The sequence below is a fragment of the Rhinolophus hipposideros genome (assembly GCF_964194185.1).
Source record: "Rhinolophus hipposideros genome assembly, chromosome: 11".
In the NCBI taxonomy this organism is placed as follows: Eukaryota; Metazoa; Chordata; class Mammalia; order Chiroptera; family Rhinolophidae; genus Rhinolophus; species Rhinolophus hipposideros.
In genome coordinates this window covers 13,673,550-13,795,445 of record NC_138057.1, presented here as the reverse complement: position 1 = coordinate 13,795,445, position 121,896 = coordinate 13,673,550, and the positions used below count along the sequence as shown (strand labels likewise).

The following is a 121,896-nucleotide window of genomic DNA, read 5'->3' as shown; positions in this document are numbered from 1 at the left end:
TGGTGTATATTTGTTACCTGTGTGTGTACGTGTATAAATTTCATGCTATTTAAACTGTTTTTTTTTTTTTTTTTTGTCAACAATATACCATAACTTTACATATCAATAAGCTTCCACCAAAACATTCTGACATTTGTCTGGTATTTCGTTGTGTACCATAATTTATAACAATAATCCATTCTATTGGCTATTTAAATTATCTCCAGATTTTGATTATTATCAGCAATGCTTCTATAATGGATAAATTTGGGGGCACTTCTTTGTGGCTTAGGGTATAACATAAAAGTGGATTTTCTGGGACAAAGGATATACATTTAAGACTTATGCTACATATTTGTGATATTGACCTATAGACATGGGATACCAATTTATAGTAACATTGTATAAATTATTTTCCACATCTCTTCATAAACATTTTTTCTTATCCATTGATAATTTTGTTAATCTGTCTCAAAGATTTGTAATGTTTCCTGTAGATGGCTTTTCACATATTAAGTGCAAAAAGCAGAAAACAGAAAATGAAATATCAGACAAATGCCTGGTTTGTTTGTTTTGTTTACTTGTTTGTTGGTTTAGTGTGGTGTTCTTTGTTCTGGTCGAAGTGTGTCTGGAAAAGACAAACCAAACTGAGCTTGACTCCTGAGGAAGGCCCCTTTTCTCCCCTGGAGCAAAGCCGTGGAGTGCTCCGATCCTGGTAGTCCTTATGTCTGTTTTGGAAACCCAGTGTGAGAACTGATGGCATTTCTCGGTGTCATCAAACTTTTCCATCATCCGCCAAATTTTCATTTCAAATGCTGCCCTAGTAAGGTCTGGGCATACTTTGTTGGTATTTGTGACGTTTTCTGTATTTCTCTTTATCTACTTTTCTGCACACTATGGTCCATTGGTGAACTATGAAGAAAAAGAGCCATGTATTAAACTTGTAATAATTGGAGGCAAAGAGACCAGGGTTCTAATACTGCCTCCACTAACCACAGCTGTGCAAGTTCCTTAGCCTGTGTGGGGCCTCGTTTCCTCATTGCAAATGGATCTGTATTGCAGTTCAGTGGTGGTGGTTGTGAGTGGGAAGGAACTGTTATTCAATACTCACTTGTGCCAGATACTGTGTACATATTACCTCGCTGGTTAGGTATTATTTTTCTGCATTTTAAAGATGAGGAATTTGAGGTTCTTAATGTGAATTAAATTGGCCAGGTCATACAGAGAGCAAATTACAGCTATAATATGTAATCTAGGTTTGCCTGACTCCAAAAGCCTGTTCTAAATATGAGTAACAGTAGAAGTATTTTCATTTATTTGTTCATTAAGTATTTAAGACTTATTATGTGCCAGACACTGTACTCAGATCTAGGAATTAAGTGATGAATAAATTAGATATGGTTCCTGCCTCATGAAGAATGCAGTCAAGTGGGGAGAAGGAGACATGAAAAAATAAAGTTACAAATACGAGGTCTGACAATTAAGTTCATGAACTCATCCTAGAAAAAGTGCTACATACCTCATTGTTAAATATCAATGCAGTCACCTTCCAAGTACTCCCTTGGGAAGCTATCCACTGATGCCAGTGCCTACTCCACCCTTCAGAGCAGTTTTGAAACTCTTTTTCTGGAATGGCCATCAGAGCTGTCATCATATTACCCTGGATGTCCTGAATGTCATCAAAATGTCTTCCTTTCAATATTTCCTTTATCTTCAGGTAAAGAAAAAAGTCATTGGGGGCCAGATCAGGTGAGTAAGGAGGGTGTTCCAATACAGTTATTCGTTTACTGGCTAAAAGCTCCCTCACAGACAGTGCCATGTGAGCTGGTGCATTGTCGTGATGCAAGAGCCATGAATTGTTGGTGAAAAGTTCAGGTTGTCTAACTTTTTCATGCAGCCTTTTCAGCACTTCCAAATAGTAAACTTGGTCAACTGTTTGTCCAGTTGGCCCAAATTCATAATGAATAATCCCTCTGATAGCAAAAATGTTAGCAACATCAGTTGCAACAGTTCACGAACTTAATTGTCAGATTCGTATATAATTACCACTTGTGATCAATACAATGACATAAAAGAACAGGGTGTTGTGAGAGAATAACAGGGGAGACCCAATTTGAATTCAATGGCCAGGGAAGACATTTCTTAGATTGAGACCTAGAAGATAACTGGGAGTAATCAGGCAAGTATGGGGAGAGCGCTTCCACCTTACTAGGTGGATGGAGCAGCAGAAGGTAGAGATCTGATCCAGCTGGCTCCCAACAAGGCTCGTTAGGGAATGGAGATGCCCTGATGATGGCCACAGCCAGATTTCTAAAGAAGGATTTTGGCCATGTCCAAGTATGTGGTATTTCCTTAACATGTTATGTACTGGGAAAGTCCTACCAGACGTGGAAGTGGCCTCTCCCTTCCCTTGGAATCCTGGCATGCCATCCAGTTTTGCAACTCCCAACCTATTGCCAGTCAGCTCTGCTGACCTCTTGGCCCCCCAGGGCATGAAATTCATATTATTGTGCCTTGATTATTTCTCCATGTTCTAAGATCCATGGGTCAGAAAGCTGGAGCAGAGCATGTCTGGGCACTCTTGTCCACAAGTTTTCTTCATTTCATACCTGGAAATTACATGCTAAAGATTCAGATGTTCCAGAGAGAAGTTGCTCAGTCTTTTGACTAACTATATAATCATAGGCTCAGGAAATCCAGCGATATTTATGTGATGGAGTCAATATTCTGGATAACAGTGGAAAGGATTAAATGGAAGATGAAATTAAAATACATAGCTCTTTCAGATAGTGCAAAAATAAACTAAGCAACATTTCTGGATTACAGAGAGAAGAATAAAATTGAGTCACTCATTCTGGATTAGGGAGGGAGCAGTAACTTGACTAACAATTCTGGGTAAGGGTAGATCTTTCTGGATGATGGGGAAGGATGACACTGAGCTGTTTTTCTGCATAACAGAGGGAGGCAGCCCAGAAAAGGAAGTAAAGTAGCAGCATCTTCAGCCCACAAGAACTAGCCAACAGGAGGGAGTATGAGCAATGATGACATCCTAGTGTGGACATCAAGCACAAACAGAGGAAGCTGTGCCTGGGGACGCAGGTGCCTGGAGTTTGTTTACTTCCAAGGCCTTCCATTGCTGCTCCATATGGCCTGGGGCCAGTAGACCTCACACAGTCTCAGACACCATGTTCCTGAAGCACGTTTGTGACTCTCCCAGGCTTTCACAGTGACTGAGATATAAAGCTAGCCTCTTCTTCGAACTGCCCACATGAAATGACCTAGGAATACAATGTGGAGATTCTAAGAATTGGACAAGTTAGTCATTGAGACTTGTGAGGTGTTACAATCAGAAGGGAAATTAGTCACATCCAGTCTAAATCCTTCATTTTACAGTTGAGCACACTGGGGCCTAGAGATGGGAAATGACTTGTCCAAGGCCTCTCAGGCAGAGCTGGGCCTTGAGGGTACTGTGCTGAGTAAGAGAAAGACAAACACCATATGACTTCACTTATGTGTGGAATTTAAAGAACAAAATAAACAACAACAACAAAAAAACAAACGCAGATCCAGAGAACATTCTGATGGTTGCCAGATGGGAGGGGGGTTGGGAAGATGAGTGAAAAGGGGGAAGGGATTCATAAGTACAAACTGGTAGTTACAAAATAGTCATGGGGATGTAGGATATAGCATAAGGAATATAGTCAATGATATTATAATAACTCTGTATGGTGCCAGGTGGGTACTAGATTTATTGGGGTGATCACTTCATAAGTTATATAAATGTCTAATCACTATGTTGTACACCTGAAACTAATACAATATTGTATGTAATCTGCAATTGAAAAATGAAAAGTTATTAAGAAAAAAAGACCAAGAAAATGAATTCTTTGAATTAGGCACAGTGTCAGATGTTTCTTTGTATTTTTAAACCCTCATTTAATTCTTATAACAACCCTGTGAAGGATATATTAGTTCCATTTTACAGCTGTTGAACTGAGACTCAAAGAGATTAAGTATTTTGTCTCAGGCCACAGTTGTGGCCAAGTCAGTATTTGAACCTAGCTCTGCTTGAAAACAGAGACTGAGCTTTTTCTCCTCCAGCTGACTGGAAACATCAATTGGTTCTGAAGATCATTGTTGATGTGATAAAACCTGGGACAGAAATTAGGCAAGACTAGCGGCATCTACCTTTCCTGTGGTGCGTAGGAAAGGGAGGAGCAGGTAATTCTTTCCTCAGGCATGAAGGCATGGCGATTAACAGAGTATTGACTCTATTCTCAAGTCATAATTCGCGTTATGGAGAAATTATCATGTGGGTAAATTAAGCGTCTCTGATCTCATTTTATGTATGGTTACTCCAATGGCTAGTTTCCCTTGGCCTGTGTACTCTCTCTGTTCTTATTGAGAGATACTTATGGCCCAATCGAATCCCTTAGCTTTGATGTTTACACAGGTTATTTAGAAAATTCTGCATATAATTTGCTTCTGTCACAGCTTTGGCCAATAACCACAAAATCCCTCTCATTACTGAAGTCTTTCTATGACAAATCCTTTAAGAAATTAGATCACCTTTAGATGAATTATTAATAAAAATTAAAGCGATAGCCAGTAGCATGGGTATGTTTTGGCGGTTGGCCAACAAATAAACCATCTGTGTGAAAGAAAACATGCTGACAATTTTGGACTCTGGTCTCTGTGGCCACACTGATCAGTGACCTCACTGGTAATTACCCAAATTAATTTCCCTCTGGATTGTGTTCTCTCATCACGAAAACTTCTTTTCCCAATTCCAACCACGTGGGTTAAAAAGGAGAAAACAAAAGCCCAAACTGCTGCCCACGCCCAGAAGCCCCTTCTGTCAGGGATCGCGAGTGGACCCTGGAGAGCAGTTAGCGGGCTGAGGAGGGCCGGGCATCACCGCATACCATACATAGGTGGAGGGCTTGTTATTCTGTTTCCCGCCTACGAGAGGATACCCCTATTGTTTCTGAAAATGCTGACCAGGACCCACACTTCCAACAGAAATTCCTTTACCCCTCCAAGAGCAGCAAAAGCGGCAGAAGCACCAGCCACAGATAAGTGTTTTTGATGAATTGCAAGATGGAGAGGGTTTGCAGTGCTCCCAGCCTTGCTGATACCGAATGCCTTTAAGATACAGCCTTTCCCATCCTAATCTACAAAGGAAACAGGAAAAAGGAACTTAAAACTCCCTGTGCTCAGACAGAAATGAGACTGTTACAGCCTGCTTCTGTGCTGTTCCTTCTTGCCTCTGACTTGTAAACAAGACCTAGTAGAACATGAGAATGGAAAGTCACAAACCTCTGGGTGTTTGAAAGGATCCTTGGGACCTCATGCACATCTGCGGAAACTGGATGGAGAGATTTGGGGAAGTATGGACTCTTTAGCCGGCTTAGTTCTGTACGGAGTCAGCTTGCTCCTTTCTGGTAAGATGTGGCTTTAATTTTTTGATTTAGTATTTTTTATTTTTTATTTTTTTAAACAGACTTAGTGATTCTGGGCTCTCTCCACTATTTCTTAGCGCTGGTTAACAAGAAGCAGCTGTGGCTTAGGCACTGTTTATTTAATATATAACGCTCCATTTAATCGATGTAAGGACTGAAATGCAAAGTCTTTGTGGCATGGACTAAATTTTCTAGTTTCTCTTCTGCATAATTGCCCCCTGTGTTGCCATACACTCTATGAGGACTGACAAACTCACTTTATTAGAAGAGATTCACTTACTATGTACATTATTTTACTGCTCCTCGTTTGGGATTATTTCCTTATTTTGAAAAAGAACAAGAAACCTGGTTTTACCTGCTTCAAAGAAAATCTTAAATAATTGTTTAAACACCGAAATTTATGCTGAGAATTATGGGGGCCCACTTAAGGCAGTGTACAGGTTGTCATTTTTAAATGAGAACTGAAATTCTTTTCTATAGATTTCGTGGTTGTGTATTATTTTAATCAAAGCAGTCAAATTAGTCAAAATAGGCTTATTGTTTTTTTCTTATAATTGGGGTCAGGGAGGTTAAAGCTATATCATTATTTGTATTGAAAACATTTGGCGTATAGTAATTCATATGCTGTATTTGGCCCAATGAAATGCAAGTTTAGGCAGTTCACTGGGTACAGGACAGTATGGAGACCTGTTGCAGAGTCAAGGAATGGTTGGCTTGACTGTGTTGATATTTAGTGTCTGCTGCTCAGATTCTCTAAATAGTGGCATGCCTCTAGTTTACTTAATCTATGGGCCACTGGCTGAAAGTGGTATGAAAACCTGAAGTGCAAATCACAACTCTAATCACCATCAATCTCTCCCCTTCAGTTTGAAAACATTCTAGTGCTTGTAATGGAAATAGAATTGATATTGGAAATGGGGAAAATTTATTGAACTTAATGGTGCAGGCTATATTACATTAATAGAATTTGATCAAAATATACACACGTATTTGTTATATTATTTTTATATTTTTGTATATGTTTGAAATCTTAGTCAACAACGAATCCCATAAAATAACAGAATTCTATGTAATTTGTTTATAGCTCTCCAGTTTGCTTTCAACAACCAATTTTATTGAGGTTTTAATAATATTTTTAAGACTAAGAAGATGTAATAAAAATTGCTGAAAATGAAAGATTATCAGAAATGGTTTCAATGTTTATGTAGAAAGTGTTTATATTATAGAAATAATATTGATTCCCCCCCCCCAATAATATGCATCTTTAAACGAAATAATCATCATGATTCCATTTGGGTTTGCTTTTTTTTCAGTATATCATATTTATCAGTGCCATGAATTCTGGAATTGATTCTAGACCAAGGATTATAGTATAAAAAGCCCAGGGCTTTATATTAATAGATGCTCTGAGATACTTTTTAGGTTTAAATAATACGTACACAACTGTTTTAATTCATCCCTCTCTTCCCAAAATTGACTATTATGACTTAGAAAAGCTGTCATAAAATCAAACACACAAACAAAACAAAAACACAAAATCAAACAAAAAAAGTTATGTGGCCAAAAGTGTTGCTCCATGTTTAGACCTTAGATCCCTGAAAACCCAACACTTATTACAGCAAAGAGAAGCCCAAGGAGAGGGGTTTCATGTTCTTGTTCAAAAGGGAGGGTGACACTAACAAGGCTGGTTTCTGGGGTAGGTGTGTTGTGTTGAATCCTAACTTACATTCCCAGTCTAAGCTTCCATGGATGTGGATACCCAGTGTTTGGTAAGTGCAATAGCAAGAATCCACCATGATCACAGCTCCAGGCATGGAAGCCCATTCTTCAAACCAAACTCCACTGGTAGACAATAGTAATGGAGCATGGGACTTACATAAGGCTTATGGGTTTATCTCTCTAGTCCAGTTGGTTGTTTCCCATTCCTGTTTCATGTGAACAAATAGAACTGAAAAATATGTCACATTTGCCTCAACAGAGGTGGCTTTGGGTGGCAGACGTCAACCCATAAGAGGGTTGGAAGAGGCACGCAGTTTTCAGAAGACTTCCCTCAAACCTAGACCTAGATTCTGGTACTTCCCTTCCCAATTGAGAATCATGGCCAATTTCAGGTTACAAACAAGTTGCAAGAAACATACTAGCTTTTCCTTATTTCTCTATCATCACCAAACCAGGCTGCTCTTTTCTAAAGAGTTGTATGTACAGAAAAACAAAGTCACTCTCCTTTCTCAAGTGTGTCCTATGTGATCAACACTGATCCAATGGGAAGTCTAGTAGCGTGCCTTCATTTCTCTTTCCTGTCTCATTTGGCATTTTAAATAAAAACCTGGATTCAGAGGTAGTGGATATGTTGTCTGGAGCGGCAGAAGAAATTCCATTTAGGCATACCTCAGAGATATGGCTGGTTCCGTTCCAGACCACCGCAATAAAGTGAGTCATACTTTTGTTTGCTGGTGGAGGGTTTTGCTTTCAATTTGTAAAAAATGCAACATCTGTGACGTGAAGCAAAGCAAAGTGCTATAAAACGAGGTATGCCTGTATTAGGTCAGGAAGGTGATTCCAGAAGGAACCTCATGAGGGCTGGTTTTGGAAGGATAGTAGCAGGTCTGGGTCTGACTAATCAAGGGTGGAGGTCTGGAAGCTGAGATCAGCGACACACCTGGGAATTATGTTTGGAGAGGAGTTTTGCTTTCTTCACAGGTGCTCCCTCCTAAGCATTGCGGTTGTTGGGAAGTTTCTGCATTTCCTTTTCTGCCCTACCCTGGAGAGCTTCTTGTAAGAGCCTAGTTCTTTTAAGACATTCCTCCAGGAGGAAAGAACTCTTCCAAGTGCATCTCAGAAGACTATGCTATGTCCACTGGGTCGGGAAGATGGGTGGGCTCCGAATTTGTCTCACATTATCAGTTCGTCTCCTGGGGCCCTACCCCTAAAAGAGACGTGTATGTGTATGTGATTGTATCACCTGCTAATTCCCTGTAGATGGGTAATTGGTTAGAACACAGAATCAGGATTCAAATAGATTTCTATAGGCTGGAAGGGTGGACCCAACCCAAAGGATACCATTTCAAATTAGATAAGTGTCAAGTTATGCAATTGAATTCAATAAATAAGTTATGTTTGTTCAGTGTGAGAGAGACCTGGTTAGTTAAAAGTTCTAGTGTCACCAAGTATCACCAAGTTTTGGTGACATGCAAAATTCATAGGAGCCAACACATGCTCTGCTTGCTAAAAAGGTAATGCACAAGCTGTAACAGTTTGCATTAGTAGAAATATAAGGCCCAAATTAGAAATAGTAATCATTTCACTCTACTGTTGAGAGCATTTCCATTGAACTCTGAAAACACTGAGAAATTTGACAGCAAACATAGTAGGGAAGCAAGAAGTTAAGTGCTTTAGAAATCATGTCACATGGGAATGTTTAGCCAGGAGAAAAGAAACTAATAGCAGTGTTTTGAAGGGTTTCCATATAGAAGACATCTTAGAGTGACATTGCATTTCCCCAGATCTAGGATCCAGGGGTGGAGGGAGTTGCACAAAGACTGAGTTTGGCTTTACTTAGGAAAACCTTCTGAAATATGGATCAACTCCCCCATGAGGAGTGAGCTCCCACACTGGAGAGCATTCAGGCATAGGCTGGGTGATCATCTATTAGGAATGTGAAGGGAACTCTTGGAGTGTGATGTTTACTGCCCTGCCTTTCACACCCTTGTCATTTCACTGTCTGTCTGTAGCTCCTCAATGATCACTTAACAGGTAGATAAGGGTTCAATATCTTTCCCCACGCAACCAAACTGGGTGTGTGTTTTCTGAATGTGGACCCACATGTAGTCATTTTACACTGAATTTGAACTCCGGATGCCTTTTGAGAAAAAAAGCACATGCACCTGTATTATGGTGACGTCCTTTTGAAGCCACTGCTCAATGGGACTGAGGTAGAGCTAATTGAGAATGCAGAAGGAGTAAGAGAATGGATTGTGACGTTACAGACCTGGGTTAGGCCCAAATTCCATGACCATGGACAAATGACTTGATTTATCTACGCCACAGTTTTCTCACCTTTTGTGGATGAGAATGTCTATTTCCCAGAGTTGGGATAGGCATCAAGTGTGATCATGCATGTAAAGTGTTTAGCCAGTAAGAACTCTCTCAATAAAGGAAGCTAGCATAATCCAAAAAGAAGTGTTGCTATGAACCTAGTGCTGGTTCAAGAGGGATCACGTCTTTTCCAGGGTGTAGGGGAGCCACTGCCACTCATAGAAGCAGTCTCTTTCTAAAAGGACCTCCACGTAATCCAGTTCCTCACGTTTTGTGCTGGTCACTCCCCAATTGACAAGCCAGAACAGTTGGCCTACTATCCAATGCCTTTCCTCACCCGCTCATGCCCCTTCTACTTCAGCCAGGCCCATGTCCACAATCGACGCATTCTTCCTCTTGGCTCTTTCTTGTTCATGCTGTTCCATCTGTTTGGAAATGACATTTTCTGTATTTACTCTGCAAACACAAATCAACTCAACTTGCCTAGGCCAAGTCTTCCTGATGACGATCTTTCCCTACTTCTGAGTTCCCTTACCACACGGGCTGTGTCTTTGAGCTTTGGGCACGTAGATGTAGCTGAATTAGCCTCTAACATCCTTGACAGCAGAGACTATTTCTTTGTTATTCTCCATAGTGCATGTATTTGATGTTCAGTGATTTTATTGGAGTTTCATATGCCATCGTGAGAAATGCTGGTATGGTACAGCATACCTGAAAGAAGGAATGTTGTAGAAAGGGTTTTAACTACATTGAAATAATAATAATAATAAAAATAATAATAATACCAACAATAAAGCAATTTCATATACATTGCAAGTAGTATTCACTCATATCTTAAAAGGCTGCCTTATGTTAAATATTTGATGTAAATAAGGTCAAAAGAAAATCCTTCCTTAGGTGTGACACAAAAAAGATAGACTTATGAAAGTGGGTTTCACCAGGACATTACCTAATATTAGATATTGTACAATTGTTGAATACTACCCAAAAGATATGCATATGTTTTTATTCAATAGACATTTATTGAGTTAGTGCCTGCCTATCATTCATTCATTGATTCATTCACCTATTTCAGTTACTGAAGACATATTGAGGACTTCCTTTGTGCTAAGTACTGTACTAGATACCAGGAATGTAAAAACGAATGAGTCACTTTTTCCCCTTGTTAAACTCACATTTTAGAAAAGATGAATAAAGGCATATGAATTATATGATGTGATAAATGATATTAGTGGTATATACAAAATCTAGCTTTCCAAAAACTACAAAATGTTTATTGGCTCCAATAAAAAAGAAAACGAAACTTTAAAATGTAAATTACATAAATATTTAGTTAAATGTCTAAAAACCTATGTCAACTTTTTGAATTGCTAAGTTTAGTATAAATAAAATTAGTAGTATTTTAAAATAATCTGTAGGTTAGATTTTTCTCACTTTGCAAGAACTCCTGATAGTAGTGAATACTGCCAAAAATTATTACCAATTATAATTATGCGTTACTCATAGCCAAATGGATTTTAAAACTAAGAAGATAAAAAGGGAAAGGGAAGAAAGAACTATCCATTAGAAGGCGCAGGGAAAGCTCAAAGAAGCTGAGTAAGGCTGGAATGTAGGTTGGAGGTGGAGAATAAAGGTTGGGGTCAGACTGGGAAGGGCCACGTGGGCCATTTTCAGTATCTTGCACTTCATGCTGTACATGTTGAAATTTAGCATGGTGTTTGTTCTACCATGTCTGATTTATGTCTTGGAAAATTCTCTCTGATAATAGTGTAGAGGATGGATTGACATGCTAGACACTGTAGGCCTGTACCAGTTTGGCTTCCCAATACTTCATGCAGGAAAGCCTGTATGTAGAGAGGGATTGAAAGTGTTTAGGTGGTGACACTGTAGGGGTTGGTGATTGGTTGCTTATGGGAAGTTGAGAGAGATGGGGGAGAATCAGTGTTGCTCCAGAATTCTGGTTTGGGTACTGGGAGTGCCATTCAGCTGAAACATGGCATATGGAACTGGTTGGAGATGAGCTGAGATGGAGCAAGTATACCGTACATGTTGATTTTTGAGGTTCCATGTAAAGGGGAATAGTTAGCAAAATTTGCATCTCTGTGTCTAAAGCTCAGAAGGGCTTGGGCAAGGGATTGAGACAGAAATCTCTGGTTTTATGGCAAGTGAAGCCATGGGTGTGAATGTGTGCTAAGCTTTAAGTGAAAGGAACACAGACAGGCAATAGCCAAGGGAATTGGTAGGAGAAGCAAATCCAATCAGATGCCTTTCCTGAGATTTTAGAGAATTGGTGCTGTGGTGGCTAAGGAAGGAGAGAGTTTTAAGAAAGGGACAGTAAGATGAGGGCAGCAGAGTGATAGCCTCAGGGCCTGGCCTGGGGGAACCAGACTGCAGGTGTGTTGTTTTACAAAGAGCCAGCTGCACTGATAGCATTACAAACCCAACCTGGAAGGGATGTCAGGATCAGCTGGCATCACTCCCAGCCTTCAGGAAAGGGAATGTCTAAAGTTGCCTCCCTTATTTCTGGAATTTAAAACTGATAACCCAATTTCCACCAGTCTGGCCAGACTATTCCTTAACTCACATCACACGTGCAGAATGTTTTTTAGATTGAACCACACCGGCTTTTTTATACCTCCCCCCCACCCCCCGCCGCCTCCTGTTGTCCCTTCAGGAATCTGACTATCTTTCTCCCTGTGGTCCTTCCTAAAGGCTGCAGAGACAGGTGTGGGGACGTGGGTCTGCCAGATGGACAGAGTCCTGACCCTTTACAACACATGTGTTGATTAGAGGGAGTGCATTCCCACTGCCTGGTGATGCTGTGCCTCACGTGGCATGGGTGTAACAAAGAGAGGGAGACAATGTAAAGACTAGCCAAAGGACCCCGTCCTGCAGCCTGTTGAGGGGAACCGTGGGTGGCTGCCGTTTGCCCTCTGCTTGTTACAGACCTTTGCTCAGGGCTTGCCCAGTGAGGTGTGTGCAGTGGTCACACCCATGTCAGTAGATCTGTCAGCTTTCCCGCTTTTGTTAGAGGGTGATATCATGCTTCCTGCGGGGAGCGCTGGAAGACAATGCTCGGCCACTTTCCTCCAGATACAATAGGCGGAGTCAGGAAGGCAGTATTGACATTGCTCGGGCTGGGGAGGCACTCACTGCTCTGCGGGGCCGTCGGATGGTGAACCAGTTTAACCTTGGCACAGAGGGCCTGGGTTGTGCAAGGCGTCTGGCAGCAGAGCCAAGGGGACTCCACCCTGGGGACAGGAGTGCTTTAGACATCTGGGAATCTGGGATGGGCTTCAAATTCCGATCCCTCTGTCAAAAACAATCACAAAACAGTAATAGTACCAGCAATCAAAAAACAAACAAACAAAAAAAAGACTACCCAAGGTGAATACCTCTACTTACCAAGTGTTTCATATGACTTTTTTTTGTATCTCCCAACAGCCTGACACATTAGCTATTATTATTCATTTTTTTAATAGATGGTGAAAGAGGCTCACGAAGGTTAAGGGAGTTGCCCTATGTTACAACGCAGCAGACATGCATTATTTGGGACTGTGTAACATCCCCATCTTTCAAGAGCTGCCATGATTTCCCTCTATGTGATTTTGTGGGACTGCCAATCACTGAGCACCCATCTGACAATAGCAGTTGGTTCAGATGGAGAATGAGTGACCCACTGGGTCAGTTAGACAATTTCTCTGGGAATGTATGAGCAAGATGCTCTCTTTGTTCGCTGAGGACACTGTACACCTGAAGCTGCCATCTTACCTGGGTGCTTGACGGAAGCTGGTCTTTGGTAGGAGAGAATGAGAACAATCGCAGAGAGAACAGAACCAAGACGGGCCCTCTGGTATTATGTTAGCACGGGGTCCTGTGGTTTCAGATCAGAAACTCACCCCTGTACCTTCCAATTATGGGATCCTGTCACTCGAACTTGCTTGTGCTGTTTTGAGTTGGTTGTCGTCTCTTGAAAGTGACCCCATGGTCTCAGTAGGAAATGATGGAGACCAGAGTTAAGCTGAGAATGAAACTAAACCCAAATTCTGGGCTCTTTCAAATACTTGACAGTGCTATCTCCTAACTAGTGTTTCCTGGTCACGTCAGGCTGGTTCCTGGAAAATTAGGCTGATAACAGTATGTAATCATGTGGTTTGGGGAAGACCTTTACAAAGATACTACTTAAAAGTACTTAGTCAGTGTTGGTACATGACAACCACTCAATAAAATCAGATGGTCTTAATTGTTTGCTTATAAACAAAGCTGGAGACGGTGATGTGGCCTCATGCCAGTCCTTTCAAAGCGCATCTCCATCCATGAGGGCTGGTGACTTGATGTCATCCCAGATGGAACTCTCCATCTTCCCTTGGTGAAACTCAACATTGATACACTAAGCTTGGCCTTGTGTCCGGGACAAGGAGAGAAAAGCTTAGAGTTCTGCATTCTTGGACTTTGTGAAAAATCTGGAGTGTCATTTGGGGGAATTCTTTCCCATGGCTCTATCAGCTTGCAAAATGTTGCTCCCTACTTTTCTCCTGCCAGCCCCCAATTTCCTCTTTTCTCTGGTCCGATTGAACAGATGATTTGTCTTCTGTTGGTGGCCACTTCATTTATCCCAAACCTAATTCTTTGCTCCTGGCAATTCACTGTGGAATTTTCAATTCCAAGTGGAATGTGCCTCACTTCTGCCTAGGCTCGTTATTAGATTTTTGGATCCATTCTGGATTGAGAGAGAGAGAGGGAGAAAATAGCTTCGCGCCCATTTCATCACCATCTTTTCTCCAATTCCTCCTCCTCTTATTCTCCTTTTCTCTTGTGTCCAGCACCTCTTGATTCTAGAAAATACTTTCTAATCTTCCAGGGTTGATTTAAACATCCAGCTATTTACTATTCACTGCTACCAATGGAGAATCACAGAACAGGGTGGAGGTGATAGTTGGTTGTGGTCAGCCCCTCTTCAGGAGCCCGTCTTTGCTTACCTCCCCAGGTGTTTTGAATTCTCCATCCCTCATACTATGCTGGAGGTGTATTTCAGTCATTCCAGGCTCTTTGCAGTTTGGGAATGCATTCAAGCCTCCTGACCTTTGTGTATGCTGTTTCTTCTGCCCCGAATGTCCACCTCACGTTCTCTTCTTCACCTGTCTGACTTTCTGACTTATTCATGCTTTGAGGTTTATCTCAGGTGTTCTGTCTTCCAAGAACTTTTCCTTAACCTCCTTCCATGAATGAGGGCCCTGGATTCCACCTGAGGCAAAGACATATGTGCAGGTAGATTGTCTGGTAGGCAATCCCAGGGAGCAAGAGCAGTGGACTAGGTGACCAGATCTGTACCAAGATGCATTATCATGCTGGCCACTGCTACAGATGCCTGGTGCTGCAGACTTTCTGAGAGGCCTTCAGAAATGAGACTCAGAACTGTTCACCTGTGAAGGAACAGGAGAGGCGTTCATCCATTGCTGCACTCCCGCTTTGTTCAGGAGTTATGTAGACAGAAGGAGCTAGTGAGTTACTGCTGGGGTCCTGTGCTGTCATGCCAGAGAAAGTCCCAGGGGAGGAAGTGAGATATAGTTGGGTCTGGCTCACAGCTGGCGGAGGCCTGCACAGAAGTGGCCCCTGCAGCTGAGCTGGGATGGGGATGATTTGCACTGGTGCCCAAGAGGTGTCAGATACAGGCACCTTTGTGCTTGCTGCCTCGTGGTACTTAGATTATTAAATTACAAGTTACAGTTTACTTGTTGGTTTTACCTGCTATGCCATGAGCTTTCTTTGGCATTTCAATATTCTCAGCACCAGACACATTTCTGGTGGCTGGCAGAGAAATGCTTTAATAAATGGTCTTCCATTAGATGAAATGTGCTGACTGATAGCTTCCCTGCGTGTGCTACATACACTACTGCTGGCCTGAAAGATGATTTGCCTTGGTGCTTGGAAGCATCGTTTTAGTTATAATATTTATTAGTATGTAAATATAGATATGTGTGCCTATGTATCATATTACTCATGTAATTTTATTAATATTTGGCTTAATATAAGGCTAAGGCAAAAAGATAAGCTAATTTAAAGAGAATGGTTAATAGAATAATTATACAAGTAGCATGTAGGCTCAGCAAGAATCATGAAAGTGGTGTATAAATTCATGCAGTTTGAGAGACCCTGCAATGACTGAGTGTGTGAGATCTTTTAAGGACTAGTGTGTGTGTGTGGTTGTGTACATGTGTGTGCGCACACATGTATGTGCATGTGCATGTGTTCAAATAAAACATAGAAAAATAATTTGGGCACATAATTAATATTATCCTAGTGACATGAACAAAGTGAAAGAGGGTCTCATGGTGGTCAACCTGTCTCAAATGACTCTCTTGGACTCTAATCTTGCTTCTCCTAGGAAATCTGCAAAGAGGGCATTTGTTAATAAATTACAGACAAGAGCTCATTTATCCCTTGGGCATCCCTCAAAAAAGGTCCAGCAGTAAGCCAGAAAACCAGTGGGCAATGCCCACCAGGGGAGGAATGAGTGGGTCAGTTATAGTCATTCGTTCAAGCTAACATCGATGGAGCCCTGTCTATGTACTGGGAATCTGCTTGGCATTGGAGTTACAAAGATGGTTAAGGGAGAGACCTGACCTCAAGTGGCTGTAGTCTGGTGGGCGAGAAGTTCTGCTCTAATAGAGACTGACGACGCACTTGGTTGTAATTTTTATTAGAGGACAGCTGGGAACATGGGAGCTGGAGTGAGTAATCCTGGAAGAGAGCACGGGTCTCACCAGGAGATGACATTTGAGAAGGTTGATTAGAATTATGCTTTGTGAAAAATCAGGGGTGGGAGTTATGAGTAGAGGCATTCTAGGCAGAGGGAAACATGGAAAATGAGGAATAAAGAGTTTAAGAAACAGTCGTACAGTTATTCTGTGTGGCAAAACTCTGAAGTACATGGAATAAAATGGGATAAAGCTGGGAAGACAGGTTGGGAAGAAGGTAATTTGATTTAAGATGGGCTGAGTGGACAGAGACACTTCTGGGAGATGTTAGGATGCAGGATGAAGCTGTGTGAGGGAATGACATTGCCCAAGAAGAGGACAGTGGGGGTGATATGGGTAGAGGAAGAGGAAACTGAAGGCGTTCAAGAGACAAACCAAAGGAGGAGGGAATTTTAACTACGTCAAAAATTGCAGAGGCGGAGTAGTATAAAGAAAGGGACTAGAGAATTTGGCTATTGGGTGCTGTTGCAAAGCATGTTTAGTGGATGGGCAGGGCTGAGGTTGAGAACTAAGTGGAGTAGGTAAGCAGAGATGCCTTTCTGAGAGATGCTCCATGTGTGGGCAGGTTCATGCATCCGTGTGCTTTTCTGTGAGCTTATTCTAGGGAGATCTGGTAGGTGAAGGAGTGAGGCCCTCTCTGCCATGTCTGGAGCTAGGTCCTAGGAAGATATGCAGAAGTTTGAAGGAAGTAGGAAAAGACCTCTTCCATCACAGACACTCTCCCCTTCTCCTGGGCATGGTCCCCAAATTAGGGAATTACTTTAGTTTCACAAACACATGGGAATGGAGGTAGATGTTTTGCACTGTTACTTAGAATGACTGTTAAAGACTTAAAATATTATCTAGTCCAGTGTTTCTGAAGTGTCTTCACAGAATACTAATGCCAGAAGAATCACAGAATTTTTTTTCTAAAAATATGTAGAGCTAACGTTTCATACCTTAGAAATGCTGATTTGATTCAACCTGCTCCTTTTACAGATGCTGACAATGAGGTCCAGAGAGTTCAGCATTTAGCTCAATCATTAGAGGCTAAGTTTTTTCACATTACTAGGTAATGTAGAAGGCAATGTAAATTAGAGATTCATTCACATACTATATAGTCAGACGACCTGGGCTTGCATTCCAGCTTCATCATTGTATCGGTTAGCTATAGCTGTGTAACAAAGTACTCCCCTAACTCAGTAGCTAAGCCAATGTTTGTTATCACTCATATGCCTTTGGGTCATTTGGGTTTGGCTGATCTATGCTTAGCACATTTAGGTGGTTCTGCTTCAGGTTATAGCAGCTGGGGCAGCTCTGCTTCTTGCTGCAGGTATGTGGGTGGTCTGAGTGACTCTGCTCACAGGACCTCCCCCTTCTTGGCTCAGCAGGTTACCCACAGTGTGTTGTTCTCATGGTGATGTTAGAAACACCAGAGGGCTAAGTAGAAACAAATAAACAAGTGAGGCTTCTTCAGGTCTGGCATGCTGTCACTCCCTAAGCCGTAGGTCATGTCCAAATTTCAAGGGCTGGGAAGTACACTCTGCCCATAATGAGACCAAAGCAAGTGTATGGATACAAGGAGGACTGAAGAGTTGGGGCCAAGAATTCAAGTTAATACAACCACTACTGGTTTTGTGCTGTGGTACAAGTTGGTTGGTTTCATCTGTAAAATACGCAGCATAATAGCACGTTCCTCTTGGGTTTTTCAGGGTGCGGGGGAAATGGGGAATTAAATGAGTTCATTCGTGTAAATCATTTAGAAAATTGCTTAAATTTAGACAACACTAAGTAAATGTTAATATTGTTACTACTTTTATCCACCCAACCATCACTCTCAGTGCATGATGGAGGTTATTGGGGGTCTTTGTGACCAGAGTGGCTATAGGACGGGTAGGGTTGACTTGTTAATTGGCCCAGCATCAGCCATTCTCCACCAGCAGAAGGGCTCAAAGGAGTAACCTTCTGAGGAGCCCCCAAATTACTCATTTATGAATTCCTTTCTTTCTCTTAGAAGTGCATAATGGCCACAGACATAAGGCCCCGAAGGCATGGGCTTCCTTTGTGCTGTCTGGCCCTGCCAGCCCCCTCCCCCTGTGTATCTCTCACCCAGAATCATCAGTGCTTTTCACACAAACTTTCTGCCAAGAGGTGTGGAACTGGAGCCAGAAACATGCAACAGCTGCAGAAGCTCGGCCACAGTCAGAGACCTGTAGTAATCTCCTAACAGGCCTAGCTAGACACAGCCCTGACCACCGAGTGACTCTTGAGTATGGAAGCCGTCAGCAAAGTGTGATTTCAATATGAGTAATACATGAATTCAGCCAGCTGCTTCTGGAATCAAACAAAAAACAGTGTTGTTGCCAACGGGGTGGGGCGGGGGAGAAAATCACCATTAATTGCATCACTCTCTTCCCATAAAGGCTGGGGAGAGCCAGTGACTCAGGCGAACTTCTGTTTCAGGCCCTCTTTTCCCCTCCTAGGAATCACTTTGTGATGGAGCTCACGGCTTATAACCAAGCCGACCTTTTAACCTTAACCAGGTGGTTATGATCATAGGCTATGGGGGCAGCTGGAGCCCCACTCCACAGTGTGATAGCTGTGAGACCTTGGGCAAGTCATTTCACCTCCTTGTAGAATCGGGATAATATTACCCACACTAAAGCGTTGTGAGGATTACATGATATAAACAGATCAAATGCTTAGCAAAGTACAGGTTCATAAAAACGCTCAATAAGTATTAGCTATCATTATCATTTCTTATGTTTCCCTATGCCCTAGAGCAATGGTGTCCAAACTGTGGCCCACGGGCCAACTGCGCCCGCAATCCATTGTTAATTGGCCTGCAGCAAATTCCAAAAATATATTTAGGTTACTTAAATAAACCAGGTGAGGCAATACGTACTTCACCTCGAGTGAGTGGCCCAGCTGTTTGTGTATTTTACCGCATATGGCCCTTGGTGAAAAACGTTGAAAAAAGTTTGGACACCCCTGCCCTAGAGGTATTGCTCCTAAGAGCCCATCTCCAAGAATCTGTGTAAATGTTATTCTTTTCCACTTATCCCATTTAAACATATCTCATTCCTTCCCAACCCATTTATTCTATGAATAGTTTTTAAGCTCCTACTCTGTGCCCAGAACTGGGTCAGCATTTATCATGATGAATAAAATAAAGTCATTGCTGCTAAGAAGCTCCTGTTGGGGTGTGAGTTGCAGACAGACACACAGTAACTTCTTGTTATTCATAGTAATGTTCTATCACAGTGTTAGATTCCTTCAAGTTGCAACTTTTTTTTTAAGCAATCAATACATGACCCAGTTTTTTGTGTGTTTCTATTTAAAGACAAATCATGTAATATCTGTGGCTGCTTCATCAACACGGAACTCATGGTCATCAGCACTGTAACTCCTGCCTGAACAAAACTTATCTAACACACGTGTTTTCTCCTAAGGCACATTGCATTATCCTTGTGCTTAGGAAGATTAGATAGCAATTCAACACTATGCTTGGGGGGCACTTTAAATGGTGAAATTGCCACCAAAAACACAAAAATGTGAAAAAGTGGCACTAAATATACCACAAAAGAAACAACTGGTTCACAGTATGAGGGATACCTTATTTCACTTCAGTTGGTAACCTACCGTGTTTCCCCGAAAATAAGACCTACCCCAAAAATAAACCCCAGTGAAGATTGTCAGCCAGACGGACGCATTTAGTGTGTTAGGACAATGTTCCAGAAGATGACATGACTGTATTTGAATAAATGTAGATTGTTGTACATGAATAAAGAAGACATCCCTGAAAATACGCCCTAATGCATCTTTTGGAACAAAAATTAATATAAGACCCAGTGTTATTTTCAGGGAAATACGATATAAGACCTCGTCTTAGTTTTGGGAAAACACGGTACATCTGAAGACTCAGGGTTTTCTCTGTTCTGCATGTGTTCGAATGACCGGGAAGCTATCATGAGTATCAATTTTGACCTTATAAATAAACTTTAGGCAAATTCTCAGACATGGAATCAACAAATAATGAGGATAGACTGTTTATACAAATGACTAAAGTCAAAGTGCAATAAAGTTTCCATAGAAGTCAGGGTAAGCCCAGGAGAGAGAAATGGATTCAGTCTGGGGCAATCAGGTTCCACTGATCAGATCAGACAGTAGAGAAGGAAGCATGGAGGGATGAAAGCCCTGGGTGCAGCCAGATTAGCTAGATTGGGGCTAGTGGGTGGAGGGATTTCTGCTTCCAGCACTGTACTGTGTCACCCAGATTGTACTGGTGCCCTAAGCAGGCCTCTTCTCACCCACATCCATTCAGAAGCAGCACCTAGCACTCGGAGATGCCAAACAAACGTTAAATGACTCCACTCCATAATGTTAGTGAGCAACAAAGAGGTTTTAGTCGGTCAAAGGAGAAGACAATGTGTGTTGCACAGTGTGCAAAACTTAAATTCACAAGTAGACATCTCTCTGTTCTTCTGGCTAAGTTCCTCTCCAGCTCCCAGCCTCCTCATTTTTCCTCCTTTTCTCCTACTGCCTCCACTAGTCCAGGCAATTCCACTTTCACCCCCACTTTGCAAAACAAAGACCAGCTCCTTAGCCAAGCCCCTCTCCTCTGGAATCTTAGCACGAGCCCTGGACTACTACTCAAGCATGGATTTTGGGCGTTTTTTACTTTACCCTCTATTCCATACTCCAAGAGGCTTATCCAAATATTCACTCAGAAAAATACTTTCTCCATATTTTGGAATAAGCAATAAAGAAGTACAAGGTCCCAGATGAGTTACCACTCCCTCTCACGGCCTCTGCTAGTTGTTCCTGGCAGAATAAGTATTTTCTCATCTTAAATGCATGATCCGCAGTTTCTGCAGTTTTCTGACACTAGTAGCCCAGGCCCGCGCCATAGTAGAGATTCAGTAAATAAATAGGTTTGCACTAAACTGCTGATTTTGGGGAAAGAGACATCTTGGTAATATTTTCCTCCACAAAATGATATGTAATTCTAATTATTGTAGTTTTCTTATATATTTCACAGCAAGGTTTTATAATTTTTGTCACACTAAATTTTAACCATTTCTCCCTAATAATTCTCATGAAAATCCCCAAAGATATTGTTTTTGAAATGTAACAAATAATTCTGAGTTTTATTTTGAAGAATAAGCAGGAAGAATAGCTAAGAAAATTCTGGGAAGAAAGAGTAATGTTTTGGGACTAGCTTTACTAGATTATAAGGCAGAGTACAATTCTGTAGTAACAGTGGGGTACAGTCCAAGAGTATCGACTAGAAAGGCCAGAACCAGACCCAAGTTTCTATAAAATTTTAATATCCTATAAAGGATACAAATCAGTGGGGAAAGGAAAATTAGTTTTCTCCGTGGAAAAAAATAATTGTTTAAAAAACACATGTGTTACCAAACACCAAAATAAATTCCAAATGAATTAAAGGCTAAATCTAAAAATTCAAGCCTTCTAAAGAAGAAGATGCAAGTGAATATTTATTGATTTTTCATATGGAGAAGGATTTTTTTAAGTTTAAAAACAAAGAAACCAATAAAAATCAATATACTTAGCTACATAAATATTTAAACTGTTAATCCAATAATAAGCAAAATTAAAAGGCGAAGAACAAATGAGAAAAATACTTACAACCAATATAGCATATATGAGATTAAAGTATATTCATAAAAGAAGCTCATTGATATTGATAGAAAAATATCAAAACATCAGTAGAAAAAGAGAGGAATAATTCACAAAAGGAGGAAATACAAGTAGTTAAGAAGCATGTGAAAAAGTTCAGCCTCTACATAAAAATCAAATCAAAACAAGATATTATTTTTCTATATCAAACCAGCAATGATTAAAAAAACAAGTGAGAATACTCGATAATACATGGTTGGGGTTGGTGAAATGTGCGCTCATACACTGTAGCTTTTTAGACAGAAATTTGACAGCGTAAAGTAAAATGTAATAATAAGATTTTAAATGTTATGATAAGATTAAGTAAAAATTCAGGATATGAAATTGTATTTGGTTTTAACCTAGGGAAAAACTATGTGCTATGTAGGTTTCTGCAGTTTCTTTGTATATATATCTAGGGGGGGAAAAGGATATATATCAAATGTTAACAAGAGTAAAAATGTTCCTTTCTAACCATTTCTCACTTCTCACTGTGTTTGCATAAATCTGATCTGGTGTTTAAAAAAAGGATATCATAATAAGGAGAAATATTTTTAAATAATTTATATTCTGAATGTCCTAAAAAGACCATTAAAATATGTTATTTTTGTGATTTTTAGAGATACATTTTTGATGATTATTTTTAATCTTTTTTTTTAAAGATTTTATTGGGGAAGGGGAACAGGACTTTATTGGGGAACAGTATGTACTTCCAGGACTTTTTTCCAAGTCAAGTTATTGTCCTTTCAGTCTTAGTTATGGAGGGTACAACTCAGCTCCAGGTCCAGTTGCCATTGCTAGTTGCAGAGGGCGCTGCCCACCATCCCTTGTGGGAGTTGAACCGGCAACCTTATGATAGAAAGGATGTTCTCCAACCAACTGAGCCATCTGGGAGGCAGTTCAGTTCAAGGTGCCGTGTTCAATCTTAGTTGCAGGGGACGGAGCCCATCATCCCTTGCGGGACTTGAGGAGTTGAACCGGCAACCTTGTGGTTGAGAGCCCACTGGCCTGTGGGAGAATCGATCCGGCAGCCTTCAGAGTTAGGAGCAAGGAGCTCCAACCGCCTGAGCCACTGGGCCGGCCCTATTTTTATTCTTAAATTGTTATCACCCAACATGATAAAAAATATATAACAGGATCTACATTTATCAGTACTGCTGTCTAATTTGGGTACACAAAATGTTTTTGACTGTCAAGATATTAATTAATGCAGTATTACTAAGAAAAATTAAAGAGATTCCAGAGACAATCTCTTCCTTGGGCCTTTTTATTGGGACATTCAGATGGCCTATTGAAATAAGATCTGGAGAGACAGTGAGAAATGTTTCTTTCACAGTATTCAGTTGATTTTTAAAGTTGGGGATTAAAAACTACTCTGGGTAGTTATTTCAAATTATGGCATTTGTGTGCTTTGAATTCTTGAAAATGTGTATTCTTCTGATTACAAAAATGATTTATGTTCATGTAGAAAAATTTGGATACACAGAAAAACATTTTTAAAAAATTCAGCTACCAGCCTTAACTAAACATGGTTCTTAATGATAGATAGATAGATAGATAGATAGATAGATAGATAGATAGATAGATAGATAGATAGACAGATAGATAGAGGTTTGGTTGTTCAATTTAAATATCTGAAGGGACCCCATGGAAAGTGAAGTCATAGAGCTAATCCAGTTCTTCTGATTCTGCCATATTATGATCCAGAAATGCCTGAAACACATATTTTCCTCTCATCATGTAGAGAGAGGATTCAGGGAAGTGTGAGGGAAGAGGGTAAATATCAGAAATGTAGTTAGAATGTCATATACACATTATTTGTTAATATTTGCTAGAATGTCATATGCGCTATTATTATTCGTTAATAAAGAAAAGTCATGGCTTGTTTTTAGGGTCATGAAATAAAAAGTAGTTGGGAATGTCCAAGAATGCCTGCTGTCAAAGGGTATTTTTCAAAATGTCGTATGCTTCTGGGCCTGTGTCTTTTGCTCCTTGCTTCACTATCTTCCCTCTAAACCTTCAGAGCCACGGTCGACTGAGTTGAGTAAGGTGAGGGCTGCAGCCAACCATGCCCTCCCTCAGCCCTCCCCCAGTGGCCTCCTTTGCTTTCACAGTGGCCATGTGACATGTCCAAACCTGAGAGCCAGTGTCGTCAGCTTGTGACCTTTTAGTATTTGTATCCAAATTAATTCCCAGAGTGTGCCTGAATTTTCTACCAATCTTCCATCAGATTGTAGGCCAGTGGTTTTCATACTTGCTTTATAGAGCTCTGGGGATTCCAAGAAGATGCCCGTTTGGCTTCAAAGCTACTGACAGGGAGGGAATTTTCTTCTACATAATATTTCATTTGATAAAAGGATGCCTTTGCTTAAACAAAAGCATGTTGGGGAACAACTGATGCAAGTTGTAGACTGGGCCTCATAGACACGTATTCTGTATGAGGAATTACTGGTTAAGTCAATAGTGATTAGAAGTACAGGTTTTGAAACTGCAATATGAGGCATGGAAAGCTGGCTTGTTCATTCATATGCTGTAGACTGGAAACCATATAATCACACCTGTATGGAAAGGCTGGTGAGGTAATGATTGAAGGTTTGAGAGACTCTTCTCATGAGTAAAGAGGATGCACATTTAGTCATAAACTTTGTAACAGTGACTTTTATAGGTGTTATGGGGAAGCTTGTTTGCTAGGAAGCAGGCTTTTAGGTGGAGGAACAGTTACTGCGTTGACATTAATGTCTATGTGCTTGAATTAGAGAGTGAACACCATCCAGTTCCTCTGTGAGACTTACTGCCTGCAAACCTGAACTTCTGTAGGTGCTTGGGGAGGCAGCTGAAGGTGTGCAGTTCCTTCTAAGTTGACATTTGAGTGTTGCTGCCTTTCAAACATTAAAATTTTGAAATGAACCACACAGAATCAGCAATCAGGTTTTCATTTCAAGCACACAGAAAAGAGCAAAATTTGGCTTTTTTTTGAGTACATTCTACATTATAATCTAAGCACTAAAATCAATGTATCCTAGTTTTTAATTCCTTCAGGAGCCAAAATTAAGAGTATCAAAAATTCTGTTTGAAACCTAGGGTTCTGGCTGATCAGTCATATTTTAAAGTTCTGAGTCCGGGGATTCTGGACTTAAGTTTGTGGAGCACGTGGTGATCTTGTTTTCCAGTTGTTACCTTAGACTATGAAAGTGTCTCCTCCTTAAATGGAGTTAGATTTCATCATTAGAGAAACCTCAAATTCACGCTTCATGGCCCCTCCTAGAAGTCAAGTCCATTTGAAGAAGTAACAGAATGGAAGGTTCAGGAATGCAGCCTGGAGTGCCAGGACTTAGCAGGAATGCACTTCTGACTTTTCAGAAACATATATGCTGACGGAGCTCATTTCTTACCCATGTTTGTGTTGCTCCTCTGGGTTTTTATTACATAGGGAAAAGGGCCAAACAGGGTGTGAGATAAAAATTTAAAAGGAGCCTTGTCCTACTGCACTATTATTGTGCTGGGCAGTATTCATTGGCTCTCTCTTTGGTCCTCATTTCTTGTCAGTTTTTCCCCCTTGGTAGGTTTGCAGGCAAGAGCACACCTGCAGAGGGTCTGTTGTGATGATTTTCCAGGGAGCTGAATCCCATTTCCTCTACATGGGTCTCACAGCTTTAGGTAATCATAAATTGTCATCATTATCATGATGGCTGTTTGTGGACTATTCCACTGTTTGCCAGACTCTTAACACATCATTCATAAAATACACAAAAGATTTTTTTCATGTGAACGTAGAACTGTACCTTTACCCTCAGTGAAATACTCAGGGGTTCGTTTTGTTACCTCCATTTTACAAATGACCAGTCTGAGGCACAGGAGACTGAGGAACCTGTGTATGGGCCTGTATTTCATGAGTACTGTGTGGCGGACCCGGGAGGCAAGCCAGATGGCTGCCGAGCTGGGCTAAGCCCCTGGCCATCCAGTGCCGTGTGAGCTGTTCTGAGACAGAGCCAGCCCGGCGCAGGGTACCAGCAGACACAGGCGTTTGGACACATCACCAAGAAGAAAGGCACTAGTATAAACCCAAGGCTTGGTGTGCACTGCACAAGCTGCTTGCTTTCCTTCCCGAGTTCCATTTTTTAAAAAATGTTTATCTTTTTATTCTGTGTGTATAAACCATCACCACCCAGAGATAGCCACTGTTAACATTTCCCAGATAAGATTGACTTTTCTATCCCTCCCTGTGGAATTCAAATGCCCTCCTCCAAGTTTCCCCTGTGAATTCCCAGGACACTCACATTCTCATGTTTAACGTCCTACACTGAGCGCTGGCTGAGGTTTTGATTTAATTTCATTTAATTCAGACACTCCCTGGCTTACTCCTGCCTGCGTGGTCTCTGTTCAGCTTGGTGTCCACCTAGATTTTCAGCTCAGACTTTTACATCAATTAAAAATAAGAATGACAACAATGTTGTCACACAGACAGACCTACAGGTACATGAGAGACTCCTAGATACAATCATACACACACAGACACGCAGACTTTTTGTGTGTGTGTGAGTATAACACACTTAACAGATGAATTGAGACAAAGATGGGGTTTGTACTGTGGCAATGCACACAACTTCACATCGAGTGTTACACACGTCTGTTCAAGTTCTTTAGCTCCTATCACATTGCTTGGCTTTTCTCTTTTGTGTCACCCTTTGGGATTATGTTAAATTTATCAATTACTTTAAGAAGAGTTCTTACTTTTTAACGTTCTATCTTCCACTTAAGAACACAAAACAGTTCTCCATGTCTTTAAATCGTTTTTATCTTTTGGTAAAATTTCATAGATATTTTCATATAGGTCCTCCTCATTTTATATTAGGTTATTAAGTATTAAGTGATATATTAATACAGTTGTGATATACTAAAATTATTCTTGCCTTCTGGGGATAAACCCATGGTATCTATAGAAGATAAATCATTTAATAAACTGCTGAACTGATTTGTTAATGTTTTATTTGGGATTTTTACTTTTTCATAAGAGAAGAAGTAGTTTTCTTTTTTCAGCTATTTGTTTGAGGTTAGGTAACAGGATTATACTAGCTTAAAAGAATTGGTAGCTTTCTATTAAAAAAAAAAGTTCTTATATCACATAAACTCATCAGCAAAACCAACCTGTCCTGTAAATTTTTGATGAGATAATTCAGGCTTTGTGCCTTTTCAGTTTAATTTTATGAATTTAATATTTCCTAATAAAACAATTTTTATATATTTTCAAATTTATTAGCTGAGAATTATGCATTGGATTTTCTTACTGTTTGAAGCATCTTTTCCACAAGAACTATTTCACTTCTTAATTTACTCTCAATTTCAGCTTCTAAATAGATTTCAGAGGCTTGCTATTGTGAATTCTACCCACTCCAAAGACCAGCTCTTGGAATTCCCATTTTCTTATTTTTAAGTTTATTAGTATCCTTACTTAGCTTTAGTTTTTTCTTTTGCCCTGCCTAAGTTTTATTAGGTCTTTTACAAATGTTTCCTGAGTAGAGTTCTTGGTTTACGTTCATTAATAACCAAAGTATTTAAAGCTTTAAATTTGTCTCTGAAAACAGTATCAGTCACAGTTTTGAAAATAGGATTCTGATCTTTTATTTCCTAGAAATTTTGTCTTTTTAGTTGTGATCTTTTCTGAGAATTAATAATTACTTAGAAGACTACTATGTGATTTTTAAGGGGTGGTTGTTGTTGTTCAATGGTATATTGTTAAACTTGATTTATTGTATGTGGTGTGGGATGGTTTTGCTGTGATTTGGCATTATTGCATAGGCAGTTTTCCGTTGTTGGACTTCATTGAGTGGGTGTGTTGGATAGCAGGAGTTACAGCAAGGCTGATATTCCACTGTTCTGTATTGGTTCACCTGTACTGATTGTTAAAAGAGTAAAATAATTCTGTGCCATTTGGAAAGTACCTGCTACTTGGATCTCCTAAGTTCCCCCTTTCCTGCCACCTTGGCTGACTAGGTCCCTCCCTCAGGATCTCTAGATCTCCCAATAATTCAGCAACAAAGGGTTCATGTCTAGCCTATCAGACTTTTTCAGAACCTTTTCTGGTGCTCAGGACACTGCCCATTTTAATTTGGTTAGTCCAAGTTGTTAAATATTTTGAATGTCACCTCTGAGCCATACCAAACTTATTTGTAAGACTGGCAAATTCAAGTATGTATGCATGGTCTAAAATACATACAAATATAAAATCGTACAGGTGACTTCACTTACCCTTGCTCTTCCTGGGCATATGCCCTGGACCGAGCTTGGAGCACAAATGCCTTTTTTTTTTAATTTATTTATTGGGGTGACAATTGTTAATGAAATTACATAATTTCAGGTGTACAATTCCGTATTACACCATCAACAAATCCCATTGTGTGTTCACCACCCAGAGTCAGCTCTCCTTCCATCACCATATATTTGATCCCCCTTACCCTCATCTCCCTCCCCCCACCCCCCTTACCCTCTGGTAACCACTAAAATATGTCTGTGTCTATGAGTTCTTGTTTCTCATTTGTTTGTCTTGTTTTTGGTTTATATACCACATATCAGTGAAATCATAGGGTTCTCTGCTTTTTCTGTCTGACTTATTTCGCTTAGCATTATGTTCTCAAGATCCATCCATGTTGTCAGAAATGTTCCTATATCATCTTTCCTTAACGCTGAATAGTATTCCATTGTGTATATATACCACAACTTCTTTATCCATTCATCTATCGAAGGACATTTTGGTTGTTTCCATGTCTTGGCCACTGTAAACAAAGCTGCAATGAACATTGGAGTACATGTGTCTCTATAGAGAAATGCTTTTATATTTTTGGGGTAGATACCCAGGAGAGCGATTGCTGGGTCATATGGTAATTCTATTCGTAATTTCTTGAGGAACCTCCACACTGCCTTCCATAGCGGCTGCACCAGTCTGCATTCCCACCAACAGTGTATGAGGGTTCCTTTTTCTCCACAGCCTCTCCAACACTTGTTGCTATTTGTCTTGTTGATGATAGCCATTCTGACTGGGGTCAGGTGATATCTCATTGTGGTTTTTATTTGCATTTCTCTGATGATTAGTGATGTTGAGCATTTTTTCATATGTCTATTTGCCATTTCTAAGTCCTCTTTAGAGAAATGTCTCTTTAGGTCCTCTGCCCATTTTTCAATTGGGTTGTTCGTTTTTTTGTTGTTGAGTTTCATGAGTTCCTTGTATATTTTGGATATTAGACCCTTATCGGAGGAACTATTTGCAAAAATCTTCTCCCATTCAGTCGGTAGCCTCTTTATTTTGTCGATGGTTTCTTTTGCTGTGCAGAAACGTTTAAGTTTCATATAGTCCCATTTGTTTATTTTATCTTTTACTTCCATTGCCTTTGGAGTCAAATTCATAAAATGCTCTTTGAACCCAAGGTCCATAAGTTTAGTACCTATGTTTTCTTCAATGCAGTTTATTGTGTCAGGTCTTATGCTTAAGTCTTTGATCCATTTTGAATGAATTTTGGTACATGGTGACAGATAACAGTCCAGTTTCATTTTTTTGCACGTGGCTATCCAATTCTCCCAGCACCATTTATTGAAGAGGCTGTCTTTTCTCCATTGTATGTTTTTAGCTTCTTTGTCAAAAATTATCTGTCCATATTTATGTGGTTTTATTTCTGGGTTCTCAATTCTATTCCATTGGTCTATGTGTCTGTTTTTCCGCCAATACCATGCTGTTTTGATTATTGTAGCCCTGTAGTACAAGCTAAAGTCAGGCAGTGTGATACCTCCAGCACTGTTCTTTTTTCTTAAGATTGCTTTGGCTATTCGGGGTCTTTTGTGGTTCCAAACAAATCTGATGATTTTTTGTTCTATTTCTTTAAAAAATGCCATTGGGATTTTGATGGGGATTGCAACAAATGCCTTTTTGTTCTACATTTGTGACCACCATGTTTGAAGGTACATACTTTTTGTGCCGCTTGGTAGTCTCTCTTTATCTGTGGGGGTTACGTTCCAAGACCGCCAGTGGATGCTTGAAAGTGCAGATAGTTCCAAACCCTATACATATTGGTCCCTCAGTATTCACCCGGGATTCGTTCCACGAACTGCTGCAGATACCAAAATCCTTGGATGTGCATACTATTTGCACATAGACTATGCACGTCTTCCTTTGTACTTTAAATCATCTCTAGATTACTTACAATACCTAATAAAATGTAAATACTATGTAAATAGTTATTATACTGTATTGTTTACAGATGAACTTTCTGGAATTTTAAAAAACATTTTTGATCTATTGTTGGTAGAATCCACAGACATGGACGGCCAACTGTATACTATGCTTTTCCTATACATACGTACATTTTTACTTAAAGGAAGTACTTTATGGCTTCTCCTTGGCATATACGAATTGTCAGCATCATTACTTTGTGCTTTGGGGCCAAAGTAGTAGTATTAAGTAAAATAAGGGTTACTTGAACCTGAGCACTGCGATTCAATGACAGTCAATCTGATAACTAAGACAGCTACTAAGTGACTAAGGGGTAGCATATACAGTGTGGATCCACTAAACAAAGGGATGGTTCACGTCCTGGGTGGGATGGAGTGGGACAGTGTGATATTTAACCATGCTACTCAGCACAGTGCACAATTTAAAACTTATGAATTATTCATTTCTGGAATTTTCCATTTAGTATTTTCAGACCATGGTTGACCGCGGGTAACTGAAACCACAGAAAGCAAAACTGTGGATAATGGGGTGGGGGCTACTGTACTTTTCCGGTTCTCACCCAAAGCAACAGTAATCTGTTCCAGTGCTGGAGAAAAACCTAGCTGTTACATTTGTGGATAAGTGATGTAATTCCACATTATTCTTCATGGGTGACTTAATGGATTGTCAAGAGTACTTTTGTCTATACAGAATTTTTACCTTACCCACTGGTCTTTAGAACCCTGACTCCTATTAAATGTGTTGCTCCATTGAGTATACTCAATTTTAGTAAGCACTGTATGAATGATTGGGGAAAAAAGAATTCCCTGTTTTAAGGTGTTGAGTTATAATTTTCTGAAAGAAATTATATATATATATATTATATATATATATATATATAATATATATATTCTGAAAGAAATTACATATATATATAATTGTATGTTTGATTTTTAGTCTACTTCATCAGTCAAAATTTGAGAGAGGTGTTATGCTATGTCCCCCAACTATTATGCTTTTCTCACATTCTTTTAGTTTTTATTAGTTTTTCTTTATCTATTTGATTCTATATAATTTGGAGCACAATGACGCATAACCACTATTCTTTCATTGTGGACTTTATTTTCTGTCAACATAACATGATAAGATTTGCCTTCTATCTTGAATTCTACCTTGTCTGAAACTAGTATTATCGCCTTTGTTTTCTTTCTTCATTCTTTTTTCTTTTCACTTCTTGATAAATTCTTTGCCCAGCTCTATGTTTTTAAGATTTTGTGATTTTGTTTTAAGTGGGTCTTCCATAAGCATCAACTTGGAAGTTTTGATTTTTTGGGGAAAGTATTTGTCATTCTATAGGTGATTTTAAACATTTATCTTTAAATCATAAATAACATGTTTAATCTTAACTTGTGACATACTGTTCTATGCTTTGATTTTTTAAAAATTTCCCTGCTGTTTCCTTTTAATTTTTTCTCTTTTCCTGTCTTTTGCTTACTTAGCTTATATTTTTACATTTATCTTCTCTAGTCATCTTGATGTATACATCCTGTTTTTTATTTTAAATAAATAAACAAAGGTTGCCCATATGTTTTTTGAAAATGCTCTTTAACCTATACTTTTCCATCTAGAACAATAAATAGTGAAACCATATTTTGAGCATCTGTGTATCAGTGAGGAACTTGGCACACATTAACTTTCTCCCATCCTTCTCAGCTTTCTAAGTCTTTGCTACTTTAACATGGAATTTGAGACCAAGTTACTTTTTACAGTATATATTTTCAATTTTAAAAGGAATTTTTGACATTATAATATTCTAATAATGAAATCCATTTTTTAAGGCCAATTTCATTGGTCCTTGTGGTTACTAAATGCTGACAATAAATAGATTGGCAGTGTCGGTTGGCACTGTAGTTGCATTTTTTCGTGTGTGTGTGTGTGTGTGTGTGTGTGTGTGTGTTTAGTGGGAAGCTCGAAGGGGTTACACCAAAGGTGCTAGTCAGATGACAAAGCACTCAAATACTGTGGAGTCTGAGATTCAGACTTCAGTATTAAAAAGGATATGTTTCTGTTTCATGGTATTGTTATTTAAATACGACCTCACATTTGGCGTATCTTAAATCCTTTGTTTTCTTTCATTCATAAACAAGTGTAGTGGGTTTGAATTTAGGTTATGACAGTCTGTTGAACTTTATTTTTTGAATTCTGCAAAATAATGGAACACGAATTCCTATAACCATTGAGATTTGAGATGAATCTTGGAAGAGACTGATTTGAATAGATAAATAAATGTATGTGGGGAAAAGCATCCTCGGCAGAAGCATAATGTCAGTACTGGCCAGGAAAGGAAAGCCTGCAGAGTTTGGGGCTAAAGAAACTAAATGCACTAACGATTTTCAGGAGTTCAAATGAGAGAGAATGAAGATGTGCAAAGGAGTTGAATGTGAGAGACAGTACAGAGCTAGAATGGGCAAATTTGGTGATGAGATATAAATACATAAGGAGATAGAGCTGTTGACAATAATTGAGAGCTTTTAAGCATCTGTTATTGAAAAAATAGAGCCTTACAAGATAATGACAGAGGGAAGGTCATTCTATGCATATTGCATGTGAGATGCATGTCTAGGTGTCCAGTAGTCATTTTTATAACTTGTCTTTATAGCTGGCAAGAGGTGAGAACTAGAGACCTAGATTTGGAACAGGTGATAACTGAAGTCGTGGGAGTTGGTGAGCTCACTGGGAAAACGGAAATGGGGACTTCCGTAGTACTGGTCAGGCCATCATCACTGGGCTAAAGCCATGGCCACTTGCTGAGTTTTGGCAAGGAGGGTGAATGGGAAATTAGATTCAAGAGAAAGCTGCTATTTTAGATTCATGGTGTTACATATAAAGTACACATGTATTTCTAGTGGGATGATCAAAGTACTAAGGTAAATGGATACTCATGCACGTGAAGAACTTACTGTGCCAAACTCTGTGTCGGGGAAAAGGAAGAGTTAATGAATTTTAACACTGTCCCGGATGTTTTACATTTCAGATCTCATTTAGTCATCGCTCTTGCTCATTTTGTCTAAGTCAGTTTCCTCATCTTGGATATGGAGATATAAATGACTAATTCTTATGGTCGTTGGGAGAATTAAGTAAAACAATGCATTTAAAGGATCTGAATGGTAGTCGATATTTAATAAGTTGTAGCTATATTACTACTAATAGTTTTAGTAATTATTCCTGTGTAATTGACACACTGCTATCGTAAAACAGAATTGGCAAATACTTGATAGTAACGATTGGCAAACTGTGCTTTTTGAAAGAAGAAATAGCAGCTCTAGGGAGGTGCCCAAGGGACTGCTTCAAGGTTGGGGGAGTGGTACAAGGGTGGACTCCTATCTCCCCGCCAATCCACAGAAAGCATGGTCTTATCTGTTTTAGTTAGCAGACACCACAAAATTTCATTTACATAAGGGGATCTACTGAAAATGGAATGTTGCTTGAAATGAACATAGATCTGAAGGCAAACAGGGGGAGGATCTGTTATTGAACCCAAATAGCAAGATAGGGTGTCCACCAAACTGTGGCTTCTGTGCATGGCTGAGCAGGGAAAGAGCTAGGAGAATAAAAACTCTCACCACACTTTGCTTCTATCCTCCTCTCTCCTTCTGGGGCTTCCGAATAGCTGAATCCAACAACTTAGGCAGCTTCCTTGGACCCAGAGCTGGGTGGGGAAGGTTGGAGGGTAGCTGGAGAGGGGCACACCTTGTCAAAATGTAGAGGAGAACCAGGGAAGAGCCTGGCCTTAGAAAATGAGATTATGATGTTTAAATCTCTGTACTAAATTTGACTTAAAAATGGACCCAGCCTATGCCCAGAGTATCTCGAAAATTTAATGAAATCACCTCTCTGGCTTTCATGTTTTTGGACTGCTTTCCCTCAAGTGACTGCCCAGATAGGCTCTGTCTTCTTGCTGCCAGAAGAGTCTAAGCTCTCACACTGCCTACTTGGGAAGATAAAGGAGGAGTTGTTCACATAAGCCATTAGAATGATAAGCTGCCTGGCAGCTGCTGTGTATAGGATCAAAGCCTGTCCCACGGCCATACCTACTAGATACCATGTCTGTGGTTCTTAAGACACAGCCTCTGCTCTGTGCCATCTGGGAGACTTCCCAGGCTATGTGGCAGCATGAGCCAAGCCTTAGAGGCTAAGCAGGAGTTATCCAGTTGAACATGGGACTAGGAGAAACCTTGGAGAAGGGCAATACAGGTACGGAGTATAGCTCATGCAAAGCTTCCATGGATAATTCCTTAAGAAGAGCTCCTGATGTGTTTGGAATGATGTCATTGCCACTGGAATAAATGTAGGGCCTGGCAGGGGCCCAAGGGGATTACGCTATGACATTCAGGGCTTTTCAAGAACGCTTTCTTAACAAAGACACATAGATTATCACCTCTTGAAACATTCAGGTATGCAGTTTGATAGGGGAAAGACAGACATAAAGTTTCATTGGAATTCTACCTGGCAAATGTATCTGTAATTTGGAAGTATGCAGAATTTTTATTTTTTAAACGCAGGGGAGAGGATATGACCAAACAAACAGCTTCCCAAGGGGGTTCCTAATCATGGGAATAATTCATGTAAGGCCCAGAAGATGATAGATTCCAGAATTGTAATGAAGGAATTCCTAAACAAAATGATATGAGGCAAGCGGGCCCCTGAGCCTTCTTCTACTACTAAGCTAAGGCTAATCCTATTGGTGAGCCAGAGGGGTTGATGCTTCAGAACAGCTCCTGACCTATTTAAGAGTGAAGAGAAGGAAAGTATAAGAACTATACTTTTAACAGACTGTACACAGACTCACTTTTATAGACAATGCAGGCAGTGTGAGGGAGGGGTCTCTGGACCAGCGACGCACACGGTGGGGTGTGGGGGCGGGAAGCTTTGGGTTAGATGAGTGGTCCCCTTGAGTGTCAGCTGGAAAAGGCCCATGGAGCAATGGCTTATGTTCATCTCTGAGTGGCCCTCTGGTCCCCACCAAGGCGGCCGCCACACCACCAACCTGCTTGGGAAGCTGCTTTTCCAGCATCACGTGCCTGTGCACAGAATTGGTTTCCTGCTAAGGTCAGTCCTGTAAGAGATGGGGCAAGAATCAAAGGATTTTTAAAGGAAACAGGGAATCTTCCTTACCTCAAGATGGGCCTGTTTCCTCCTCATGTGGGTTGGAAGTGTGAGGAAGGGTAGGCACACAGCAGGACACAAAGCCGTGAGCAGTTTTTCCTTTTGTTGTTGCCTTAGCTCCAAGACAACTTCAAACAGACAAACCAGCAAATACAAATAAAACCCTTCCTCTGGGTCCGACACAACCCTAGTGTCATACAGATTCACTTGATCAAACTGGCTTCATGCTGTGCTAATACCAATAGTCCTTTATATGAAAGACAATGATTTATACATGAGTCCCCCATTCTACAGATGAGGAAAATGAGACAGAACTTGAAGACCGAAGCTCCTAACTACTCCACTGTTGCATTGATAGTACCAGGCTATGAGTAATTCACAAAACAGTCACCTGGGTTTATGATGTATTGTATTACTTTCAATTACGGTTGAATTCTTCCCATTCAACTTAAGCATACTAAAAATATGCACAGCCTGCCAAACACAGTGCTTGGGGCTAAGGAATTGAAGGAACAAAACAGAGTCCTTTTCTTCAGGGAGCTTACTGTTTAAGGAAGGAGGCAGACGTGTCAATAATTAATTAGAACACTGCCGTTAAATGGATTAGTTACATATGCCTTTCCAAAGTAAAAATTAAAAAATAAATACAATGCTAAGTATGTAAAAGAATAAGTGATCATCTACCTTTTTCCTCACCCCACTGTGATCACTTAGGCCAGCAATTTCATTAGCCAGAGGTACCACTGATATCAGGTTGGTGTACGACTTCTAAACTTTTGTCTATATTTTGCTAAGAATGAGATCATACTATTCTGCATCTTGTTTTCTTCACTTAATATATCAAGGACAAAATTCCACGCATATTTTTCATATTCCATTATATGTATGAACCATCATTTATTTAGTTATGCTCCTATTGGTGAACTTTGGGTTATTTCCAAATTGTGTCTATAGGCTGCTATGAATATCCTTGCCATATCTTTGCATATTTTCACTGGTAATTATGGAAGACATATTTTGATTATAATTAAAAAAATAAAACACAGTATAATTAACTTTTTGGTGTGTGTACAGCTTTATGAGTTTTAAAGCATGTATAAATTCATGTAAATACCACATCAGAATACAGTATAATTCCATCACCCCCCAAAATCTTTTTGACACGGCCTCTTTGTAGTCAAATCTCTTCCACTTCTAACCCCTGGCAGCCACTCATCTCTTCATCCCTACAGGCCTACCTTTTCCAAATATCATATAAATGCAGTCATATAGTACATAGCCTTCCGATATTGGCTTCTTTTACTCAGCATAATGGCATGGTATTGCACGTATCAATAGTTTGTTCCTTTTTATTGTTGAGTGGTAGCCCGTTGTGTGGATGTTTACATGCATTCATCTATTGAAGGACATTTGGGTGTTTCCAGTTTTGGGTGATTATGAATACATAGAGCTGCTATAAACATTCATTGTATACGCATAAATTTTCATTTCTGTAGCGTAAATATGTAGGAGTGGGATTGCTGGGTGACATGGTACATGTACGAGTATGTTTAACTTTATAAAAAACTGTGGAACCATTTTCCACAGTGACTGGATCGTACATTTTACATTACCATCTGCAATGAATGAGAGTTATATTTGCTACGCATTCTAGCTAACACTTGGTATTACCAGGTTTTTTGTTTTTTGTTTTTTTCTTTTGAGACAATCTAGTAGATACGTAGGGGTATCACATGAGGTTATAAGTATTAATAACATTTCCCTAATGGCTAATGATGTTGAACATCTTTCTGTGAGCTTAGTTGCCATGCATATGAGTATATGTATCTTCTTTGGTGAAGTGTCTCAAATCTTTTGCACATTTTTTAAAAACTGAGTTTCTTTTTGTTGTTGAGTTTTAGGAGTTTTTCATGTATTCTGAATACAGTTGTTTATCACTTACGTGATTTGCAAATATTTCCTCCCGGTCTGTAGTTTGTATTTTTATTTCGACAGTGTCTTTCATAGATCAAAATTTTACATTTTGATAAAATCTAATTTATCATTTTTTTCCCTTAATGGATCACACTTTTCCTGTAACAGCTAATAACTCAATGCCTAACACCAACTTTTCTCCCCTATTTTAAAAGCTTTAACATGATCCATTTTCAGTTAAGTTTTGTATAGATGGGAGTTTTTAATTCAGGGCTCATTTTTTTTTTCTTGCTCATAGATGTCTAATTGTTCCAATACTATTTGTTGAAAAGACCAATCTTTCTTCACTGAATAGTTGGAAGATACATTTTTGATATGAACTGGTGTATTATCAGTATAGTTTAATTGTTAGCAAAAATGGGTTTTGAAACAAATCTGCCTGAATTTGAATCTTAGTTCTACCACTAATTACTTTTGTCACAATGACCAAGTACTTATCCTTTCTTTGGCCTTAGTCTCCTTTTCTGTAAATTGAAGATAATCATAGTACCTAATCCATAAGATTGCTATGACGATTAAGTGAGTTATTTTGTGTCAATCACTTGGAGCCATGCCTGACATGTGATAAGTGATAAATTACGGTTAGCTTTTATGCAACTTTACAATTACTGTAAATATTGCAAAAATGTCCTGTAAATGCATTTCCAAGGAAATGCAAAATATTGTGACCATTCTCTTTCAATCTGCTACAGTTGGCTATTTGTATTTCTTCCTCTGTGAATTGCTACTGATTTATTGATTTACAGAATTTATGTATTATGTATATTAACTCTTTAGTTTTTACATGTAACAATATTTTATTCCATTTAGCTATTTTATCAATTATATTACCCACCAACAATGTAGATGTTCCTGTTTATCTGCCAGCACTAGATATTTGACCCTTTCTATTTTTGTCAATTTAATAAACAAATAATGAGATATCCTTTTAGTTTGTACTTTTGGGATTTGTAGTCATGTTAATCATCTTTTCCTATGTTTATTGGTATATCAGTTAGCTTTTGCTGAACAATAAGCCGCCCCAAAACATCATGGTAAAACAACAAACATTTGCTATACCGTATGGCTCTGTAGTCAGATGGAAGTTCTTCGGTCTAGGCTAGATTTGCTGTTTCTGTGGCCTGCTCATGGCCTGGCTGGGGCCGGATGGTCTACATAATTCACTCACATATCTGACACTTGATCTACTGGACCGCAGCTGGAATGACTTATACTGTGTTTCCCCAAAAATAAGACTTAGCTGGACAATCAGCTCTAATGTGTCTTTTGGAGCAAAAATTAATATAAGACCTGGTTATATTATATTATATTATATTATATTATATTATATTATATTACATTACATTATATTATAAAGACTGGGTCTTATATTATAGTAAAATAAGACCGGGTCTTATATTATTTATTGTTCCAAAAGATGCGTTAGAGCTGATTGTCCTGCTAGGTCTTATTTTTGGGGAAACATGATGTCTACTCCATGCGGTCTCTCATCTTCCAGTAGGTTATTCCAGGCTTCTCCTCATGGTGGTCTCAGGGTTCCATAGAACAGCAGGAAAGGACAAGCGCAGTGGGAAAATACTTTTAAAGCCTGTGGTTGTGTCACATTTGCTAATTGAGCTAATGTTTCATTGCTCAAGTATAGTCCAATAAGCCTAGATTCAAGGGCAAGAGAAGTGTACTTAAAGAACTCAATGGAAAAAACCCCACAAAATATTGTGACTGTTTTCTCCCACTCTACTGGTGTTATTTATTTGCATCTTTTCCTCTGTGAATTGCCACTGATTTGTCGATTTATGTAATTTTTTACATATATTATACATATTAGTTCGTTAAGTTTTACGTATAACAATATTTTCCCACTTGGCCATTTAAATTTTGCTGTGAACAAGTTTTGAACATATTTTTATAGTGAAATCTGTCAGTGTTTTCCTTTATGGCTTTGGGTATATTCATGCCTTTGGGTGACCAGACTGTAAGATTCTTGAAAGCAGAAACCACATTTTATTCCTTTCTTCACTTACAGAATGCAGCATAGAGACCAGCTCATAGTACTTATTAAGTAAATGATTATTGAATGAATTAATTCACTGAAGGCCAGTCTCACTCATTCATTTATTTACCCATTAACTCATTCATCAGTACTTTCTGAATACCTATTATATACTAGGTATTGTGCTAATTGTTGGAGATACAGTGGTGGGCAAAAGGCAAAACTGACTTCTCTCATGGTGCTTAGAATGAAGCATAGTGGGTAGTAATGGAACTTAGCATCACTGAGTTCATGTTTCATCTTTCTACTTGTGTGACCTTGGGCATGTTACTGAACATCCTGAGTTTCAGGAGTTTTTTTAACCTATGAAATGGAATATAAATCCCTTCCTTTAATATTATTGTGAGAATTCAAGTGGACAATGTTTGTAAAACACCTAGCATAGTACCTATTTTGTAGTATGTAATAAACTATGCTAGTAATAAACTTTTCCTACATGGTATAATCTGAGGCCTGTTAGGAAGGCTAGCCCTCTTCCTTTGTCAGTCTCCACTTTGCAACTAACCTGATCCTGAACTTCTTTCATGATAGACTCATTTTTTTTCGTTTGCTCTTCTAATAGATCTCAGGTTGTCACATTAAGCTATTCTTGGTTTTTGTTCAAGCAAATCAATCAAATTGTGTTCTTTATTGAGAGATGAAAATTAGGGCACTGAGGAACTAAAGAGTTTTGTTTAATTCTGTCTTGAAGGATCTAGAGATTTGGTTGAGGGAGTGGGAGTGCACATTTTTGGGCAGCACAAGGGCAGTGGGGGGATCTTGGAAGTTGATTGAATCAGGAGAAGAGCCCAGAGAGAGAAAGTGACCTGCCTTCAAATACAGATTTATCTCATACCAAGTACATTTTCTGGTCCTGGATGAACATGGTCCAATTGGAGAGCACTTCTCTCTTAGATAAAATGGACAGGAAAGATTAGAAGGCAGCATTGTAAAGCTTGAGGGAATTGGTGAGCTGGGCAAACCTCATTTCTGGGTATTCCCAATCTCTCTGTCCTGTACTCTTTTCAGCTTTTTGGCTAACTTTTCTCAGTGTCTGCACTCCCTTACCCCACTTTCTACAAAGCTCCAGCGTTCTCCAGGTACCATCCTGCCAGACTTGTAGACATTCCAAAGTCTCCCACATTAAAAATTTGTCCATTTATGCTACCCTGGAATGACAGAAAGGGCCTTCGAGAGAAATCAGCACTTGAGAGATGTTGCTACTACCTTTTGTGTGACCACTGACCAGTTCCTTTTCTATGGCCTCAGTTTGCCTTTTAAGAAGTGTGAGGCTTGTACCAGGCAATCTTTAAAGGCCCTTCCAGTTTAAACAATCATTATTTTGATGGTGCCATGCTTCCTCCAACCCCATGTCACAGAATGGAGTCTGCATGTAAGTGTACGTGTGTGCTTGATATTTAGTCAAGTCTTACTGTGTGGACTTTCTGTCCATTCCTTGGAAATAAAAAGTTTCCTGCCAACTGACTGAGGCTAATTCTAACTAGAACATGTGTTATTTATCCTGGATGGAAAATTTCTGGTGTTTAAAGGTGGGGAGAGAATGCCATTTCCTCCAGCAGACAGACAGCCCTGTTTGGCTGGGAGGCAGGGATGGGAAACGGGCATGTTCTTTGGGCAAACTGGCTTGGCACAACTCCTGGGTGAGAACAGTTTGTTGTTAGAGAGAGACACAGCCTAGTCACATCACGGATGTCCTTGTCTAACTCCCAACTCTCAACTATACAATAAAAAAGTTAGCATCTTCCTTTAGTTATTTCCAGTTTTGTACATTTTGGTATCTTCTCATTAATCGCCCAATATCTTCTTGGAAGGAAACTTGAGGATGAAATTATTGCTCAGAGCATTACTATATACATAAAAGGGTCATGGAGAACAAAAGAAGATTAAAGTGTTGGAAGCATGCCTGGAAACTGGATTTCTTCAGGGGAAACAAGAAGGCAGAGAAGATACTAAAAATACTTTAACATGAGGTTTACACAGAGAAATGGCTCCAGTAGTTCTTAGGATCCAATAAAAAAGTAATGCCAACTTTAGGATAGATATAAGAAAGAACATTCTAGAAATGTGTCCCATTAAACACTTATTCATTCTCAAAACCCTGCTGAGTTGTTACTTTTTGGGGGAAGACTTTTCTATTTTCTAATATTCCTCTCTTTCTGCCTGGGTAACTCCAATTCTCCTTCAGGCCAGATATTACTTCCTCAGGGAGCCATACCTGACCCATAAACCCTCCCTCCACTTCAACGAAGTCTGATCAAGTTCATCATTATGCTATTCCATAACAACTTGTAATTCTCTCTCATAGTACCTATTATGGTTCCAGTGTTTATTTATGAGCTTAATTTTCTACATCTGTCTTTCACATTTGCCTGTAAACTACATGAGAATTGAGATCATATCTGTTTAGTTCATTGCTGTGTGTCCAGAGCCAATTGCAGTACCAGCACATGGGAGATGCTCCATAAATTTTTTAGTAAATGAATAAATGGATATATAAATGACTTACTGAGATTTTTTTATTTATTGACATTCAATATTATTTTATATTAATTTCATCGAGCTTGCCTTCACATCCTGGCCACCGTAAACAATGCTGCAATGAACATATGGATGCCCACATCCCCTTGATGTAGAATTTTGGGGTTCTTTGGATAAATACCCAGAAGTGGGATTACTGAGTCCTTCTTTGGCTCTTGTTATAGCCTTTGTTTTTAAACTCTATTTTGTCTGGTATAAGCATTGCTACTCCAGTTTTTTGTTTGTTTGTTTGTTTTGTTTCCATGTTCATGAAATATCTTTTTCCTTCCCTTTACTTTCAGTCTGTGTGTGTCTTTCAATCTGAAGTGAATCTCTTATAGGCAGCATGTTATATAGGAGTCTTGATTTATTATCTATTCAATCACCCTATGTCTTTTGATTGGAGCATTTAATCCATTTACATTTAAAGTAATTGTTGAAAGATATGTACTTATTACCATTTTATTATTTATATTTCTGCTCTTTTTTTTTTTTTTCATCTTAAGGAATTCCCTGTAACATTCCTTATAATACCACTGGCTTGGTGGTGATGAACTCCTTTAGCTTTTTCTTGTCTGAGAAGCTCTTTATCTGTCTTTTGAGACTAAAATGATAGCTTTGTTGGGTAGAGTAATCTTGGCTATAAGTCCTTCCTTTTCATCACTTTGAATATTTTGTGCCAATCCCTTCTGTCCTACAAAGTTTCTGAGAAATCAGCTCACAGCCTTATGGGAGCTCCCTTTCAGGTAACTAACTGCTTTCTCTTGCTGCTTTTAATATTCACTCTTTGTTGTTAACCTTTGGCATTTTAATTATGATGTGTTTTGGTGTGGGCTTCTTTGAGTTCATCTTGTTTGGGACTCTCTGTGCTTCCTGGACTTGAACATCCATTCCCTTCACCAGGTTAGGGAAGTATTCCATCCTTATTTCTTTAAATAGGTTTTCAATTCCTAAGTCTCTCTCATCTCCTTCTGTTATCCCTATGATGCAAATGTCGGTATGCTTGATGTTGTTCCAGAGGCCCCTTAAACTCTCCTCATTTTTTTGGATTCTTTTTTCTTTTTGCTGTTCTAACTGGGTGTTTTCTGCTATCTTTTAAATTGCTGATTTGCTCCTCTGCTTCATCTAATCAACTATTGAGTCCCTCTAATGTAGCCTTCATTTCAGTTATTGAATTCTTTACTTCTGACTGATTCTTAAATTTAATTTTTTTTAAATTGGGGAATGTTGGGGAACAGTGTGTCTTTCCAGGGCCCATCAGCTCCAAGTCAAGTCGTTGTCCTTCAGTCTAGTTGTGGAGGGTGCAGCTCAGCTCCAAGTCCAATCTTTAGTTGCAGGGGGCGCAGCCCACCATCCCACGCGGAATTGAACTGGCAATCTTTTTATTAAGAGCTCGCACTCTAACCAACAGCGCCATCCAGCCACCCCTGGCTGATTCTTTTTTACGTTTTCTATTTCCATTTTTATGTTTCCTATCTCTTTGTTGAAGTTCATCCTGAGATCATTGAGCATCTTTATAACCAGTGTTTTGAGCTCTGCATCTGATAGATTGCTGATCTCCATCTTGTTTAGTTCTTTTTCTGGAGCTTTGTTGCATTCTTTCATTTGAGACATGTTTCTTTGTCTCACCATTTGGCTGTCTCCCTGTGGTTTTTTTCATTTTTTCTATGTATAAGGTAGAGCTGCTATGTCTCCTTAGTAAAGTGGTCTTAGTAAAGTGGCCTAATGTAGTAGGTATCCTGTGGGGCCTAGTGGCACAGTCGCCTTGGTCACGAGAACAGAGTGCTCCAGGTGTGCCCCTTGTATGGATTGTGTGTGCCCTCCTGTTGTGGTTGAGCCCTGGTTGCTGTTTGCTCATCAGTAGAATGAATTGACTCTGGAACTAATTTGTTGTGAGGACTGGCCATGACTACAGTGGAGGAGTTGTGGTGCAGGGGCTGATGTTCCAGAGCAGGATTCACTTTAGCAGGGCTCTGGTGTCTGCCCAGTCTGTTCTTTGAGTGTATTGTCCTTGGAGATGGCCAGATGATGGTCCAGCTTGGTCCAAAGCTGGCCACTGGGCCTGCCAGCCCCAGGGCCTCCTGGAAGGGGGCCCATTGCAGGCCAAGTTTAGCTGCAGATTGTGCCTTGCCTGGGGCCACCTGGAATGAGTCACAAAGCAATCCACAGATGGCCACCACATGCACTTTGCTTGGAGGTGCCCTGAGAGGCCAAGCTGTGAACCAAGGCCAGCTGTAGCTAGTGCTAGGTGTAGGGCTGCTCAAGCAGAAGTACAAGACATGCCAAAGCCAGATGCTGCTTGTTTGGGTTTTATGAACCTTTAAGAGATTTTAGGAAAGTCTGCAGCATGAGCCAAGGCAGGCCATTTGTACAGAAAAGCCACTGGAAGCAGCTTTGGTGTGCCCAAAAATCTGGTGGGGTGGGGGTCTCAGATTTACCAGGGCTGGGTGAATGAATGGTGTTAGGCAGGTTGATGGAGACTCTGATATTGTGGCTGCTTGCGTTTGCATGCCAGGAAGGGGGAGGGCTCAACAAAGAAACAATGGCTTCTGCCAGCTCCTCCAACTGTCTCAGTGAAAGCTACCCCTCCAGCCCTCGTGTCTTTGCTTCTCTGGATCATTGCTTAGGGCTTTGATTCCAGAAATGCTAAGACCTTTTCAGTTTATTGCCAAAACCTTGATTTCTAAACTGCTTTTGGCTAGTGTAGCACTCATTGGGTAGTGCCCATTTTAAATATTTAGAACTTAAAGATATCTACTTCTGTTATAAAGGTGAGATGACCAAGAACACCTTGGAAAAATTTTAAACGTAGTCAATATTAAACTTCCAGGAAACCATACAGACAGTTTGTGGGGACAGAGTCCCAGAGAGCAGTTTCCAGGCTCTCGGCCTCCCATGGAAAGGTAATGGCTTGGGTAGTAGATGGCCATCAGCTGTAACTTGTTGGCCATCAGCTGTAACCAGTTAGCCACTGGCCACCCATATAACTGCCGTGGCTGAACTAGCAAGCACGGATTGCAGTTAACAAGTAGGGTTGGTTGGTTGGCCGAGAAGCAGACGAGGGGTTGCGGATCGTGTGGCTCCTGCTTCCTGTGTCTCCAACCCAGCCACCAGCGAGAATATAGTGGTATGACTCCCATATCTGTGGCTCTATGAGTGTTCCTTTTTGGCCTCACCATATCCTGTGTTCTTGTGTGGGGAGCAGGAGCTGAGACCCTGCATGACACAGGTGTTGTGAAGACGTGATACCTTTTTCCAAATGCATATCAGTGAAACTCCACCTACACTACAATTTTGAGGTGATAAGAAGCACAATGAAATAGACTCACTATACAATAATTTAACCTGCTTTTTTCTCTTAGCCTGCCAGCACTTTGAAGAGCAGGAGGCTCTATCTGCAGCAGTGTTGAACTTGAATGTGGGAAGAGAGAGACAGCAGGCTAATTGCAATAAGCATATTGTGCTGCAATAAAATGTATTTTCATATGTAACCTTTTATATTTAACCTTTTATTTTTATCCTTTTATTTAACCTTTTATTTTTGTCATTTGTAAAAAAAAAAAAAAGAAGTAGTTAAAAATGATGACCTTTGAGGCTTTGCATGTTTTTATTTAAGCAAAATTATTTTTTTTTTCCCAAATGAAAACTTATGTGAAGTCCAAATGTAAAAAACAGATGAAAGTTGAGCAGCTCTGTGAGAGTGTATATGTATGTGTGGGTGTCTGGAATCCACTCTGTTGATTTCACCTCCACCATTCTCAGAAACTTTTTAGAAAATGAGAAATAACTCCTTGAAACAGTTTGAAAAACACAGCTGTCTCTAATTTTTAATTCAATTTAGTTCCATCATATGGGTGTTGATTTAGGTCCATAATTATTTCTATGACTATTTTTTTAGAAAAATATTTCCATGTCTTAGTTAATGGCCATTGTTCAAAGCAATATTGAGAACAAGAAAAACTTAATGCAAAAACAAGATTTAAACAACATTTTGAGTGTACCACAATACGATTTAGTGAGAAAATGTTACTGTAAACATTAGATGCTGTTCAGTGGAGCACACGAAAATATAATGAACAAAACGTTTTAGGATATTGTTATGCTTCAATTGTGATGAACAATCATTTGTTAACTTGGCAGATACCATACCATGATGGCAGGTCATATTTCCTTGTGAACAAGACACACTTTATGGAAATAATGAAAAGTGTTTGCAAGATCTTTGCCAAGGAAAAACAGCATCAATCACCAAAACATATAAGATGTATGAAATTCAATATGCATTTTACTTTTACTTGTAGCAAACCCTTAGCCTTTATGATACAAGTGTAAATGGAACTAATTAATGAATTTGATCAGAACTTTTCATACTATGGTTATGATGAAACAACTCAACACCAGTCCCCAACATAACCTGGAGAAGATGATGTTGGAATGTAAGAAAAGGTGTTAGACTGATATTGGTGTGAGCCCAGCTGGAATCTATCTTTTGTCAAATAGTTTTAGGAAAATGTCCCTAATAGCATATTCCTTGTGGCACTCACCATGCAAAAACTCTTTCAAGAAGCCACAAGCCACTCTACTCATTACAGTAGGCCGCCTGTTCCTCTATTTTTTAAAAAGGCTAAGTTTGGCCACCTTCCTTCTCACTTTTCTTAAATTTTATTTTAACCTGTATATTTTTTCCAACATTGTGGAACGGCATCACATTTCCTATTATTAGTGCAAAGAAGAGAGGAAATGCATTATTTGGATGCAATCCAAGGAAATTTGGAGTGGGTGTAGGGATAAATGATGAGAGACATATATATTTCTGTAGTTCTTGATTCCCTTCCAAGGGAAGGGCAATAATAACACATTTACTGTTTTACATTTAATTTTTATGTGTAGGTAATCTCCAAGTTGTTCAAAAGCCAGCATACATAAGTATACAGTGAAAAACCTTCCTCCAGTCGTTGTCCCTTAACTACCCGGTTCTTCCCTAATGGGACACCCTTGTTCTCAGTTTCATGCAACACCTTCCAAACAGTTATTTAGGCATATACAGACAAGTACAGATATGAATTCTTGTTTTAGGAAAGTGAAGTAGATGATTTTTAAGATGTGTCCCAGGAATCTGGTAGGTATTTTTCTTCATATCCAAAGCTCCTATATAAAATCACTCTGATGTTTTATTGTAAATGGCATTCCAGAGGACAGGGGGATGCCCTGGTGGAAGAGGGCTTCCCATCACTGGTTAGCAAAATGTTATCAGGTCCGGACTCTCAGACCCACAATTTCCTTTCCTATCACCTATAGTAAAGGAAGACAGCTGGGAGGAGCAAAAGGAAAAAGAAACCAGATCAATACCTAGAAACAATTTACAGATGAAGTGTGGTTGTCTTTTCAAACCAACTGCTTTTTCTATTATTTCCTAACGTCATTAAATAAACTACGGCTGGCGCCAGTGCAGTTCAGTAAGTTCAGAGCCGATGCCTTGATTTTGGCGAGTCACTCAGCTGGCCCTAGCAATGGGGCTGGATGGAATCAGAGCTGAAAGAATTAGTGTTTCCTTCCTCTTGATGACCCTCTGGGAGTATGCCTGGAAGGAGGGAGTGTGGGAGATGAGGTGGAGTTCACCCAGAGGCACGACTGGATATACTCGTGGAAAGGGCGCTGTGCTTGAGTGTTATTTTGGGGGGCTGTAATTTCACTGCCAGGTGTCCTAGCTCATGTTCTTTTAGAACGGTTTTCTTATTTAAACCTGTGTCCCTTCTTTTGCGATCTTCAAGTTACCACTGAGTCTAGAAGCAAGAGAGACACTTCAGCGTCAGGGTTAGAAAGCTATTCTAGTGAAGATTTTCTTTCTCAATCCCATGTATTGAATTAGCATAAGAAAAAAATGCAACTCTAACTGCCACTTATATTAAGATCTGACTTCGAAATTCTTCCTAGTGAGGTTATAAAATGTAACTCCTAATAGTAACAATCTTAAAACCTCACTGCATACATCAAACGTGGACAATTGCCATTCAAAACAAATTATATGAGGACTTCATGGCACTCACAATGCTTGGCATAAGTAGGCATTCCAGAAGGGTCTGGAAAATGAATACCAGTCAGCCCCAAGTGCGCAACAACCAAGGATCACCTTTCTATGGCATTTTGTAAAAACTGTAACATTTGCTTTTTTCCCTGTAAACTGAGTAGTTATCAAAATCGTCTTTTAAGTATGGGCAAGAAGGTCAGTTTATGCTCAGGAGAGCACTTTCATTTTTAACCGCATTATTCTTGAAGTGGGAACCGAGTAAATAGGTGGACTTGAATCAGACAGATCTGGAATACAATTTGCCCATCCGTCCATCCAATATTTATTAAGTTCTCTATATGCTGCTACTAACCATGATACTTCTACATAAATCACGGTGACAAAATAGCTTCAGTCCTCATCCTTATGGGACTTACCGTCTAGTGGAAGAGAGAGTAAATAAAATAATTACAGATTATGTAATCTTTATGAAACAAACAGGAAGCTGAATTAGACGACAATGGGATGAGAGTGTATAGATATTATACAAAAGGCAGGTGGAGAAGCCACCCATGAGAAAAGCATTTAAGCTGAGACTGGAAGAATGAGCAGAAGTTAGCCATGCAGAGTGGAGAATAGCACTCGGAGCACAGGTATCAGCATGTACAAAGACTGTGAGGAAGGAAAGAACATGGTATATCCAAGGAACTAAAAGACAAGTGAGAATTCAAATTGCAGCTCTGACTTTAACAACTGTGAGAGATAGAATAAGCTATTCAATCCTTTGAGCCTGCATTTCTTCATATTTAAATATAAGACAATGGTGCATACCTCACAGAGTTGTTGAGAAAATGTAATGGGTATTTAATGGGATAACACGTAGCTTACTTGAATCACTTCACATCTACAGAAAGGTCTCTGAAACTCTGGTTGGTCCTCACCCAATGTGTTGACCTGTTTAGTCTCCTAATTTTATGTAGATCTGGGATTCAACCATCACTGGAGCCAAGGAACATCTTTCATCCCTGCTATTTCCACAGTCAATAAGAGGAGAAAATAGGCACAGATTCCATTTGTTCATCTTGGGACCTGGAAATCAAAATGAGAGGGGGTGGGGGAGGGAGAGAGAGAGGTAGCGAAATGAAAAGATTTTATTTCATCATGTGTGGATTAAATTCTAAAGGTCAATTTTAAATTAATTTTTTGTTTGTTTGTTTGTTTTGTTTTACATTTGGGCAGGGTTGAGGGGTTTGGGCCTCAGTGTTCAGGAGACAAAATAAAGGGAATTGAAATAATGGTCATTCTGTACCCCATATACAGCAGACATAAGGCTTGGCAAGTTATGTACTTTATCTCATTTAATCGCCACAAAAATCCTGCAGGATAGGTCTTATTGGCCTTGTTTTAAAGATGACACAAATGAAGCTCAGAGGGAAATATAGACTTCACTTAGTCCCTGTCTTATCTTGTGGACTTTAATATGGAACTGGGTGATTCTTTGATAAATGATGACAGTCTTAAAGTTAGCATATAGTGTACATAGTTGATGTATTTCTTTATTATTTCTTATTGTGGCAGTGCCACATTTTCATTAATTGATTAATAATTAATGATAATACATGTAATTAATAATGACAGTGCCATTATCATGAATTTGATTCAACTCAATAAGCATTTACTGGATACCCACCTAATGTTTCAGCCACTGGAGTGAGTAGAGATATACGGTGCACAGCTTGTTTGGGGGGCTGGAAAATAACTGCTAGTGTGCTGCCGATAGTGTGTGCAGTGGGGCGGGAGTGGTTAGTAGGGTTGAGCTGATACGATTGATCTTTCCTATGGGAGATAGGCACCGGGTCAGAGAAAGACTGACGACATTGAGAAAGACTGGCCACACAGCTCGTTTCAGAGAAGCCTTTGTAAGTAGTAGTTTACCCTTTGGGGCCCTATTAGGCCCTCCCCCTTACATTATGCTTCTTCCTTCCTTTTAGGAGCAGTGAACGGTGCCATGGACTTGATCTTGATCAATTCCCTACCTCTTGTGTCTGACGCTGAAACTTCCCTCACCTGTATTGCCTCTGGGTGGCGCCCCAATGAGCCCATCACCATAGGAAGAGACTTTGAAGCCTTGATGAACCAGCACCAGGATCCACTGGAAGTTACTCAAGATGTGACCAGAGAGTGGGCGAAAAAAGTTGTTTGGAAGAGAGAAAAGGCTAGTAAAATCAATGGTGCTTACTTCTGTGAAGGGCGCGTTCGAGGAGAGGCAATAAGGATCCGGACCATGAAGATGCGCCAACAAGGTACGTGCCTGTGAGTTGCGGGCAGGTGGGCCCCCTGGGACACACACCTGCCTCTCGGCGGCCGCGCCCTCGAAGGTTGGCACGAGCTGCCGGAGGGTGCAGCTTGAAACCTTATCTGCTCTTTCCAAGCATTGATATTAGGTGGCTGCAAAAGTAATTGCGGTTTTTGCAATTATTTTTAACCTTTTCAACCTCCATGACGTTTGCAACAACCTAATATCTCTCGTACACAGAACATTAGGGATGAAAGAGACTGTCCAGTCCAACTCCCTCGCATTCAATCTCTTCCCTAGCCATTGAGCCTAGTTCATAAGATGAAAGGAAATATATGTTCTACCAAGGCCTCCATGACCCTTATGGAGATATGAACATGTTACATGTATGTGATATAAGAATCACACCAATGAGAACAACTGTACCTTGCTGAACTTTTAGCTATTCTGAGCTTTCTCATTCTCTTTTTAAAATCTGATTCTTTATTTCTTTTGCTTACCCCTTAGTATTCTTAACAAAAGTTAATGTTTTCAAGGGGACGGGGGGGAATATGGTAGAAATAAAAAATTAAAAAGGGGAACATCTACCAATAACTCAATGTATTTGGTGATTGGTTCATCAGTTATCTGTTGCCACAAGAATGCTATGTGACACACAACGACAATGAGCGTTTATTGTTTGTGAGTCTACAAGTCAGCTGGGTTGATTGGGTGGCCGTGCTGATTAGGTGGCTGGGCTTTCTAACATGTATGGCTATTGGCTGGCTGTAGGCTTATTAGGCGGGCCGTGGTGGGGCCACCTTGGCTCTGTTCCATGTGTGTATTATCCCTTAGCAAGCTAAGTTAGGTCTGATCTGATGCAGGTGGCAGAAGTGGAAACACAGGAGGCTTCTAGAAACCTAGTCTTGGTATAGTTCTCTCTCACTTCTGCCTCATGTTATTGCCCAGAGCAAGTAAAGTAGCTGAGCCTAAATCAGAATGGGAAGGCACTACCCAGTAAAATGGCAAAGAGCGTGGATACAGGGAATGAAAAACATTTGGGGCCCTTTCTGCAAGCTGCCATTCTTGGAAAGAGACCAGGATTTAACTGAGCAGTCGAGTATCCAGGCCCAGCTCCCAGAACACTGGAACTTTGGAGGAGGGTGCTGAGAGCCTTTTGCAATGGAAGAGTATTACTCCTTGCTACCACCTCACAAGACAATGATGAGATGAAGCCCTTCTCCCAAAATAGAAGTGGGTTCTGAGCTAAATCCTTGGGCCAATCCACTAAACTGCTGGCAATCAGAGGACATGACATTGGTGGCAATCAGAGGACATGATTATGTTTTGCCCAAAGGCTCCCAGGCCTGGACAGGCAGGCAGACTTCTGGGGTTCTTGATGCTGTCTGCTGGGAGGAAGGTCCAGAATGCCAGCAGAGATGACCTCTTCTCGTTCTCACTGGAATGGTCTGGCCCCTCACCCATCAGCCCTTTTCTCTGAGCTGGTCATGCCTAAAATGAAAAGTCCTTTTCAAATTAATATTATAAACATAGGGGACTGTGGACTGACAATATATCATTTCATGAGATAATGACATTGTGAGCTCTTTTGGGTTTGATTTCTAATTATAAAAGTGATTCAGATAAATAGTACACCTCTGCACATTTTTCTGATTGGCTGTTTCTTAGGAATCTGCAGGGTTTTTTTATATCAGTGCTTCTCAAAGTTGAAAGTGTTTATAAATCTTGCGGCTTTTGTTAAAGTGCAGACTCTCGTTCAGTTGGTCTTTGGGGGAGAGTCCCAACATTCTGCATTTCTAACAATGTTCCAGGTAATAAGGCCCTCCTGGGGGCACCATACTTTGAATCACAAAGGGCCTAGATGGGGTCCCAGATGTAGGGGCCAAGAGACGGTCCACCTGAAATCATTGCTTTGAATTTACTAATGTCGGTAATTAAAAGATTCGAAGGCAGCAAGCTAGCTCATTTTAAGGTCAAGAGTGATAAATCACTCTTCATTACAAATGAAGGGTAAGGTTTTCTTAGCAAATCCGGAATGTTCCTCTTTAAATGACAGCAGGGCGAGTGGGAAAAGAGCACAGCAGACATTCCCAGGAATGCAGCTCTCCGGTGAGGGAAGAGAGGTTGAACAAAGGGATGTGAGGTGTGCCAAAGCTATCATGGCTGAAAGTCATCTCTATTATGCTTCACATGTGTCATTTGGGCTTTGACTTGTATAAAGAATTGTGTCCTGCTGATATTTCCACAATGTGAATGAAGATGATCTGAGATTTGTGCTCCAATGGTTTCACAGGAATGAAATATGAAGTGGCACTGTGCCCTTTCTGGGCTATCCTGACATTGTCCTTGACAATGTATAAATAAGAACCTGCAGAGCATATTAAACGGGAACAATGGAAGTCAAAAACCAACTGTAATGTTCCCTCCAAACTGACAGTCCAGGTCAGCACAGATAAAGGACAGAGTAAATTCAGTTAAATGAGACATAGTGAGATAGAGATAGTAGAATCAGTTGAGAGAAGATGATTTAGATTCATCTTCATCCGAATTTTAATTCTTTCTCCAACATTTACAATCTGTATAGTATTAGGCAAGTTATTTAACTTCTTATTGGTCTCATTTTTCATCTGTGAAATGGGTATAATAACAGCTTCCAAATTGTCTAAAAAGTTTTAAATGAGTTGGCATATGCAAGAAACCAGGTCCTATGAGTGCATTTAGAATAAGATTTGATTTACACAGCAGATGTGTTCCTATAAAACTCGTGTGAAGCAAGACATTGCAGAATAAGTTACATAATAATAACAATGGCAGTTTGTAAATGGAAGGAGTGGGATTTGATGCCAAGCGTCTGACTTCAGAGCTGGCATTTCCGATCATTGCCTTATCCTCTGTACATCACTTTCAATGTTAACCTCTCTCCCTCATTCTGAACACTTGTTTTATAAAGTATGTACAGTGACTCCAGATGAAACCCTACAGAGCAACTCAGGGCATAGAGTAGACGTGTGAGAGCAGAAGTCAGCCAGACGTGGGCTTGAGCCTAGCTTGGTAACTGAATGATGTTTCCCAGGGCAAGTTACTTAACTGAAATCATAGTTTCCTCATTAAAAAAAAAAAAAAAATGGGGGTAGAGATTTTACCACATACATTTGAGAATCAAATGGGATCACCAACATTATCTGGCTCACAGTAGATGTTCAATCATTATCATTATTATAATGTCTTGAAATACGCAATAATTTAGTGGGACTATTAATTTTCCTACTCAATTGTGAAAAATTTTAATATCTTTTAACATAATTGTGGAAGTTTATACAACATAGGAAAATAGGTAGTACTTTCCTGTGATTTAATAATGACAACATCTCAGGCTGTTGAACTGATTCTGCTTCTTTTGCTGACCATCCAATGGCTGAAGTATAGTGCGAGAAAAGTGATATCCTTTATAATGAATCAGGAAAACCTCCAAAACTCTGTCTTCGTGACATTATTAATTCCCTAGCAAAGCATTATGGGACCTCAGAAGTGCCTGCCCAGCAGGATAGAATAAACATCAATATATTCCTGCTTGCTGCTGACTTGTGCATATGGGGAGGAAGTGGGAAATCCATTTGAGATGTGCCAAAACACGGCTGAAATTGGCTCACATACTCCAAATGGCCAAATTGTTTTTATCAATGGCATTATCCAAAAAAAGTCAAAGGCAGTTTATTCAAACCTCACTGGTGATTTCGATCGGAGGTAGGGAGGTGTAAATGAAGCCTGAAAGATTTTCACCTCCAGAGATCTGTTTCAGAGTGTTCCATCAGAAGAAACATAGGTTATTTTTCTTCCTATTTTCATTTGATAAATAGTTTTAAGAAGATCAAACTCCCCACATAAAATTTGTGAAGTTGAGAGAGAGGAGCCATTTTTATCTAAATAACACGAAAAAGCATGATAAAAGCATAAAGAAAATCGGATAATTCTCAATCAGATTCATTCATTTATTCTTTCATCCACAAGTATTCTTAAGACTCTATTTGTGCCACACATGGAGGTGCAATGACAACATTTCCTGAATACTTATTATGTGCCTACCATCCCCCTAGCAACTTCATACACACTACCACATAATTTAGTATTTACCAAGTGCATATCTGGTGAGGACTATTAATAAATGAGTCTTGTAGCTATTGTAACTTAGGTACATTTTCACACTTGGTCCCAGTGTTAGGCCTGATCCCAGAGGCCAGGGCCTACCCACCCCCCTGCGCTGCCTTTCAAAACAGATGTGAACCTGCCGACTTGGAATACTCAGTCTCGTAGGGGACACATGCACTAGGTAGGACTTTAAAGTCTTTTGAGCACTCAAAGTCTTTTGAGTGCTAACATTATGTATCCTGTGAAAGGTTGCTGGAACCAAGTTACCCAGTTCTGATCCTGGTTCTTCCATGAACGTGCTGTTTGATTTTGAACAGGTTACATAACCTTTCTGTACCGTAATCTCCTTATTTGTAAAATTAAGATAATTGTAGTGCCTATCTCATAGAGATACTATGAAAATTCAATATGTGTAAAGTCCTTAGAACAATGCCTGGTCGTAGTAGTTACTATTAAAAGGTGCTTCTTGTTTTCATGACCCAGTCAAATCACATGACATGAGTCTATGTGTACCGTGTACAAGCTGGGCTCCTGTGTCATTGGGAAGCCCCAGGTACAGCACAAAGGTCGAGGACCCCTTCATTATTACTCAGCAGAGAACAATCACCCTAGACACATTACTGCAGGAGGTGACAGACTGGACAGCAGTGGAACTCTGCTGTGGCTGTGTTCCCATCTCAGAAAAGAGGGAGCTTAAAAGGCACAGAGTCTGAAATCATAAAGAGCCACAGCGTGAGGAGAAAGAAAAGCTACATTGGAGTTGAGCCTAGTGGGAAATCTTGGTTCCTTTTCAGAACATAATGCTGGGTGAGAAGTCCCACGGTCAGCTAAACAATCTTCACACGAAGGGGCAGAAAATATAAACAAACCACGTAGAATGGAACAACAGCTTGCAATGGTCTGAAAAAATTCTCACAGGAGCCCAGGTGCATGTCACAGACAGCAAGAGCTGCACACGTTAGGTTGCTAAATGAAGCCCCTTGTCGGTGTGAGAGGGAGCCCACCAACGTCCCCGCCCCCACCCCTGCCTGCCTCCCCCACCCCTGCCTGCCTCCCCCACCCCTGCCTGCCTCCCCAGCGGAGCTCATCCATTTCAGTCCCGAGGAGAAAGCTGCCACATAAGTCCGTATCACAAATGTCAGCCCAGCAGTGTTGTTGTTTATTTATATCTGGGAAGGATACTGACCCCTTCTAAGCACCTAGGAGCTTGGTATACATCATTTAATATTCCTAACAACTTTTTAAGGTAAACAGTTTTACTTTCAAATTACATATGAGGAAACTGTGATGTTCAGAGGTTAAATAACTCACTCAAAGAGTTCCAGTAAATGGCAGAGTGTGGTCTCAAGCCCAGGACTGTCTTATCCCAGGACTCACAGTAACCTTTGATACACTCATCTACCATTGTCCTTCTGGGTGTGCCCGTGTCACTGTCTGCACCAAGACATTTATGTGGGAGTCCTGCCAGGGTACCACGCCTGGGTCAGAGGAAAACAAGCAGGCAAATCTAAAGCCCGGTCCTTCTGAGCACTGTTCACAGGTGTCTTCTGGCCTCACCGGGTAGCCCTCTAATCCAGTGCTACACAGAGCACTTGATCAACTTCTCAAGGCACCCATCCGAAAACCACTCTATAGGGATTTAGGCCTTAGGGTGCAGGGTGTTTTGCTATTGATTTTTTAATTTAGGTGCATCCTGGTTAGAGAATTTGTTCTACAGGATATTGATTCTTCATTGTTCATGAGATGTTCTTTGTGGCTTAATATGGAGGCAATATGCGTGCAAATAATACATTCAAATGGTGGGACACAGGGGTCCATGAATAATCAGCAAATCTTTCATTGTGTTACTGAAATCAATGTTTGTCTTTAGTAATTTTTGGTCTGTTTGATTAATCAGTTTCTGCAAGTTTCTACTACGCTTGTAGGTTTGGCAGTTTCTTTCTTTCACTGTCAGTTTTTGTTTCATGGGTTTTGAAGCTCTGTTGTTAGGTGCATACACAAGTTCAGGATTATTTAATCTACCTGGTGGGTGGTTCCATTTTATCTACATGTGAAGACCACTTTAGGGGTCTTTGTGCTGATCTCATTTGAGAAATGCTTGGAGTACTCTAAAGCAATGAGAAGTATTTCGAGCAACATCTCCAAAGGACCAAGGGAAAAGCCATCTGGCAAGTATCTGGCCATTCATATTCTATTACACTTTGAGGAAGCTTGGGAGGGATTGGGGAAGGATGGCAGATTTATAGTTAATATGGTTTATCGTTAATAATTAGGTCTCAGTTTGGTAATAGATGTTAATCCGCACAAAGTTGTTACCTACCCAACTGGTGGCATGGAAAAAATATGTATATGTGTATTGTGTGTATATATTTACATTTTAACAGAGGAAATGACTGTTTTTTCATCAGGTTCTTCAAAAGATACCTAACATTAAGAAAGGCTAAAACCCATTAGCTACCACTGTTTTTAATATCATGAAAACCAGCTGACTCCTGCCAAGTGCCAGCCCTCATCTTCTGAAGTTCAAAGTTCAGCTGCTCCTGGAGAAAACATGTGATCTCATTTTGTCACTTATTTTCTCTCTCTCTTTTTAAAGCTTCCTTCCTACCAGCTACCTTAACTATGACTGTGGACAGGGGAGACAATGTGAACATATCTTTCAAAAAGGTGTTGATTAAAGAAGAAGATGCCGTGATTTACAAAAATGGTGAGTATGTGTGTTATTTCTTTCTAGTGAATGGTGGAAGGTGAGCCATCAGATTGCACAAAACATATTGCGTCATTATTGCAGTCTGAGGGGCAGATGTTTGAAGTAAAGCTGCTCTGAGACAAGCTAATCAAATTCCATGATAGAAGCTGTCTTAGGCAATGTGTTTGGTTACTTAAGTAAATTAAAGTGGAGATTCATTACACATCTATGAATATATGTGCATTGTACATTTATGCATGTACAGTATGAATTATGAATGTACAACAAAACCCCATCATGATGTGATAAATGGGGTCCCAAATTCTGCCATATAAAATGTTTGATTACAAAGTTAAGAAATGAGCAGGGTGAGCCTGGGAAGCCAACTAGGGTTCCAAATGTGAAATCCAAATCTGTCTCGGTCAGACTATGGTTTGGTACCACGTGATGGCAGTTCCCTGATCCAGCTGAAATATTGATGGGAACTGTTCTGAGTTCTGTGGATGGATAGGACTTGCAGATTGGAGTAGCGATTATAGGTATCTTCTGGTTAATTGATTAGTTGGCAGGGTTACCTAACATTTCCCCACCTAGCTTTGCCTGTTCATCTCTCCCTGCAGAAGATAAGAACTTGAGCCTCTCCCCATCTTTGTGTGTTTGGTGGTGTGTCCCATAGACTAATAGACTATCTGCTCTATCACCATATCTTTCTCCACTGTTGGGAGAGCATTGAGTAGCTCAGCCTTTTCATTCTTCTCCCACATTCAGTATGCTAGAGCACATTTTCTATATCAGATCTGGGAAAGCTTATCAAATGGTGGGGCCAGACTAGGAAACTGGAGTGTTGGAGTGCGACCCATCATTCTCCACCCTTTTCCCTGCCCAGGTTCCTTCATCCACTCGGTGCCCCGGCATGAAGTACCTGATATTTTAGAAGTGCATCTGCCTCATGCGCAGCCTCAAGATGCTGGCGTGTACTCGGCCAGGTACATAGGAGGGAACCTCTTCACCTCGGCCTTCACCAGGCTCATAGTCCGCAGTAAGTGACTGACAGGCCACCACCTGTGATGGCGTTGTTAGGATTTTTCATTGCAAGTAACAAATGGACTCTGGCTACTTGAGCAAAAACCAGGGATTGGCTGGAAATATACTAAGAACTCTTAGGAAATTCATGGAAAAGCTGACAAGCAAGTTTTCAGGAAAGAGAGGCTCCAGGGAAGAATTGGGGTTCTGCACTGGTGGGGAAGAGTGGACTTTCTCTCTAGGGTGCTACCTACCATTACCCTCTCGTAACTGCAATGGTATTTTTTTTACTTCCAAGTTTTGAATTCCCAGGATAAAGAATAAAATTGGCCTAACATATGTCAGCTGTATATTTGCCAAGACCATGAGTTATAGACAAGGGTGGAGCCGCATACCTACAGCACAGGCACTGGGACCTCACACTTGAACAGCACCGTAATTCCCATAAAAAGGGGGATCACAGTGAGCTGGGCAGTCCCCCCGATAGGTGTCCTACAGGGGATGAGTTGGATCTATCTGGTTAAACATTAAGTCTGCTGTGAATCCCACACTTGCCAGATCATTTAACTGTCAAATGTGATTTCTATTTTCAGGTTTGAAAAATGCAAGACTTAGAACTAGTGTAAACTTAGTTTGAAAAACTTAGTTTGAAAAATGCAAGACTTAGAACTAGTGAAACTCTCCACCCCATTGTAACTATTAAAGTGGGGAGTAACCATCACCAGTAGTTTTTACAAGAAACTGATCTGTAGAAAGCAAAAAAGCTTCAGGTCTATGTCCTTGGGACGCTTTGTCATTCCTCTAATGACTGGGATCTCTAACTCATGAAGAATATTTGCTTTGCTTTATATTCATTCATTCAGCAAATATATGTTGATTATAGCTGTGTGTCACGCATTGTGTTGGTGTCGAAAATACAAGGATAATAAGATGAGTCACTATTCCTTGGTAAATTCCCGATCTGAGCAGGTACATACATACACAGATATTGCAATATGACATTAGAAATATAAAAAATGTGGTTCATCTAGTTAGGGCAGGTGAAATCTCCTTTTATTCCACTACACTTATGGAGATTCTGAATGGCAAAGAAAGAATTTGCATTCATTTCATTTAGATGGTTTCTCATTAGTCTGCTATAGCACCATGTACCAGGATACTCAGAATCTGGGGTAAATGCACAGATTTTCCAGCAATATCAGAGACATCAGATGTTGATATACATTAAAAAGTTTAAAGCTTTTTTACAAATGTCAAAACAAACATGACTGGGCATACACTAGAATTTACTGAGAGCAACAAATGAACAAGACAAAGAAACAAAAACTCATAGACACAAAAAACAGTTTAGTGGTTACCAGAGGGTAAGGGGGGTGGTGTATGAGAGTAAAAAGGATCAAATATATGGTGAGGGAAGGAGAACTGACTCTGGGTGGTGAGCACACAATGCAATATAAATGTATTACAGAATTGTACACTTGAAACCTATATACTTTTACTAATCAATGTCACCCCAATAAATTTAATAAAAATTAAAATAAATAAATAAATAAATTAATTAATTAAATAAAGTTCATCCGAACTTTTAAGGTAAAGCAAAAGACTTCAAACACATTTTGATCTTTAAGTCATCTCTTTTTCAGATTGCTAGGAGCACATGTTTATTCTCCTTTGCTCTTAGGAGTATTTCAGTGAAACTGTTTGAGAGACACAGTTAATATCTTAGATCGTTCTAAGAAACTTGAGTTGCAGCACAATCATCCAATTTAAAAGCATCTTTCCCCAGTATGACTCTTTCATGTTTAGTAAGAAATGAGGAACAGGCATTTGAAGGCACCTATGAAGGTCCATTTCTCATAACTGTAGGGCATCTTTCCAGGATGAATTGAATAGGTAGGAGTAGTCAGTGCATAAAGGCTGAGTATTGAAAATCACAATGGTTTTATTTATAGGATTTCTTTTCAGTATAAATCATCTCCTTGACAAATGATTTCTCACAAGCATTGCATTTATAAGATTTCTCTGTGTGTGCCATAAATATATGGTTTCCTAAAATACAAGACCACAAAGCTTTTAAAGAAAATAACAAAGCGTAATTGCATAGTTGTTACTTATCAACAAACTCTTTAGCTGACTTCACCATCCCCAATTATTCCCTCAAGCTTTATTCTTTCTTCCTTTCCAGGATTAGGTGTGAAGCTGGGAGAGGTCTACACCTAGGTACAGGGCTAGAGATATAGTTTAATGCAACAGGAAACCCATTTTCATCTCCAGTGTCTGCTATTCATCTTCAGCATGTGCAAATAACCTGTGGTCAGGCTCTCCACAAATCACTAATTGTGCAGAAGCATTTTTCCCGTTATGTATTAAGGCATGTAAATATTAGCTTCTAGACATTTTGTAGCATTAAAAGTGGAAGCCCATACGAAAGGGTCTATGCTGACAGTCTTCCTGATTATTTTAGAGAAAATACTGAAAACTAGGAGTTCTTGCCAAAGAAATTGCAATGTTACATCAGCTGTTGGCAGATGTCCAGGCAGATGTCCAAGCTTACCGTGGTGAAACTAACATTCCGGGACAAAGACACTAGCTCCTTTCAGAAGAGAAATTAAATAAAATTCCTGACCACAAAGGGTCACTCCAACCTTCCTGGGTTTACTTTTAGCACAAGGTATCTTGGGCCTAATTAACAATCTAAAATCACCAAGTGCTGAAGAGAAGTAGTCAGGACACCTGAATCTAGAAGCATTTTCCCATCCTGTGCTTTCCATTTTGTATATCTTCTTTCACTGCTTTCTACCTGGAAAATTAGGTGGGTGCTACTAGCTCCTGCTTCCCTTTGTAGCCATATTCCTTCTCCACATACTCTAGACCAGAGGTTCTCAAACTTCGGCATGTATCACAATCACCTGGAGGACTTGTTAAACACGGATTACTAGGTCACCTCCAGAGTTTCTCATTCAGCAGGTCATGGGTGGGGAGTCTGAGGCTTGCATTTCTAACAGATTCCCAGGTAATAGAGATGTCCCTGGTTAAGGATCACACTTTGAAAACCACTGCTCTGGGCTCTAAGCACACTTGCAGCTCCCCCAGCTTCCCCAGCATGTCCTGCTCTCCTCTCAGTCTCCTCTTTGCCTGGAACATCTTCTGCAGCCCTGTCTCTTTTGCTCCTTAGGTGGTCCTGCCAATTCAGCTCCTATAGCACCTCCTCTGGGAAGCCTTTCTTTATGCCCTCTTCCATCCCAAGACAGGATTACGTGCTGCTTGTCTTTGTTTCTACCATTACTTCCTGTTTACATGTCTGTTTCCCACATTCAACTATTAGCTTTTAGAGAGGAGGGATTGCATTTTATTTAACTTCATTGACCAATGTCCACTAAAATGACTGATGTGTAGCGGGTTTGTTGAGTCAAGGTGCAGTCTATTCACCACAGCACTGTTTTCTTAACAAAAGGATGTGAAGCTCAGAAGTGGGGACCTGAGTGTAACGGTGTCTGTACTACTTGTATGAACAATGGTGTCTGCCATGAAGATACTGGAGAATGCATTTGCCCGCCTGGGTTTATGGGGAGAACATGTGAAAAGGGTAAGTCAAGAGTATTTGATGAGTCAGTGGTAGAATTAACAATTCCTCATTGGATCTAGAATTGTATATCTGGACAGAGTTGGGGGTGGAAGATAAATGGCTTCAGCTAGGCATATGGTACCTTTGTGTGAATTAGAAAAAGGTGCCCTTTCCAAAAAGCCTTTTTATTGTCAACCCCTGGAAAAGTGCAATAAGTATGCAACTCTCCAAAGTCTATGGTGTGAATGTTACCCCCGAAGTTTGGGCGGCACACAACCTGCATGGCTGTGGTTCGTGGCTCTGATGGCCTCTCTGTGGGGCAGTTTCATTGTCTGTAAAATGGGCCCTCAGGGTATGTTCTCCCTGCCTGTGCCACAGCTGAGATTGGATTATTGTCCACGTTCACTGGTCACCTAGAGGACAGATCCTCTAAAAGAAGAATCATGCATTTCAAGGGGTTGCAGAGTTGACTCTGAAGCATCTTTTTGTCGCCCCAAAGCTTGTGACCTGCACACATTTGGCAGAACTTGTAAAGAAAGGTGCAGTGGATCGGAGGGATGTAAGTCCTACGTGTTCTGTCTCCCAGACCCCTACGGATGTTCCTGTGCCACAGGCTGGCAGGGTCTGCAGTGCAATGAAGGTATGCACCATCCCACCCTGAGCAGAACACGTCCTAACAGTTATACCGAGGAGGGCTGCTTTGCTGGAAGTCGTAGAGCAGGATAGACCTGGACTGCTCAGTCAACTGTCTGTTGCTGAGCGAGCTACAGGGTTTTGAATCACAGATGTTTTTATCCAAAGTTAATTATGCTTTCACATTAAGACTCTGGACCTCATACAAAGAGCTTCTCATGTACATCACCTGGGGATCTTGTTAAAACATGGATTCTGATTTCATAGGTCTGGACCGGGGCCTGAGGTTCTGCATTTCCAACAAGCTCCCACATGGTGCTGATCCTGTTAGTTTTCAGACCACACTTCGCATTGGAAAGCCCTTGAAGATTTGTTTTTTTGGTGTGTCATACATATCAGAGCTCTAAGTCAGATCCAGACAGGATTTGGGGTTTGAAATTGAGAAAGTCAAGATCTTATCTTCTGTGGACCTTACTCATGCCGTACTAGCTAGCTTCAACATACTTAAAGATTCCCTCTGCCTTTCCTAAAACATGCTTTCCCATTTGATGAAGTGCAAAGGTATGTGTTTCCCATCGACTTTCCAGTAAGCATTTCACATCTACTGCCACACAGTCACTTAACATGAACCTGTAGCCAAATATGCCAGATCTTAGGAATGTTAATGGGGGTGCATTAGCCAGAGCTCAAAGGATTTTCAGTATCTACTTTGCAAAGTCAGCTTTTTCCACATCTGGTGCTATTGGGAGCTATGTCGGGGTCCCCAGCAACTTGATAACAATGTTTTAGGGCAGAGAAGTTCAGTAAAATACAAGTAAGACACATACGTAATTTAAATTTTCCTGGTAGCCACACTAAAAAAGTAAAAAGAAATAGGTGAAATAATTTAAATATTTTATTTAACCCAATAGATCAAACAAAAAAAACCAAACATTTCAACATGTACTAAAGAGAGAAAAAAAATGTAAATGAGATGTTTTACATTTCTTTTATCATACTCAGTCTTTGAAATCTCAATCCAGACTAGTTATAGTTTAAGCGCTCGATCGTCGTGCACAGCTAGTACAACCACGCGAGGCAGCACAGTGTGAGGGGCTTGGAATAAGAGGGCCAAGAGGTGAGTTCCACCCAAGTAACTTCAGCTACCTGCAAAACCTCACTCAGTTCCCTCTCAGTGCTGTGTCTAACCCCTGCCCGCCCCGTCCTCCTCCACGGAGCATTGAGGGAGCCGTAGCAATGGAGGAATCCCACCTGGCCTCAGAAATGTACACCTTAAAGTAAAACGTGCCTCCAGGTAGGAGCAGAGGCAGTCAATCCCTCTTAAAAAAAAAAAAAAAAAAAGAATATAAAAAAAATAATTTGCAAATGTTTAAAAAAGTGCATATGTGAATACTTTGCTCGGGCCCAGGAAGGGGTGCATGCGTGTGAGGCGTCTAAAACATAATCTTCATTAGCTTTATAGTGAATGGTGTTTGTAGGTCCGGGTTTATAAGGGTACATTTATTATCTCATCTCAGCTCATGCCTGGCTCAAGAAATAACTAAGATGTTTTTGAACTGAAATATTCGAGTGTTCTCCCAGACTCTTTCCTAGAACCTCCAGTTCATGTATGTTAGAACTTTGACATTGTCCCTTAGGTCTGAGACTCTAATCGTTTTTTTCTAACTTTTTTCCTGTCGGTGTTCTTCAGACTGGATATTTATTGATCTAGCTTTAAGTTCATTGACTGTTTCTTCTGTCGTTTCCATTCTGTTAAGTCCATACAGTGATATTTCTATTTCAGATACTGTGTTTTCAGTGCTAGGATGTCTTTTGGGTGAATTTTTTATAGTTTCTATTTTTCTGCTGAGATTTCTCATTGTTTCATTTGTTGTGAGCATATTTTCCCTTATCTCACTGAGGACAGTTATTATAGTTGTTTTAAAATTCTTGTCTATTTCTAACATCTGGGTTGGTCTCTGCTGATCTTCTTTTCTCCTGTGGATGAGTCAGAATTCTCCATTTCTTTTTACATTGAATAATTTGGGATTGTATCTTGGACACTGAGGAGACTCTGGCATATGATATATTTATTGGAGGAATGTTGAGTTTTGTTTTGTTGTTTTAACAAACAATGAAATGGATATAACTCAGACTGTAAACTCGGACTCAGGCATCAGCTCACACTCAGTTCAATTCTTTTACCCTAAGCTGAGGTGCTTTGGGTCTGTACTTAGCATGTATGGTCAGAGGCTAGCCGATTCAGGTCAGTAAGATTGCAGATTATCTTTGGAATTGTTGTTGCCCCACATGATATCAATTGTACCCAACAATTAGACTAAAAGTTGAAAAATGGGAGACACACCATTCCCATCTTCCAAATTTAAATTCCCTTTAGAACCTGCCTGGTTCACTCCAACTCTTCAGTGCTTTCAGGTAGTTGTTTTTAAAATATAGTTGTTATTTATGAGAAGGTTGGCCTTGTAAAAGCTTACTCAACTCTCCTGGAAGCAGAATTCCCCAACCCTGTAAGTTCCTGGTAATTCAGATAAATAATGAATATAAATAACATGCTACCTTAAATGAATCAGCGAGATTGAACGGAGAGAAAATTAAACTAGCCCCCTACAGCCTGAGTTTTCTCCTGTATTAACACTGTATTAACACTGTTTTTTTTTGATGTCTTTATTTACAGCATGCCAGCCTGGCTATTATGGGCCAGACTGTAAGCTGAGGTGTATGTGCACCAATGGGGAGACGTGTGATCGGTTCCAGGGATGCCTCTGCTCTCCAAGACGCCAAGGGCTCCAGTGTGAGAAAGAAGGTAAAGCAAAGTCATACTGTAGTCAGGGCCATGGTCAGCATGTCTGGACCAAGCTTTGCTGGTATCATTCTTGCTCCAACAGCCCAAGAGTCTCAAACCATTTTTGTTTCCATCCAGAAGTTGAGGAGTTCTGATTCTTTACTATGGAACTTCATACTGGCTTTTGTTTCCCTTTCCAATAGGAATAAGCCACATGTTCTTTGTCACACATTAAGTGATGGATGACTGGCCAGCTGAGAGTTCTGCCTACCTTGTCTGCTCTCTTCTCTAGGACCAGCCTTTTTCCTGAATATGTACAACACAGAAACACTATTTTGGAGGCATTTGAAAAGATTTCTTTTTTTTAAAGAAAGCTATAAATTTTAAAAAAATAGAAAAGATTACCCTCAAAATGATCTGTTAAATAATTCTAATTCACAAATTACTGTTGAGCAGAGGTCAGCAAACTCTGACCTACAGACCATATCTGGCCCACTATTTTTTTAACAGCTTTATTGAGATATCATTTTTATACCATGAAGCTCATCCCTTTAAAATGTACGACTGAATGGTTTTTGGTATATTTACAGAGTTATGCAACCATTCTCATAATATAATTTTGGAATATTTCCATCATACCAAAATAAATTTTGGACCTGTTAGCAGTAACTCCCATCCTTCCCTCCTTCCAGAGCCTGGCAACTATTAATTTACTTTCTGTACAAATTTGCTTATTCTTGACATTTTATGTACTATAAATGGCATCATAGAATATGTGATATTTTGTGGGTGGCTTCTTTCACTTACCATACTGTTTTTGAGGTTTATCTATGTTGTAGCATATATCAGTACTTTATTCCTTTTTTTGCCCCATTAACTGTTGTCATAACAAAAATTTTATTGGAACACAGCCATTCATTTATAATATATCATGCATGTGCTTTTACACTACAATGGCAGAGTTGAGTAGTTACCACAGAGAACTTACAGCTTGCAAAGCTGAAAATATTTACTATCTAGTCTTTTACAGAAAAAAATTTGCTAAGCTGTGCCACAGAATATACTTTTTACAGTTAAAAGAAGCCTATTTTCATGTAGTTTTGAAAATTTAAAATAATACATATATTACTTTATTAATCAAGGAAATAGAAATGTTATAGAAACACACATCCAGTGAAATCTACACAGAGTGGTAAGTCACTTATAGCCTTTTCTCTGTGAGTTTTAAAAATCAGAACAAATACAGAGCGGGGATGTTTTCTCAAAAGCTTTATCTTGTCAGCTTTTCACTTTCTCTTCTTTCTCCAGTGTTGGGAGTTTGAGCACAGTAGGAATCTGGGAGGGTCTAGGAAGGGAAGGAAATGCTTTGGGACTACCAAAGGAGTGGACAATTAACAAGCTTTAGGATTTGAATTTTGTGTTTTACTCCTTCTTTCTGTTCAAAGGCTGTCAGAAAAAGTGTGAGAATCTTAGACCTACTGTGTTTCCCCGAAAACAAAACCGGGTCTTATATTAAGTTTTGCTCCAAAAGATGCATTAGGGCTTATGTTCAGTGGATGTTATCCTGAAAAATCATGCCAGGGCTTATTTTTTGGTTAGGTCTTATTTTTGGGGAAACACGGTAGATACACGCCCCAAGCTGCTGGAGAACAGCCCCCTTTCCCTAACACCATTCCACCCTCCACAAGTACATCCACCTTTACCTCCATTCAACTGCAGAAAATGCAAGGGGACAGTGAAGGAAAGAAATGATTTAAAAGTGTCAAAGCACTTTGGGAAATTCCTACATGAATAACTACTTAAGCTAAAAAAATTGATGTTTTCTAATCACAGTCTAATAACACAGATGTATCAAGGACTTCCTTTGTAGTTATTAGACCTTTTTCCTGCCTGCTCCACACACTTTACCTGTTTCATTCTAGGCCTGAGAAATAGAATATCAATATAAACTGTCAATATTGATGTGTTTACCTTGACCCTACCTTCTCCCACCACTGACACAGAACAGCAACTAAGTGACAGCCTCTCTTGGAGCACCTCCATCTCCTAGTAAACAATGTGTTGGACTATTTTTAAACATGTGTCACATTTAGTTATAGGTGGTCCAAAGCTTTCTAAAACCCTACAGTTCAGAATAAAATTGTTACATTTCAGGAATAATCATTCTCTACTCTGCAGGTATTAGGCAAGCAATCTTGATATCTTTGTTGCTACCAGAGGCATTTTTTTGTTCTTTCAATATTAGCAGCAACATTTTTGATTTGCCTGTTGACTGGAAATTTGTTGGGGGGGGTGTTATATTCCACGTTACTTCTTGAATGTCAATATGAATGTGATTAATCATCTGCCACTTGCAGACTTCCCAATTAATGAAATAGAGCTCATATATCAAAACTGACGATCATGTTGTTGATCAGCAATATCATGGGGTTCTTTGCTGAGTGGAAGAAGATCTAGTTTTTGGTATTTTTGCTTTTGTTTTTGTCAAAATTCTCTTAAAAAGCAAGAAAGAGGCTGAAAAGTTTGACCAGAGGAGATGTGGCCCTGGTCATCATTTTAATACTGAAACTGTCCATCCAGGTTCCTACTGAGGGAACACAGCATTAGGGTGAAGAGCATGGACTCTGAATTCGCAAAGATCTGAGCTTAAATCTGGGCTCTGAAACTCAGCCCCCTCATCTATAAAATAAGCACCACAATAGCACACACCTCACAAGTTTATTATGTGATGATAAAACAATACAATATTTGCAAAGCTCTTGTGGGATACATAACCTGGTAAATGGTAGCTATTTTTATTATTACTACTGCTGCTGTGTTAACAATTAGATTTCACAGTGCTCTTTTCTTCATTCAGGCGAGCCAAGGATGACCCCAAAGATAGAGGATTTGCCAGATCACATAGAAGTAAACAGTGGTAAATTTAACCCTATCTGCAAAGCATCTGGCAGGCCACTACCTGCTAATGAAGAAATGACTCTGGTGAAGCCGGATGGGACAGTGCTCCATGTAAGAGTTGTACTTAATCTGTCCTCACGACACTACTAGATGCTTTCATGTAATAATCACCCACCCAAGGGTAGATTCCACTCAGGGCTTGCATTTTCCTAGGCAAGGGTGTTGTTAGCTTTGACAAAAAGAAGAAGAGACTTCAGCATAATCCATTTGGTTCTAGATAGACCTGCTTCCACATGTCCAGTTCAGAAACCATGACCCATAGAATCCCTTAGGTCTGAAGGCTTTCCTTGGGTCCCTCTATCCCTTCACTTTGCCCTCATTGCTGGTGTTCACCATGGTTAGGGCACTCTCACAGCAGTTCCTCCTAGCTGGAAAGGACTAAGCTACTTTTCCAATACATTTCCCTTCTCTCTCTCCCATCAATTCAAATGCAACAGAGATAGGAGCCACCTCAAATTTCTCTGTGTCACAAGTGATCCTCAGGAAGTTGGTGTATTTTCTTATCTAAAGATTTAAAAATAGATTTCTTTCAAAGATGACTGAAAATCAGCTTGACGGGAAGGAAGATCCAAGTGACCTCTTGGGGGCAGGATATATAGAATGTGCCATTACCTGTTTTCACACATTAGATGTTCCTGATTCTACTTAAACAACCCATTAGGTAGTAGAAACCAACTGACAGCTTCCAAAATCCTGTTGGTCTTTCCATGAGTTAATGGAAGTAACAATTACCATCCAGTGAGGGCCAACCATACCATATCCAACGTCTTACTTAACGTTACCTGTCCCCTTTTACAGAAGTGGAAACTTGCTGGGTGAAGTTAAGTAACTAAGTTATTGGACAAAGTGGCAGAGTTGGTATGTAAAGTCAGGTCCATGTGTCTTCAGAGCCCTGGCTTTTCCTCCAACACCACACTCTACAGCCCCTCAAACACTTAGGAAGCCATTTTGTCCTCTCTCTCAGCCATCTCTGTATTAGACAACAAAAGAGCAAATGTTACCAGAAGCAGCTGAAAAGAAATTAGACTCCTTGCTTGCAAGTATTTACCCCACACTCTCGAACACATAAATACAGCAGCAGGATCCATGAGGGCGTCAATCCAATATAAACTTTCAGGGCTACTACAATAGGCTTTGGAAATAAGCCAATGATTATACAAGCATTGCATTGAACTTTTAAATCTCTCCTCGAAAGCTTCTTATTAAACAATGAGATGGTGTCAGGGTTAAGGGCCTTTGTGTTTATGCCTCCCTAGAAGATTTTATTTATTTATTCATTCTGTATCTGACTTTTCCAGCCAAAAGACTTTAACCGAACGGATCGTCTCTCAGTGGCTACCTTCACCATCCACCGGATCCTACCTCCTGACTCAGGAGTCTGGGTCTGCAGTGTGAACACGGTGGCTGGGATGGTGGAAGAACCTTTCAACATTTCTGTTAAAGGTAAGCTCCATTTTCCAGATGAAGAGCTTGTATCCTTGATGTGCTGTGTTTATGTGTCACTGGGTGCTGCTTCCAGATGGAAGTATCATTTGACCACTAAAATGACTTTTGGATATTTTTCATGATACTAAGCCTTTCAAAAAATTATATGTACATGAAAGTGGTAAAGAGGGATTATGTATATGACATTTGGAGTCATATAACTCTGGGTTTGATTTTTGTCCCTAATAGCTAATAACTTTGTGTGCGGCCCTGAGCAAATGAATTTAACCTCTCTCAGTCTTTCTTTATTGGTAAGTGAAGTTTAGGTTATCTGCCTCTCAGGGATATTGGGAAGATTTGCTACGTATATAAAACACTTGGAATTGTGTCTGGTACCACATGTCAGGTCATGTTTATATTTCATAAGAAGTCGAGCTTCATCATTGTGACTTCCTATTCGTTATTGCAGAGAATGAGTTGGAGAATCTTTATTTTGAGAATTACTCACTTATTATAAAGCCCAGGCTATGCTCTAATTAACATGAGTGATTTTATTCACATATTCAGTGTTGTGAGTATTCCTCCTGCTGTGAATGAGAATTTCAAAATTCAAATTAATTTAAGTGGTTGAATGGACATTTGTGGCTTGAGGAGAAGAAATGAAATGGAGGTATATCCAAGTAAGCTTGAGTGGTGTATCTACATCAAGGAATTTTAAATTTGGAAATTACTTATAAATCCATTTGGACAAAAATATGTACCTAACGTAATATATACCTAACAGCTCTCTGATATATATTCTTGTAAAGGCCCTGGGCTCAATACCTCACATACTTCATCTTATTTAATCTTTATAAGAACCTTGTGTAATAGATGTTGTTATCTCCACTTTAGTAGTCAGTAAACAGGTTCATAGGGTTTAGTTAACTTGTCTATGGTAGTACATCTGGTAAGCAGCGAGTCTTAGTTTTGAACTTGGATCTCTTGATTGCAAACCCTGCACCATCTCTCCTAGACCTTTTTGCTTTCCTAGCCTCTTGTATTACAGATGAGGAAGCAAGTTGACCAATGTTGATTTATATTTGATGTGCTTCATTACATGATTAGGAATCTTTTGGAGAACAGAGAGATAATTTCTATAAATGAATTGAATATAAATACCCACCACATAATCTTTTTTAAAAAGGTCAATCACAACAGTAACATACATGGAGACTCAAAGATTTGGATCTCTGCCCTGGGAATCCATGTAAACCACCTCAGAATCTTTAATGTTTTTTGGATTACTGGGTTAAAATCCCAGATTTGTTTTATTCAGGATATTTACTTAATGAAAATAATTTTTTATATCTTACATGTTCTTGGAAGAAAGGAAATCATATTCAGACAAGACAAATTATCTTATTTTTAAGCTTCTTGGGACGTTTGCTATCTGTGGAAAATTAATAATAATAAGTAGAAAAACAAATCATATTGCTAAGATTCGGGAGAGTAACCGGCTCTAATTTTTATTTTTTTTAATGAAAGACGTAGCATATAATATTAGTGCATAGACACAGTTTTAGTTCTAAGTTACTGATGTCTCTTCACTGTTGTATTGACTTATATCATAAAATGGAAATTAACATTAGTAAGTTAATCAGTGTCTTTAATCATATTATGAAAAAAAATAGATACTAGGCTTTATTACTGGAGTATAATTGGTACAACCACTTTGGATAACTGCAATATATACTAAAGCTAACCATATGCCTACCCTATGACCTGGCAATTTTACTCTGAGGTATATGCTCAAAGGAAATGGGTTCATGTGTTTAAAAAAGACATCTTCAAGAACGTTCAGAGCAGTTTTATTCATAATAGCTCCCAAACAAAATTAACCCGAATGTCCATCAACATTAGAAGGGAGAAACACATTGTGGTCCATTCACATGTAATAGTTTGCTAGGGCTGCCATAGTAAGTACTGCAGACTGCGGGGCTTAAACAACAGAAATCAATTTTCTCAGTTCTGGAGGCTGCAAGTCTGAGAACAAAGTGCCTGTAGAGTTGGTTTCCTCTGAGGGCTCATTCTTTGGCTTGTAAATAGTCTTCTCCTTCTGTATTCATATGGTCTTACATCTGTACGTGTGTACCCTAATTTAATCTTATGAGGACAGCAGTCATATTGGGTCAGCAATGCCCCCCATGACCTCATTTTAACTGAGCTACCTCTTTAAAGACCCTGTCCCTAAATACAGTCACATTCTGAAGTATTGGGGGTTAAGACCTCAACATATGAATTTTTGAGAAACACAATGCAGCCATAACATCATGCAGTGAAATATTAAACAGCAATAAAAGAAGGATCTATTCCTGCCACTCTGTGGATGAATCTCATAGACATAATAATGAACAAAATAAAGTACACGCTGCATGATTCCATTTATATAAAGTTAAAGAATAGGCAAAACTTACCTATAGTGGCAGGAGTCACGATTGTACTTCCTGATTGACTGGGCAGTGACACAAGAGTGCCTGGTAATTTCTGGGGGGTGGGAGGTGTTCTCTATCTCAATCTGGGGGGCGGTTATGTATGTACATAGGGAAAGTTTCTTGAGCTAAATACACTTAAAATTTTTGCTCTTGACAATGAATGTCTCCATAATGATTAAAAGACCAAAAAAACAAAATTATAAATTACTAAGAGGAAGGTGTTGGAGCTATTTTTTTTTTACCTTTGTAAAAGTATCTCTTTTACAAGAGACTGGAATTAATGGCTATATAAAATATGCATTTTGATGTTTCAAACAAACGGGTGGTCTTATGTAATCATACAAGGGAAGCATGACTTAATGAATGAATTTTCTCACTCTTTCCAAATGCCTTCGTCTGACACTGATCTAGGTAAAATGTGTGTCCAGACTTCCCTAACCTGACACTGCATCCAGTCGGGATACTGCTTGATCAGGCTTCTCCCTGGTTTTATTATCCTCACCTTGGACAACTTCCTCGTCAGTTTCCCTGTAGTCAGTCAATAGTCAGTCTAGGCATTGGGAATACAGCAACTAACAACATGAGGAGAAAAGAAAAAAAAAAAAGCTCTTGTCATAGAGCTTTTGTTTCTATAGGGAAATAAACAATGAACAAATAAGTAAGGAAAATGTATAGTTTGCTAACAAGCTAAGTGCCATGAAGAAAACAAAAATGGGTCTAAAGACTGCTGGGGCAGGGCTGAATGGGTGACTGTGATTTTAAATGGAGTCATCAGGCTTCCCTAAGAAGATGAGATGTGAACAAAGACTTAAAGGCAATTTTTATGGATGGTGAGTCAAAACATTGAGACAGAGAGATAAAGTAAAAGTACTGAACATTGTAATGTCCCCTGAAATCTGGAAGATTCTACATTACATAATATACACTCTAGCAGAGGAAAAAAACCCAATAGTTATGCATTTCTAAGAAGGTCAGGCTAATGGAGCTCACTGTGGACAAATTCAGTTGACAAGCATTTATTTAGCACCTGGTGAACAAACTTATTTGGTCTTTGCCCTAATGGAGTTTAGAGCTTACTGCAGTGTTTTGCAACCTTTTTATCATTACAGTCCCATTAAGGAGCCCTTTTAAAAATTGTATCCCAAAACTCTCCTCCCGTCACTATAAAATGTTATTAATAATATCATCGCTGTACTGTATATACATTTATGTACTGTGGCTCTTTGGAAGGCCACAAACCATTGTAATTGCTAAGATTTTTTTCATCGCCCAAGAACCAATTTTCACCTCCTTGGTAGTGCTATTGTGCCCACTGAGAATACATGGTCTTTGAAATGAGGAGATTATTCTGGATTATCCAGAGGGATCCACTCTAATCACATGAGTCATTAAAAGACAGAGAAGTTTCCTGGCTTAGAATGATGTTACAGTAGAAGAAGGTCAGAGAGATGCGACTTGTTGACTATGAAGATGGAGGAGGGGGCCCTGAGCCAAGAAATGCAGGCTGTTTCTAGATGCTGCAAAGAACACAGAAAGAGATTCTCCCTAGAGCCTCCAGCAAGGCACACAGTCCTGCTAACACCTTGTTGTTAGCCTGGTGAGATACACGTCTGACTTCTGGCCATCAAAACTGCATGATAATAAGTTTGTGTCATTTTAAACCAAGGAGAGAGAGGGAATGGAGAGAGAATACATAATTTAGCAGGAAGACTGATATCAAATAATCACCCAAAGTCACAAAGACTAATAAGTTTTGAAAATGACAATGAAGGAAAAGTATAAGTTCTGTGGAAGTGTACGACCCACAAGCTTCACTGAGGTCCTAGGAGCCCCAGTGAAGAAGTCACATCAAAAGGTGAGAACGGAGTGATGGGTAAGAGTTAAAGGGAGAATAGTGGGAGGTGGAGCATTCCTTGCAGGAGAACAACATCTACAAAGAACCTAAGACAGAAAGGAGCTTGGTGAGTTGCTAGCTGGACGAACTGAAAGGAGGTCAGTGGGACTGCAGGGTCTGGGAGAGGGAAGAGGAGGTTGGAGAGGAGGCAGGGGCTCTGCTTCTTGTGCAAGGCCTGGCAGGTCATGGTACAAATTTTAGATTTTATTCTAAATGTACTGGGAATCCATTAAAAGGTCTTGAGCAGAGGAGTGTTCCTATTTTAAGAATGCACTTTGACTGTGGCTAACAGGTTGGAGGGTAAGAACTAGGTGGTGAGATCACTGAGTGGGTGCCCGCATTGAATCTGAGCAGAAAACGTTAAGAGGAAATATAAAGACACTCTCCCCTCATCTAAGAACAGTGATAAAACCCCAAACTCTAGGAACTAATCTGATGGGTGAAATTTTGTTTAGTTCTTCCCAAGCCCCTGAATGCCCCAAACGTGATTGACACTGGACATAACTTTGCTGTCATCAACATCAGCTCCGAGCCTTACTTTGGGGATGGACCAATCAAATCCAAGAAGCTTCTGTACAAACCCGTTAATCACTATGAGGCGTGGCGGCATATCCAAGGTAAGGTTTGGACAAGAAGCTGGAGATGTGGTACCAGGAAAAACATTTTCCCCCAAACATAGAAATCCCTTCTCCTTGTCTCAATGTTCTACCCAATGGTGGTGGTTGGAGCAGAGGGTTTCATTTCAGAGTATTGAAGATAGAATGTGCAGCCCTCTGAGTTCCGGGGCACCCTTCCTGAAAGGTGTACTATGGGTACAGAGTTACTCTCTGTATCAGTATTTCCTTTCTGGGCCCCACTGGCTCTCCAGTCCTGTTTTTAGTTGCTCTGTCTTGCTTGCTCATGGTGAAAGATACGTGTTTATGCCATAAATACAGCAAGTCCAGGGACAGAGAGATCTAATACACTTAAATCTGAGAGGTGATTGTTGCTATATTGAGTTGTGTAGTCTTTTTCTCAATTGCATCTTGCCCTGTCCAGGAGGCTTCTAACCCACAGAGATTTTGAGAGCAATTTGGACCTGAAAAGTTCAGGTTATAGCAGACTGGACTGGAGTGGAGAGAGAAGGGAGTGTGGGTAGAGAGCGACAGACCCCTCCCCAAACTTCCTGAAAGAAGAAAAATAATTCAACAAAATGTGATAAAATGTCAAAAGTTTGTGAAAACAGTTTAATGAATTCATTAATTTGTTAAAGTTATTTTGAAACACAAATTCCAGTTCTGTTTGTTGCATGCTGATGTAAAATCACAATTTTTAAAGCGACAACTGAGCATTATCAAAGGACAGTGCTGCTTTAACTGTGCTATCTTTGTAGAGAGACCTGCCACAATCATGTTTGTAGGCAACGCACATCCTTCCACTCATACTTTACCCTCACTCTTCCCGTGATTTTCTGTGAAGGACCCTCTATCCACTGTATGTAGATAATTAAGGAAGTTTTGAAAAGGAGAAGAAAAGAAGGGTTTGGGGCTTAATAACACTAGCTGCTCTGGGTACGTTGAATAAGGTCATGGTATTCACATTCTATTGTAGACTCAGCCAAAATTCAGAATTCCAGTGATGTAAGGCTGATTTGGCTGGATTTGGCTGGATTGCTGTTTCCAATATCAGTGGCTAGCTAGGTCTTAATAAAAAGCAGCTTTTTTCTTATGGTAGTAATAATCCATCTTCTCCTTTTTACAAGTAGACAGCCCACTTTTTTCTTACCGACTGGGAATTTATCTTATGGTAAGGCAAAAATCTACCTTTGCAAAATCCCTGGAGAAACAGAAGCTGGCGAAAGCCAATAGCTAAGGAAAAAAGCAGCATATACCATGTTTTAATGGGATCTATTTTCAGGTACCTTCATTTGTTATGACCGTTAGAAATCCTTTATCCTGTCGTTGTAAGCAAACCCTCAGAGCCTCTTTTCTTGACAGCTTGATTCCAATCACTGTATGCACTTGAAAACAGTAGCAATTAAATTATTTTATATTATTCTAATTGAGATTTTTTCCCCTAAATCAAATTGGTATTCCATACAGTTGAAGATTTGTGAATTTACTGTACAAATGAAAAGACTAGAGGAGAAATGATGAAGTGGCACAGAGATGCTTATATTCGTGTATATACTGTAATCTGGAAGCTTCTCTTAAATAGCCTTATTTCCATTATATTAGGAGTGGTGGGGCCCTGAAGATGGAATTGCCTCTCTGTTTCACTAAGACATTGTATTTTTAAAAACCAAACAGTAGCTCATACCACAATAACAACATTCCAATTTAAAGACTTGTCAAAGAATGCCAACTTAAGTTTCCTGGACTTTCCCTCTTCTCAGTGACAAATGAGATTGTTACACTCAACTATTTGGAACCTCGCACAGAATATGAACTCTGCGTGCAACTGGTCCGGCGTGGAGAGGGCGGGGAAGGGCACCCGGGACCCGTGAGACGGTTCACAACAGCTTCTATCGGTCAGTGGAAGTAAATAGCATTTATTCCAGTGCTGGGTGGGAGGGGGAGGAAGGGGAAAGAGGAAGGAAGACCAGGAAGGGTGGTGGTGGGTGAGTGGGTGGGTGGGGATGGAGGTGGAAGGAGTTCGCTTTTGAATGGGTGGGAAAGTGACAGGAAGGGTAGCAGCTTGGAGCCAAACCACTCCTTTATTTGGGCTGCACTCCTGGTCTGTCTCCCTGGGGAAGGGTCTGTGGCAATCCACGGAGACAGAGAAGGAAGCAGATGAGCCTTCGGGAAAGCAGGGACATCCCTTAGGAGTTAGATTTACTTAATAGCAACCCCGCTGAACCTTGGCTCCCGAGTTTTACCACCACTTCCTGTTTCCATCTTAAGCCCAGGCTCTTGCCACATACATACCTCAGAGATCCCAGTTTATTTATTTTTAAAAATAATTCCTAATTTTTCAAAGTAATTCATGCACATAGTTAAAACATCAAATGGAATGAAAGGCTTTTATCTAAAGAACAGCCATTCCTCACGCCACCCCTCCACCTCTCATTCTGGCTTCTTATAGGCAGTCACTTTTATCTCCTTAAGCTGTTTTTTATAGTATATACCTTTGTGTTTCTAAATCAATGGTTCTCAGACATTAGTGTCTGCCAAAATCACCTGGAAAGCTTGTTAAAACAGATTTCTGGGCCCCACCTCAGTTTCTGAGTCCATAGGCTTGAGACAGGGGTGGGGCTCAAGAATTTGCATTTCTAAAAAGTTTGCAAGTGATGCTTGGTGCTGCTGGTCCTGGGTCCACAGTCTAAGGGATATGTGTAGAATATTTCTCCATTGATCAGTGTTAGTCCCTACTATTGGCCTTCTATCGTGTTAACTGAGGAGCCCTTAATATTTGCGAAGTTTCCTTGATGCTAACTGGGGCTCTAGCTTTCTGCTACCCAGGTCCTCTCCTCTGAGATTTTGGAGTGGTCCCTTGTAAAGTTCTCTTTTCTAGGGCTTACCGTGTATAATCATCGGTTACTGTCTCCTGGTCAGCACTTCATAGTTTCAAGTTCACTTATGTTTAATTCATATTCCTGTAAAGGCTAAGAACGATCATCTTCCCCATTTAATAGATTGAAAAGTAGAGTTTGAGAGTGGTTAATAACCTGCCCAGGGAGATGTCTCTGATGCATCAGCATATTAGGTCTCCAGACTTACCATCCTTTGTTTCCCCAGTTATCATTATTTTCACCTAGGAACTCAAAGGCACCATTCCTTTCTCCCAATTGATAAGTTTTCCTATTTTTTTAGTCCTTTACTGCAGGGAGAGCATATGGTGCGATTTAGTGAGAAACTGGGAAGGACATCTAGCTCTCCTGCAAGGGCTGCACACCCCTAACCAGGTTTCCTGGCTCCACACACCCCACCTAGTTTTCATTTCGCCAGCAGCATCTTTAAAGAAACAAATAGAACTCAAACGTTATTCTGGAGCTTATAGAACCATTGCACACGTAAGAAATGGTTTCCTGGGAACCTGCCAGGTAGTTAATACACACATACATACATACATACATACATACATACATACATACATACATACACAAAACCAGAAACTCTATATAAATTGTATGATAAAGGAATCTCAGTGGTTTTGATCAAAGAGATCCCTGATATGTGGTCAGGTTGCTGCTAAAAGGCAAATGGCCGTTAATTCTCTCTCAAGCCAGTGTTGACGAATCAAAAGGGGAAGGTCATAATCTGACTCAGATGGAAAGTATTTATGGAACACAACATAAAACACTTCACAGACCCACACTGTACTGTCTTCAGCCCTCAGAATATGTTCCAACCAGGATGTATTTAGAGGTCTCTCGGAATATTTCAAAGTGGTTTTCAAGGGTGGGTGGGTAGAAAATTCTTGAAGCCTCTTCTTTTCCCATCATTTGAATTTTGCTGATTTTTTTTAATTCATCTGGCAGTTGCACTATTTATAATTGTGTTGACTGAGTGGTGAAGGCCAGGAGGGCCAGGAGGAGAGGGAAGAGAGCACATTCTGAACGTGGCAGAAAGAGGGCAGGTGCAGGGTGGGGGTGGGGGGAGGGGAGGGTGAGTCATGTCCCTGAGGGAATGGAAAAAGGGAAATGACCATTTATTGAGTTACTTCTCTGTACCAGGTGTAGACTTCGAGGGTTTACATGTAGACTGCAAGACCTCAACCTTCTGTTCTGCTTTGTCATTGCAAGCCTGCCTAACCGCTCTGGGTGGCTTATTTTGGAACTTAAACTTTAGAGATGAGCAAGAGGACTTGACGTCACCTGTCTCAATTTGCAAAGGTTCTAGAGAAAGGATCACTAAGACCTTTAGCACCTGTAGGACCTGGCAAATTGTAGGACCTGCTAGCGGATTCTCCCTAGTCTAAGAGCAGTCAGAGCTGGCGGTCAGGGTCTCACTCTCTGTGGATGGAAACAGACTCGTCCTCTTGCTTCTAACCAAGAGTTAGAGCAGTGTTTCTCAACTTTTTTTTTTTTAATTTTTAAAATTGTCACACCCCAACGACCTCTTTAGATCATTTTTCCCTTAGGAAAAAATGTCAATTTTGTCCTAATGTCTCCCCTGCCATGAATTTTAATACAACAATTCTGTTTATGTATTGTGGTCCTTCATAAACCATTGTAATATCTAAAATTTTCTCCCACCCAAGGAACCAAGTTTTGCCTCCATAGGGGCAATAATGTCCCTACTGTAAATGTATGAGTTAAAGGATCCCTATCCTCTGTTTTGAATATACTTTATATCTGGAATTTAAAAATCAGTTTATTCTTATTAACTGAAAATACACAGATTCCTCCTCTGTCCATTAACACAAGATAAGACATCTTAGGAAGGAAAGGAGAGAAGGAGGTCATGATAATAGAGCATCTAACACTTTTGAAGCATTTTCACAACCGTTATCTCATTTACTCCTCCTGAGGCTGGAAGATGGGTATTTTTATTTTGTGTTACATGTGAACTTGGAGAGGTTGTGAATTCTCCCAAGGTCACAATACTGAAGTGGTATGCTCCTGTTTCTCTGATTTCAAAACCCCTATTGTTTCCATCCTGTTAGCCTGGTAGCCTAGGTTCTTGTGGGTAATTATGGCCAGGCAGCATGTGGTAGGAGCTCAGACCTTGATGTGATCAGAGCAGGGCTAGGCCTGGCCCTGCCACCACAGCTTTTTGAAATTCTCTTTGCTAAGGGGAAGTAATCCCCAAATTGCTTTAAAATGTGTTACTCAGAATGGTAAGAGAAACAATAAACATTCATTCACCTACAATCCCACAACCTTGGCAAATCCACTGTTTTTATTTTTATCAGTTTCCTTCCTATTTTTCACCAGTTGTAGACATGATTTTTACTGATCAGAATTTTTTTCTCATGTATTACAAATATTTTTATTGGGCTCCCGTAGTTTCCCCAGTTATCTATTTTAAGCCCTTGGATGGATATATCATAATTTATTGCAGCATTTCTCTTGTTTGGTCATTTAGGTTTCTTCCAGTTGTTTGCTATTATTTATTATTTATTACATAAATAATGTAATAAACATCTTTATGCACATAGGTTTTTCTCTTCCTTTGGATTATTTCTTCAGAATAAATCCTTGATAGTTAGATTATAAGACCAAAGTATATGTAATTTCTAGGGCTCTTGAAAAATATTCCCAAATTGTTCTCCAAAGGGGTTGTATTCCTGTGTTATAATTAGTCAAACTACCTATTAGGTTTATTTTAAAAGTTTTCTGTTTTGGTAGGAAAGAAGTATTACGTGGCTTCCAGCTTGTGTATCTTTGAGAGCATGTGAAGTTGTATATTATTCTAGAAACCAAGGGTATTCTGTAAAGCTGCTCTTTGGGGCTGTTTGTTACCTTCACCCTGTGCCAAAAACATGATCTTTCTGGTTTCCCCTAGGTCTCCCTCCTCCAAAAGGTCTCAATCTCCTACCAAAAAGCCAGACCACTCTAAATTTGACCTGGCAACCAATATTTCCAAGCTCAGAAGATGACTTTTACGTTGAAGTTGAGAGGAGGTCTGTGCAAATGAATAGTGATCAGCAGAATATTAAAGTGCCAGGCAACTTGACATCAGTGCTACTGAACAACTTACACCCAAGAGAGCAGTACATTGTCCGAGCCAGAGTCAACACCAAGGCCCAGGGGGAATGGAGTGAAGACCTCACCGCGTGGACCCTTAGTGACAGTAAGTGTCTCCTGCTGCCCCAGCCTCACCTGATTGACATTTCACTATTGCCATTTGGACCTAGTAGCTACTGTCACTTCCGTACTGTTTCTTAGAAATCATAAAAGGTACTTAGTTGTAAATGGAGGCTAATCAGTGCCCCACCCCAAAACACTAAATCATTTTAATAATCTGCACGCTCCGTGTAAGTGGGTTTGTAATAATTCAGGCAGGACTGTGCTAAAATTTACCTTTCCTTGGTCTGGAGTTTTTTATTAATTAATAATATGAATAAGGTTTCCTAGGGCATGTTTATTCTGTTATAGGGCAGTTTTCAGGATTGTCATGTATTTGTACGTACATAGATGTCGACTAGTTATAGATGTGTCTTTCCTAATCTTAAAAGCCAAATAATTTTGCTTCAAAAATAGTCTTTTTCAAAAGGATCAAATATATGGTGATAGAAGAACTGACTCTGGGTGGTGAACACACAATGTGATATATAGATGATGTATCACAGAATTGTATACCTGAAACCTATATAACTTTACTAACAATTGTCACCCCAATACACTTTAATTAAAAAAAAAAAATTCTTAACAGACAATTCGTGGAGCTACCATATGTACTTGTGAGTAATAGTACAACTTTTCTTTCAAAATATTGTGCAATTCAAGCTTTTCTTCATTTCAGATTGGTCATTTAACGTTAGCTGGAACTTCTTGGGTTTCTTTGTAGTGTTGAAAGTTTTCTCATTATTAAGCAGAGAGTTCTATTTTGATTCCAGGCTTTAGAACGGTGCCTGTGCATTTGGAGCCCTTGGAAAGACAAGATATTTCTCGGCCAGACCAACTACCTCTTTTTTTTTTTTTTTCCCTAGTTTACTTAATTTTTTTTTTTTCAACTACCTCTTAAGTCAGGATCATGTGGCCCATTACCCACCTCCAAAGTCTTGGGCTCTATTCTGTATCTGGATCTCTTCTTACGTAACAAGTGTGGCAACTGGCTCAGTATTTCTGTGGCCTCTCTCTTCTTGTATCAGTGACATGTGAATGTCTTCACTCTTTTGCCAGTGTTTAGGGATTCTTCATCATTTTTTTAAAATTCTGTTAAATTTAAAAGTTATAGAGTAGTTCATACAATAATACGACAAATACATTCCTACAACTCAGAATTAACAACTGTTAACATTTGTCGTATTTGCTTTCAGCCATTTTGTTGATTTGTGGACGTAATAACACAAGACAGGTAATACCAACATCCCCTTTGACCATCATCCTTACTCTAATTCTATTCCCCTTTCCCCAGAGACAACCAAAATTAGGAGTTTCTTATGTGTCTTTCCATTCAGTGTTGTGTAACTTTAATACCTTATATACATCCTTAAGTGTACATATGCATACATATTATTTTTCAACTTGCTTTTTTGAATGAACATTATGATTTTTGCCTGTCCATGCTAATTTGCTTAGATCTGACATATGCTTTTCTAACTTCTGCATAATAGCCTGTGTGATGATTATATCATCTTATCCCTTCCTTTTTAATTAGACATTTATTTAGATTTTTTTCTTTTTCCTTCTTTTCTTTTTCTTCTATCACAAACAAAAATGCAATGAACATGCTTATACATGTCTCCACATGCACAGGTGAGAGCTTTTCTAGGGAGCAGGTCCAGAAGAGGAATGACTGGCTTTATCTCTCTAATGTGGCTATTCTATGTCTAGGAACGTATGAGAGCACCATTTTGCCTATCTTTTCCACATCTATTTATATCTTTTCCCTATATCTATATTGGTTGATATTGTCAGACTGCTTTTTTTTTTCTATCTCAAATGTAAAAAATGGTGCCTCACTATTAATTTCAATTTTCATTTCCTTGATAACTAACAAGGATAAGCATCTTTTCTTGGGTATTTTGTTGGGCATTTAGATTCCCTCAATTGATATATTTGTTGATATACTTTTCCCATTTGCTTGGTTGTCTTTTTTTTTACTGATTTGTTAAAATTGTTTATGTAACTTGGATACTAACCTTGTTATATACATTGCAAAGATATTCTAATATCTTTATTTTCACCGTGTTTGTGGTGTTTTTTAACCCTATACACAGGTTACATTTTGATGTAATCACACATGTCGATATTTGTCTTTGTGGTTTGTATTTTTTGTATTTTGGAGTTATTCCTTACCCTAAGGTCATAAATATAGTCTTTATATATTTTTTCCAGTAGTTCTAGTATTTTGTTTTGCATTATTAGGTCTTTAAGATATAGGGATGTTATTATGGGATATAGCATAAATATTTTCATCTTTTACATTTATTCACATATGGCAAGCCAGTGGTCCTAATGCCATATGTTGAATAGACCCCCTAGTGGCTTGTGATGCTTTCTGTATCCTATACCAAGCTCTCATATTGGTTTTGCGTCTATTTCTGTGCACTCTGTTCTCTTCCACTGATCTGCGTGTTTGTGCCTATACCATTTCCAACCTGTTTAAATTACTATAAATTTATTAAATGTTTTGATAACAGCAGATGAATCATTTTCTTTTTCAAAGTTAGATGTTCATTCACTATTCTATATAAATTTTACCCTCGTTAGAATTATATATTATCATATCACATCATTAGTATCATATTTATAGGCTTAAATGCAAACTAGCTAGTAGTCACTGGAGGAGGACTTGCCTTAGGAGGTTGTATGGAATTTGATGGGGTGGGGGATGGAATTATGCTGGTGGTGGTAGAGATGCTGAGATTGGCAGGGTAGGAGCCGGTCCCTACAGAGTCAGAAAATTAGGGAAAGGAGGATGTGGAGGAGAACATTTCAGTTTTAACTGATATATTTGTTGAGATGCTGTGGTGTCAGTGGCTGATCTTGCATATAGATTGTTCAGAAGTAAAATTAATGCTTCTAGTTCACAGTTTATGTTGGTGCTCAGCCTAGCAATTCCATGTGGACCAAGTGTAAGGAGTGAAATGAATTAGATTTGGCATATGGTTCCAAACATATATAAAATATACATTTTATATATGTTTGTGTAACGTGTTCCTGTGTATGTATATGGAGATTATTTCATTTGACACAATGACTTCATGAGGAAAGTATAGTAGGAATTAGCATCACATTTAACAGATGAAGAACCTGAGGCACAGAGGAGGGTAAGTAACTTGACCAAACTGATACAGCTAGTAAGTCATCATGGGGTTAGGATCCTAACTCACATTTCAGTTCTATATTTAGTTTGTTTATTTTTGCTAAACCATGCACCCATTTGTCTCTTTGGATGGGCAACCAACTGCTTCAAAGCAAGGTTGGTTCTTGCAGAAGTTTCTTCAGTAGTTATATCCCACTTCTAACTCATTTACAATTTGATTAGCATTTCTGAAAGTGGTTTAGAATCTACTTCGGGAACCTGCTAAAATGTAGATTGTTGGGTCCTGACACACTAAATCTAAATCAGAGGTCCACAAAGGTAGCCCAAAAGGTGACTTCCTTCAGGCATAAAATGGGTAAATTGATACATGCACATTTATGATTTTTAGTTGTAACCAAAATTATATTCATTACTCTTCCCACAGGTGTTTGAAAGGTACTGCTTCTTTCGTGACAGACTTAGAATACCACTGGTCTATGAAGTAGAATTTTTTTTGAGGCACAACTATACAAATACTAGATATGTGTTCATAGTAATCTGAAAATATTAATATTCCCAATACTCTGTAATCTCCCTATGGGGGGAAATAGGTGACTTTATACTTTTGTAAAGTTATACAAAAAGCTTGGTACTTGATGCAAAGGAGTTAAGACACGCTGTTGATTAATTAATTGTGAGTTTGTATCATTTACCACCTGTTAGACAGAGAAAGTGACAACCAGAATTGGAAGGCTCAAAATCCAATACCTGATTCTCACAGATTGCCACAGATATCTAAGAGTATGATATGGAGAATCAACATCAGTGAAAGAGGAAATTTAGAATGAGAAAGAATCACAGAGAATATAGAATGGAAAGAATGTACATTAAGACATTCCTTGAAGGTTCTATAAGCAGTAACTTTCATAGGGAGCAAAATGGCCTGGGTCAATTACTTGCTTGCTGGGACCAGTGCAAGTCCTTAACATTTTTAAAGTCTCAGTTTTCTCATTGCTAAAATTTGGATAATTAAAAATCTCAGCATTGTTTGCCTCCTTGACTGTGTGGTTATAAAGGTCGAGAGAGAGAGAGAGAGAGAGCCTGCATATGGAAACACCTTGTAAACAGCCTAGCAAATGTAAGGTACAGGTAATATCAAAGGCAAGAATTTGGAGCCATTCTTTCTTTGAGTAAAAAAATTTTAGGCATTCTAGAATTACAAAGTTCCCTCCGGCCTGTGCCTTTTATCAGAAAGGAGTTTGAGTGAGAGTGCAGGGATGATTCTGTGCGTGTCATTTTCATATCTGGAAAACCTCACAGCATCTCTCTCTCATCCTACTTATGCCCCTCAGTGGAATGTTATCTTTCTTTTTCCAAATCCCTGTATCACTTCGTCTACTAAAAGCTTAACACATTGTCTTACATATACACTGACTTGCTATTCCTCCATAAACGCATTTAGGGCAAGGACAGGCCATATGGGACAGTGGCTAATAGTATAAACTATGGAGTCAAATTGCCTATGGAGTTGAATCCTATTTCTTTTACTTAATAGCTGTGTGACCTTGGCCAAGACACAACCTTGTGGGCCTCAATAGTTATAGAAAGAGTGTTATGAAGATGAAGTGAGTTACTATGTGGAAGGGCTTATATAAATGTCGCTCATAATCTTTCTGTTCTCCCCAGCATCAAGAACAGCGTAATATATGTTTTTGGAGTAACAGAATTTCTGAGGCCTTAATTTCGTGTAAGGAGGACAAATGTGTGATATGTGTGTTGCCATTGTCCCAGTTTGTGCCTCTCTGTGGAATCTGCATGGAGTTCACTGCCAATTGTTTGGAATTACCATCTGAGAAAATACCTATCAGCCATTCATGGTTCATGAGTCAACATTAACTGTCTCTTAAAAGCATAATAACCTAAGAGATGATAGTATATCTTCAGTGAACTGTTATTATTTTTTTTTAACTTCTAGTTCTTCCTCCTCAACCCGAAAACATCAAGATTTTCAACATCACAGATTCCTCAGCTGTGATCTCTTGGACGATCTTGGACGGTTATTCCATTTCTTCTATTATTATCCGTTACAAGGTTCAGGGCAAGAGTGAAGACCAGCACATTGATGTGAAAATCAAGAATGTCACCATCACCCAGTATCAGCTCAAGGGCCTGGAGCCCCAAACAATGTACCAGGTGGAAATTTTTGCAGAGAACAACATAGGGTCAAGCAACCCAGCTTTTCCTCATGAACTGATGACTCTCTCCGAGTCTCAAGGTTGGTAGAGCGGACAGGGATTTACATAAGATGATTTCTGAAGAGTATCAGAAAAGCCCTACTGGCTTAAGATATTTACCCCATATTTGTGTCATGGGACATAACTCATTTGTCCTCATAAGCTTCACCATCTCTAGATAGGTCCTTACAAATGAAAATCCCCTTGGGAAGGATACCCTGTGGCTCTATTTTCTAATATTAAACCTTAAACTAACTTAGCCTATCAACCCCCCCGCCACCCCCAATCCAGCAATTGAAGCTCTGAGGAATATGAATTTGATTCTTTGGAGAAAAGAACGTGGAACCTGCTAAGGGGAGTCAGGCCTGCGCAGTGCTTCAGCGGAGGACTCCAGGAACCGCAGTCCATTCTCTCTCCAAATGAACCCGTTTTAGTTTCAATGGCACTGTGTTATTCTCAGTTTTCTTCTCCTTTTTGGATGTAGGTTATTATGTCTGCACGTCCACTACTAGCTCCCACTACAGAGAGAGTAAGCTCTTGGAGATCCCTCACGTGCTGAACACACTTTGCCCAGTGTTTGTGATTGATAAAAATCTGTTGAATGAAGTGAACAAAGGTGGGGGTTGGAGGTAGGAGGGAGACTGCAGAATGTGGAATGCCTTCCCTTTGAAATCCATCTGAAATGGCACCTCTTAACCCTCTGCATTTGCGACATGTACAAGGAAATTTTAGACAGAAAGAAATGGTGATTTCTGCAAATTTACTATTTGGACTAGAGTTTATTTTTACAGAAAATATAATAGCACTAAAAACTTCTTGCTTCTCTTGAGGGTTTTCTAGGGTTTGAAAATTAAAATCAAACAAGCTATGTTTTCTGTGCTGATTCTTTGGAACTTTTTTGAAATGTCCAAGGAATGATGAGTCTGCCAACTATAAAGTTGTAGTTTTCAGACCACGCCCTTAATTAAATACATGATTTTCATAGGTAAGTGTTTTGGTAAAATGTGTTCCAGGCCCTAAGTCCAAGCTATACATAAAATACAAACAGAAAAATAAAAAAAAAAACATATTAATAAAACAAAAAACCCTCGCCGTTGCATTCCAGACATCTCTTTATGCACACATGCAGAGAGACAGAAGGAAAGATAGATGATCATGAAAGAATACTTGTGAGAAGACGAAGTCATGCTCTACATGCTGATTTTCATAAAAACATATTGAATTTAATTTTATTTGAACTTAAGTAAGGGAAAGAATTAGAAGGATTATACCTGAGTCCTAAATTTAACAGTTTTTCTCTTCTGTCTTTCCCTCCCCTTTTCCTTCCTTCCTTCCTGCCTTCCTTCTACCATTGGTATCCTCAGATTTCTCCATCAGCTCTTTAAAACAAGAAAAGAAAATCTTACAGACTTGAAGCTCTTAGCATCATAAAGCTTTTTCAGGTGGGGAAATTGTGTAGGGAGGTTCAGCCACTTTCCCAAAGTCCTACATCTAGTTAGTCATTTACACTGTTATTCAGTAACGTGCATCTGCTTGGGCCTTTACTTGGAAGTAACGGTTGACTAAATGACAACCACTAACGATTAGCACATTGCCATTTAAAAAACACTTCTGTACTTTTTTTAAAAAAGATCTTAAAACCGCCCCATGAGTCAGACTCACTCCCCTGAGTTTCAGAAAATAAATGAGTCGTCCTAGGTCACACAGCAGTTAGGTGGCAGGGCTAGGGCTGCCATTCCATTCCCATTCGCTGCAACATCCCCCACAGATGGTCTTGGCCTCTCTCTCAACCTAAACTAACCCTCCTGCTTCTCCATGTCCCCCTGCACAGCACCGGCCGAGCTGGGAGGCGGGAAGATGCTGCTTATAGCCATCCTTGGCTCTGCGGGAATGACCTGCCTGACGGTGCTATTGGCCTTTCTAATCATGCTGCAGCTGAAGAGAGCAAACGTCCAAAGGAGGATGGCCCAGGCCTTCCAAAACGTGGTAGCGTCTCCTCTTCCTACTTGCCAATACCTGCACGTCCACCTACACGCATACCTTTACTTTACAGACGTGTACCAGGCAATGTACTTGTAAAGCAAATATTCCCCTTAGGTGACGCGTCTCATCTTTTCTTTGGCTTCAATTATTAAATGGGAGATAATAGCCTAATTGTGGAATTTCCTGTCCAAAATGAAACAATTTTGAGACCAAAAAGGCCGCTCTTCATAATTATGAAAGAAGCCAAGGCCTAGAACAGGACTATTGCCCTGCCAAAATGAGAGGTATGATCACCCTCATGATAAGTCACCAGAGAGAGAATAACTTTAACTGTAACAAATGAAACACTTTTGGTAAGGAAGGGCATGGGGGTAAGCAGACCTCCGTGTGATAGCTAATGGTGTGTTGCCCTGGACAAGTTTCCCCCACATTGTCCTATTTCCTGTTCCCATTTCCTACTTCTAATGTATTCATTGATCCTATCATGCCTCGTGTGTATAAGAATATATATAAATGTGCATATCTCCCATTTCTGTGTACCCCCTCAGTCTGCAGTCATCGTTCATGGCACTTGGCACAGCGTCATTCTTTCATCTAGGAATTACACCAGTAGCAAAAGTCTATAAAATCACGTTACCATTGACGTCCTTTTGGTATTATACTACAGCCTGAACACTTCTCTCGTTTCTGGTTTGGGACTCTGCAAAATTAATTTGTAGCCAACTTTATCAATTCTGTATATTAAACATTGAGTACAATTACATGTTCCAAATGAGGTATATCTTCATGCACACAAGTCCCTGAGAGTCCCCTCAGTGGAGGACAAGGGGAGATTTGTTATCTGACTCCATGCCAGAAATGGCTTAATTCAGGCTCTCCCTGGAGAGGGACACCCTGCAAGGAGGTGGCTAGTGCTGAAAGAGCTCATCAGGATATCGTCAGCAGCCACTTAAGCTCAGGAGAAAAGGAGACACTGTGGTGGGCTTTGCTGTAAGCATCAGTCATCCAGGGGCCAGAATCTGCTCCAAAGTATGCTTGAGAAATCTTAAGCTTTACGGCAAGTGGGGAAGAGCGGATGAGAGCCAAGAATAGACCATGGTGATGCTAGGAAAGCTCTCACTCAGGCACGCTTGTGACTGCCCCAGATGGAATCTTCAAGTGCTTTCTTATATCAGAACTGAACTCTTGCTCATTCCAGAGCAGAGCAGAAAATCAAGGGTGACTAACTGGAGGTTGTGCTATGGCAAGCATACGTGCAATTATCCCTGCCTCCCTGGCCCTCTGCAGACATTGTAATCACTTGTGGCATGCTTTCCCACTGAGGCCTGGAATTGTGCCCACACGCTCTGTGGACAGCCAGTTCATCAGAATGAGTTTGTTAGCGAAAACCTATTTCCATCTCCATTCCAGAATTAGATGCATTTTTTTTTTTTTACCTGGTATGGATACAAACCAGGAGGTGTTACATACGAGTACCTTAGAATTATGAAAAATCCCGACACGAAACCATGAAAAAATATTTTTCCAGAGGGAAGAACCAGCTGTGCAGTTCAACTCAGGAACTCTGGCCCTGAACAGGAAGGCCAAAAACAACCCAGATCCTACAATTTATCCAGTGCTCGACTGGAATGACATCAAATTTCAAGATGTGATCGGGGAGGGGAATTTTGGCCAGGTTCTAAAGGCGCGCATCAAGAAGGACGGATTACGGATGGACGCTGCCATCAAAAGGATGAAAGGTCAGTGCCTGGACAGACCGAGTCAGCATTTCAGGAGGGTGGGGAGAAAACTTGACTTCCTGTTGAATCTTTCCTCTGTGGTCTTGCATTCTTTAAGCAAAACATTGGCATGATGTCAGATCCAGCTGTTATGTGCAAGTGAAGGTGCTGTTTCCTTTGAGGTCAGCCTGTGATAGGGTCAGGATGTAAAATATGAAGGCACGAGCTATTTAAACACCACTGTGTTGATTCCTTGGGAGATGAGAATACAGAATCTCTGTCCTACCCTGCTATCTTATGGGGAGCAGCTTTGGTATTGTTTCTCTTGGTGTTGTAGTTCTGAGAATTCAGTGTGTATTAGTCACCTGGAAGGCTCGCTACAAAACCTAAAACAGACTCTTGGGCCCCACTCCACAATTTCTGATTCAGTAAGTCTGGTGAAAGCCCAGAGAATTTGCATTTCTAATTAATTTCCAAGGGATAACTGATACTAAGCGTTTGGAGACCACACATTGCCAGCCAAAATTCTGGAGACATTGTAAGAAATACATCTACTGGGGCTTCTCCCACCGCACCCCTAACCCCGCAGCTCTACTATATTCGAATTTCTGGTGTGGTATATGAGAATGTGTGTCCTCAACAAGCTTTCTCAATGATTCTTCTGTACACTCATGTTTGAAAACCACTGATCTAAGGTCACTTTCCCATTTGTATTCATCCGAAGACTGCTCGGTGCCTACCCATTTAACAAGGTTGGATAGTAAAGATCTTCTGAGGAAGCAGAATGGCTAGCTCTCTGGCAATATGAGCTGTGTTCCCTTCTCTTTGAAATGGCAGTTTGTATGTGCCTGGATGGTGACGCTGCCGTGTTGCTAGTACAGAATCAGGCTTGGAGAGTGGTGTATTACAGCTGGGAATGTAATTAACTAGGATGTGGGGTTCTCCATCATAAGGACTCTCTAAAGTTGCTGATGGGTTTTCCTTCTTTTTCACTACAGTATTGAGCCTCAGATGAGAATTGACTCTAAATCTTACTCGGTCATCACTGCTTTCTGCACTGTTAGGAAACACATGTCAGAAAACAAAACAAAATACTAACTATGCTTACAGATGGTAATGTTTCAGAGTGTACACACACACACACACACACACACACACACACACACACAAATCTTGCTTAGCTGCCAGAAATCCCTTTTTTTGTTTTGCTACTTTAGCCACAGGGAGTTTTGGAAGTGGTAAGGCTAGTGAGAAGAGAGGGGGTGTAGAACCTTGTAAAATCCATTTTTGGGGGATCTGAGCTAAGCCTGACTGTCTGTGTCATACCCACGTGTAGAAGTAAAGTAGCTTGACGGCACCAGGGCAGAAATTTCTGCAGGGAGAGTGATGCATTGGAATGAGGGCAGATCCTAAAGTCAGTGGACAACCTCATTCTAAAGAACTTCATTTGTAAAATGCTCCCAAGGCGTGGACCCTCGGTACCTTATGGTATGAACAGGGTAGCTGATGTGGGATCACGTGCTGGTTCCTCTTACAGGTGCCCTTGGCCCCTGGGAAACATTCCCATAATTCCCAAGCACATCCGGGCATGCACATGGACACCAGCACCCCTCTGTTATTTTTCCGAAAACAATAATAGCACACTGTCACGGACTCCAGGCTGATCAGTTTGTGCATCAACCAGAGGACCTTCTCTCAGCCTGGTTGGTGCCAGGCGATTCTCCCTCTCACCAAAGTGCTGGTGGAGAGACAGGACAAACAGAAAGAAATGCAAGTCAGTGTCCTGACTACCAAGCAACTTGTATAAAACAAAAAGTCATTGAGATCTGAGGTTTCTTCCCCCTGGGACAGGTTGGTTAAAAAGCAAGCAAGTTAAAAGAATTGAATACAGTGAGGTGTATGTGTTATTGGTGAGGTCTCAATGAAATTTGGTTCTATTCCTCAGCATATTTGTCTCTGGTTGGTAGATTCAGCTGGAAGAGGGAGAGACTACAAGTGGAGGCAGCTCCATCTCTACCACGTCATTGCCCTGGGTATTTGAGAGCTTAAATAAGAACATTTTAGAGCAGTGGTTCTCAACCAGTGTTGATTTTGTCCCCCTGGAGGGCATTTGGCAATGTCTGGGTACATTTTCGTTTGGGCTACTGGTAGCTAGTGAGTAGAGATTAGAAATGCTGCTAAACATCCTACTATGCACAGGACACCCCCCAAGAACACAGAAGTATCAGCCCCAAGTGTCAACAGTGACTGTGTTCTTCCTTAGCCTCTATGATTTCTGTCCAATTTTCCAGGCCTATGGTGGCTGGGTGCACCTGAAGGTCCAGAGAGCAGAAGGAGATAGTGGTTTGGGGGGAGGAATAATGGAGAAGGATCATGACTCTTGATTTCCTTCCCAGAATATGCCTCCAAAGACGACCACCGGGACTTTGCGGGGGAACTGGAGGTGCTCTGCAAACTCGGACACCACCCAAACATCATCAATCTCTTGGGAGCCTGTGAACATCGTGGTAAGATGTTCTTTTCCTGTCTTTCCTGCCAGAACTTATTTTGAAACAGGCACATTCCATATTTGAATTAGGAAAGATAATAATTTCAGAATGTTACCTATTTTTTGAAGTTGCAGTTTCAATCTGAATGTCTCATCCCATTTATAGACTATACTGAGGTTTGGCGTCTTTTTGGAGGTAGGATCCAAGGCTGAGTCATTTGCCCTCTGATGTGCATCAGCCATTACTGCCCACAGGTATCTCTGGCCCCATAGGCCCCTGCTTGCTATTCCAGAGGCTTTCTCAGCGACCACTACTACGTAGATTGGGGGAGCCCTGAGGACCAGGAAGAGTGATGTGCATTGCTTCTTCTTGATGGTCCATCCCCTCATTTCAGTTCCTAACACAAACTGATATTCTGAATGGTAAATTTATGAATGCCAACAATGTACTGTAATATGAAAGTGCTGGTGATGCTTAGGGTAAAATAATAATAATAATAGCAATAATAATAACATATCTAGTAGAGATCTTTTCTTTCCAAATTGTACAATTTTCTGTACAATTACATTGGAGCTTTACAACTATCCTGTGTCACACATATCCTTAACGTTCACCTTATGTTACTAATTCAAATATTTATTGAGTACTTCTGTGGGTTTACCTCTGCAGGCTACCTGGGTTTGTAGTTCTGAGTATATGCTTACATGTAATTTCTTGTGGAAAAGTTTTCTCCCACAAAAAAATCTCCACAAAGTAATTATTTTCAAACTTGACAACCTCTTGTTGACTTTGCAGCACAAAACCAACAATAGAAAGGAGACTATTTCCTTTTCCTCAATTTATTAAACTAAAAATACTAGTGCTTTGTACAGTATATCATTCTGAGATCCAACAAGGGTGTAATTTTGAAAGCCAGATCATGTCCCTTAGGTTAAATAATGAAGTAATGACATTTATTTTTGAGACATTTCCTGAAAACTGTAATCAGCATGGGACACCAGCAAATGAAAGTTAAACAAATAATAACCAACAACAGAAAAATATATACCTTTTAAAATTTTGCTCTATCATCACATTAGCATATATATTGGTTGGTTCTTCAAATTTACAATCCAGTAAAGAAGTGAGAAAGCACATTCATACCAGAATTGAGGTATATCGTTCCTTATAGTACAACATGATTTAGTAGTAGAAGACATTTGGGGGGGGGGGACGCAGAATTTTAATTTAGAATATCTTTTAAGTTCAAAGTCATTCAACAATTTAAATTAAAAAGAAAGGTATACAAAAAATTTACCTTTATGAGACAACTCTACTTTTTACTGGTTCTAAAGATTAATGTTTATTTTTTTAATCAAAGAAGATTATCTTTTTATTAAAAGAAAAAGAGAAAAACAATTTGGAATACACGTACAACAATGGACCATAATTTCTTCTAGGTACTATTGATTTATATTCTTCCTAAAAGTTTGAGTTTTCTGGTTTCTGTAAGTAAAATGCAATCTTGACACTGGATTCTGCTGACCAGTAACCTAATTAGCAATATGGTGATTTAGTGTGAGCTTTAGGGAGGAGTACAAGGCAAGAGAGAGCAAGTTATCAGTTGTGGCTATTTAATCATTGTTTGTTGTTGTTATTTATTTTTTATTTTTTATATAACCTGAAGGAAAACTAGAGACAGACAGGAACAACATGCCTGGCTCATATTGCGTTTCGCCGAAAATAAGACCTAGCCAGACAATCAGCTCTAATGTGTCTTTGGAGCAAAAATTAATATAAGACCCGGTCTTATTTTACTATAAGACCAGGTATAATATAACGTAATGTAATGTAATATAACATAATATAATACCGGGTCTTATATAAGACTGGCTCTAATATACCAGGTATCATACAATATAATGTAATATAATATAATATAAATACTGGGTCTTATATTAATGTTTGCTCCAAAAGACACATTAGAGCTGATGGTCCAGCTAGGTCTTATTTTTCAGGGAAACATAATATAATATAATTAATATAATTATATATAATATAATTAATATAATATAAATAACATAATATAAATAATATAATAAATATAATATAATACCGGGTTTTATATCACTTTTTGCTCCAAAAGACGCATTAGAGCTGATGGTCTGGCTAGGTCTTATTTTCAGGGAAACCTGGTAGTAAGTTCTCAATCAGTACTGAATAACAAAGATAATGTGGACTAGCTGTGTTAGATCCTCTGGAAGCACATGCTTTGACTTCCTTCTACTGTGATTCCTGAGTAGGTGGAAACATTCAGGAAACCCTCCATGGTGGTTCATGTTTGGTAGGAAACAGGAGGCGAGTGGGAAAGAGGGGAGCCTTGAGTCAAGCGCGGCACCCTTTTAAGTACTGCAGGGGATGGTACTTACCTTCCTCCTGTCCCCAGCATTATTGAAGTCAGCACCACCCCGCGTGTTGTTACTCTGAGACGAAATGCAGCTTTACCAGCTATTCCCAAGGCCCATCATGCGTATCAGACATAGCAAAGCCGGTGAGGTGCCCAGTAAGGCAGTGTCTGTCCGTTTCCCCACAGGCTACCTGTACCTGGCCATCGAGTATGCGCCGCACGGAAACCTGCTGGACTTCCTACGCAAAAGCCGAGTGCTGGAGACCGATCCGGCGTTCGCCATCGCCAACAGCACCGCCTCCACGCTGTCCTCCCAGCAGCTGCTTCACTTTGCGGCCGATGTGGCCCGGGGTATGGACTACTTGAGCCAGAAACAGGTGTGTCATGAGGGCCTTGCTTTGGGCCTCTTTCCTTAGAAATTCTCTAGAATCAGTTTAGTTCAATGTGTGCTTTTTTCCCCCCCAATCCACCTCTCTTCTTTAGTTCTTCTTACAATCTCCCTAATTTTAATCTCATTGGTAATATTCCATCTATTTATATAGACGTTAAGGCCCAACACTGATGATACATATTCATCCAGTGACTCTCATCATACGTATTTGGGGAGCTGCCTTAACCCATCTGAGCTTCAGTTGGCTCCAAATAATGCTCAGTAGCAAAGGACTTACATGGCAACGGGAAGATTTCACTACCTGTTTTCTTTCCTGAAATGCTTCTCCCAAGATGTGGTGGATCATTTGGCCGAAGCCACTAACTGAGGATTTTGGAGAGGACCTCTTTAAGGGAATTAGATTCTGGTGACTTTAAAGCCCATCTTCATACTATCCTCTTTTCTCTATTTCCCAAAGTTCTTGCCTCTAGGGCATTGCGCTAACAAAATAAAATTAAAAGGCAAATACTTATGCTGAAAATAATAAATAAATAAATAAATAAATAAATAAATACATATTTATTTATATATATATGTTTCTTCCTCTCCCCACCCCCAAATTTCAGTTTATCCACAGGGATCTGGCTGCCAGGAACATTTTAGTTGGTGAAAACTATGTTGCCAAGATAGCAGATTTTGGATTGTCCCGAGGTCAAGAAGTTTATGTGAAAAAGACAATGGTAAGTTCCAAACACTGCCTTTCCAAGGCACCCCTCTCCTAATATTCCTTCTCTTAGAACTGTTGTTCTGTGGTGATTGGGGCATCTGACAGTGTACCCCAGTTAATGCTGCCCTGGCCCAGCAGACATCCTTTCTAAGCTTTGATTCCTAAAATGAATGCAGGGTCCATATTCCCAGTGATGAAGCCACTGTCACAGGTGGCCAGTAATGGAACATGCAAGCCCAGTGGTGCAGAGGCTCGGGTCTGCATGCAGTCCAGGCCCCAGGTAGCTCCCTCAAAACCTCGAGGTTTGATCAACATTACCTGGGCTCAGCCATCCTGGGACGCCTCCAGCTTCCATAAGATACAGAGGCTCCTTTCATTCTTGGGGGTACCACATTGCCTCTGCGAGACTCAGGTTTCTGTGTTTATCCTCAAATTTATGTTTCCTTTCTTTCAACATATGTATTTTAGTGACTGTTCCCTGTGGCCTGAGAACACACACAATATTCAAGAATGTTTTGAAAAGGACATCACCCATAGTTCACGACCTGGACACATTTTTTTTTCCATTTTTTTACGTATTGCCTGCCACAAACGGATACATTTTTGCAGTTAAGATCACAGTGAACATAACCATTTTGACTCTTTCCACTCCTTTTTTGATAAAGGTTTGAAAGGTGTCCCTTTTTCTCTTAGAGATGACCACACAGCCCGGCCCTGAGTGCTGACCAACAGCAACGCTTTTTAGAAGCCATCGCTGCCTCCCTGAAGTCTGGTTTCCAGGCAATACTTTTCCCCTAGGCTTTTCAGAATTTGCCCCCACTTAAGCAGATGCTTCTCTGGGGAGGGGCTGTGCTTATCTTAAAGAAGCAGGACCCACCACTCACCCATCTACTCAGGCTGTCCCCCTCTTCTCCTGCCTCCTGTGTCCTTCGCAGAATCCTTTTCCTTGCTGCACTCCTGCATTTGGGGATGTAGTGCCCTAGATGAGGGGTATAGGAATGAACACAGTTTATCCCCACAACCTGCACATTCTATTTGGATGCTCTCCTCAGATCCCCAAAGTGAATACTGCTCTGCTTGGCATTTCATAAAGGGCAGGGATTTTTGTAGTCTTGGGGTGATTAGGAGGAATTCTTAGAGATGCAAAGCACTGGTCAGGGTTTACCTCAGTTTCCTAATGGCAGGGTAAGTGTTCCCTGGCACCATGGGGTCTGAGGAGGAAAGGCACTGGGTGAGGGAAAGGGCAAGAAAGGAGAGGGGATTACAGAAGAGCAAGCTCTCTGTAAGAAGGGTGCAGTGCCAAGACACACCAGCAGAGGGCACAGTGGTTACCTTCTTTGGCCTGTTGTTGAAGTCAGATTTTCAACTCATTGAATTTCAGAATCATCTGGAAAGCTTTTAAAAAATACAGATACTGAGCCCTACTGCTTAGATATTCTCACTCAACTGTTCTGCATCAGTTTGTGTTTTTAAACCCCTGGGAGGGAGGCATCCATCTCTCAATAGAGTTCATAGGATTCTTGGGATGGGTTGATAGGAAGGGAGCCCCAAATCATAGTGAATTTGAGGAAACTAGGAATAAAACTCTGAAGTCAAAGTTCCCAGTGTCCAGTCTACAATTTTCCCAGGCTGGACTCAATAAGCCAAGAAATGGGGACAAGCTGGAGGGAGTCAGGGCTAGGTATCCCGAGGGGTGAGGAGTGTCTTTCATCCTGCCTCCAAACGCAGTGTAAACCACATAGGCTAGAAGTTACTTCCTCCTCTGGTGACATATATGCACACTGTTCCCTGTGGCCTGACACGCTACATCCTCCCCCATCACTTGATGACACCTATACGTCTTAGAGAGCCCAGCTCAAATGTCTTCTCCTCTGGAAATTCTTCCCCCGTCTCCTCCAGGGGCAGTCGGTCTCCTCATACCACCTTAGCCTTTCCCACGTTACAATTGAATTCTCGGTTCCTGTGCCTGTGTCTCCTGTTTCAAACCTCTGAGTGCCTGAGAGCCACAAAGCGAATAAGGGAATAAGGGAATGACTACCAAGTATATGAACACACACACACACACACACCTACCTTTTTCTTCATATAAAACTGTAGCAGGGACCCCTTGAGGTAAGTAGGACTTAACACTAGTTGCATGTCTTTGAATTTGAAAACACACTTGTAGGTGGAACATACACAAAACCACAGCTCCCGAATCTGGCCTTCCTTATGTCTGAGGAATTCCAAATAGGGTTCCCTGGGGACTTGACTGAGCCACAGCCTGAAGCCAGCTGCCAGCGTCGTGAAGGGGCTCTGTGGGGCCTAAGAGGCATCTCCCTTTGTTCTCTCCAGGGAAGGCTCCCTGTGCGCTGGATGGCAATCGAGTCACTAAATTACAGCGTATACACAACCAACAGTGACGTGTAAGTAAGCAACCCTCATATTGCTAAGGGTGTTTTCTTTTTCCCCAGATAAAAAGAGGTTTTAAAGAGAAGTGAGAATATTACATCCCTCTGGGGAATCACACTCATCAATGAGTCCAGGAAATAAATGTATGGAATAAATGCAGCCACAGAGTCCACAGATTTCAGCGTGGGAATCACTGGTGATTAGGGCTTTGGGTTTCCTTCTGCTTGCCTAGGAGAGACTTCAAGTGGAGAATGCTTGATCTCTGGAGGAGCAAGGGGCACGCTGGCCTCCCTGTGGCTCCACTTGCCAGACTGAGCTCTGGTGGCAGGACCTGGATCAGAGGAGGCAGCCGCGGAGGGTCTGAGGTGGCAGGAAGGCCAGACAGGGGAGACCATCCCTGCTTGTGGCCAGCAGTGATAAGCCTCAGGCTGGTGGTGGAAGGGTTAGGATTGAGACTTAGGTCATCGTGCTCACACCCCCTATTTTCAGGAGGAAAAACTGAGGCCCAGGCAGTTGAAGAGACTGTTCCGGGGAGTTTCACTTATGCCTGGGGATGAGGAGGGGGCTGGCAATTCTTGTATCCTCACTGTGTGCAGTGACTTGTAAATGATATCTCATGTCATCTCTGCATAGCATTGAGGTAGAAATAAGTATCCCTACTTTTAGAATAATATACTAAGAGGCCTCAGGGGTTCAGTAATTTGTCTTAGGTCACATGAGTGACCTAGGGGGATGGGATTTGAATCAGATCTGTTTGGCTTAGAATGTCAGGGGCTTTGCACAGTACCACCTTGCATTCTCGACCTTAAGGGTGTGTGTGTTGCGGGGAGAGGGTGTTCTGGCAGAACGAAGAGTTTCCCTGTGATAATCCTCCCATTGGCCTGCAAGGAGGTAAACACCTGCTGTGTGCATGGTCCCATGCCAGTGAGCAGACATTTACATTTCCTTTTCTGACTAAGAGTCAGTCACCCTGGCGGTTGGAGCACAAAGTTGAGTGTCCCACCTGTTTGCTAATTGTTGGCTTCCCTATTTCCCTTCTGCAGATGGTCTTATGGAGTGTTACTATGGGAGATTGTCAGTTTAGGTGAGTATCCACTTTTCTCTCCCAGGTGAGACTCTAGGCAAAGGGCGCGGGCCCCTTCTGTGTTCCCTCCCTCGCCGTGTAATCCCCTGGGTACCATTTGGATCAGGTGCCACCAGAGGTGACTTGGAAATAGAACTGTGGGTTTCCACGGATGAGTTTTATTCCCACGTTTCTCTTTTTGAAAGCCCTATACCTCATGTCATGTTTAATACTAACAACCTAGCAGCGGCCATGAACTTCGTTATAGGTTCATTGTCTGCTTGTGCCACAATGTCGCAGTGCTGTCACAGGTTTACTTCCACAGCGTTAAGGTGCTATATTATGCAACCAAGAAAAGTCACGTTTCGAAGGCTACTGCCTTGTGACAATGTACACGCCAAAAAATACATTTCACGTACATCACAATCCCAGTTTTATAAATATTACTTTTTGGAAAAACAGGCCAAAGTACACAGAAGGGCATTAAAAACTATTGTCTTTTTTGTGTATTTTATTTTCCAAATTTCCTATAAAAACATATATTGCCTTTATTATTAAAACTGGGCAACTATTATAGATACTCCAGGAAGTGCATGACTCCAGGCTTCCAGTTAGGAACAAGATACATCTCCTTGGTATCATAGATGTGCGGTGTGTAGACAGATGTGGGGAAGGGAACTAGCACTAAGTCAGGAACCCCGTGAGGGATCTTCCCACCGAAGGAATGGCCACACTGTAGTGTGGTCTGTAGCTTACCCTTCATCACTTTGAAGTCCGGCTTTGATGTGCAGTGGGTTTGCTCAGAGCCGTAGAGCATGCTGGGTGCGCACCCTCCTTGCCTTACCCAGCTTTCTCTCAGTCTCTAGGCTTCCGAGTCCCTGGACAGGAGATGCCTTCTGCTGCAGCAGAGGGGCCTTAGGGCAACACTGTTTCCTGTCTTCCAGGTGGCACCCCCTACTGCGGGATGACATGTGCAGAACTCTATGAGAAGCTGCCGCAGGGCTACAGACTGGAGAAGCCCCTAAACTGCGATGATGAGGTGTAAGTCAGGCCTCCTCCAGGGCCATTTTATCTTACCTTCCTTCTGTGTGTTTCACAGACAGACTGACTCTAATAGAGGAACTATCTGCTTCAAACACATATACCTGTATGTACTGGGGCTGCCAAAAAAATGTATACATGTGGACACTTTGGTCAGCGTTACTCAGGCAGTAGTTCACCATAATCAGAAGTATCTGGACTCTGATGGTAACAACTTTGAGCACCTCTTGTCATTGCAGAAGTCAACGTGACTTGTATTCATCTTTTGGTATCAGTATATATTGAGTATTACAATTTTAATACAGTTTTCATTTCTTAAAATGTGTATACATTTTTTGGTGTGCTCTGTATACACACACACAATGAGATCACAAAGAGCCAGAAAAAAAAGGGGATTCTTTAAACTAAGACTGTTATGCAATAGGCAGAGAATAAAAGCTTTCCAGGCATATAAACCCAGGAGGAATTTAAGGTGATGATTCTTGGGAAGGTTGAAATAAGGAAGGTCAACTAATGCAGAAAAGAGCTGAAATAAATTGATGAAATTATTCACGAATACATAAGTGTACGAAACCTTGAGACTAACTTTGGGGATAGCAATTTCAGAGCTCTTACATTAAGGAAGACAGATTTTTCTTCATAGAATTTTGCTTCTATGAATATTATTTTCTAAGAGTAAGAATTATTCCAAGGGGAAGCATTATTAACTTCAGAGATACCAGAATTTAGCTGAGGTAGCAGCTGCCTAATTGGTATGATTTGAAGAGTGGAAGGCAAATAATTTATCTAAGTTGAGCCATTTTCAAAAGTGAAACAAGATGCTATTAATTATATTACTTGTACAAGTGGCATAAACCTATTCTAGCCTGGGAAAACTTGGATGGACTTGAACCATCACTGGACAGTTTCTAAAATTCCTCTTTTTGAGATTCCATGAGGAGTAAGATTTTTCAGTCATTATTCTAAAATTCCTCTTTTTGAGATTCCATGAGGAGTAAGATTTTTCAGTCATTATAAACTGTCTGTTACAGTACAAACCGTTCTAAAATCTGTGCCACCTGAGGCCAATGGTTGATAGCCTCCTGTGCACATAAGGTTCCCCTGAGGCATTTGTTCAGTATGTGAAATCTGGAGCCTCACTAGTGGACATTCTGCTTCTGTAGGTGTAGTACAGGGGCCCCAGGAATCTGCATTTTCATAGCGCAAGTAGTTCTGGCCACATTTGGCAAAGTACTGCCTTAGACCAATGTTTCCCAAACTATGTTCCTGGAACCTGCAAGATGTAAACAAAGGATACAGGGGAAAGCAGTTCTTTAGTCAATTACATTTGGGAAGTACCACGTTAAAACTGGTTAAACAGGTTTTTTGTTTTTAATGGCAGGTCTTTTCAAGATTTTACTAGGCAAAGCCCTAACAAGGAGATGTAATAGGTGGCATTTTGCAAATTAACTTGAGCGTAAAACGCCTTTTTATATCTAAATGAAACACTAATAGTTTGAGAGATGTAGTATCCCCAGGGAAATGCTGCCCTAGAAACATAAGTCAGTTATTTCCAGATGATCAGAATGGCGGAGACCATGATCGTGCTGGAATGGTACCCAGAGCAGGCACTAGATCTACGGAGAAAAGATAGGGAGGCCTCATAGGGACTTCCTAGGAACATGCCTTTGTCTCCTGCTGGCTAAGTAAGCTTCATGACCAGGTGTGGAATGGCTGTATTCTCTTTTTTTCCCCCGATCCCTACACTTGGCCGTGCCCAGCACTGTAGCACAGTCCGAGTTCACCCTCTTTTTGTTTTCAAAGGTATGACCTAATGAGACAGTGCTGGCGGGAGAAGCCTTACGAGAGGCCCTCATTTGCCCAGATACTGGTGTCCTTAAACAGGATGTTAGAAGAACGGAAGGTGAGTATGGAGTTCAAAACAGGGGCTCTGTAGTTGGGATTCCTCGTAGACCCACTGCGGTTAATAAAAGTAGTTGATGCAATTTAACAGTTTCTTCTGGACGAAGCCCTGGGTATTACACGGACATAAAAGATGTGGGCCCACACTTTCAGGAAGTTAGTTTTGAAGGAAATAAGATTTCTATACCAGATATAGTCACACACAGTAGAACATATAGAAATAGCCTATTTGAGCTACAAGGAATCTTAAATCTTAACATAGAGCCTGACCCTTTAATTTTATAGATGAAGAAACAGACTCAGAGGTGAAAACTGACTTGCCCAAAAGCACACAGCGGGTAGACAACAGAGCCTGGTCTACCGGCTACTAGGAGGATCAAGAATTCTGTAAAACATTCTAGAAGGTAGCTGGCTATATGTATCTAGAGGTCAAAAGATAAATCTAGGTTAAGAAAACAGATTTGGAAAGTCATCAAAACTCATGTGGTAATTAAACCAGATATGTGGGTGCGATCACACAGGGAGATGTGCACAGAAGAAGGAGCCTGAGAGAACTGGAACATTCAGGAGGGACCAGTGAGAGACAATGAGAAGGAGAAGCTCAAAAACCAAGGAAAGTGGGAGGATGAAATATTACTGGCAAAAGTCAAGGGGTGCATTTCAGGAAGAAACTTGTCAAATACAAAAGAGGAATTGACAGAAAAATATTCCCCAAGTAGCTAGTAGACAGAAAAATATTCCCCAAGTAGCTAGTAGTATTTGAATTGCAACAAGCTCAAGAAACTTGGGTATTTCCTAACTGTCCCCAGCAAAGGCAGTACTGAGGCAGCCTGTGTTTCTTGTTCTAGACCTACGTGAATACCACGCTTTATGAAAAGTTTACCTATGCCGGGATTGACTGCTCTGCTGAAGAAGCAGCCTAGGACAGACCATCTTCATCTGTATATTCTGTTTCCCCTTCACCGTCACGAGACACCCTTGATGCCTTGGTGCCAAGCAAGCCTCTGCCAAGAGAAGTGACATAGAATATAGACGTGTATATATATTGCTGTATGTCTGGGACTTTCACCACAACCCCCCCCCCCCCCCGTGTGTGAATCTGTAGTGCACTGTGACTCATAGAACTGTATATACTGTTTGGAGTAAGAATGTACTGAAATCAGAATGCCTGTTTGTGGTTTCATATGCAATAATATATTTTTCTAAATATGTGGATTTTAAAGGAAAGTGTGAGTATAATTACTATAACGCATAACTCATTATTGTCCTAGGTATTTTTGATATTTACCTTTATATTGAATGCTACAAAATGTTTTGCTGTGTAGAAGTAAAATCCTGTTAACAACGTAACACTGATCCTGATAACACAGGTAAGAAAAGTGGGGAAATGTATGCGTTCTAACAAGACATAGGTTACAACTTTAAACCATCTTCCACTGTTACTAAGAAACTGAAAAATGCACATGATGGAAAACAGATTCTTCTCTCTCTAAATTTTCTCTCTCACTTATAGAAGCCATTGAATTTCATTGGATCATTTGACAACTTTGTCATGTGTTTCCAGAGCCCACCAATCAGTCCGGAATGTTAACATCTAAAGATAGACTTAAATCTCATTCCTTAGATGCCTAAGACCTTTTCTATGTATAAATAAGTTTAAAAAATAAATTAATGGTATTTGGTTTTAGTTTTTCTGGTAACATTGATTCGTGTGTTTTAAGAAATTAAAATAGGAAGCCCGGAGTTATATTTGGGAGACATGTGACATTATCATATCAAATTAACATTCTTACAGGTTTTGTACATCGTAAAAACTTTTCGTTTTGATCAGTTGTAAATTTACTATTTATCCTCTGGGCACATGTTACACTGAGATCATATAGTAAGTGAATAAATGTCTTGCCTTACCCACCTTTTGTCCAGGAATGTGTTTCATAGGTATTCCCAAATGTCTTCATTATGCTTTAAAGAAAAACACCTTAAATTATCATCATTGTCTGACTTGTCAGTAATATCCATGGAGAGCGGTTGGTGGGTATACTCCACTAGACATGGTACGCCAAGCTCATAAGATTGGAAATGTCTTCTAGAAGTGTTCTATTTTTTAGTCCATTTTCTGTACTGCACGAAGGCACTACATTGTTGCTGATGTTCCAATGTGAGCTGAGGCCTTTGAATTGGGATCCCTTTTAATTGTGTTATGATGTTAAATAGTGAACATATCACATAAAGTTCATATTCCTGCCATCTAATAAACCTTATATATTCAGAAACGATGACCAGGAAACTAAATTTATCCCAAAGGCTCTTCATTCGCAACAATATGTTCAAGTGGAGACAGAACAAAAAAGCAAGACTGCCGCTGGTATACCACTTAGTTAATCAAGTAAGTGAAAACTTGACTGAAGAGCCATTAAAAATAGGTCCAAATGCAGTTAACCCTTGAACGATAGGGGGAGGGGGCAGTTAGGCATGTGAACCCCCTGCGCAGTCAAAAATCTATATATAATTTTAGACTCCCCAAAAAACTAATAGCCTACTGTAAACCCAAAGTCTTACTGGTAACAAGCAGTCGATTAACACATATTGTATGTATGTTATATACTGTATTCTTATAAGCAAGTAAGCTAGAGAAAATTATGAAAATTACAAGGAAGGAAAAATACATTTATAGTATTTGTTGAAAAAAAATCCACCTATAAATGGACCCACCTAGTTCAAACCCGTGTTGTTCAACAGTCAACTGTATATACAATTGCTCCTTTTGCTTTTTACCCAAATGCTATAGCGATACTTTGCATGTATATGATTTTGAAAATGGAGATAAGTGTGCATTTGGAATGCACAATAGGGTTTGTTTATTATAGTTATGTTACTTGAAATAATTAAAATTACATCATTATGAGTTTATCTCTCATCAACTACATGATGAAAGAGATGACTAAGTATTATGGTAGCAAGAAAAAAGATATTGAGTGATGATTAAGATTGACTTGTAAATTCAACATACTAAGCCAGCAAACCTGAAATATGCTTATTGAGGGCATATCATCACAATCCACTGTCAGAAGGCGACTAATTTACTTCTGGCACAGATGCCACACTGTTGGTTCCTCTGACTCATCTATGGCATTGTCAAAGAAATCTTTGCAGTTTTGTAGCACGTTAGCAGCATTAATATTGAAGATTCGTGGACTTGTACTCAAAGGTACACTGTCAAATTGAATAAAGCATGTAGTTTCCACATTATCAGCGAGCAATTAAGAAAGAATTAAGCCCCTCAAAAAGATCAGGTATTGGCAATATGGCTTAGAACTTACTGTGTTTAAAAAATCCATAGGACACTGCCTTAAAAAAAAAAGTCAATGAGTTGTTGATGTCAATTAAAATCAAGTGACAGTACACCATTTCAAATAAAAACATGTTACATAATAGCCAAATGACCAAAACCTTTATGTTAATAGGGTGTCCTGAAAAGTTTTGTAAGGAAAACCCATACTTGTATTTACATACAGGATAGCTAAAGAAAACTGTTAAAAACATCTTTACCTAACAGAATTGTGACTCCAAGAAGTATGATGGTTTGAGGTATTTAGACAAAAAAAGAAGTGTAGGTAACCTGAGAAACCACCTTTGTGAAAGTCATGGACCCATTGCTTCAATTATAAACTATCTGTCTTTCACAGTTATTTGCACACTACCTACGAAGGTGAGTCAAAAATTCCAACCAACTTAATTCTTCCCTACACCATCCAGTCACAACTTTAGAAATCAGCATGGCAATTTAACCTTTAAAATGTAATAAATAAACCTCAACAGCACTTTTCCTCCTCCCTTCTCTTTGAAACCATCATGAAACCTCATGCATTCCTGACCATAGTCCACTGCCAGCTGTGGAGACCAGAGGAGTCACTGAAACAACAGTGTAGAGATTTAAGATATTCTTGGGCAAAGAGATTTCATCTTTCCTTTCAGATCCTCTTTTACCTTCCAGAGGACCAGTTCCATGCATCCTTTTCACTCAAATTGGGACCTCCAAATAGTATAGAATATAAAAACACATTAGGCATAAGAAGACTAGGTATCTGTGATGTTACCCATGGGTGCCATGAGTTTGTTTATAATAAAATCAACACTAGCCACATTACCAAAATATGATTCCCTAACACCTAAAACAGCCCCTACTAGGTGCTTTGTAAATGTTTTACATAACTCTAGATTAACAAACATCTCCCTTTTCTGCATGGCACAGCCTGTCACATTGTCACTGCCTCACTGTCACTGGGTAACCTTCCCCATGTACCTCTTGTCTGTAACGTTGGTACCTTCCCCATGTACCTCTTGTACCTCTTTTCCAGGGAGACGCAACAATAAAGTGACAGGTACCCCTAAGGCACAGACCTGGCAAGAAGGGGGAAATAAGGAATGCTACAGAAACTACACCTCTCTAAACAAAAGAAGGACATTAGATACAAGATTACGTGGTTTTAAAAAGTAGATGAAATTTACTCAAAATATAAAGCCTACAGTTCTGGTGAGAATAATCAGTGATGTCTGAGATTGAGAATATGGTCATCACTTCTAATATTTTTCATTTCCTTGTGTCTTACTTTGCGAAAACTATGGTATATAACTTTTAGAAGATTTTATACAGGCTATTTTTGGTTGTTAAGTGACATATTTTCATGTCCACGGTGCAAGAGTGTTTTCTTCAATAGAACACATTACAAATAATATAATAGAATTTTGTGGGAATTCTTCCTGAGATATATTTTTTAACAAAGCTGATAATTAAAGCGCCTCTGCAAGATGGTATTAGTGTCTAACAGATATAAAATAAAAAAAATAAAGACAGGATAAAAATCTGTATTTTGCACAATGAATGACATAATCAGAGGAGCATCCCATCTCTTAAGTATCTTTAGAAACAGTGTTATAACATAATTTTAATATACTCAAAATTAATTTCTTTTCTATCCTGTGCATAAGAGGGGTCTATATTGGTATGTATGGATATACAGAGGGTGCCAAAATCATGTATACACATTTTAAGAAAGGAAAAAAACTTCATTAAAATTTTTATATTCAATGTATACCGATAACAGAAGAGGAATACAACAATACTTACGTGGCAGGGGAGATACCATGATCACGAAGGTGGTTTTCCCAGGGCGAGGCTTATCCATTGCACTCCGGATGGGCTGACCCCTGCGATTTCCCCAAATGTGGGAAACTCGACTGCATAATTTGTGGTAGTGGGGGACTGCGTTTGCGCTCTCCCCTGTAAAAAAAAAAAAAAAAAAAAAAGAGGAATACAAGTCACATGCATACATTTTTTGGCACCCTGGTGTAATTAACCTCCATTCCAAGCCAGACACTGGTGATTGTGCACAGGGCAATGCCACTAACAGGGGAATTGCAGACTGGACTTGTGCTTGCCTAACTTGTTTAAAGATGGGTATATTTCATCAGAAAAACTAAAAAGACCAAAAAAAAAAGTTCTGAGAAGAAGATATACCAATCTGGTATAAAGCAAGCACGTGCATAATGAACCTTGAATTTGAACTATATTTCTAAGAACACACACACACTTTCTCGCATGTACCCTGGGTGAGATAACCTGGACCGAATCTACTTTAGAATCTTTTTGGTTTAGTGAAAAGCACATATGAAAAGAGGTACACAGCAACATTTAGAATGGAATTAGATCTGCCTACTAACAAAAGTTTTATGTATGAATTCACAGGCTAGGCAACTTGCTAGACAATTATCTGGCCACTATTGTCTGTGTAATTGCTGTTTGTATGCCTGTGGAACACCCAGGACTATGCCAGGCAGAGAGCATTTAATGGTTTTTACACAAGCCAGTGCTTTAGTCTCCGCGGGTTTAGAGACTCCATAGAGAAGAACCCATCATCAAAGCATTTCAGACAGCAGACCTTTACCATGGACCTCACGGTTTGTTCAGTCAAGTCAGACTTAGTAGCCTGATATTAATCACAAGCAAATGGGTTCTTACCATCATCCTGAAGGATTCTCCACGGGTAGTCAGCCATTAGACTCCTACGGGATCTTTTGTGAGGCAAGCCTAGCCTATGAGGAAACATAACTGTCATGTCCACAACTGAAGTGCGAAAGAGAAACACATCAGAAGCTCTTCCCAAAGAATAAGGATACCACTGATAGCAGCAACAATAACTGTAGCAGCAGTAACTGCTACCATAGGAAGTAACATGGGACAGTTGTGATGTGTCAGTCACTAAGCACTTTACATGGATTATCTCACCGCAATTTGCTGAGAACATAATGAGGGAGGTATGTTATTGTCCCATTTTACAGATAAGGAAACAGAGGCTTTGAGAGATTAACAAAGTTGCCCAAATTGAGTTACTAGTAGAGTCGAAGAGGAAAATCAAATCTAAGCCACATGACCTCAAAGTTCACATTCCTACCTAGAGAGCGCCACCAGGGAGCAGCATAAGCAGAGAGGCTCCAATAATGACTGGGGGTGTTGAGAGAGCCGGACTCTTCCCACCTCGTGACTCAGCTGAGAGAAAAGTTCTGTTTCAGTGGTTTACTGGTCTGTCTCTGTGGAGGGAGCGTGGGCAGGCTCTCAGTTCCTTCTAGGTCCAAATCCCCTGTGTTTACAAATGAAGTTGAATCAATTTTTACTGCAGTTTGGTAAATCCTGAAATACAGTAGGATATGGGCGGAGAGGGGTAAGATACCTGAAAGCCAAGAAAGTCAGGTACCACTTTGGATTCCTCCTTAGGAGAGCTGTATTTTGGAAAAGCAATGAATGAGATTAGCCTCAGGCCAAGAGTCATTTAAAGAATGGCTGAGAAATGGCGAGTTTGAAATTTAACGTTTGGTACCTACTGTGCCATGTCCATAAGCACTTTAAATTCTCTTAATGTGTCAGCCACCACCTAGGCACTGGTTCCTGGCTGCAGGGTACTGAGTATATAAAAGAAGGTGGAGGTAGAACTAGAGAAAAATAGAAAATTCCATGAGTTAATTGGATGGAAGGAAAACTGATTACAAGGAATGATGGAAAAGTGATGGTTTGAAATTTTCTGGTCTGGGAGACAAGCGGAATAGGATGATTTCTGAAAAATGATAGGAAAGTCATGGTAAGAAGTTAAGTTTGGTGGTGTCTCGGGTGGCAGAAAAATATCCTTGTGAGGAGCTTTCTTACAGAAAACTTATGTCCCCAACTTTTCTTTTCCCATAGTTAGGTATGGTTTAGATCAACGCATATTCCAGTCTTATCTGTCGCATACAAACACAACGTTGCGGTGTGAAATAAAGACCTATACTTTGGATGACAGGTTTACAGAGAAAAAGGCTAGCACTCACCTATGAAAATTAAATGGCCTTACTTGGACACTTGCAGTGAAGAACTAGCCCTTCTCTGCGTGAAGCTAATTCCTAGGGGTGGCTGAAACAAACACATACTGTGTTTCCCCGAAAATAAGACCTCGTCGGACCATCAGCTCTAAAGCGTCTTTTGGAGCAAAAAATTAATATAAAACCCAGTCTTATTTTAATATAATATAAAACCAGGTATAATGTAATGTAATATAATATAATATATAGTATAATACTGGGTCTTATATTCGTTTTTTGCTCCAAAAGACGCATTACAGTTGATGGTCCAGCTAGGTCTTATTTTCGGGGAAACACGGTCCCTGAGGTGCTAGAGGTGCACTGTACAATATAGCAGCCACCAGCCCCTTGTGGCTGTTTAAACAAAATGAAAACATTTTCTTAGTCACATCAGATACGTTTCAAGTGCTCAATAGCCACATGGGGCTAGGGTCTACCATGTTGGCTTGTGAAAACATGGAACAGAAGATTCTATTGGGTAGCACGATTCTAGAACAGGGGTGGCTACCAAGCGCTTAACTCTTTTGCCATACGGTCAGATATATTCGAAAGAGTAGTTCCATCCGATGACTGTGGATGGAAACTTCCAGAAAGGAAGTTTAGAAAAGCAGATGTACATTTTTCTGTATTTTTGTGTTTTTCAAGAATGAATAATAGGAATTTTTATACATAAAAATAATGTCATTTATAGACAAAGCAGCTCAAGTTGTTATTATTAAATGCATGTTGAGATTGAACTGATTAATGACTGAACAAATGAATGAATATTATTTTGTTCAATATTTTTGCCTGTTTCTCTAGACTCCCTCCTACCACTCCAACATGTAAGCCCCCTAAGGTCTGAGGCCTTATCTCTCATTTAGGGTTACAACCCGGGACCTAGCACAGTGTCTGCATAATTTTAGCAGGGACTCAATAAAATATGTTTTTGAGTGAGTGAATGAATGAATTAAAGGAAAACAGTGTAACCCTAGCTCCAAAGTTGACTCCGATGAAAGTACCTGTACTAAAACTTCACATGAACTGTAAGTTGCATGTACAGTCTCAAAAGCAAATACCTTTATGTAATGTATACCTTGTGTTATAGTCGATGCCTTCATCTGGTTTCACAAATGTATCATAGATCCCCCCGGGGGATGGGATCAACCACGGTCACTCGAGGAAGTTCCAAGTCTTTGACTACACAGCACTATAAAGGGGGGAATATTAATGTCATATTAAGTAAACTTATTCTCTTTTAACAGCTTGGATGTCTTAAAAGAATATTTCTAGCTAGAATATACAATTTAATCATATTTAATCATTCAGTTTTGCCAACTAAAGCCAGTCAGTGGATCTGACAGTCATGAGAAAGGTTCTAAGCTTTAGTTTTTTTCCTTAATGTTAGTAATATTTCTGCTAATTAAATAAATTCATTTTCTTGGCTCGGCCTTTACAATTATTTTCATTAGAGATCATCCTTATCCAACAGAACTTTCTGTGATGATGAAATGCTCTATTTTGGGGTGGACCATTATGGTAGCCACAAGTGGCTATTGAGTATTTGAAATACGGTTAGTGTAGACTGAGGCATTAATGTCTAACTTTATTTAATTTGAATTTATTTTAAGTTTAAATGGTCACATGTGGCAAGTGGCTACCATACTGGACAACGCAGTTATAGACCTTGTTGAATGAACAAAAAAAGAAAACCCCTAGCTCAGCTATATAAACATGGCATCACAGAGGACAACACGTAATGGTATTTAATTTCTAAGCTAAAAGCAGTCTACATTGTTTTCAGTTAAAGATCTGAGCTTGAAAACTGAACGCTGTCCTTCTACATTTATTATAATTAAACTCCACACAGCTGCTCTCTGAATATACTACAGGGAATAAAAATTTAATCTTACACGTTTTGTTAAAGATGACTGTTCACACGATATTTGACAAGAACGCAGCACTTTCCCATATGTTAGCACATCTGATTCTCACAGTCACTGTGGAGTTATTAAACCCTATAATTTATAGATTAGAGCATCGAGGAGACATGCTCAGGGATCACAGCTGGTAAGTGGTAGAGCTTCGCAGCTCTCATGATTCCCCATTCTGTTTTCCCTACTTTTTAGTATTGATTCTCATATGGAGGAAGATAAATCCCTATAAATATTTTACTGTTTCTATAAATAGCAGTATTTTAAAAAGCACTTATTAAAGCTTTTATGCTGATTTTGGAGGATAACAGTAGCATTCATTACATTTTCCACCCATATAATTTCAGCAATTTGATGAGTAGAACAACCAGTGGTTACAGTATATAAAGAAAAATTAATAAATAAAAAGAGGATCATGGACCAATTCCGGCTCCATCATTTACTAAGTGCAGGAACTCTGCCAAGTCACCTAACCCTCTTCAGATTCCGTTGCTTCATCTGAAAATATGTGAACAGCATTGCAGAACATGTGGAGTTGAGAGATAAAGCCTAGGCAACTGCGTTTTACAACGCAGAGTGCCCCACAACCATTCTGTTGTAATTACTGTAAAATATAAAATCGACACACCACCTCACAATTCACAGCAAAAACACCATGATTACCGTCAAGGGGTGGGAACTTGACAAAAGTCGTCAGTCAGAAAGGCTTCGAGGTATTCTTTTTGGTCATGAACCTGAAGCTGAAATGAACATTGCCAAATAAATTACTGTATGTTTTTGCAAGCGCCACGAAGCTCATAAAAATTTCATCAACTGAAAATTAGCTAATTAATTTTTTCAAAGGCCTATCGATCCCCAAGGTTTGTGCTGGAAGCAGCCACTAGGATTCTGAAATAAGCAGCATTCTGGGTGACAAGCCTTACCTTTGGCGACCTGACATCCAGGTGATCCAAGGATACCTTTGCAACAGCTATCCCGTATCTCTAAGCCACCAAGGACTACAAACCAATCAAAAAATAAAAATCACAACAAGCAAGCTTTACAAGGAAGCGTGGCTAACTCCAAGAGCATGTGTCTTATTTTACCTTCAAAGACTTTTAAGGACTTGACAGTGCAAGTATCTGATGTTACCACTCTCTGGTCACTTTTTTAGCTATTACATGGTGAGCAGGAAAAATTGGCCCTGCAATCAGAGTTCTCAAGGGTTGCACTTTGAAGTGAATTATAATTGCCACTGTCCTGAACACCTTTCATCTCCTTCCTTCCCTCTTTCCCCCATGATTTGCCCTGATTCCTCATCTCCCCCTCTGGCATCACTTCCTCAGACTGGCGTCACTGCTCTGACTCCACCTCAGCCATCCTCTCCACATTTCCTACTCTCCAATCTTTTCTTTTTCTCTCTGTGCAGCCCTTTGAATGACTGGCTCCAACTACCACCTTCTCCCTTCCTGTATTTGAGTTGTTGATCTGACCCAAGAAACATCACCCATTTATGTAAATCAGCACCACAATACAGGCGTGGTCTCCCACCTTGGCTGGACCTCCCAAATCCTCACACCCCATTCTTTTGCATTCTTGCACACTTTCACAGCAATAATCCCAAGCCTTCATGTTTCTTTTCTTACCCCAACCCACCTTCTCTCTCGTCTGTACCCTGATCCACCCTGAGCCCTTCTTCCCTCTGGCCCAAGGTAATGTTCTCCTAACTGCTCCCTAATAAATCCCTTTGCCTCCAGTGGTTTCTGCACTGGTTTTCCTATAAAATGTTATTAGACTGACTTTCCTGAAGTGCATTTTCATTATCTCACTTTCCTCAAGTGGTTCACTTCTACATTATTGAGCAAATGGAAATTTCTCAGGCTGGCACTGAAGGCTCTTGCTTAGCCAACCTTATATTACACATCCAACCTTGGCATTCCATAGCCTTATCTTACCTTCCGCTGTGGTGAGAAAGGCGGAGAACCAGTAGTAACAGACCATTCATTACATGCAGGAATCTGACACATCAACTAACTGAATTGCCACACTAAGTTCCTTCTAACAAAAGCTCAGAGAGCTTAGGTAACTTGCCCAAGGTCTCAGAGAAAGTAGGTGGCAAAATAGCTCCAGATTTCAGGTCTGCTGGTTCCAGAGTCCCCATTCTGTTCCTTATGCTGTATGGTCTAGCTAACCCAACTGGTCTACCTGCTACTCTGCTTCTTCAGTGGCTTCCTCCTTTGGAAGTCATAGTCCTCCACCCTCTGACACTAAGCTCTCCATGCTTCAGATACTCAGGGCACATATACCTGATTTACTTTACTACACTTTCTATTCATGTATTTATTTTGTCATTCAGTCATACCCACCATTCATATTTCCTTCACCTGGCTTTATTTCCTTCATAGCATTTATTACAATGTCAGCCATATTCATGTCCATATCTACATAAATAATTCATCTGTCCACACATTTGATATACCAAATATTTATTGATGGTCTCTATGTTAGGTACTATGCTAAATGCTGAGGAGACAGTAGGGATGAAAAGAAAATGAATGGTCCCTCCAAAAGCTTATAGCCTTTTGGGGATGGCCGATAAATTACTAAATCATTACAAAATGCAGTTAAGTGCTATAAAAGAAAAAGGCAGGGTGTTGCAATAGAAGAGGGTGGACATACCTGGTGAGGGTAGGATTTTGTGGAGCTATTATGTAAGCAGAGACTTAAAGGATGAGAAAAAATCAGCCATGTCAAAAGCAATTAAGAAGGCTCCAGAAAGGTGGCCAGGATGGTGTGAAGATACTGATAGAAAGGGTTGAAGGCAGGGGGGCAGAGGCCAAAATAGGCAGGATCAGCAATGTAATGGAAGAGTTAATTAAAGCAAGGGAGTGATCTGAACAGAAATGTAAAAAATTACTGTGGGGGTTGTTGGGTGAGAATTTGGGGGAGGGGCAGGTTGGAGAGACAAAAGGGCATAGTGAGACTGGGAAGGAGGACGGTGCAGTAGTTAAGGACAGAGATGAGGGTGTGTGGACCTGGGTGGCAACAGAGGTGGAGAAGAGATAGGTTCAGGATACATTTTTGAGGGGGAACAAAGAGAATATGCACACCCCTTAGATGAAAGGGTATACAAAAGGGGTGTGGCACCTAAGTTTTTCATTTGACTAAGGAAAAAGAAAACAGCTGAGTGGACTGTAGGAAATTGACTGTACTGGAGACGAGATGAGGGTGGGGAGGCAAGGAATCAGGAATTCATCTTCACTCAGTGTGGGGCAGGTACTGAATAAACAAGGAATTGAAGCTATTAGCAAAGACATTATGACAATGTTGGCGTGGGGAAAGCAGCTGTGAAATCAGGCGACAGCTGAGTAACTTGAGGTCTTACAAAGGCAGAAGAACTGTCTAGCCAGGGTTCCTGAGCCAGTGAGCTGCATGGGTAAGAAGTGGTGGACAGAAGTAGGTGTTTGTAACTGAAACTTCAGAGTCGATGTAAGTTCTCTTTACTGGATGGTACTGAATAAATATACATTGAATTGAATATTTCATTCCCCTTTTCGCTGAACACCTTTGGCACTGGCTTGTCAAATAAAGGAAACAGAACTACCAAATACTTGCCTTTTTGACTTAGTAGTTGGCTAATGCGGTAGTTACATTCTTCTACCCGATTGTGTTTGCCTGCGGGAGTCACACCGTAGATTCCCGACATCAACAACAGGTCTTCTTAGAAGCTAAAACAAAACATGAAGTAGAATTATTCATGAACAGATGGGGGAGAAAAGAAAAATGGACCAGAATGCAGGGACTTGCCTTTGCATTCCTGATGCCATAGTCTTCACATACCCAGTGTGGTCACGCAACCACAGGAAAAGTAACACGATTACTCAAAGGAGTACTTGCAGGTGATCTGCTCATTGCACCAGGGCAGCCACTGCTCCAACAGGCGTTCCCTGACCTGCCTTCAGGGTCAATGCCACTTAATTGTGGTTTAGCACCACAGTGTGATTGTAGCGAAGATGATTAGTCATCTACTCTAAAATATAGTTCCTCCTGAAATGAGACACAGGTCTTCCTTACTATTTTACCCCTTTTATACATATAGTGGTCTACGCATTTTTTTAATCATTGAGAGTATATCTGGGCTTTTCACTAAACCCATGTGCGAATACATTTTTTTTATTAATAACCCTCAAATTGATTCTGATGATAATCATGATGATGATGATTATGATGATAATAGCAACTCATTTGCGGGTCTGTTAGGAGATTCTGAGGCAGGCACGGTGCCAAGCACTTCACAAGCATTATTTTAATGGATTTTCACAACAACCTCATAGGGTAGCCATCAGCATCCCATTATTCAGAATGGAGAAACGAGGCTGGGAGAGGTTAAATGACTTGTCCAGCATCTAAACTCAGATCTTCCTCACTTCCTCTTTCAGAGCCCACGTTCATAACTGCTAAGCGTACTGCCATCCACTGAAAAGATTTTTAAAAACTAAAGCAAGTGGTGCAGATAATTCCAAAAGAAACATTAAGATGCAAAAGATAAAAACTATTTCTATAACTGTCTTTCAAGCTCCAATAGACTTAGGACTTGACAGTTGTCCCGTTACATATTTTATTTGTCAATCTTTTTTTGAGTGGAGGGTTGGGAATGAATATTAATTAATTATGCCCAGTATTTGGAAAAAATGCAACATAAGACTAATTCTAAATCTTTTTATAAGACTTCCTCATGAAAAGGCATGAATTATTCAAAACATGGTGTTCCATATGTATGTGAATAGTGGTTAAAAGTAGGAGCTCCAGAGTCAGACTTCCTGGGTTCAAATCCTGGCTCTCCCCCTCATTTTGAAAGTGACCTTTGATAAGTTATTTGACCTCTCTGAGCCTCAGCTTCCTTGTTTGTGTAAATGGAGGTAATAACAGTACCTACCTAAAATGGTTGCTAAGAAGATTTAATAAAATAGATAATGAATAAAGTACTTAGATAACAGAAATGAAATGGAAAGGGAAATAACCCTTTTAGGGTTCCAGTCTTAGCATGTAGAAAGGCTAATTTTCGGTCCCTTGTACTTATCACCATTCACAAGAGTTTTTGTCATGCCTACGTTTAAAAGAATACTTCCAGGTCAGTGTTGGGTTGGGGGTAGTTATTTTCATGTAACTGTTCTTCAGTTAGAAGGTAATCTTTAAGATGTCTGGAAAGAATAATTCCTGTGAGCACTAAGAAAAAAAAAGAAAAGCTACTCAATAAAATTTAAACAGCATTTTTTTTTTCTTTTTAGATTAGTGGTAGGGTTGGAGTCTACTAACCCTTTCAGATTTGAAATGCTCAGATTCTGATTAACATTAAGTAAGGGAGTAGCCTAAAAGAATCCAAGGCTTCAATAAGAAAAACAAATCAGTATTGTTCCCTGTATCACGTGATGTCCTATGCTTTGGGTGAGAGAAAGGAAGAATTATATCAGTAATGGCTGGTGCATAGTAAGCATGCCAAAAACTATTTTAAGCACTTTTATTTAAACTCTGCATTAACCCAGAGAGGCAAACACCTCTCCATTTTTGCCAACAAGGAAAATGAGGCTCAGAAAAGCAAAAACACCTGACCAAGTTTACACAGCACAGTTGATACACACAAATCTTCTGGTTCTAAATCATGCTTATTGATTCTTAGCACTCATTCAGATAAGAATAGCACAAAAGTTTACCAGCAGGAAACAATGGGACACATGATGACTCTCAAAAGGGCAAAAGAGCTCAAGTTCAAGAACTCCTTCCAACATCATTAACCCAGGCCCAGCACCCTTCACTCTAATGGATTCCAAACAAGGTTTGTCTAATTTATTGTTAAAAATGCTAGCAGAATTTGCTAAGCACTCTTTTGCAAAAACCCTTTTGTAAAAGGAAAAATTCTGCTGTATGAGAAGGACTGGGAGATTATAAAAGCATCTACTTTGTTTTCATTCTTTTGTATAAGGCTTTCTTAGAGCAGAAGCACCATTATCTGGTATTATTTAAAATGTAACTAAATTGAATAATTCCTTTGCTCTAGCTTCTTGCTCGCGGGACCTTGTTATGAATTCAGACTTTGAGTGTGTTCCCAGACCTACTGAATCAGAATCTGCATTTTAACAAGATTCCCAGGTAATTCCATGCAGATAAAGCTTAAGAAGCTTTACTTTTACAGAAATGAGAAATGTTATTTAAAAAAAAATTGAAGATTCAATCCGAATATTGCTTAAATAACAGGCCATTTTTTATCTATTTATACTAATTCTTAAAAAGGATATTGAGAACCGCGGAAGCACTCCCTGAGTTCAGCAATAAGCGGGAGACGCAGCTCCTGGCTTTCAGCAGCTTAGAGATCTCCCGCCCGCCCCCTCCCACACACCCACAGAAGGAGGGCCCTAAGACTCAGGAGTACTGGGCACAGGGCTGGTGGAGCTACTCTCAGCGTGCATTTGTGCAGGAAAGGACAGAAACTGCACGGTCTATCTGAAAACTGTCATCCAGACCCCTCAGCCCCTCGCATTTAAATCTACACTCCCAAATTCACTCTGGGCACCAGGTGACCAGCGCTGCCTGCGCAATAGGCAGGGAACTCTTTGGCACAGCGGAGGACAACCTGGAGATTACTTGGTGGGCTAAAGCCAAGACTGGTGCTGTTTTCTGTTTTGCTTTGCTTGATGTTTTTTTTTTTTTTTTGCTGCTTGTTGTGATTTGCTTTGTTCTGTCTTTATTTCTTTGATATCTTTGCCTATGTTGAGTGGGGATTGTCGGTTGTATTTTACATGTGAATGTACTTGATTTGTTTTCTTTGTTGTTGTTGTTGTACTTGGTAACTTTATTTGTGCTGTAACTGCCCTAACAGGGCCCAGCTTAAGAGGCACAAGATTCAACATATCCAGAAGCCAACTCTGGACCAAACCAGAGTACTACTCGGTTTGATCTACAAGTCACACACCCAGAGGGAATTCTCTGAAGGCACAAGAGCCCATAGAGGCTAAACCTCATTTAAGTGGCCAACCTTCACCCAGCAGAACACCCTGCGGTGGGCAGAGCCAAGTTTCACAACTAGACGGCCTAGGAGTTAAACCCACCTACTCACAAGCAAAAAGCAATTAAAGTTCTTCTTGAACAGGTCAATATACTAAACACACGAACCACCTGTGCAGCACATGCAGAGAAGAACGACGTAGTCCAAGTCAAATATAAAGGACACATACTACATAAGATAACCCAGCAAGAACTAAGAGCTCTAGGGGATCTTCCTAATACATCAAAGCAAACACAGAGAGTCAGTCAGAATGGGGAGACAAAGAAACATGTCCCAAATAAAAGAACAGAAGAAACCTCCACAACTAGAACCAAATGAAGCAGAGGTAACCAACATGTCAGAGACAGAGTTCAGAACACTGGTGATAAGAATGTTTAAGGAGCTTAGAGAAGACATAAAGAAGGATATAGAAATCATAAAGAACAACCAGTTAGACTAAAAAAGGATGTAGAAATCTTAACGAACAACCAGCTAGAACTAAAGAACACAATTACCGAAATTAAGAACTCACTTGAAGGAATGACCAGCAGGTTAGATGAAGCAGAGGATCGAATCAGCGACTTAGAAGACAAGTTAGCAGAGATCACCCAAACAGAACAACAGAAAGAAAAAAGAATAAAAAACAATGAACATGGGTTAAGAGACCTCTGGGATAACATCAAGCGCAACAACATGCGCATCATAGGAATACCAGAAGGTGAAGAGAGGAAGCAAGGGATTGAGAACATATTTGAAGTAATAATGTCAGAAAACTTCCTTAACCTGATGAAGGAAACCAACATACAAGCCCGGGAAGTGCAGAGAGTTCCAACCAGGATAAACCCAAACAGGCCCACACCAAGACACATTATAGTTAAAATGGCAAAGCTTAAAGACAAAGAGAGAATCTTAAAAGCAGCAAGAGAAAGGCAGAAGGTTACGTACAAGGGAACTCCCATAAGGCTATCAAATGACTTTTCTACAGAAACATTGAAGGCCAAGAGGGAGTGGCAGGAGATACTCAAAGTGATGGAACACAAAGGCCTACAACCTAGATTGCTTTATCCAGCAAGGCTATCATTTAAAGTTGATGGAGAGATAAAGAGCTTCCCAGAAAAGAACAAACTGAAAGAATTTATTACAACCAAGCCAGCATTGCAAGAAATACTAAAAGGACTTCTGTAAATAGAAGAAAGATGAAAACAATTTACTACAAATTTAAAAATGGCAATAACTATGTACCTATCAATAATCACTTTAAATGTAAACGGATTAAGTGCTCCAATCAAGAGACATAGGGTGGCTGAGTGGATAAGGAAGCAAGACCCTTGTATATGCTGTATACAAGAGACTCATCTCAGATCAAAAGACACACACAGGCTGAAAGTGAAAGGTTGGAGTAAGATATTTCATGCAAATGGAAGCGAGAAAAAAGCTGGAGTTGCAATACTTATATCTGACAAAATAGACTTTAAAATGAAGAACGTATTAAAAGACAAAGATGGGCACTATATAATAATAAAGGGATCGATCCGACAAGAGGACATAACCCTAGTAAACATCTATGCACCTAACATAGGCGCACCTAAATATATAAAACAGGTACTGATGGACATAAAGACAGAGATCAACAGTAACACTATCATAGTAGGGGACTTCAACACACCTCTGACAACAAGGGACAGGTCTTCCAGACAGAAAATCAATATGGAAACAACAGCCTTAAATGATACTTTGGAGCAGTTGGATTTAATCGATATTTTCAGAACATTTCACCCCAATGCTGCAGAATACTCGTTCTTCTCAAGTGCACATGGAACATTTTCCAAGATAGATCATATGTTAGGACACAAAACAAGCCTTGATAAATTTAAGAAAATTGAAATCATACCAATTGTCTTCTCTGATCACAGTGCTATGAAATTAGAAATGAACTACAGGGAAAAAAAACCAGGAAGACACACCAATTCATGGAAGCTTAATAACATGTTACTAAATAATGAATGGGTCAAACAGCAGATCAAAGAAGAAATCAAAAGATATCTCGAGACAAATGAGAATGAGAACACGACGACCCAAAATCTATGGGACGCTGCGAAAGCAGTCCTAAGAGGGAAGTTCATAGCACTGCAGGCCTACCTAAAGAAACAAGAAACATCACTAATTGACAGTTTATCTTCACACTTAAGGGATCTGGAAAAAGAACAGCAAAATAAGCCCAAAGGGAGCACAAGGAAGGAGATAATAAGGATCAAAGCAGAAATAAATGAAATAGAAACCAGAAAAACAATACAAAAGATCAATGAATCCAAGAGTTGGTTCTTAGAGAAGATAAACAAAATTGACAAACCTTTAGCCAGACTCATTAAAAAAAGGAGAGAGAGGACCCAAATTAATAAAATCAGAAATGAAAGAGGAGAAGTGACAACAGACACCACAAAAATACAAAAAATTTTAAGAAATTACTATGAGCAACTATATGCCAACAAATTTGACAATCTGGAAGAAATGGACAATTTTCTAGAGGCGCACAACCTTCCAAGGCTAACTCAAGAAGAAACAGAAAGCCTGAACAGTCTGATTACCACCAGGGAAATTGAATCAGTAATCAATAATCTCCCAACAAACAAAAGCCCTGGACCAGATGGCTTTACAGGTGAATTTTTAAAAACGTTCAAAAAAGAATTATCACCTATTCTCCTCAAGTTCTTCCAAAAAATCCAGAAGGAAGGAAGACTCCCAAACACTTTTTACGAAGCCACTATCACCCTGATCCAAAAAGCAGACAAAGACACCACAAAAAAAGAAAACTACAGGCCGATATCTCTAATGAACATAGATGCAAAAATTCTCAACAAAATATTAGCGAACAGAATTCAGCAATACATTAAAAAGATCATACACCATGATCAAGTGGGATTCATCCCTGGTATGCAGGGGTGGTTCAACATCCTCAAATCAATTAATGTGATACACCACATTAACAAAATGAAAAATAAAAATCACATGATCATATCAATAGATGCAGAAAAAGCATTTGATAAAATACAGCAACCTTTTATGATAAAAACCCTTAAGAAAGTGGGAATAGAGGGATCATATCTTAACATAATAAAGGCCATATATGACAAACCCACAGCTAACATCATACTCAACTAAAACCATTCCCCCTAAGATCAGGAACAAGACAAGGTTGCCCACTTTCTCCACTTCTATTCAACATAGTGCTGGAAGTTCTAGCCACAGCAATCAGACAAGAGAAAGAAATAAAAGGCATCCAAATTGGTAAGGAGGAAGTAAAATTATCATTATATGCAGATGATATGATACTATATAGAGAGAACCCTAAAGACTCCACCAAGAAACTATTAGAACTGATAGATGAATTTAGTAAAGTAGCAGGATATAAAATTAATATTCGGAAATCAGTTGCATTTGTATATACCAATGATAAAATAGCAGAAGGAGAAATTAAAAAAAACAATTCCATTTACAATTGCTCCAAAGACTATAAAATATCTGGGAATAAATCTAACCAAAGATGTAAAAGATCTGTACTCAGAAAATTATACAACACTGAAGAAAGAAATGAAAGAAGACATAAATAGATGGAAACACATTCCATGTTCATGGATAGGAAGAATTAATATAGTTAAAATGTCCATACTGCCTAAGGCAATATACATATTCAACGCAATTCCTATCAAACTACCAACGACGTTTTTCACAGAAATAGAACATATAA

General features: G+C 39.9%; 1 protein-coding gene across 2 annotated transcripts; it reads left to right on the top strand.

Annotated features, from left to right (window-relative positions):
- Positions 1 to 4,819: 4,819 nt before the first annotated feature.
- Positions 4,820 to 104,119, top strand: TEK (TEK receptor tyrosine kinase). Of its 2 annotated transcripts, XM_081066834.1 has the most exons (23): positions 4,820 to 5,423; positions 49,798 to 50,109; positions 56,845 to 56,955; positions 57,824 to 57,976; positions 61,415 to 61,546; positions 62,025 to 62,165; positions 64,833 to 64,961; positions 67,798 to 67,949; positions 69,197 to 69,341; positions 74,147 to 74,308; positions 76,066 to 76,200; positions 80,120 to 80,407; positions 85,503 to 85,802; positions 87,593 to 87,747; positions 89,273 to 89,483; positions 91,859 to 91,969; positions 94,524 to 94,714; positions 95,334 to 95,447; positions 97,769 to 97,839; positions 98,869 to 98,909; positions 99,833 to 99,929; positions 101,733 to 101,832; positions 102,680 to 104,119. In XM_081066834.1, the coding sequence occupies exons 1-23, from the start codon at positions 5,372 to 5,374 to the stop codon at positions 102,752 to 102,754; spliced, it is 3,378 nt and encodes a 1,125-aa protein (XP_080922960.1). In that variant the 5' UTR covers positions 4,820 to 5,371; the 3' UTR covers positions 102,755 to 104,119. The 2 variants fall into 2 exon arrangements, with proteins under 2 accessions (XP_080922960.1, XP_080922961.1); XM_081066835.1 differs by lacking the exons at positions 74,147 to 74,308; positions 76,066 to 76,200 and having other exon boundaries at positions 5,020 to 5,423.
- Positions 104,120 to 121,896: the final 17,777 nt, after the last annotated feature.

Excerpts from the sequence above, each read along its gene's own strand:
- TEK (XM_081066834.1), top strand. The coding sequence starts at position 5,372 with ATGGACTCTTTAGCCGGCTTAGTTCTGTACGGAGTCAGCTTGCTCCTT. Across the intron at positions 56,956-57,823 it reads TGCCGTGATTTACAAAAATG|GTTCCTTCATCCACTCGGTG; the intron begins GTGAGTATGTGT and ends TTCCCTGCCCAG. Across the intron at positions 101,833-102,679 it reads GGATGTTAGAAGAACGGAAG|ACCTACGTGAATACCACGCT; the intron begins GTGAGTATGGAG and ends TTCTTGTTCTAG.